The sequence below is a fragment of the Pipra filicauda genome, unplaced genomic scaffold, assembly GCF_003945595.2.
Source record: "Pipra filicauda isolate LSUMZ 115617 unplaced genomic scaffold, ASM394559v2 scaffold113_size4260070_pilon, whole genome shotgun sequence".
NCBI classification, from domain to species: domain Eukaryota; kingdom Metazoa; phylum Chordata; class Aves; order Passeriformes; family Pipridae; genus Pipra; species Pipra filicauda.
The window spans coordinates 1,789,480-1,918,623 of NW_024103585.1; the positions used below are offsets into that span (position 1 = coordinate 1,789,480).

General features: G+C 39.4%; 1 protein-coding gene and 1 long non-coding RNA gene across 2 annotated transcripts; one reads left to right on the forward strand and one right to left on the reverse strand.

Annotated features, from left to right (window-relative positions):
- Positions 1 to 47,263: 47,263 nt before the first annotated feature.
- Positions 47,264 to 74,239, reverse strand: LOC113987785 (ADP-ribosylation factor-like protein 8B). The gene is made up of 7 exons (XM_027720874.2): positions 73,870 to 74,239; positions 70,013 to 70,093; positions 56,470 to 56,543; positions 55,992 to 56,085; positions 53,816 to 53,883; positions 50,405 to 50,475; positions 47,264 to 47,670 (listed from the first exon to the last, which is right to left on the reverse strand). The coding sequence occupies exons 1-7, from the start codon at positions 74,056 to 74,058 to the stop codon at positions 47,621 to 47,623; spliced, it is 627 nt and encodes a 208-aa protein (XP_027576675.1). The 5' UTR covers positions 74,059 to 74,239; the 3' UTR covers positions 47,264 to 47,620.
- On the forward strand, positions 73,736 to 93,875 carry LOC113987786. Its single transcript, XR_003540660.2, has 2 exons — positions 73,736 to 87,484; positions 93,651 to 93,875. It is a non-coding gene; the product is annotated as an uncharacterized LOC113987786 (long non-coding RNA).
- The last annotated feature ends 35,269 nt before the right edge of the window (positions 93,876 to 129,144 follow it).

A 129,144-nucleotide genomic window follows, 5' to 3' on the forward strand; every position in this document is an offset into this window, starting at 1 on the left:
ACTCCTTCGGAAATAAATAAAGGTAGTTTTAGCTACAGTATGAGAATCCCTTGAATACCTTTGACTACTGAACAAAGGAATACCTTCAAGTTTATTGATCAGCCAGTAACATATAAGGTTTTCTATATTGCTTCATGATCAAAGCTTCAGAACATCTGGAAGGAAGAAAATAACATCATGAATAAAAATAAAAATGTCCCCGTTACCTAAAATCAGTATACTGTACATAAGACATTCAAAATGGGCAACAATAATAACTCCTGACAGTCTCGTATGTTAAAGCACTTCACAGACACCTGTTAGTCTTCATAACATCTAGCAGACAAGATGGCAAATCCATCTACTGCCATTTGATAGATAACATGAGAAAAATTGAGTTCCAGCTTGCTGAAGACTGTGTGATGAGCAGCAGGTAGAGTGGGTATAGTCTATGTATCCTGTTGTGTCCCATAGCAGCCCATAAAATAGGTGATTAGCAATGGCGCTGTAATAGCACTGACAATGAGGGGTTCCACCTGTGCTGTAACTGGACTTTCTCATATTATTTAGCTTCCATAGCAACCCCTGTGGGACCTTTCAAAATGGATCTCACCAAACAAAGTGTTTGGAAACACCTGTAGGCTGATCTGTAGTCCTTTAGAGGATACGCTGCCTGAAGCCTGCCTTCAGTTAATCCATCAACCCTATCATTTCCTCATGCAAAACAAACTTGTGCTTTACCAATAGGGTTGATCAATCCTAAGCAAGTGTGCCATCCAAGTTTTACCTGTCTGCTCAAATAGTGGTATGTTGAAGCTGACAAAACTGCACCAGTGGGCTGCCAAAGAACACAGCCTGCCTGCGCTTGGGAAGCTGTACTCAGCTGCATGTTTTCAGCTATTTGGCTCAAGAAATATTGCTTTCACTCTCCTAGCTTCTACCAAGTTGAGACTTGTACAGCTTTGTGTGGAAGAGGACAGTGTTGTGCTATGCCCTGTTATTATTACCAATGCATGGCTTCAGAGACTTTCCCCAATGAGTTGTATGAACAGTAAGTTTATTTAAAAACAAACAAACAAACAAAAAAACCCACCCCAATACCAAACCCCTAATAAAATACAATTTATTTTATCCTTTGTAAAGGTAGCCAGAGAGGAAAAAATCCTACTTTTTTTCAAACAAGGGAAAATTACTAGCTCTCTCAATGTAGGAACCCTCATCAGGACTAGATGATCTCCAGAAGTCCCTTCCAACCCTAACTATTTTTTGATTCTTTGAAAGAGACAAGTATGCAGATTTACATGATGCTTTCACAGCACAGCTCTATATCTTGTGAAGAACAGTTTTCCTTCCTGGTCTGACTGCACTGCTGATAGTAAAGGTGAGAGGGACAGCAAGTGAGAATAAAACAACAATGAAAAAATTGGAATGGCTTATTAATTTAGCAATTCTATAAAAGCTGTCATCTTTTCTGAATCAGTGTACAGATAGGATTTGGTTAAATTTTTATTTTTATGACTGTTTTTAAAGCATCACTTGCATTTAGTGTAGGCTCTCCAAACACTTGCTTTGTATAAATTCATTATTACGGATGAGATACTGCTCTCTCTGCATTGTCATAAATGCGTATAAAGTTTGAAGTATCAGTACGGAGCATTTGGCTTTATTGCTTTGGCTTTGCTCAATGTTATCTAAGTACCTTGAAGTGTTGGACCTTGGCAGGTTTGCCACAATTGTTTATCACTTCTATACACAAAAGTACTTTAAACTTCTCCGCTTTCAGCATATTCACATTTATGGTATTTGTAAAATACTATAATTCAACAGAAAATGGGACTTTATTGTTCAGAACAGACATAATTTACCTTCACATGAAACACAATAATTAGTACAAATTTGTATCTGACTGTTTGTGATTTCTTTTTCTTTCTTTTTTTTTTTTTTTTTTTTTTTTTTTTTTTTTTTTTTTTTTTTCAAATTATCCGAACAGAAACATTGCTATTGTCAGGGAATACAGTTAATAAGTTATGTACTGGGCAACAGACTTCTCAGGCGATACATTAGAAATTTCTGTGTTTGTGTTTGAAAATATTATGTTACTCTATCTGTTCCTGTCTTTAAAAACCAGCAGTGAGTATTAGCACCATGGACTGGCTGTATTTTGTAATATATGACTCCAGAACAGAACAACCGCTTTTCTTGGTTTTGTTGCATGCCAACTTAGACCTTCTATTGCACTGATCTGCACTGGTGTATGATTCATGTACAGTCCCTTATCTCCTCTTGTTTTCATTTGAGACACTGATCTGAACCATTTAGTACATCTTTGCACCAAATCTTTTGTCTAAAGTAAATTCCTTTTGGGACCAATTCTGGAGAGTGGAGCCCACCATACATTTTATTTCTGCATGCAGTTCCCTGCTGAGGGCAGCAGTCCTGCCCACATCAGGACACTTTGGGCTGCAGCCTCCCCGTCTGTTGTGCTGGTGGGACAGACAGATGGATGACATCTGCAGACCGTCAGCACGGAGACCTCAAGAGGAGGGTGGTAGCATTCCTTTCTGCTGTCCTGTGGATTAAGTAGCTGCACAGAATAAGAAAAACAGGATGCAGTCCGGATACAAAATAGAGGCAGTAACATCCAAAATCTCTTACCTGCCAGTTCTGAGGCTGAAAAGTGTGAAGGAGGGACATATATCCCACAGGACACAATCAGTTAGGGTGTACATGTACAGTGGTTAAAACCAGCATAAACATATTTTCCTTTTCCATTTCTTATATTAACACCTGTTCCTTAAACAATGAAAACTGTCATCTTCTACAGTTTGAGGAAATGTTTTGCAAAAATTAACCTGCCCATGGAAGAAACTCTGCCATGAATGGTGTATTTTAGTTTGATTGTTAGTAATTACAGCTCATAAAAATTATAAAAATAAAAAAAGTTCTCATGATAACCTCAGCAAAAACATATAGAACATGTACCACTGTACTTTGGACAGATCCCCAACACATACCTCACTCATGTCGTCATTGTCATTTAGTGAATGTGATTCAGAAAATCAGTGGAAACGAGCTTTTCCCTCTTTCAGAGTAATTTCTATCTTGGAACCTGGCTTTTCTTCTTCATCATCAAATAGTAAAACTCCCAAAGTAACCAGATAACTTGCTTTTTATCACACCACAGAATACAGTGAGAGCTCCCACCGGGTCTACCATACTTTAATTTAAAATTGAAAAACTCTCTCATTTACCCCCTGTTTACATTGTAACATTTGTGACAAAGCTAGAAAGTCCCAGAGGGCAACACCACATCTCCTGTCAGTTTGGATAAGTTCTCACAGATCTTGTGAGTCTCTGGGATTTTAAACTCCATGCCCCAAGGCAAATAGAAAAAAAAGAAAAAAGAAAATAGAGAAATCTCATTGTGTCTTCGACTTAAGAACAACGATGTCTCTTGTGTAGGACTTTTTGATTTTCAGTGACACCAAGCAGATACATGAGACTTTGGATGAACCTTCTTCTGCCCAGCATCAGAAAAGTCCCCTTACATGAAATTTGAGTAATGTTAGAGGGGCACTGCATGTGTACCAGAACAGAGAATTTATATGGTCTCTACTGCCTCACTTCCGCACTTTGGCAGATTGACGACAGCAGAACTAACTCATTAGAATAACAAGTGTGTGGGGTTTTAGGTGTTCATTTACCCCATCCTCCACATAATTTTATGATGAGTGAAGCCAAAGTGACCATAATGGAGACAGAAGAGAAAAACTGCCATGGCATAGCTAACAGCAGCAAGACTTCTCCCCTACTGCGTCATCCAAATGGTTCAGAGGTGAAATGCAGTAACCACTTTCCTAACATAGTTGAGTCTATTCTGTCTTTTTCCTCTATGTTTAGATGTCTCAAAAACCCTGCTGATCAAGTCCCAATGAGAAAAACCAGTCTTATGGGAATCCATCTGCTTGGAAGGTAATTTTAAGGCCACCAGAAGATTTTACTCAGTATTCAGGCATAGGAATCTACAGGATGCTGAAGTGAAAAGTTCACAGGGCTTTTTATCCAAGACGTATCTGTCCAGGAGTTCTGAACAGGACAGTAATTGGTGCTGCATTGTTCAATATTTTCATAGCTGGTTTGGAGTCATACAGAAAATAATTGCTGATACAGTGTACAGATGCTGCATAACACTAGAGAAGAGATCTTTAATGATGAGGAAAGGAATACTCATATCGAATGATGTGAATCATTTAGCAAGATATACCCCTGAAACTAAACACAAATAATTGGACATCCTGTATGCAACTGTTTCTTGTTTGCTTTTAATGTGACTAATTTTGCATATAAAAAAATGTCTTCTTTCAAAAGAAATTGTTCATGAACTTGGTCCAGTCTCTCCAGATATTTGTAGCCTAACAAATGTATTTGAGGGAATGGTGTTATTACCATTCCTTTTTATCCACTGGCTTAGACACTTATTCACTGTTTGAGACACCAGGGATCAAGCCTTTCTGCCTGAAGGGATCTGAACTCACAACTGCCACACACCAGTAAAGTACTATCAGTCTCTTAGAGCTGCTGTGCTCAGTGTAGACTATTTAAAATTCATTGAACTATCATGTGAAGGAGTGAATTATTTCGCTATCTAGCTTGATCTGCTGGGCACTCTCAGAGGATGTTGGACATTTTCATTCCAGTCCCTGCTTCAGAGAGTCTTTCAGTATTAACATGAAACAGCATATGACCAACAATACAGAGGAAGGACACCTCAGTGTAGGATGATGCTATTTATACCAGCACGGCGTATATTTAGGGAAACTTCCTGAGATATATCGGTTCAAATCTGCTCAAGTATAACACAGAAATGAACATAAGCCTTTGAATAAAAGAAATCAATGACTAAATTATCATTAATTCTACCTCTTCATTTTATTACTTGTCCTAAAGTATCTGAAAATCAAATATTCTGTTCATGCTCAATTTAATGCTTCAGTAAACACACAACTATTTTTCATTTGTTTTCTAATTTGGCAAAGACAAAACAAACCAAAATAAAAAATTTGTTAGAACTAAATGAATTTTCATTTATTACTTTATTCAGCTGGTGAAGAGAAAATAACTGCTCAGCGATCTTTAGTTGGATCCATTTTAGGGGGTAAGATCCTTAGCACAGTATTCAATTGTCACCTAAAAACTTTATCAAGCCTTTAATGTGCACTTAGTGATGTCTGAATAATTGCATTGGTGGTGACTGAAAACTTATTAGGTGATTTTAATTACTGAGAGGGTAATCAATCTGTGTTCCCTGTAGCTACCATTGTGCAAAGTTCTATTTAGTGCCCATTTCCCTCATTTTCTTTTTTGGGTAAAGGAAAATTGACTGGCTACAGTTTTTCCTCTACTTGTAAAAGTACACGTATTTTATTTTAGCATTTACTTCAATTTGCCTTACATAAACAGGAAGAGAATCTAAGAGCAGTGCATTACCCAATATCAGTTTGGGGAATAACATTTAGCAATAGCTCTGTATTTGCTTGTTCAAAGCTTTGTTTTGAGCAAGCAGGTTTGTTGTTTGGGTGGTTTGTTGCATAGTTGATTTTTGAAACTAAATAGTCTAATATCAAAAGGAAGTTGTTTACTGTGGCCTATCTGGGCAAGGGGGAGATGAAGAGATAAATTTTTTTCCATTTTTAGATTCTGAGAAGCTTATCCCCCTTACAGTTAGTCGACAGGAAAAGGATGGGAAGGCTGGAAGTCGTCAAAAACCTCTTTGACAAAGTGATATGTGCTGTTTGATTGTAAAGCAAATGTGAAGTGAAAAAAGTCTGATTTTTTTCAGTCCTACTTCAAGTCACTCTGCTATAAATTAGGCTTAAATGAGACCCTAAGACAACCCAACTCATTCCCTCTGTCACACTCTTATTGCCATTCATCCTGTCATCCCCCTATTCTGCAACCACTTTTACAAGTAGCTGAGTTCAGTGTGACCATTCTTGCTTAAATTCCCAACTTTTGTAATCCTCAGCTAAACCAAGATTGAAAGATCACACAACTAACTCCTTCTGGGATACTATCTCACTGTATTGAAATAATATATCCAAATCTTCTGTCTAAGCTGATTTCTGGTAGCTATTTGACATGTTCATTTTTCTTAAGATCATGTAGCATTTCGACCTACCAACCAATTCATTTAATCTGAGCAGGTTTTACTGTTCCCAGTGTAGTTAATGAGGGAGAATAGCAGTTAAAAAGAAAGTCTTTCCACTTGGGCACATTCTCTAGGCTATGACTGTAAAGATTTGCTTAGACTTTTAAATAACTAACACTAGTTGAGCTGAATTACATATGGCATTTAAATGAATTAAGCCTATCTGTAATCAGCATTATGATTTGGAAAGTTTTGCTGTTTATTAGGCTCCATGATCTGGCCATTTTTATATTCCTATGTATTAATGAAAATATTTCACTAGTGCCTGGCATGGTTGCGTTTAAAGTAATAGTATGCCGCACAAAACATTTGATTATATGGAGAATAAAAATTTAAACAATTCCAAATGTCACAACTTATTCCTTCTATGCAGTGGAATACTTTGCAGTAATGAACAAATAAATGATAGAATAAACTAAAGGATGTTTAATTTTTCCATACTGGGAAATCTCTGTTTCCGATTTTATGTCAGTCACCTTTATTCTTTATCAAATAAACAGATAAGATCTGTTGAAAGACAAAAATAGATCAAAGGTCACTTTGGCTTCAGAGTCTCAGTGAGGAATAATCATCTTATCTTCATTTCACTATAAAGAATACTTTGAGAAGGAGAAAAATGCAAAGTCCCATTAAAAGTTTTGTGGAGCTTTGAAATGTTAGAGAAGTCAGTCCCGCCATGAACCACAATCATTAAGATTCATTCCTTGTCAGTACTATTTTCCCTTTTCAAGGAATAACTACCTAAAAACTCTTTCACAGCAAAAGTTGTAGTTACTGAGGTTCATTTCTTGTGAGCAGCAGAAGAGAAAAAAAAAATACAAAGAATTGACATAAATGTGCAGAAAACTATTCTGCAGATGCTGATCTTTCTGTAATAACGGACAACTTCTTTGAGGATATTATATATACTGTACTGGCATATAGTTTTTCATTTGTACTTTTACTGGCTGTAACTTCACATTTTTTCCAGTTTCATCTCACTGACTTTTCATTCTCAGCTCTTGCAGCTGAGCTTATTTGAAAAGAGAGGAGGAAAGAGAAAAGACAGCGTAGAAAGAAATCAGCCTGTGAGAAAGTGCAGGGACATAATCTGATAATATGATCCAAACTGTCACCATGATTAATATTTCTGGCCTTCCTCTCATCTTTTACTCATCAAGGCTCCTTTTGCCTGTGTTCTTGGAACCAGCAATATCACTTACTCTTGATTTTACTTCACCTCCAGGTCTTTTACCCTTTTGCTCCATCCTTCCAAAATTTTGACTTTTTCCTTTTAGCTCTTATATTCTCATTCTCCCCTTTTCCCCTTCCATCACCCACAGACTATCTCCGTGGGTTTGTTCTTCAACACCATCCACCTGAGAGAGAATAGTGGCTTGAGTTAGCCACTCACTATCACCAAAGACTCTCTGCTAATCCTGGTGATTCCCTGCACAAAGCCCACAACACCCTCTCCATTTCTGCAGAAAGCTGACTCTGAAGGTCTCACGCTAGCCTGAGTAAATGTACTCTCATCAACCAAAATACACTCAAGGTAAATGCAAAGCTGAACAGAGGTTTAGGGAGTTTAATTTCTTTGATTTTTATCTAATTAGTTCTATTTTGGTAAATGAGGAAGATAATATAGAAAAAAGGATTCTGATCAAATGTAAGTAATTTGCAGATCTGGTCTACAGATAAAACCAAAATCAGTTTTTGGAAAAACAGCATCAATGTTCAGATCAGACCTGCTCTAAGCACAGTACAGGAATATAGAATAGGTTGACTGACGGAATATTTCCTAATGCAAATTTTTAATTTTAGTTAGCTGTAGCATTTATATTAGAATGATATATCAGAGCTTGGACATCAAGGAATCCTAGCTGATTATTGCATTCCAAATAGCAAAGTAGAGAAAGGCCATCTGAGGTGTTTACTTCTTAAATTTATTTCTTTTCATTTTCTTAAGTTGTTTCAGCATTTAAAGCATAAAACTCAGCAATATGCCAGTCTATCCTCCATCAGCTGTTGTACCCTAATATAATTTCTGATCAAGCATGCTCCCGCACAGCTAAAAATATGGATGATCAAAAAATTTCATCGACTTGCATCCATAATAAGCAGGTTAGGAATTAATCTCTTAAAATAATTCAACCTATACAAGATATAAACATTTATCAGAATTCAGTATTGCTACTAATCACTACAGGGGACTAGGAAAAAAATGGAACAACATACCTAAATGACAGAAATTATGATAAAAATAAACTTCTCTTGGCGCTATGTGCTTCATACAATCAATTTTTGCTTTATCTCCAAGGGATTTTCTTCTTGACAAATCTGAAGTATAGCAAGTGCTGGGTTATGTTCTACAGCTGAATCAGCTGTGGCACCAATTCATCACAACTGCTCACATCTGGAAGACTGTTATACAGTTCATATCATTTATTTGCTTGCTAAAGTAGCTAAAAACCAAGTTTTTACTTGAAGGGATTATCTACAGATGTTCCCTCTGACACAAGAACTGCATGTGTTTCCCAGGAGCTGTCTCATTACTTAAACACGGCTGTATCGAAAGCTGTGCATTGAAATCCGAGTGCTCAGCAATAGATTGTCAGGTTATTCTGGCTGGAAAAAAATTCTACCAGCTGTGCTAAATAAGACTGCAACTGAATACTAGCTAGTAGAAGGAAACAGGAATTGTTTTTTCCTTTTTTGTTGGTTTGGGGTGGGGGGGACGTTGCGTTGTTTTGCTAGAAGTCCAGCCAAAACAAGTTTCTTTGATCTCCCTATATTAAAGACTTTTCCTTGACGATAGAACAACAAAAAACATTCCATAATGTACTATTTTCCTAGTGTTTGAGGAAGATAGTTTATTTCATGAAATCATGGCACAGTTCATGCAACATATCCACCTCTCTCCACACCTCTGTGACGGATTTGGTGCACTGAACTTAGCACTAGCTGGCATCCTCTGACAGGGTGGGAGCCAGCAGAAGATGCCCTATTGCCTGCAGTGCTGTTTCTCTCTTAGATCTTTAAGACATGAAGGGAAAATCAGGGATAGAATTCCATTTGAACAGTTCATGTCTTGACTTTCAAAATGGCTTCATTTTAGTCTGGATGAAGGAAAGCAGAGGAGTTATTTTCCAATCCTCCTCATATAACTGTCCAAATCCTTGCCTAGTTAATGGAGAAAAAAAATTGGCTGCAGAAGGTCCATTCTGCCTTGTAGACACGGTGCCAAGGGACATGGTTTAATGGTGGAATTAACAATGTTAGGTTTGTGGTTGGACTTGATTATCTTAAAGGTAATTTCCAACCTAAATGATTCTGTGATTCTATCAAAAAAGATATCTCTTCTCCAGTGAGTTACATGACTGAAGAGAGTAAGTCCTTTTGCTTATATTTGCAAACTATTACTCTCACTGAGAGTACAAGTAATTCAAATAGAATTGTTAGATATCTTCCTCTAGCCAGCATTGCATTCAAAGTGCCAGAGAGAGGAAGGAGCCAAACTTTCCCAAGAGAAGTGTACATGGTTACAGGAATCTTCACATTTGGGGGAGGGGGGGGAGAACATGACAAAAATAAATACATTTTTTAAAAGTAGGAATAATCTTGGGCAGAGGAAGGAAAATCCTCCCTTTCAGCTTTCCTGCCTCTTTCTAGTTGGGTGTTAAACTAGCACTATTTTACCTCTTAGCTGACCTCCCTCTTGCCCTGACATTGTCATGCTTTTCAGTGTAATAAAAAGATGAGAAAAATATGTAAGGTGTAAGAGAAAGAAACTTCAGTCTATAAAATCTGCCTGGCAGAAACAGCCCTGAGACAAACTTCAGGAAAGTAGAAGAGCACCTGTGGTACATCAGGGCTAGGACAGAGGAAAGAAGTTGTTAATAGTTTGTTCCACACTAGTGCTGACACTTCTGGACAAAACAGATCTGAAGGGGGACCTCTTCTCTTTTAGCCGGTTACCCATCTTTTCATTTTGAGTATGCAGCTGCATGTATTTTTGGTTATAAATGGATGTTCATGTTTAGATTCCTTTGCATTTTCCATTCTAGGCTTCTTGACTAGTTATTTGAAACCAATATGTTTATGGTTGTCATAACTCTTGGCAGCAAAATTTGCTCTGACATCTAAAATTTTTTAGAACTTACAGAGTGGGAAATGATAGCACTTCATACTTTCTGACTAAACAACCATTAATGAACAATTAAAGTAATAATTTTTTAAATATGTGCAAGTACTTAGTGCCCACAATACAGAAGCAAAACGTCTTATCATTAATATGATATTCAGCTTTATCTTTCCTTTGACTAGCTGAAATTATCACCCACTCAGCTTTTCTGTTCAGATAAATAATAATCCTGATGTCCACCACAGCTATTCACCACTACAATGTTAAGGGAGACATGCAGGCTAATGAAAACTGTAAAAAAACTCTCTTTGTGGGAAGAAAAAAAAAAGCAAAAAGAGTCTAAATGGCCTTCAAGGTAACTAAAAAGTATTTCCTATAGAATAAGCTTTTGAGCTGCTTTTATTCAACATGACAAGACAGTAGAGAACTGTAAGTTTCAACTGCCCTTGAATCACAGCCCCTGGCTCTGCTGTCATGCAAGAAAATGTGGTAGTCTTATGCCAGTAGGCTTAAAAATGTTGATTCAATCACTTGTGCCTAAATGATTTCTGATGCCTAATCTATATGCCTAAAATGCTCCATACTGAATGTTTGTCCCCCTACCCTCTGCTTTCTCCTTAGGGGGTAGTTACCTGGGGGGAGAGGGAGGGAATTATATGGATATGATGGCAGCTGAAAAGAATTAAAATTGAGAGGTATGAAAATAAATCACAGTGGTGTTATGGAGAGATGTTCATTTGTTTCCTATTGAAAATGTGAACGCCATGTGATACCTAAATAGTAAAGTCAAGCCAATGAATTAAAATTGTGCAGAATGTGTTAATATTCCAGGCTGAAGACAGCAAAGGCACACATGAATCCACATTGGTTTCAGGTTAAATGAAAAAGAAAATCAAGTGACAAGAATGTCTCAAGAAATTCCAAGTTTGAATGCTCCTCCAAACTTTCCCAAACTCTACAGTCCCATGCTCTTGGATATGGTGGAAAAAAAGTGTCCCTTAGGTGATATGTTTTTTTCTGAGAAAACTTTGAGATCTGCTTTTCCTTCCATCTACAGATGGTGATAATACTGGTAATTCCTATCCTGGTAAACCAAATCCAGCAGAGTGCCATCATTCTTTCTTGCTTCTTTAATATGATGATGCAGGGTCCTCAAAAAGGTTTCTTCTGCCACTTAGATTATAGCTTAACTACTATACCCCAAATCCAGTGATTATGTTGTTGACTCATAAAAAAGAACTGTTCTCTGATATTGTGCTCTGTTCTTTTATCTGCCAGTCTGCAAATGTCTTAATATAACTGCAGATTTTTAACTATACTATTTTATTAATATCATGCAGCAAGTATTCTTAATAGATGTGGGTGACTTTTCTTCACTGAATAATATTGAACAAGTGAGATATTTGAAGTATCAAGTGGCTTGTACCTATTGGGTTCTAGAAGATGAACTTCTGAGTTTCTTTGGGTAGAGCTGAATTTCAGTTTATTGGTTGGAAACAAGTGTTCCAACCAGAAGCTGAGTAAATCAGTAGCTGGGTAAGACCAGTTTGCCAGTAGCTGAATAAAATACTAATGTTCCCTCAGTAATGACAAGTCCAGCTTTGTCTCCATTGCTTATGTGAGAAGTGCTTGGAAACAAAACATTGAGGGGGAGATCTGACTGAATAGAGTATTTCATCCAATCTAAATTAGTAGATTACTGTAATTTTTACTATTTTGGCAAGGAAAAAAAGAATAATTTCTTTTTTGCATTCAATTATAATTGAAGTCTTCACTTTCTTTTCTCCATTTAAATTCAAAAAATCACACAGAAAGTATTCTTGAATGGAATTATAGCTTTAATACAGTAGGATTTTTTTTTAAATTACAGAGGGATCAGAAACACTGGTCAGGCATAAGTCCAGTGAAGTCCAGTACAAGCACATTTGGGGGAACATGGTCTGTGAAGATTTGAAGAAGCCATATGTGGCATAAGAGTGAGGTGAGGCATTGTGTTGTAGGATTGTGTAAATTCCTGAGCATCGCGTAAATAGTCTGAGAAAGGCCATGAATGACATGGGATACGTAAAAGGCGTAGTTTCAAAAGCAGTACAGAGATAAGGAAGAACCAAGACTAAGATATAAGTGTTTTCCCTGGGCTGATGACTTTATTATGGACATTAATTTGTGTTTTGTTAGAATAACCATTTTCAATGTTTTCAATGTGTGTGAAGACGTATTATAATATAATCTTATAACACTTTAGCTATACGACAAATGGCTACTTTCTTCATGTTATGCATTGCTATTTGCTAATTTAACACAAAAGGCAAGTTCTTTGATTTTTTAAAATACATACCATGTAAGTAATTTATTTTATCCTTCATCACATACTGTAAGAACTCCTTCTGAAGTACCACTGTTTAACTGGGTACCCCAAAAGCCATACCTATCTATTGACTGTCATAGTACATCCATGCAAAATATTCAGAAAGAACAAGTTTCTCTGCTGAGATACTGGTATGAAACAGATGAACACACATATGACCAGAGTTAGAAAATAATTCTCAGTTAGTCTTTACCCTCTGAGTGCAATTCCTCTTCCTAAGTCTCTTCTGATTTCCTTTAATTCTTCAGCTTTACCTGACACTTGAGCAGTATGATTATGTATACCTATGTACATACTTAAAGCTCACTGAAGTCATGAGACTCTCTCCTCTAGATGAAGTGGGCATTGGATCAGGATTCGCATGGGTCAGCATAACATCACCAAGGAATTCTTTACTTATATTGAGACTCCTACCTCATGATCTGCCAACAGCAGTGAAGAATAGCACTTATGGGGTAAAGCTTTTCCTGCAAATGAGATTAATACTTCTATTTGTTGTTAATGGAGAGAGCACATCTAATCTATCATAAATAACATGGAGCAAATGTCCTTATAACATTTAGTTAACAGTCTTTCCCCTCTATTGTAAAGGTTTGTTCTGTGTCCCTATACCAAAGTAAGGGAAGCTAGAAAATCCCTGAAGTTCTTAATGGTACTGGAAAGGCTCTGGAGTGGACTCGTGGGCTGCCTACAGTAACTGTGCATAAAAGAGGCCACAGGACGACAACTATAGGAACAGCATTTGATAAGCCATAAATGTTTCTATTCTTTCTTGGTTTTAAGTTGTTCCTTATTCTCAAGACAGTTGTATGCTTCTACTTCTGTGAGTGTGTGCTGCTCTCTGTCAACTCTAAAATTAGTCCAAACAGATGCTCTTAAAGAATGAGCAGTATAAACAGATAAACGGAAATCACTGGAAGGCTGGTCATAGGATTCAGGTTGTCTCAACCCTACACCACTGCCTGATACATTGTACTGCTTTGCCTTTCATCATTAATGGTCCCAAATCCTTAACATTTAAAAAAAAAATGTTGTTCATCTAAAAAATTACCAAAGTGCACGCTGCACGGTCCCTTAGTGCCTTTACATACACTTCCCTCTAGTGTTAAAAGGGAGCAACTCAACACCATCCCTGGAGCTATTAGCTTGCCTTTGATTGTCACAATTAGTGTGAACATCACATTTCTCTCTGTAGTGAAATAACATCAAAATACATAGTGCCTTAAGTATCACAGGAGGGAAAAAAATAAGGTCCTATCATTTACTGTCATGCCAGAGATATTGCAAGTCATGAGAAGAAGCACAAAGTCAAGGTAAAAGACTCAGAGCCATAACATATTCATTAAATTCTGTCAGGCATTTGTGTACTACAGCTGTGTGCTAATACTGGACCTGACATTCAATCATTACCTAAGACAGCACTGCTTATATTAGGAATATTCCAAAGTAGAATATGTTCTTGTCTGGATGTATGAAAGGACATATTGACAAGTATAATAACCTTGGCAAGCCAGATTTAGAGGGCATATTTTGCAAGTATCTTATTCTAGCCATTGTCAAAGAGGTCACTGAGTTTATTAAGTCATGCATTGGCTTAAAATTTGAAATACTGTAGGATATTCATGATAACCTATAAACATGAAGTGAAAAGTTCTTGCTAACTAAACTGCACTTTTAGAGAAATTTGAATATTGGGAATAGAGCACTTAAGCTAAAAGAGCACATATCTGAAAGCAGCCAAATCTTCTAGTGGGCTAGTAAATTCATTCAACAAGACCAGAACATTCTCAATATATAAAAAAAATAATCTTTGTGCCTGAACCAGTGGGGGTGTTTTGGCTGGTCACTTCCTGAAGCCATTTCTGCTTGGGAAGCATATTTCAATTAACTAACGTGAGAAAGGTATCACCTTAGCTACTCTAAACACTGTCTTTATGCAGCTTGTCCTACCTTTTTATGTGTTAATTTAAAAAAAGTTCTCGTTAAACCCTTAAAAAAGAGTCCATATTTAAGCAATATGAAGGCCCCTGAAATTTGCCACAATAAGGTCAATATGAAAGAAGCAGAATCCTGTTTCTTTCTAATTAATCTTTTCAGCTCCTATTTGGATTCCCTATTGTCTTGAATCCCTGCAGACAAACATGCTGATGCAAATGAACGCAAACTGTTACTATTCTGATTAGCCAGTGCTTGCTCTACCTACCTCATATAGTGTAAACATACAAAGACCACAACCACAAGAGATTGAGCTTCCCTGTGCTATGATATATTCAGGAACCTGAAGACAACAGGTGACTAACTCCGTCACAGCAAAAGTCTTCTGGGATTCATTTAATGCATAAGGCCATTGCCCTGCAATTCTCCCTGCACAATGCACTTGTTACAACTTTAGGATTTTGAGAGGTCACACACATACCATTTATTTGCTTCACAGTTCCAACTGGGCAATGAAATACACAGGATTCGGTCCTAAGTTTAGATGATTTATCTCTCAAAAAGTTGAAATAGACAACTGCTAAATCTGGACCTTCTGAAGAAGACTGGGTAACCCTTCTTGGACTGCTAAGTTGTTAAAAATAATTAATTTTGAGATGCTGAATCTACTAGGATTCAATTAGAAAATAATTTTGGTCATAAAAATGAGGGAAGGGAGTTGAAATATTTGTTTTTAAGAATTCCTCAGTTAAACATATTGACATCAAGGAGTGTTCTGTGATTCTGTGATCAGCATGTGTCACGGCTGGATTCCTTAAAAAAAAAAAAAAAAAAAAAGCTAAGAGCTGAAACCTTCTTATCTCCCTGTCACTTTTCTGGGTTTTTCTTTTATCTCAAATCCAAAACGCAATCCAGAGCTGTAACTACACGCTCCTCCTGTTTCTTACTCTATTCCTTTCATGTGGCCTTCTAGACTTCCTCTGGTATCTCCAAACAGGTAATTTGCATTTTTTGTTTCTGTGAGTTATAAAGTAGAAAATTCTCTTGAATTCCGGAATTGCAGAATGCAGCTTAGAGAAAGAGGGCAGAACTAGTAAGATTCGTAAGAGGCATTTATACTTTTATATGCATATTTATACATGAAAGTGAAAAGGAACTAGTTGACTAAGGGATTCAGTTTTATCAGCTGGAGGAACAAGATGTTCCCTCCTCAGCCACTTTTATGAATGATGGCTAAAAATGCTGTTGTCGTTTCATAGTTTTCTCTCCTTATGCAAATTGTTTGGCATTTTGCTCCTTGTGTAATTACCTTCAGAATGGTATCACTTAGAATAAAATGCTCAGCAATACGACCCAAAGCCAAACTTAGTGACCCACTGCATATGCACATTAACAGTCTACCAAGAAAACTCCCACTGGTAATTCTCCTGCAGAGTTGAAGTCTCTAATTTTAAGAAGTTTAGTAATTAATCAAAAAACAATTTGTGTGGAATTCATCTATATTAACTAAAGTCCTGTAGCAGTTATGTATCAGAGCCTTGCTAATCATCCTTGGTTCTGTGTAGTTAACAGAGTGGAAGGGCTTCCAGGAGAAGATTCTTGTGTCTTGTCTTCCTTATGAGTGTTGGCTAAAATTACTTTCTGGAGATTAGTATTTCTCTCCACTGAATGTAAAAATACTCAAGGGTAACAAACTTAGATACACAAGTCTAACTGCTTAGATGACTAATTTAGGGCAGATGAATCCTTGCATTAACTCAGCAGTAGCAGTGGCTGTCCTAGGCAGAGGAGAGACTACTCAGAAAGGCAGTATCTCTTCCTTAGGATGCACCAATGAGTTTGTGCTACAGTGGTCAGTTTAGCCAGGGAGTTAAGTCACAATAGACCTCATAACTCCCAAATAAATGAATAAATAAATATTTAAACTGACAAGGTGTTTTTTGATTATTAAAGTTAACTTCTGAGGAAAAGTTGCTGGTTTTTGCAAGTGGGTTTTGGGAGAAGAGGATAAACTAGTTTTTTTTAACAATCTAAAAATGAGTTTGAATGGAAACAAAGGCAGCAAAGATCTTTACACAATACTCTGCCTGTGATGAGAGTTGGAAAGTTTATAATACAATTTTCTTTTCTCTTCATCCAAACTGAGAAGCAGAGAACATTGCCCTGTTAATACAATTACTACTCAGAGTTGTTGCAGATCATCTGTTCCATTTAACCATGAAAGTTTTGGCCTTTACTGTAACTGCCTGGGTTTTATGTGATGTACTCTGAATTTATAATTTTTTAACTGCTGCACATAATTGAGATCATCAAAACTCCAAAATATGTTTAATGCATCTCAGAAAAGCCGATTTTTTTTTTATCTTTTTTTTTTTTAATTGCTTTCAGGAGAAGTTCGGAGAAGCTAGATGTCAGTCTGTTTTTATCAAGCTTGTTCAGATCATGTCTGCAACTGCATTTTGCTTAATATATTAGTACACTAAAAGTAAGGGATGTATCTGAGTAACAGGGTACAAAAGAAGGTCAATATCCAAAGACATCCTCTCAGCGACAGTTTTATGTCTTAAAGCAGTAGAACATCCCAGGCTACTTGTCTTTTGAATTTTAATATTGAATTTTCAAGTCAAGATATGAAATTAGTATATGATCCTTTAGCATTCAGAAGTAGTAAGTTCTCTTCATTTAAATCTGTCCATGCAAATTTCAGTTCTAGGTAATATCTGTCTTAAAAGTTCAGAGTTAGTGGAACCACTGAAATGCTTTATTTCTTATTTCTTGCAGACTGGCATTGTACTGAATGGTGCTATGTCTACAACAGCAAAGAGTTAAAAATGATAAATTTAAGTATCTCTGCACAACCTGTCAGAAGTAGAATTGTTAGGTAATTTGAGAAGTTTAATATTCATTAATGTAGACTCATATGGGTGTTGGAAAAGGAAATATAATGTCCCCAGCTGTTGAATCTGTTCCTAAAGCTTGCAATAGCTTCAACAATATTAATTCTTAAAAGCTCGGGCCAATGGAAAAAACAAGTGGTTAATTGACTTACTAAATATTGTTGGGTTTTATTTCACCTTTTATTTTCTTTTAGCTAAAAATTTGCAATTCAATTTCTTCTCAGCACCTATGCCTTATTTGAAAACATTACTAAGGGACTAGATTTTTAATTTGTTGACTGAAATTATTCATTTTAATTATACATTATGTTACCCAAGCCTGTTGGTATTGTTCTTGTTTTCTGCCTGTGACCAAACTTTTTTTCATGTTGAATAATGAATAATGAATGACAGGCACAAGTCCAAGATTTTAATCACTAGCAGAAAAATAACACTGAAATGTTTGAGTGATTCACAGACATTTGCACACAATAGAATCTAGTCACAGTGATATTTATGCACAAAGGACCACATGACCCCACAAAAAGCCACAAACTTAGGGCAGCAGGTATTATCAGAAAACTGCAGTCTTGCCTGCTTCTTAGGAAAAACATGTTTTTGACATACCTAGGCAGTGTTACTCTGCTTGGCCAATTCTCACTTTTGTGATCTTTTCAGATCAGTGAATACTATAAATGAAAATATCAGTTATAGAATACCATTCTTCTTCTGTCAAAACTCTACTGATTAGAGGTTTTCTTCCAGTAGGAGAAAACTAAGACCTCAAGAAAGAGCAATTGTCATTTCCATGGTTATTTGTTACGTTGCATCTGGGTCATGCAACTAGCATGATCTATTTTCATTCATTATCTCCAGTACAGTAAGTTCTCAAGGCTTGGAATACAGCATGATCCCAGGCTGTAAGGCATAGCACAGAAACAGAAGTCAATTGTTTCACTATAGAGCTTACAATATAAAGAGGAATGTAATTGTAAAAAAATCCTCTGCAAAGTATGCTACAATCAGGCTTGGCAAAATGAAATAACAAAGACTCTTAGCAACTCAGGCAGCATAAAACCATGGAGACATCAACTTTTGAGTTCTGCATTCTACTGAACAGCAGTAGTTTCCATTTTGATTTCCTATCTTAGAAAAAAATGTCAATAATCAGAAATTCCCTAATTAAGAACCTTAAAACTTCAATGCCTAAAAACTTTACTCAAAACCAACCAACCAACCAAACAAACAAACAAAAGAAAGCTCCAAAACACATGAATAAACAATACCACAGCCCATACTATGTTCTTTTTTAGAAAAAGAAATGTGGAAAGATACATCAGCTAGAAGTAGGAGCACTCTGACCAGTGTGAACTCACCATTCCTGGCACAATGAAGCCACAGACCACTGAGAGTCCAGTTATGAGCAGTCAGAGTGAAAAAAAAATGTCCAGAAAATGCTTTTGGTAAAGCTGATTATTTAAATTTACACTGATAAATATTTGTAATGTCAAGACACAAGAAATTCCTTTGTGAATTACACACTGGTTAACATACCATGCCTCATATAATGACCTCCCCAGACTGAGAAAGTACAACAAAATGAATGCACAGAAGAGGAGGCAAGGAAGGCAGGAAAGCAGCAAGCTGTTTCTTTCCAGCAGAGAAGAAATAGGCAAATATTATGTTGTGAACTCCTAGTGGCTCAGCTTGCCTGCCTGAGAAATGCAGGAAGAGGCTCTGGAGACAAGAAGCCAGAATAAACCTTCATAAAAAATGCATTGAACTGTGATACCACAAGAAGTGAAAGTGGAAAAAGATTAAAAAGCAGAGGCTGACAGACAAAAAAGGTTTTCTTGCATGCTGTTCATTGATGAGAGCATGCTCTGGTAAATTGAAAGTCTGTATATTTCCTGCAGAATTGTGGATATCTTATGCTGAATCAGACAGAAATAATTGATCAATAGTACAAATGCAGCAAAGTAATTCAGTTGTTTGGAAATTTAAGTTCCTTTTGAAATAGAAAGCAGTCAATACAAGCAAAGAGTGAACAATTTAGAAACTGGGCAGTGGCATGCGAGGCTGAAAGACTTCTTGCCTGAATATTTTGCTGAGGATGCTCTTGGGTGAAGAATTACAAGAAACAACACTGGAAGAGACCTTGGGTGGTCATTTCATTTTCCCTCTGTCATGCCCAATAGCAGGTTTCACAGAATCTCATTCCTCAGAGAGATTGGTTTAATTTGTTCTTTAAAACTCTCAACAAACAGGGATTTCACAGCTTCCTTACACAGTCTATTGAGTTCTTAACTCTCCTGCCTGTTAGAAGATTTTGCTGAGTATTTATCCTAAATTTTCTTTGCTCCAGTTCAAGTTTCTCAGACTGTACCCTGTCTCCAGTATGTATGAGAAGAGTTTCTTTGCTTGCCCTTTGCAAAATCCTTTAAAAATTTTTCAGATTATAGCTATGTCTCCTGAGTTAGTCCCTCCTCCATATTAAACAAATCTACCTCCTTCATTCTTTGCCCTCAAGTTTTGTTTTCCTGATTTTTTCTGATGACTGGCTTTAAAATTTGATCTACCTTGTCCATGTTTGTCTTGATGTGCAATGCCCCACATGGACAACTTCAGCTGAGGTGTTATTTACTGCTCTCTGTAACAAAATAAATGTTAAATAGTATCTACACTACTTCTTATGTATCTTGCTAAAATTCTCTATTTTTTTTTTCTGAGAGGTCTATGATTCTTTTCTTGTCTTGATTTTGTGCCACTGATTATTCCTAGGTATATTTAATATTTTCCACTTTTCCTTGTTGAACAGCCTTCTACTTTTTAAGAACACTTTTTGAATGTGTTGAGGCAATTTGGAATTCTAGACCTCTCCTCCAAAGTGCTGTAAGGGCTTAAAGAATGCAATTGACTGTCTCAAAACACTGTCAAAGCCACAGAAGGAACTTACCATAAGATAAGCCACCAAAGCAGGAACTTGAGATAAGCACAGAAGAAAGAGGAATTTGCAACAGGAAGGTACTAATTCCAGGCCTAATGGAGATGAGGTTTGGCTAGCATACCAGACAAAATTTCCAACAGTGGCAGACTGTGGTAAAGGAAGCAACTACTTATACACATGCCATCCCAAATTATGGGAACACATCTACGCTCCATGAATACCCGGAACTTGGACTGTATGAAGGTGATACCCCAGAAGAACGACTCCAGGACCCCCACCAATGGGAAGACCAGGGTAAAGAAGGACCAACTGGGCAACGGGATCCACAAGCTGGTGACTATCATATGCTTCCTCTCTCTCTCTCTCCCTCTCCCCCCTTTCTTATTTCTTTCTATCTCTCTACCTCACGCTTACTGTTAAATAAAATCCATACTATTGACTTCAGCATATGGTCTTGTTTGCACCTTAATTCAAGCAGAGGCATCTCTTAATAATCAGATCATAAAAAATGCCTGTGGTCCTTTCCAGCCTTTGTTTATCTGAAGATTTAATAGCAAACTCTCAATTCCTACATCCAGGATTTCAATGAAAATATTGGATGGACTCACAACAGAGCTTCACAGAACTCTACTTGGTGTGAAACTTTCCAGTCTGACAGTTAAATATTGATAGCTGCTCTCTGATGACATAAATTATTTTATTTTAGACAAATTATCAGAGTCTGATCAGTACATGAAGAATTATTGAGCAGATTCTGTGAGGAAGATACCTGTCCAAAATTTTAAAGATATGGGAAGAAAGTTTTAACAAGAAACAGGAGTTGTTATTTATAATGTTTTGTAATTCTCATTTTACTTCCCTAAGGTGTATTATTTGCATTACGGTTAATAAATAGCATTTTGAAATACAATATCTGAAATGCCATTATGCCATCTTATTTTTTTATGCATATACACAAGGTATATATGATAACCAGACTTTTTTGATTATTAACCTTTTCTTTGGTGGGTGCAAATCTGCTGAGAACAATGGTCAGTGGCTCTCCTGTTACTTTCCTCTCTATCAGACCTGTACTCAGTACCTCTCACAAGCTATTTAGAAAATTGTAGCAAATTTTTGCAGTAGGAACTTCAGTTTTTGGACAGTGTAATCTCTACATAGCCACAATTCTTACCTGGCTCTCTGGAAATCTCTCTGCCTTGTTACAGTTTGACTAACTGGAAGACACAAAAGGAATGGACACAAAAAAATGAAAGGACACAAAAAAATGAAAGGACACAAAAATGATGGATATAAAAAAGCCTGCCTGAAAGTCCCTCAGTGTCAGCAGAGAATATTCAGCCCAGAAGGCAGCATTTTCTGTGACTCCCAAAGTTGAGTGTTGCTAAGTACCCCTTGCCCTCCCCAATATAACAGCCCACTAAGAGTGTCTGAATTTGAATCTTCAAAGCTTTTATCAAGATGCTCCAAAAAGGCTCACAGGGAAATGCAACTCGGACAACTGATTTTTTATTTTTTTTTTTTAGAATGTATTATTCTTCTGTGAGTTTTTTGTTACCCCTAGGAGAGAGCACAGCTGAACAAAACTGATCAGGATTCAGGCTAATCTATTACAAGTCCTACAGAACTGCTCCTTCTTTTCCTTCATATGGTTTTCTTTGCTATAGCATCTGACAACCAGATATCCTTTTTTAACCCTCTGGCACTACTCCTCCAAGATATGTGAGTACTGTTGTTCCTACTGACAGATGGGAACTGAGATAACTATCTGGAAACGAAATTAGGTGTTGCAATGCTGAAAGCTGCAAGGCTCTTGCAACATACCTGAATCTTAGACAGAAATTTGCTGCCTAGAAGTGCCTGAGCAGTGTGTGGGGAAGTCAAGGATCTCCAAATAGGGTTGATAAGACCCATTAAATTGAATAGTGTATCTTAGGAGCTGCCTAGGGTAGCCATTAGGAAATGCTAAAGAGAAAGGTTCAGATAAACTCCAACTCCAACTTTCTTTATCAAGGCTCAGGATAAGGGCACAAAGTCCCTCCAAACTAAAGTATGCATGTCAGAAAAACATTTTGCATCTGGAACTCTCAAGAGACAATTTTCTCCTGCAGATAAGAACAGGGAGATGGATTTGATGCCCTCCTCAACCAAGGGACTTCAGTGGTTTGGGATGAACGCCCACCCGCAAGAGCAGGACTGTAGTGGCTTGGGAAACCTAGCAACCTAAATCTGCACTTCTGAGGACTTACTTAAAAGTTTTGTGGTTCACACTGTTAAATTTATATTGAGCATTAAAGAACCTTGTGTAAGTGTCAGTGGCTCTAATATGACTTGGTGTTTCTGAGTGTCTGTGGCTGGCCCAATGCCACACAGAATGACCTAGAATGGATTGAAGCGAGTGTTCTAAGATCAGCAAGAGTCCACCATCCTGACTGACATCAGTTAATACCAGATAGCCCTTTCTGGGAAGACTGTAAGACCAATGACACATACAGCACCTCCCAAGTCAGCAGTGTAACAGGCAGGGTCCTGGGGTGTACGGCACCAAGCTGGACTCCAGAGATGGAGAAAACAGGAGGAATTTCACAGGCCTCATTTCTTACAATTGCTCTCTGTTAAAGGGGTTGATTTGCTTCCAGACGCTTTCCAAAAAAAGACTTATTGACTGAATAACAAAATGTACATACATGAAACATAAAGGTAAGTAATATCAGCACAGTTCATGCAGCACCAATTAATGTGAACAGAGCGTCCACAATGCAAGGCTTAGCATTGGCTGCAGATAGGCACACCTCTGGAAGCTGTTGTTGCTGATGTATCTCCAGGTAATTCCCCTCCTTAATCGCCAGTATAAAGCACAATAAGACAGATATGAAAGTACTTCTCATGTCCAAAGAGATTCCTGGTGTCTAGAGGAAGGTTAAAACTCCTGTTGGCTAATTGCCTCAATTTAATACTGTTAGCAAATGCATTTATAGTTTTAAAACCGTTTTTATGATGTCTAAGTAATTGCATCAATTTGGCAACCATCTACTTAATTTTAAACAGCTTTAAGAGAATGCCTACAGTTGAAAACAATTCTTGTCAATGCTACATAAATTGGCTCATTTTAACTGCTTTTTTTTGTGTAAGGGGGCAATTTGAACAATTACTTTGCAGTGAAAACAGCTTTTGTCACTGCTAAATTGAGCCACTTGAACTGTTATTTACACATACTATAAAATTTTATTTACTGGCAAAGGACTTTTCTTGCACTTGAATTTTCATTGTGATTCTTACATTTTGTTTATACTGAAATGGTTAATTTATTGCCTTTCATTATGCATAGTTGGAAACAAATCAATCAAAAGCAGAATTTTTTAAATAAAATTAATCTCCACCCAGCATTACTGTCCTAGTTAGGACAACTGAGACCAGTTCATCATGGTATGGGTGTAACCCAAAACTGTGTATTCTGTAGCCTTCCATGCCATTTCCCAGAAACTGTTGTCAACAGACTATTCGCACCCTCTGCCCATAGAGCCTGACTCCTCAGGCTATAAACTAGGTGTTGAGAGGCCTGTGAGATAGGAGGATGCTCCTGTCCTCACACCCTTTGTGGAACTCCCCGCCCTGAGGGAAGCACTGAGCATTTCTGCCTGAACTGGAGGATATATAATCTTGGAGTCTTGGAACATTTTTAACCACTCTGTGGGATCCAGAGAAAGACTGCAGCTCATCACTCTCAACCAGACTTAGACCACCCTCAACTGGACTGCAATCACCACTTTTGACCAGACTGCAACAGCTCTTCCCCCAGTAGGTTTTTCCCCTCTCCCTTTACTTTGGACTCAAGCGGGGCCCAAGGAACACCACTTTGTTCATGCCCCAGGGTACTGGGTTATACATTTGGGTTTTGTGGGTTAAGACCAATTGTTTGTTTGTATGATTGTACTTACTGTATTATTTTAGTAAATTCTTATTCTGACTTATAATCTCTCCTTTGAGTTGAGTTCATTTCCCCTGCTGGTTAACTCTTAAACCAGCACAATTACTCAGGTAAAAATCATTACCATTACTCACTTCCAGTATTCACTTTTCTTGAAAAGTGGGAGTGTCACTGATTGAGTTTTCATCATCTTCCATCCCAAAGCCCAGCTTTCCTCTGTATTTTGTAGCTGTTACCATTACACAGCCCTTACATGCTAGAGTAACTGTAGATGAAGCAAATAATCCCAGACAAGATGCAAAATATCCACTGCTCATTAGCAACCAGCTAGTCCATGAGAAAAGACATGGACTTTAAAATTTGTGAGTACCACAGTGGTACTCACTGATGTAACACATCAGTTACATCACTCATATCTCACATTTTCAGAAGTGAATTCAAGTGGTTGTCAAAAGTGCCAGCTTGCCAGCTTTGGAAAGTAGAGTCTTATTTGACCAGATGTGACACAGGCTGTTTTTCCTGCTCTGCCCTTTCAGCCTGCTTTATGCGCTGGCGGAGAGCTTACCCAAGATGAATGGTTTGTCCTCTGACTGCTTGCAAGGTCCTCTGGAAGAATGACTCAGCTCGTGTCAGTCACAGTGGGGCTTTACACATGGGCTCGCCCATATTAGGAATAGACATCTGTCTAATGAGTAGTTATTTTGTTTGACCTCAAGGCTGGAGGTGAATTGGTAATTCACCAAGTGAAAGGTCTTAATGAAGAGAGGGACTACCGTGGCTGTTTGACATTTTAAAATACCAACTAGCCTCCACCACACTAATTCAAAATGATCATACGTGGTTCAGTGAAGGGGATTTCCTGGGCTTTCAGCATCCTCACACTCACTACAATGTGGACTTCTTTGCTTTTTTTGGAGGACGGTGGGAGGAAAGCTTGATTGTGCCTTGGGCTAGTAGGTGAATTTAGTGACTTCTCTAGTTCCCGTTCAATCTGATTTTCTCTGTTGATTCTTCAGATTATTCTACCTCCATGTACTCCATCCTCTGTATCATAGCATGTCTCTTGCAACTTTTCCTCAGTTCTAAAAGTGATTTATCCCATTTGCCCTGGGTCCACTGTAAGCCCACCCAGCATTCACATATACCTCTTTTCCTCCTCGTTGGCAGTTCCTTGGTTTGTTTCTTAGAGAACCACAGGCTGTTTCATTGGCTTTCTGATCACACACATTCTTTTCACTCATAGGTGCAGCTTGTGGAGGGTATTGTCAAGGTCCTTTGTCCTCATCTTCTTGAGGCTGCTGTCTCAGGGTTTCACTGCAAATTAACTACAGATCTCTGTTTGTTTTCTTCGATGCTGTGGTATGAATGATTCTCTTGTGCTAATGACAGAACTATCACAGGCAGAAGAATCTGTTGTGTTTACTCAAAAGCAGCAGTAGCAAATTGCTGTTATTCCGGACAGTTTTACATTTCTTTAATGCCATTATTTCTTTTGCTTCCAGAATCTCAAATGTTTTTCATTTTGGTTTCAAGAACTTTTTTGACCCTCTTTTGACTTTGTGTGTGTGTTTTCATAACTGTGGCATCAGAAAAGCCAGATGCCATATCTTCCTTGCAGTTTAAAGGACTTCACCTTTTTCCCATGCCTGCCTATGTATGCTCACTAGTAGGTATTCAAAGACAGGTGGTTATATATATAACAAAATAATGACTTGCTCTGCACATTTGGTCAGATGAGTCAGATGGTGGGTGGGTTTTTTGTTAAATCTCTGTTTACTACCAGATCAGATCTCAGTCTTTAACATTAAAAAATGTTCTCTTTATAGCCACCCACTGAAGCCACCCTGCACCAACAGTGAAGCTACTTGGCATGGTAAACCACTGCATTAATTCTGAGTCCTTAAAATGTTTTGTAGTTCTAGACTTCTTCTTAATTTGCTGAAATTCTGATGCACATTTGGAAATCCTTCCTATATATCACAAATCTGCTGTCCATCTCTAGATATTGTGCAGATATCCCTTTCCATCCTCCTGGCCTTCCACACCATTAATATCATGAGGATATCAGACTGGCATGAGAAAGATTTACGGATCCAAGCATCACAGGCCATTCCCAGTGCAGTATACATAAAGATTGTCTAAAAATAGGATGTGCTTCTGTAATCAAAGACTGAACCATGATATCCCTGAACAGTGTGGGGTGTAGGGGTATTCTTCACAAGAGTCACTTTGGAGTGCTTAGTTCCGTAGCTTAACACTAGCAGAGTATTTCTTTGTCTTGTATGATTAGGTCTGATATGGATGAGACTCTTGAGGGGTTTTTATTATGAGATGCTGTAGATTTAAATATCTTTAAATCTTTCGTGAAGTGGTGGTTTATTTTTTTGCAGCAGGTGCACCATTTTCAATCTTGGCAATTAAGCATGGAGCCCTTGTCAGAGTCATGAGGCTGCATTTCAAAAACTGCAGATAGTTGAGAGATGGGAAATAAAAGACTTTGATTATTGAATGGTTTTTCTGTAAGCGTTTTCATTTGTAGCATCTATATTTGAAAGCCACTTTAGTAAAACAGGTAATTTAAGAATATCTTGGAAAATTCAGATAGAGACTAAAAAGCCCGAAGTACAGGGCGAAGAAGTTACAGGAATAGAAGTCCTCTCTATGTCCTTGTCATAGTCTCTTTAGATGGTAAATGTTTTTACATCTGCATGAATGGATTTTAATTAAATGTATTCATAAATAGAATACTGAAATGGCACATCTTGTTGCAAATACAATCTGTCAGCAAACAGCATCTGGAAGAGATGGTGCTCTGTCAGCTAAAGCAGATAAAGGAAGCCTGACTCCACTCCCCTGTGAGCTGAGTATTACCTCTGTTCTCTGAAGACGATTCATGTGGTCACTTATTTCTCAGAGTTACAATGAAGGATCAGATCTCTGTTCTTAGATCCATACTGACTGCTTCCAGTAACAAATTTCTGATACCCCATGTTAAAAACTATTCCAAGAGACTGTCCATGTATCAGCATCAATCAGCTAAGGCAGGAAGCCCATCCACCATTCATCATCCACTAGAAATATCTTCATGGCAAATAAAAGAAGATGCAGATATATGCTAACAAAAAAACCATTGTGGACATCTGTTGTGGACCTGCTTGAATTTTAACATGGGCACCTGCTAAAGCATAGGATAATTTTGAATTATAAGTTTGAACAAATGAAGTGGTGGCACATGAGAAGGACAGGCTGTGTGCCAGTACCACTGACTGCCATACTATGCACACATAGCCACCTGCCACGTATGATGGGGTTGTTTTAAGCTGTGCCAAAAGCAACCTGTTTTCAATATTATTTTCTCTTTACATTCTTTCATGCAATAATACTTTTTGACTGACTGCTTTAAATCATCTCCAAAATGTAAAGCCAGCCACTGCAGGTCATTAATTCTGAGGCACAAATACTTCAGTGGGATTTTCCCGAAGTTTACATATCTGAGACAAAGTCAGTTTACATATCAGGAGGCTGTAGGTGCTCACCTTGGTGCCTGTTGTGATCTACATTGCACATTATCACAGCAGGGCTTGCAGACTGAGGTCTCTGAGTCCTACTGTTCTATAATAATAGCACTCACAACTTCTTCAGGGAAGAAAAGCATAAACCCGGACCTATCTGGAATCTTGCAGGTTTTTGTCTCAGATACTAAGAAACCACTAGTGACACAAGGGTTTCAAAGTTTACTTTGGCAATAAAAACAACTGCAGCTTTTGGTAGGTGTATTTAACAAGCACAAGGTGACACAAGCAGTAGGTATACATTTTCCAGGAGACACCTATTTGCTAGGCACACCAAATCTTTCCTGTTATGCTAAATCTGAGAGGAAGTTGTCTAGACTCAGCATTGCATTCCTGCATTCATTAAGACAAAGCAAGGCCCTTCTTGAAGTCTGATTACTTTTCAGCAGTTCATTTCTTCCTAAGACAGTGAATTTACTTATCATCAATGCTTTCTCCTCTTCTGAAAAACAGCCACTCCATCCCAAACCCTTTCAGACTTTACTCAACTGCCCATCATCCTGGACTGCCTTTCCTAATAAAACAAAGCAACAACAAAAATTAATTTTTGTAAACTCAAATACACCATATATTCAGACATTGAAAAGTTTGTCATATGTTTTTGAAAGCATACACAGACTAATAAAAGCCAAAGCCAAATACACAGAGAAGGGATGGAACACCCCATTCTGGCATCAGTGCCAGGAGAGAGAGAAAACATAATTTAAGAGACTGTGATGTATTTTAACGAAGAGCATTTCTTAACAATTATAATGCTTGACCCTTAGTCTTTTATTAGTCTTTTATTATCCATCTGGAGTGCTAATTACCTGTAACAGTACCGTGATTCTTGAATACTTGCAGCTGACTTGTCTCTGTCTCAGAAGACATTCTTAAACAAAAAGAAGCAGAAAAAAGCAAAACCGGGAACGCTGAGCATTATTGCATGAGAGGGGGTTTGTGTGGTTATGTTGTGTTCATCCTTGAAGTGTGGCACAGTGCAACCTAGTGCTAGAGTAAAACGCAAGAGTATGTGCTGTAACTTTTATATACGTTACTGGTTAGGTCCTGCATTGCAGAGCAACTGACCACATGAAACTGCTGAATTCAGCTACAAATTCAGTATTTACAAAAACTGAGTTGCAGAATGCGTGTTCTTATTCCTAGATATCTAGGTATATCCTTGGGAAACTGGTATCCTTTTATATCCTTTGTTCATCTGGTGAGCTGCCAATTAGGCCCTGATTCTTATTAACAATTGCTAAATGGCACATGTGATGCTTCTTATGTAAAAGATTCAAGGAAATACAGCCTGAACAGAGTGGTTCCTTTCCACAAATTTTACATTCCACCAGTAGCCATAGATTTTCAATCATATATTGATACTATATATCATTAAAGGCACTGAAAAGATGTAGTTTGAGCATTAAGATTAACAGAAAGATACAGCCCAGACGAGCAGGGGAGTGTGAAGGGATTCAGTCTCTCAAATGTAGGCATCAGCATAATCAGAGGCATATCAGTTTCTTAATGTATATAAAACTACACAACTTCCATGCAGAGTGTTGTCATTTCCATTTCACAGATGGAGAACACAGGCACAGTGAACCTTAGTTGGATTCCACCCCACCCTGAGCTTATGTCCAAACTAAGCTCATCTTAAAATCAGGCAACCGTCCTTTTAAATGTAATGCAAGCTGTGCAGGAAACGTGTCCAACTGCTTTAAATGCACAACAGACAGGACAAGACAGCTCTGAACACCTCCAGAGAGCTATTTAGAGAGCCTAAATTAGGACTTTGCATGTCTCAACTTCTCAGTGTACACAGAGGCTCAAAGGGCCGCTTGTCCCTGCACGGCTGAGCAGGCCAGCCAGCTAGAGACAATCAATAGCCAACACTTAGCACAGGCTCTCAGCCCTGCTTTTATCATATGAAACACAGCAGTGCCACTGTCTGTCTTCCTGCATGGCAGCTTGCTTTCCAGGGACCCCTACCAAGCAACAGCAAGCCCTGAATCTGGGCTGTCCACAGCCTGGAAGGGTTTTAGCCCAACCTCCCTGGTCCAGGGAGGGTACCCACGCATCAGAATATGAGGAATTCACGGTGGGAACACTCCTCCATTTGCCTGCTCAGTCCAGACCACTATAAAGCTGGGAAACATTAAATCTGGACTGGGAAAATGGTAGCTTGGGAAAATCTGATTTTAACCTAGATGATTATGCTTTTAGTAGAAGATGGCAAAATCATGCAATGTCTTTGGGTTATTTCTGCTTTTGTCATACATTTGTCAGAGGCATAAACACTCTTATAGAATCATAAAATATTCTGAGTTGGAAGGGACTCACAGGTGGGTATGACTGACTGGCAAGCGTACGCATAAAGAATACTTTCACATCCTCTGATCATTCGGTAACATGATCTTCCTCAACATACAACATGACTTCATTGGATGTATATTTGCAGTAGCTGGGACTGTGTGTCTAAATAAGTTCTTCGTTTGTCTCTGCTGGGGTACAGCAAGACCAATAAGGACACACAAAAACCGCTGGTACAACAGAAACCTTGCCATTGCAAGCAACAGTAGATGAGGTAAAGGCCCACTCTTGCAAGACTTTAAATTTTACTGTATCAGCAGCTATTATCAAACTAGTGGATGGAGACACTGCTTTTTCTATCCAAATATTATGGTTCTACTGCTGAAGCAATTAACCCAATAAAGGAAACCAACACTTTGTTCCTTTTTTTCAGATGACTGTAGCATTGTTTTCTTCCCTTTACCACACAGTAGAGAACAATTCAGCTCTTTCAGAGGCTATATTAGCTTTGTTTTCTTTTTTACACACTGTATTGCCACAGAGAAACTCAAGTTTTAGCAGAGAATGCTCTCTGTTTAACTTGTAGATATAATGCCTCTCTGGAAATATTTCCCACATGCAACAGAGCATTTGACTTGGCTTTTTAGAAGCTTCACTGAAGAGGGAATTGAAAAGAAAGCCTCTTCAATTAAGCAAACAGTTACTTTCTTATGATTGCTGCCATTAAACAGAGAAAAAAAAAATCCAGCTGTGATTATCAGAGAGGAGCACAGATGGATAACCAGCCATTGCTTAAAAAGTAAAGATACAAGGTAAAACTTCCTGGACAAATCTTGAACATCAGTTGAAAAGGAATCTGTTTGCTTTTCACAACAACATCAGCACATTTTAATTTGGGCGTTTATATATATATGTTTAGAAGTCTACAGAATGGCAAAAACTTACTAGAGAGCATGACTGACCTATTGATATAAAAATAGATTGATAACTTAATAACTACTTTATTATTGTAATAAGATTAGAAAACTCCATTTACCCTTGTAGTTCTTTAATTATGTTAGTTTACATAATTAATGGCAAACCTGTGAACTTTGGTGTGTATATTTTTGAAAATAGATTTGTCCCCTCTTGCAACATAACCTTAGTGTTACTGACATCTCAAAGACAGCAAAAAGTTAATTCCTCGCTCATGTGACTTGAAAATATCATACTAGGCCTGTCAGTGCTTTTCTGCCACTGAAGTTGCACATCTCAGCCAAAATTAACAGTGGTATATACTGTATTTTCTGGATTGGAGCTCATGTTATTGGAAACCTAGGAAGACTCAAGTTCTATCTGCTGACCTTAATTATTCTATAAAATATCTTGCCATAATATTAGATTATATGAATTAATTGTAAAGAGCAGGTTAGGTTTCGCTTCAACACAGATTGATGTACAGATTAATGAAAAAGGGGGTACAGTGATACTTCAATACAATTCACAATTACAGCAGTATTTCTGGAGAGACTAACTGATTTTATATCATACTTTGATCACTGGATTCACCCACCAGAAGAATATTTTTTTCCTAGTTAATTAGCTGTAGAAAACAGGAAACATATTTTTTATATATATGAAAGACAAACCAAAGATGTTTCCCAGATGGAAGCTCCTCAAATTCCCTGATGTCTCTTAGTTATTGGCAACTTGTCCATTTTCCATTTTAGAACAATTTCACGTCTTCCCACCCACAGTAAAGCATTGATCTCATTTTGACACAGATTATTAAAGATGTCATGGATGAAATTCTGGCTTTATTGAAGTCAGCAGACATTTTGCCAGTGATTTAAGCAGAGTCAGGATATTACCTGGCTGTCTATAATGCCTGGAGCCTTACAGTAAAACTAAAGTTCATTTCTCCACCAGAGATAAATCTGCTGCCCCACTCAACAGTCTGGGGTTTGAAGTATACAGTAGCTTTTGAGATAATTCCACTCATGACAGGAGAGATATGTACAGGTTTTTGAGGGCCCTCAGACAACACACCAGTAGTTTCTGGAACTTAACCTTATGAGGCTTTGCTGAACTTAAAAAAATTACTGAATAATTAAAGAGTTACTTGAAACATAATAATTTTAGTTCAATAAGAAAAGTTTGGAAGATTCTAAGCTTTCAGGTTGTAGACTACAAAGAATATTGGCAAGGATTATTTGATCACAGTATAATGCCATGATTATGATATGGTTGCCATTATTATTCCTAATAATATATTTTTTCACGTCTATCCTGATAAAAACTTAACTATATGCAAAAGCCCTCGGTCTGTAAGGGAAATCACCAAGTAGAGGCAGTTGGAAAATGGTTGACTAAAACAACAAAAGAAATTACTCCTGAGACAGCTGAGTGCCCTCTCTTCTTCAGTCTCTTAATAAAACAACGATCCCCAGGAGAAAATTTGCTGAAAGAGACACTGAGACCAGGTTCCCACAGCCAGGTAACTTTCAAGACTAAATACAAGTTAGTATTTCCCTCTGTCTTGTTAACACCTGTGAGCCTGGCTCAGGGTGCCTACTATGCTTGACATCATATATGCAGATAACAGAGTGCTACTGTCATCTTTCAGTATAAGGATGAAAGCCTGCTTGGAATGTCCACCAGGACACATTAATCAGTACCAGAACGGCTGTTCATCCCAGCTAGCATCTTCCATGTAATTCCATGGCCACACCGTCTGTGGTGTGTCTCAGAAGCTGCTGCTGCACAAGAACAGATAAATCACCCCACTCGCTCCATCTGTGCAGTTGTTGCTGTGCCATATGTTCAAAGGCACTGACTGGATTTTACTGTGTGTGTCATATAACCATCCTGTGCATATACAGAGTACCTGTCTGGGATGATGGAGACCTCTCCAGAAGTATTGTGCCCATGTCCTCCAAAATCCTGAATGTAGTCCTGACAGCTCATCAGAGAATTTACAGCTTTCTGGGTTAGGAAGCTGAAATTTTAAAAAAGCAATGGAATTTAACAGAAAAATGAGTCTTTGTCCAGTTTCATATCCAATTTTATCATGATACAATAGGCAGAGGGAAGGTTGTAGCTTGAATACATCAGTGATTGTAGTCTGCAAAACAGCAATAAAGAAGATACCCAACACTTTTTATTTGTTTTTATCCAACATGTACTAAAGGTACGCTAAATTAACAGCTCTGTCTGAAGCGGAGTGAGCAGAGACAGTATTGATCCATCCCAAACCTGTGAGCTCTTTCATCCTATTATGCCTGAAGTGCCAGCAGGATCTGCCTGGTACTTGCTCTGTGAAGTCTGGCTCACAGTCAATGACATCCTACACCAAACTTGTGTGTCACTGTCACATCACAAACAAATTCAGCTCTACTGAAAATTATTCCCCTTCTTCAAGTATGGCATGATCCTAGTTCATGTTGCAAGGGACAACTTGCATTTCCTAAAGGTATTAGCTAAAAGCTAATATATATAAAAAAATTATCTAATATTTTCAAGGAACTGTGAAGAACTAAGAAAGTCCCTGCTTTCACTGCTTTTATCCAATTCAGTTAAGATAGGAACAGACTTTCCATAGACTAATTACAGTGCAACTATTTTTCTGTTTCTCCCAAACTATGGAGTGATGGTTGCTGTTCTTTTCAGTGAAAAGGCAGCATTTCAGCAAACTTACTGGTCTGACCAGTAATGGACATAGCATTTACTCTAACTAACTGCGAAGCAGGGCCCAGGAAAGTCTACAGAAAAAAAAAAAAAAGAAGAAAAAGAAATAGCCCCAAGTCTTACCAGTGATTTATGTTGGTTTAAATAAATTCATCTTGCTGCAATATCTGAATTCAGCTCAGGGTCTTTCACAAGACCAAAGACAATGGAAAATATCACTATTAGTCTCAGGAGAGAATGATGAAGGTACAAACAGAACATGTGAATTATTCTGGATAACCAATTTATCTTTCTGCCACTTAACCCTCCTAGGTTGCAAATACAGAGCTGTAGTATCCATCCAATGCTTACTCCATTATCAAAAGCAGGATGAGGTTTGCTTTGTGTAACTACTGTGTTTTGATGCCACTATGTCTATATCTGAAAGCATCTTAGTTTATTTTTCCCCTCCTGAAAGGAGAACAGGACACACACATTGCACTGCTTACTGGTTTTGGTATAGCACATTGCAGAAGATAATTTCATCAGATTAAGTTTTGCATTATATTTGTTAAATATTCAGCTTCCAATATAGAGTAGAAAAGAAAAACGAGCAATAAAACTAGCAGTCCATTGACTTACAAAGCAAATTTCATTTCTCTGTGACTGCAAAAGAATATATGCTGAGTTTTCTTTGATTCATTGTCTCTATATGTAACCTCAGATAGAGCAAACAAGTGATAAAAAATATTTTTTGTACATACATATCCCCCTATTACCCAAAGCTATCCATTTCAGCAATATCTAGGCCAGCAGTTTAATAAACACAGCAGAACACAAATGTCTCCAGGTAGTAAAGAAAAGAGGTTTCTCCAAGAGACAGAAAGGAGTTCTTGGCTATATCAACTCCATGTTATATGTATGTTAAAAGGATCATCACTCGTTGCAGAAGAGACTGAATCAAGTGGATAATACTCAAGGGACTGTCAGATACAATCCCAAAGGTATAAATAACAGCTTAGGCTGAGTTGCTGAAACTTCCAAAACCAAATGATGGTTCAGTTGCATGGTTCAACTGCAATTTATGCACTTTTTTTATTCTTTTGCAGTCTGAAGGTTCTGAAGTCTTTTGCTTTGAGGTAGATCTCACACACTCAGTATTTAACAGAAGTCTTTGCAAAAACAATGGATACAAGTCCATGGAAGAGTTTGGAGTTCTCTGCTGTAGACTATGGCAATATTTGCTTAAAATATTTTCCACATTCACAAATCTTTTGTGAACATGAAAAAATCTCTTCAAGTATATTTAATAGCAGATTTCACAAGCCTCCTCAAACATCTAGTACTGTGACTACCGTAACACCTTCAAAACTCTTGCACTTTACATGCATGAATCATACCCTGCCATGGGTCAGTGAGACTCCCTGCACTCTGCTGGTCACAGGAAGACCCATCGACCTCTTGGACTCCCACACCAGTGGTTTGCAAACCAACATGTGCAGCTAATATAAAAACATGTCCATCACTCTTAAACACTTCCCAACTTGGAGAAATACTCTAGGGAGTCAAGGAGTTGCTGGTTTTCCCAACCTGCTATTACAAAAGATGACAATGTATGCAGGAAAGGGATGCCTTTACATTTGACTGTGACCTTAAAAATAGTTTTATCTCATAAGGTGAAATCTTTAAAAATTGCTTTATCTTATAAAGTGATCTTGTGTCTCTTAGGCTGAAAGCAAATAAAGTTCTTATTTGCTAAAGACAAAGCAGAAAACACATTTGCAAAATGCAAAGTCACAGATGTGCAGAAGTGAAAGTAAATGAGCACTTATTTGTAATAGTTCTCCCATAGTTGAGTAAAGAATTTAGCAAGTTATCTAATGCTAATATTTTTTACCACAACAACCCTTCATGTTGTGCTGTGAAAAGCTCGAATTTCAAACCTTAGCTCATTAATACATGATATCATATATTTAAATAAAAAGTGTATCAGCTATCATAATATATAGGCATGTGTACATGTGTGTGTTTGTGTACATGTAGTTTTTACATATGTTCTGCTACTTTAGATTAAGAGCAAATACAAGAGCTAACCAACCACTTTGCAACAACCTTTGAGGTGTGCTGTCCCTGTCTTTGAGGGACAAGGGGCCAATGGTGAGGTTTTGCTCCATTCTCATCCCTTTACCTCCCTTTTGCTTCATTCTTTTAGTAAAAAGACCCTGTTCAATATCAATATCTTCAGCGAAATCCACAATGCATCTCACTTCATCAAGCAGGCTGCCTCCTGCCAATTGCCTCTCATCCTCAGGAAGTAGCTGATAGTACCATTCCCAGAAGGAAGGAAAAAGCCCTACGATTAATTACTCTCCATTTAAGTGCAGAAAACACATTTTCCATTACACATTTATCATCTCACAACATTCCAAAAAGGCTAACATCTTACACTCTAAATGGAAACACAGGGACTGTGTTCTAAGAAACCAGAATCTCATTTCAGATGCACCAGAGCAGAGACAATAGGGAGGGACCATAAGAAGGGAACTGGATGTAGAGAGAGGTAACTGCATTATTTCTCAGCTGAGTTTTGGTGCAATATGGTTGGACAGAAATGAGAGCTTGACTCATGTTTTGCTCAAGTGGATTTCCTTATTCTTTGTAAATGTCACAGCAGAATTGAGTCTTGTGGGTAACCTAAAGCCAGTGTCCTATTGTCATCAAAAGTAGTAGGAATCTTCCTGCTGATCTCCATGGACTTGGGCTGCAGCATCAGCATCCGAGCTCTGCTTCACTGTTTCTGTCAGGTTGAAGCCTGGCAGCCAGAGTCCAGCCAAGGAAGCAGTAAAACAGCTCACATCTGCCTCAGCAACTCACAGATTGTTATATTAACTTAAATTGCCACCTGCATCTGCTGAATGCAACACCAAAGCTCTGATCTGCTGTGGCTGCAGTGTAGGGCTGTTGCCCATCCGAGCACCTGTGCTGCAAGGAGATCAACTCTGGCAGGGAAGCGGCATGAAGAGATAGGCAAAAAAACTTCCTCAGCTGCAACAGCTCCACTGCCATCAGAAAAACCTCAGTGGGGATCAAGAATGAGAGGCCAGGAAGAGGCAGCCCCAAGTGCCCCAGCATTAGTGGAGGAGCCCTGCATACAGGAGTGGTATGAAAGGAAGGGCAGGCAGAGGAAAGTGAAGCAGACAAATGAGCATCATTAGGGAGCAGCACATAAAAAGGAAGCTAGATGAAAGGGATGAGGGAAACAGTCACATAAATCTTCACCCCCTTTGTGTATCATATTAATTTGCATGGTTGTTATTTTTGTGAGGAGATTTTTTTTTCCTGAGGAGTAATCTGTCAGTTTTCATTAGGCCCTGGACCAGCAAACCTCAACCACCAATGATGACCTCCAGTTCTCCTCCTTGAAAGGTGCCATTCTCACACTCCACGTTTTACACAGCATGTTTCATTGTTTGTAACATTTGATAGTGCAGATTGGCTGCACCTCATGCAAAATAAGGGTCTTGAGCCTCAGTGTATCTGTGACTCCACTGACTTCAGTGGCATTTCACTGATTTATAGCAGCTTGGCATCAGGCATTGAATTTTATTGCATTAAAAACTAATGACAAAGGTTTTACTGTGCTCATTAAAATTCTCTGTTTAAGACTTAGAGTATAACAATTAAATGTCATTAAAACTACCCACTAAAATTATTAATACATTTTGTTCTGTACAATGTGAAAATATCTCTTGCTGTTCCCTCATCTTTCATCTCTTGTTTTAAAGACATTGATTTATTAGTTTACAGCTCCAGTAAATTGAGAAATCCTGATGCTCAGACTTCTTACATGTGACTTCTGAGTCTCATTTCTCAAATGTGCTGCACAGTTAATTTGACAGTTATGCTAGATTTAATTAGGAATCAGTTTTCCAACAGTTCAACTACTGCAGCATTATTTTGTTAGTGTTTCCCTCTTTTATGTTTAGCTCGACATAGACTGAACTACAACTTTGAACTTTGTTTTGGTATACGTAAGGCAGTATGACAGCTTGATGTTATTCTCAGTGAAAAACAATAAATACACACCAGTCAGAAAATTATTAGATAAACAAAGTCCTTTTGAATGATAGTCACTCCCTTCAATGAAGCTGCCTTGTTCCCCAAGTCCTTTGTCTTTTTTGCCAAGACTTATAAACCCACTTGTAAAATTTTTCCAGATCATCATGTAAACATAAAGGCAAAAAGGGCTTCAGTGACCTTACTATAATGTGATTTAAAACAAACAGTCTAAAGAAGTTTTTAAGCAATGAAATAGCAAATGTGTATAGCATTAATTGCTAATCTTTTCAGCAATATATTTAAAATCTAAGTCATAAACACATTCCATTATCTTTCTCCGCTCTTATATTTTCAAAACACAATGTCTTCAGAAAGAATGGTTGGTTCGAGCACTATAGATCTAAGTAGTCTATTAAATATTGCTTTCCTTAGGCACTAAAGAAAGTGGGGCATTCTACCCCCACTTTCAGGCCATTCAGGTCTGATTTTTGTGTAATTGATGCAAATGAAGCAATGTAATAGTGTTTTCTCAAACGCATGAAAAATGGCTTTAGTGCTTCCCAGTTACAGAAGAAATGAAAATGAATTTAAGAAGTTAAAGAAGGTTAAGAACATGTTAGATGATTTCATTCTTCCAGTGATCAAAATGCCCTTCATATCCTTGTCTGCCTCCAAGCCCGAATGGGTCCTGCACCTGGGAAAGAATGACCCCATGTACCAGTACAGGCTGGGGGCTGACCTGCTGGAAAGCAGCTCTGCAGAGAAGGACCTGGGGGTCCTGGTGAAAAACAACCTGTCCATGATCCAGCAGTGTGCCCTTGTGGCCAAAAAGGCCAATGGTATCCTGGAGTGCCTTAGGAAAACCATTGCCAGTAGGTTGAAAGAAGTGATCCTGCCCCTCTACTCAGCCCTAGTGAGGCCTCACCTGGAGTGCTATGTCCAGTTCTGGGCTCCTCAGTACCAGAGAGACACAGAGCTCCTGGAGCTGGTCTGCAGAGGGCTACAGAGATGATTAGGGGACTGTAGCATTTCTCTTACTACGAAAGATGAGGGCACTGGGCCTGTTCAACCTCAAGAAGAGACAACTGAGAGAGGACTGCATCAATGTATATAAGTATCTGAAGGAAGAGTGTCAAGAGGATGGAGCCAGGCTCTTCTCAGTGGTTGCAAACAATAGGAAAGAGGCAACAGGCAGAAACTGATGCACAGGAAGTTCCACCTAAATATGAGGAAGAACTTCTTTACTGTGTGGGTGAGCAAGCACTGGAACAGATTGCCCAGATTGCTATGTGCTCTAGGGTGACTCTGCTTGAGCAGGGTGGTTGGACCAGGTGACCCACCGTGGTCCCTTCCAACCTTACCCCTTCTGTGTGATATACTAAGTTTAAGTTTTGGCAGCTAAAACACCTTTAGTTCCTAGACCACGCAACGAACAAACCAAGGACACTTGCAGCGATATGAATGATATCTAGAATAGGCCATGTGCATTTGCTGATGGTTGTGGGCAAAACACAGAGCATTTCTAAATGTTAGGCACTTAATAAAGCATCACTATACTAACTAAAAAGTACTCCCAAACACAGATATTTTATGTTCTATCCATTTTTTGTCATTTAGTGCATTTAGAAAAGAGACAGCTGCTAAACCCAAAGGTTGAAACTCATGATTCGTAGGGTTTCAGAAGTTCAATACAGATTGGGTCATAAGCATTGAGAAAATCTCAGAGTGCAGGGAAGACTGTGCACAGTCAGAGCTAGGAGCTAGGCTCTGAGGTTACAAAAAGCTTAAAAGGCTCGCTGCCTGGATTATCTGACTTCCTCACAAGTAAAACTAACAAAATAAAGCTCTCAGGTCCTGAAAATAGAAGATAGCCCTCCTGAGCATTTTATAGTAAAACCATATTTTCTTCCATTTCATTTCACAGCAGACTTGCTTTACAGTGACAGGAATTCACCTTTGTCAAAGATGATGGAGTTTTGAAAGGCAAATGAAACATACTTTTTGACCAAGCCATTTCTCCACTCCTAAGGAGGTCCTACAGCAAACTGGTGGTTTTCCATGTGACACAAGGGAATAAACTGGCCGATAAGCAGGTGCATGATAAATCTGGTTTCCTTCACTCACTATGGAAGCTGAAGTTGTAAAAAGATAAAAGATGTCTTAATATGCCAGCTTTCAGATTGACACTAAGACTCAGGATGCTCAAGGCATCTTTCATCTGCTGCATACCAAGCACCAAGGAAATTATCAGAGTGACAGTTCAAGAGCTGAACTCTGGGATGCTGAGGAATGAGACTTTGTCCCAAGATAGCATATACTTAAGGCTGTCAGATGTGGAGTGGTATTACAGGTTCTTCATTCATCTTATCTGGAAGCTGAAAGGCACAGTGTATAAAAAATATTGAAATTAACATGGACCATCTTGATAATTTTTTCTAGAGCACTTACAGACCTCCATACACCATGAGTACAGCAGAAATGTTTACATATAATCCACATTAATTTCTACTGAAGAGAGGACATTGGGCTCTTTCTTCCTTGTGACTGATGACCTCTCCTTACAAAAATCTGATTAATTTTGACCTTATTCAAGTAGGCAGGTAGCCAGCTACCCATCTGCATGTACAACTACACTACTAAAAGTACACAGATGTACATTTTTATATCCAATCAAAGTCCCCACATGGGTATTTGGGGGTTGTGAATGGATCAAGACCTAGTGTGTTTGAAAACAAAGGTAAAGTCTAACCTTTCAAAACACAATTTACTCCTCTCTAGAGACTGAAAAGGAACTACTGTTTTGCTAAAGGTCTCATTTTAGCCATTTTTTGAAGAATATACTTACATATTGTGCAACAGATGTTAAGAAATTGCCTTTGTCTATGATTTATAAACATTCAGCCACTTTATGCATTTATAGACATACATATTTCTATGCTGTCTTCTGAACTATAGAGACATCAGATTAATTTCTTAGCCAGAAAGTTGCATTTCTGGGTACAGAAGCAGCTGTTTAGTCTGTGAGATCTACTCATCCCTACAACTCCTGTGTTCATATGTGACTAGAAAGGGGAAGAAAAGCTGACACATAGTATCTCACTACTAGGATTCACCACAGCTGCCAAAAAACTCCCCCAAAAGATACAGTTATTTGGTTGTTTTAAAACACTCCATTCAAGTCCTAATGACATAAACCTGGGGAAGAAGACAGATGAAGGAAGGTGCAAGACACTGCATAAATGGTCTTGACTGCCTTGAGATCTACTCCAGTCTCTTTTTCAGATTAGAGGACAACCTCTCCATAGCATACATGGGGGAGAACCTTCCATAGGTAATGCTATCATCATTAGAGAGGACAGGCTGTCCAAAGCATGGAAGCTCTTTTACGCTTGAACCTCTGTAAAAAGGTTCTTGGTCCAATACGGCTGTATTGTGCAGCCTCCAAATCAAGTGACATGCTGCAAACTTGGATTCCTTGTCCTTTAATTGGTAAATAACTTTACATACCAGCAGTGCATGTGCCTGGTTTTACATTGAAGGATGGATTAGGGAAATATATTGACTTGTTTTCCACTTGAGTGAAAACACTTTCCATGAAATCTATAGATAGCAATGAGGAAAGAGTCAGGCAATGCTGCTTAACAAACCCACTTACTTCAAGTGCACTTATCTGTAAACACCTTACTCCTGACAAAGTATACTGTCTACATAGATGCATCATACTGCTTCAGTCTTTGAAAACACTAGAAGGCAGATGAGCTACGCTCCTTGGGGACAATTTTACAAAATTATGTGCACTAGGTGCAATCTGGTCCACTCAGTCAAAAAACAAAAGCATTTTCTAAATGCCTATGAGTCCCAGGGATAAATTGCCTCTAGTAGCAAGGATTAGGTACTAAGAGATGACAGAGAAATTACCTCCCTATTTCTTCATGTCAGTGGAGTTTTAACTCCATCCTAGGGTGTGCTGGACACATGAAAAGCAGACTCATCCAGAGCAGCAGCTCTCAAACTAAATTATTACGAGGTCCCACACCTTGTCCACACTATCATGGCCTTGGAGATGCATTGGCAAAACCTACGCAGAGGTAGCTAACCCTTCTGAATGTCTTTTCAGTGTAAATCCAAATGCTCCTGCTGACACAGTCCCCTCCAGAGGGGCCAAGGCCACCAGTGCATCCCAGTAGCAGCTGGGCAGAGTGTGTACCATGGGATGTCACAGGACTGCCTGTCCACTCTCTTAAAAGCTGTTCTTCAAATTTTCTCAGATACAAGAAGTGATCCCAGCCCTGTCCTTCATCAGATTGAGTGCACTCCCTGGTGCCTACAAGGAGGATTACCAAACCACGTCACAAAGAGCCTGGCACCCAGCTCATCCTGGGGAAACTGTACTGCAGGGTAATAGCCTTCATCCTGCTCCCTTCCTTCCAAGTGGAGATCAGAGACCCAGAGATGGCTGCTGTGAGCTGTACATTTCCTGACCTTTTTCCTTTTCAAGCCACCAGGCCTTCAAGGCTCAGCAAGCTTTGAGCCTTGAAGGGGCTGCTGGCCCCAACCCCCTTTGCTGCCACGTGGCTGTGGTGGCATCAGCTTTCTTCCCTTCCCAGCCAACCAGTGGAGACCTGCTCAGCAGCTGCACCTTGAAAGATAAGAGAGGCAGCATTGCCAGAGCCAGGAAAACACAACCACACAGGTAGAAGAAAGGTTAAGAAAAGCAAGGGGCTTGGACACTGTATGCAGCACACAGGCACTGCCATTGCCTGCTGTTTGGCTTTGCCCTGGCTCTTTGCAGAGCTGGAGACTGGTGAAGGGAATCTTCACCATTCTTGTGATACACCACAAGCTCATTTTTTCTCCCATGCCCACACCACTTGGACTGCATTTCCTCTTCAGCATTTCTTGTTAGCCCAATTCCAAACTCCCTTTTATTCTTGGGATCCTGTATGTGATGCCACAATAAAGACAGTGCCCTCAAGAAGTGGGATATGATGTTTTCTTTCAAGGTGACTGGGGCACTGAGAAGACTCTTCAGATCATGCCCATTTTGCCAGGAAGCAGTTAAGTGCAGAGAGAATGGGAACAATAGAAGAGAGTGTTCATTTTGTGCAAAAGCACACAAAAGTGAGACCAAAACTTTCCTAGACTTACCTTGGAATTGTCGAAGTCTGAATTTGGCTCTCACACGACCCAAGCTATTTGAAATGCTGCAAACAGCTCCTGAAAAGGGTTAAAGCCAGGATGGACAATTATCAGGTCATTTGCCTGAGTTTCAGGAGAAAATGGTTGTCTTGGCAGGGGGCCAATCGAGAAAGGCAGAGCTCACCATTTTTGAGGGTAATACCATTGCCAGTAGGTCACGAGTAATCTGGAAAGGCTTCTGCTGAAAGCTGACAACAGAGCAGCATCCAGCCTGCAGTCTGTCATGGAGCCCTTGTGTCTGTGCTGAGGGAGTGGACTGTGACTCCTCACAGATGTCCAATTTCTTCTGCAGTGGAGGAAGAAAGTAGTTCCACCCTGTCCCATGCCCCGAGACTTTTGTATGACCATATCTTCTGAGAACCTGGAATACTGTTTTCCTTTAGTTTACTAGTGATGGTTGGTCTATGCCTGTAGCCTGACTGCATGATGACATGAATCATTTGATTTGGACCATAATGCAACACCATCTCTTGCCAGGGATAAAATTTGATCATATTTGATGCCACATGATGTTGTTCTCATTCATTGCCCCACAGACCGCAAAAGCATCCTTCCCCATAAGTAAGGAGGATGAAAGGACATCTCTCCTCATACTAACTTGCTTTCGGTATCTTGTCTTGCATCACTCTGTGCCAACGACGTGCAGCTCTAGATCAGGTTTGCAGGCACTCTCCTAAAGGAGAGTCTCTGAGTCTTAGGTCCCAAGCACAAAAACATAATGGAGAGATACTAAGGCTCCTGCCAGGTTCCTTCCTTTGAAGGAAAAAGTACTAATGTGTCCTGCTCTTTGATGGCATTTCAGTAAGACAGGTCCATGGAAACAAGTGCTGCACCAGCATAACTGTATAGATACCTATTGACTGCAAGGTATGAACTGGACCGGAAACCACGGTGCAGAAAACAAATAGCCAGAAGCCATCCCACCACCCCAAACCCCGCTTCCTTACATGGCTTTCAAGCCATGGGGTTATGGCCTGAGCTAGGTGGAGTTTGCTGATCAGCGTGCATGTTACAGACCAGGCTGGGGCACAGCAAGAGGCAGAAGAGCCTTGGGAGAGATATCAGCCAGCCTGTTCGGTTTCACAAGCTTTAAAATTTTGGGATCACTATACACAATTCTTGTATATGTTCCATTGGCCTGCTCAAAAGTCTTGTGACTCTTGTATGTACATTCTGTCCTAAAGCACAGAACAGAGGCATTCAATTTAATATGCTGCTCAGGTGACTGAAGTACCAGCATTTTACAAAATAGCTTATTCAGGAACAAATTATGTATATATCACTGCTCTCTGCAATAAATGTGGGAAGTTTTATAGTGCATTTGATAAAAAACTTGTCTTTGGGGTTTTTTTTTAAGATCACTTAACCAAAATGTTATGTTCGTGATTGCTTTCTACAATACACAATGCAAACAGAAAAGAAATATGGGGGAAATTACATCGCCAGTAGGAAAAAAATTAATAAATAAAATGTGCTGGAAGTAAAACAGATGGTTGGCACCTGGTGGTCCTTCATAGCCCTGGGAGACAGTTAAGCTCTTCCTACACTTGGAGAAGGAAAAAAGGGAAGTGAAACATGTCTGTATTACTGTTGCATGTGCTGTTCTCGGGCTCTCAACACTGTAGGGTCTGGGGTTACTAGATGTGCCTAAACTGAAGGTTAGTCCTAGCTCCTCAGCTGTCCACATCCCCCAACGCTGCTCTTTTCCCACAGCCTGGAGGATGTGCATGTAGACCATATCAACACCACGCAGACCTAGGAATCAGGAGCTCTGAGCACAGCAGGGCACTTCCCACCTCCCAAGCAAAGCCAGAGCACAACAGCAGCTTCTACTGCTCTGTTGCAGTCAGCTTCTCAGGAGAGCTGAGAAGCAGAAAGCAGTGTGGTCACTCCATGTCACTCCATGCCCCCCCCGCTTCTGAAACTCCCAAATGTGGATCTAGGCAAGGCACTGCATTATGTGTTACTGTCTAAGCAATGGGACACCCCCTGCACAGAGGCTCCTGGGCACAGATGTTTGTGACCTCTCCAAACAACTGCGCTGCAATGCTGTCTATAGTGGTCTACATCTCTGTAACCCTTTCTGGCCATACAGAGTCTTAAAAATAAGATGTCAGATTTGTCAGTCATCTACAATTCATCTTTCTCAGAAAGCTATTGAGTATGACAGTAAACACTCACCTTCAGCTGAACTCATTCCGAAAAATTACCTGAAGGCAAATTGTTGAAAAACAGACAGGCTGTTTCAAATAGGAACAGTGAGACCAGTGCCTGTGCTGATTTGCCTTAGGTTTGGATACAAGGTCACACAATAGGAGAAAAGAGAAAAAGAATCAGCATATGCTGTATAATGGCATAATTTTAATAACAAAAATTGCTAATTTTCATCTAATTTTCGCAGAGATTCAGTCAGCCAACCCGGCACTAACCTCCTCCCTCCGAAGTTTTCCTTAGCTTGCACTGGTACTTGGTGGTGTGTATACAACATACGGGAAGTTAACTTCTCTGGTCATCTCCCAAGGAAATGCTGCACTGAGCAAAGCAAGGGAAGCATAGGAGCCAACACCACTTTTCTCATCAGTGCTGGCCTGGAAAACTGCCTGGTTCCAATCAATCTGCAAAAAGGTTGTGTCCACGCCCACAAACCTCCTGCAGCAAAGGGGAAAGACTGGTCCAGATTAAGGAGTGATGCAAAGAGACTTTATGTGGAACTCATGCCAGAAGCAAGACCTTCCATGTAATTTGGAATTATGAGGCACTACCATGAAAAAGCACAACCACTGGTACAGAAGTGGCTCTTCTCATGTGTTATGTGCATAATGAGTGCAATTCTAGTATATTTTGCAATGGCTCTACTCCTTCTCAAATCCATGAACAACAACAGTATTGAAAATTCATCACCTTTGACATCTAGTGCTGTTTTTTCAGCATACAAAATGTCACTAGATGGATTACATGTCAGATTTTGGAAGGTCATTTGCAACATCCCATTTCAGGAGCATCCACCATTTACTTATTTATTGAGTACTCAGCACTTAGTCAAATTGTTTTCATGTTACCATAGAACAATGAGCTCCTCTGGCCACAATTCTGCAAGTTAAGACTGCAAACATTATGAATAAGTGCTATAAGCTGACTTATCATGTTTGTAGTAGCATTCCTATGACACTCAAGAAAGATTTTTATCAAGTCTGTGCCGTATGTTTTTAGCAGCTTATCAGAGCCACCAGCCCAAAAGCATCCTCAAACAGACGTGACAAAACAATGTTGCTATTTTTATAGTTCATGTACTTAAGTGCAAGAACTGCATAAATGACTTATAACCCTTTCAATACTACAGCAATCCATCAATTTACCACATCTTATAACACCATGCTGGAAATTCTCCCTCCTAGATCTGCAAGTGTCCTTGAAACACTCGGCCACTGAGCATCTATCTACTGTTTCTTGACATGAACTTTCAATATTTAACAGAATTTACAAACTCACAGAAAAGTTCCCATCAGGGTGCCTTTAAAGTGAAGCACTTGGAAGCAGGTATGTGTAAGATGTTAGCAAAGCATCAAAATTTAAAAAGTGAATTTCCTCTTTAATCTGTTTCAAAAGGACTAATCCTACTTCAGAGCCCAGCTATTTTAGGTTGTATACTTGAAAATTCTACAGGTTCAGGAATGGAAAGAGTACTCCAGAAACACCATGAAAACTACTTCATTTACAGTAAAAGTGCTTAAGAAATCTATTTATTTGGGGTTAATAATGTCAGAGAGGATGCACATGATCTCACTTGCCATCTCTATTTCATTCTCTGTTTAAGAAAGAAAAATATCCACTGCAATTCTAGACTCTTTCCTCTCTCAATAAAGAAGGATAGGATTGTCTAGAATTTGATTTATTTTTCAATTCCAAAACAATAAATAATTAACATTAGTGACTGGAAAAACTAAATAACTACAGATACATGACTTTGGAAATAACTTCTCTCCAGAGTATTTGACAGTGTTCTGAGTATCAGCATTTTGTTCAAATAAGAAGCTCTTAATTATAGTTTTAATTGACTATTGATACTTAACTACATGTGTTTTCAGGGAAAACATTCTGTATGAATAATTATACGCTACATTAAAAAAACTTCAGTAATTTCTGTTTCCATTGTGCAGTTTATTCAGTTTCAGATTAGAAAAAAATTACTATGTTTTTGACAATTTGCATGCATAAACTCAAACATTTCAGCCCAAAAAAGTACTGATTTCTTCCAGGCTTGTATTAAGGCGTTCAGGAATTTCACCAAGGCAGACAAATATCTTGATTTAAAAACAAAAAACAATCAAAATAGAGAGACAAGCTACAATTCAGATTTACTTCTGTTAACAAATACAACCACAGTGAGTCCTGGTAGTACACAGTTGCATTCTTTCTCTTTTCAGTTGTGTACAGCTGAGAGGAGTCAAAGTTACTGAGGAAGAGTTATCTTCAGCCAAAGTTTTCTTCAACAGTGTCTTGATTTAGAGTGCTGAATAAGCCATTGTAATGTTATGTCTGCCAGGACAGATGAAACAAAATGAAAAACTCAACAGCCTGTTTGCAGAGTGTAGAAGCACTACAGAACATCAGCAGGTTAATACGAATACAAAAACCCCAACCAAACAAAACCTAGAAACCACAGGCTCTCATTTATACATAATTAAAGCTCAGCACTTAAACCTCTAGATGGGCTTTTTCTTAGTTTTCTAAATGTTTTTAAATTATGTGCATTTTGTATTCTTGAAATATGATGACTGACATCCAGTTCTCTAAGCCACAGATGAGGGACTGTTGAAAAAGCAAAGATTTAAGATGACCATAAAATGAACTGTAAAATCCAGACTAGAATGAAATGCAATGTGAGAACAAAGGCAGAAATACACAAACAGAAGGAATGAGAAGGGCAAACGTGACAATATATTAAACACAATATATTAGAAAGCTATTTAGGTAGGTTGTTGGACTCCAAGGTCTCTGAAAGACGTGCAACACTGGACTAAAATTTGATAGCTGAAATTGGCACCCCTCCTGATGCAATCTAATGCATTGGGCTGAAATCTGCAGCAGTTCACAAACTGATTCATGAGTAGATTAGATGTTTTTGCCTCAAGGCAGTAACATCTGTCAGGAAGGATGTCAGGGGGCAGCAACAGCTCTAGCCCTCAAATTGAAATTTGTTGCCATATATGTACTTAGTTGAAGACAGCACTCCATGAATATCCTTGCAGAACAGCTTAGACACCGTGACTGCAAACAAAAGCATCCCACAGCATCTAAAGCAAAGCTAATAACTATATAATAATCCTCCACAGTCTCTCAGGACACAGAAACTGGCAGCCTTACACCTACACCTCCTGATGAGACCAGTTAGGTAGGTTGCAGTGTGCACTGAAAAACAAGTATCATCTCATTCAACTGCACTGACATTAATCAAAAATGCATAGGAAGAAGACAGCTCCCAGTCTTCTCCTTAACAGACTAGTAGTTTCATCACTTTAATAAGCTAAATATATTTTCATTATAGTCTTTCATTATAAATGATACTTTCCAGCCCTTTAATCTCCCTAGGTTCTTGTTCAATCTCTTTTCAGTTTCTCAAGGGCTTCCTCAAAATACGTCACAGACTGCTCCAGCAATGCCCACACAGTTCCAAACACAAATGATATACACAGTCTGCTCCCATTTATTACTTCTTTGGGCAAATATTCAGGAACCAGGCTAGTGTTTCTAGGCATAATGTTACACTGGAAGGTGCTTGACCGATTCTCAGTTAGGATTTGAGTCTTTTTCATCACTACTCCCAGAACTTCCACAAGTAAGTGATCTACACAGTTCTGCATTCGTGATCGTTCTTTTCATTATTTCCTTGTTTGCAAATTTTAGCATCCTTTTTTTTGCATGTTTTTCTCCTCCAGGACATCCATATAAATGAACCAGGATCAAAACCTATTTTCTCCAGGACTCATTCAGAATTTAAGCTGGTTTTGCCAGTTTCCAGTCACAATACCACTTCTCAGAACCTTCTCTGCAGTCTTGCCAATTTGATGAGGATCAAGCACAGCATTTCAAAAACCTCAACCATCTTCACTGTCTTTCACCTATTGATATTATCCTGTGTTGTCTTCCGCAGTCCTTATAGCCTGAAGCCTAATCTTCCCCAGTGTAAAAGTATGTATTTCCCCTTGCTCTGAGATAACAGTTGCATCCCAAGCTGCAGCAGACCTGGGGCTGGTCTCCTTCAAACTAACACATCCCAATCACATACACCACTTCCAGGAGAAGCCCTCACTCCCTAACACGTCTCTGCACAGAGCTGAAATCTTCCACAGTTCACTGAACCAAGGTATAATGGCATAGTCTTCTCACCATCTCCACTACCTGGTTCTCTCTGTGTAAGATGGAAATTTCCCCTGCTGCTGAGAGAAACTGGCTTTCCTCCCACTCCTACTCTCACAATCTCTCATTCAGCTGAGCCCTACAGAGCTGCCCAGCTCTTCTAGCAAGTCTGGCTTCCCCAAGTAGCAGCTATAAATATGAACCCAGGCTGCATCCCTCCCATTCAGCACCACTTGTTTTAGCAACATGCAGAGAAGGAGGGTGGCACAGAGGCAGCGCTGCTCCCAGGCAACTGCTGCTGCTGGCTCAGTCTGTGCTTCATTCCCTTCTCCTGCCCTGTGGAGGGAAGGGAACAGGAAAGTGGAAGATAGGAGAGACAGGAAAATGCAAAAACCAAAGGCAAATGGAGGACAAATTCATGGGGCTTTTATAGGTCCTCACTACAGGATACATCCTTTTCACCTCCAATGGGACAAAAGCACTACGCCCTCAGTTCGACAAACACCACCATAGAGCCACATGCATGTAAAACCTGCTTACCAAGTAAAATCTTGTATGGAGTAAAATACGTAATTTTTTTTAGGGTCACCTAATAATTGCAAGGTCTTTGTACGCAGCCACTGTTTTTTCAAAAGTAATGTAGATTTCTTGTAAAGGATTCAATTACTATGGCCTTTAAATATGCTTTTCCAAGGTCCCTGTCAAATTAACTTCTCATGGAACTAGATAATTCTACAAATTACTTTTAAATTACACATAATTCTAGGTTGAAACAAATACAGTTGTATACAGTATTTGCAGAATATCTTTCAGTGTAAAATGATATTAAAGGTAGATGTTCAGATCTCATCAACATTTTTAAGATTTGATCCAGAGTACAAAGCATATATTGATGATGCTGGAAAAACCTTACCAATGTTATCCTTCTCTTTACAGGAAATAGAATAGCAACAGATTTCTCTGTCTTGAATAGCTGAAAGGTTTCTACAGAAACAAAAATAATAAGTACTGTTATAATGCCACAAACTGACAACAAATTTCCATTAAATGTAAGTTTTCTGCATTTTACTCAGTGGGTTCAGTTTTGTTCTCAGATGTTAAACTCTTAAAATATGCCACACAGAAAACCACACATTTCTTAAAACTATAAAGACTAAAAGGTTATAAAGTCATTTCACAAAAATTCAAATCTCTCATTAAGTCACTGTAATAGTGCGTAATAAAAACACAGAAATCCATGAGCTAAAAATAACATTTTGTAGTGGTAACCAAGTATTATCCATGTCTTATCATTCACCTTTTACTCTTTTCACTTAGAATTCAGAGTTCTTATCTCCAGTAACTCATAATCAAGTAACAGTACTCAACTGATTACACCATTTATCTTCAGGATGTTTACTATATCATACTTAATATATCAGATCTGATTCCTATTGAAAGGATGCCTCTACATTCAGGAAGAAACTGATTTCTTAATTAACTTCTTTCTGGGAATTTCCCCTCTCAGAGTTTCTGAGCACTTTGTTATTTTTTCATTTATTTATCCTCACACAAGCGACACATATGCATAAAAAAGACTATGCCCCTGAAGCAGATAGGGAGTGGAGGCACTGAGAAGGAAAGAGTCTTGAGATCACAAGAGACTCTAATCAAGAAGACAACTAAATAGTGACTTCCCTGAACTTCAGTAGACTTGGCCTCTTCAGGGATCTGCCTGGAAAAGTCCCATGGAGTAAGGCCCTATAGCAAAGAAGTGTTTGAGAAAGCTGATTAATATTCAAAGATCATCTCCAAGCTTAAGAGTAATCCATCCTTACAAGTCCAAAAAAAAAGTCAGAAAGCACTAAGTGAATGAATTAAGCTCATGGCAAGACCCAGTAATAAAAAGGAAGTATACAGAAGGTGGAACCAGAGACAGGTAACCTGGGAGGAATACAGAAACATTGTCCAAGCATGCAGAGACACAGTTAGGACAGCCAAAGCCTAACTGAAGTTGGACCTCATGAGGGATGCCAAAGGAAACTAGAAGGGCTTCTCTAAGTACATAAGTGACAAATGGAAGACAGAAGAAAATGTGGGCCCACTGTTCAATAAGACAAGTACCTGTTTACAAATAAGACAAGTACCTGTTTACACAGGACATTAAAATGCTGCCCTTGCTAGCAAGATTAGCCTTCAGATCCCAAGCCGCAGAGACCAAGGGTAAATCAGGAGCAAGGAAGTTGTACCCTTGATGGAAGAAGCTCAGGTCCAGGAATAAATAAGCAAACTGGATATAGAGAAGTCTGTCAGGCCTAGTGGGATGCACCTACAAGTGATAAAGGAGCTGGCTAACGTAATTGCGGGCCACCCTTGATAACCTCTGAAAAATCACGTCAACTGGGAGAGGTGCCCAAGAGTGGAGGAAAGTAAATGTCGCTCTTCAGAAAATGCAGGAATCAGGACCCAGGGAAGTACATGACAGTCAGCCTCACCTTGATTCCTGGGAAGGTGATGATGCAAATAATTCTGGAACTATTCCCAGGCATGTGACAGACCAGAAGGTCATTAGGAGTAGTCAGCATGGATTCACAAAAGGGAAAGCATGCTTGACCAACACAATAACCTTCTACAATGAAATCTACAGCCTGGTAGGTGATAGGGGAGCAATGGATACTGTGCACCTTGACTTCAGTACATCTTTTGACAATGTCTTCCATAGTATCTTCATAGACAAGCTGAGGAAGTACGGGTTGGATGAGCAGATGGTGCACTGAAGACTGGTTGAACAGTCAGGTGATCAGTGGCACGAAGGTCAGCTGGAGTCCAGTGATTAGCAGTGTACACCAGGAATCAATACTGTGTCCAATCCTGTTCTACATCTTCGCTTGTCACGAATGATGGGGCAGAATGCAAGTTTGCTGATGACACAAAACTGGAGAAGTGGTTGATACACTACAGGGTCGCGCTGCCACTCAGAGGGCTCTCCACAGGCTGGAGAAATGGGCTGACAGGGACCTCATGCAGCTCAACAAGGGGAAGTGTAAAGTTCTGCCCTCGGGGAGGAACAACCCCAGGCACCAGGACATGTCAGAAGCTGACTGTCTGGGAAAGCAGTTTTGCAGAAAAGGACACCAAATCGAAAATGATCTAGCAGTGTGGCAAAAAAGGTTAATGGTATTCTGGAGTGCATTAAGAGTGTTGCCAGCAGGCTGAAGGAGATGATCCTTCCCCTCTTACTCAGCACTGATAAAGCTATACCCATGTCCACTTGTGGGCCCCTCAGTACAAGAGGGATGTGAAGCTACTGGAGAGAGTTCAATAAAGGACCACTAAAATCATTAAGGAACTGGAGCAACTCACATATTAGGAAAGGCTGAGAGAGCTGGGACTGTTTAGCCTAGAGAAGAAAAGCTTAGAGAGCCACATCTTATCAATGTGTACAAAAATCTGAAGGGAGGTTGTAAACAAGATGGAGCCCAGTGATGGGACAAGAGGCAATGGTCACAAACTGAAACACAGGAGGCTCTCTGAACTTTTTACCTTTGAGGGTGACCAAGCACTGGCAAAGGTTGCCCAGAAAGGCTGCAGTCTCCATCCTTGGAGATATTCAAAAATGCCTGGACATGGTCCAGGGCAATCAGCTCTAAGACGCAAACGGCTCTGCTTGAGCAGGTGGGTAGACAAGATGATCTCAAGATTCCTTCCAACCTCAGCTATTCTGTGAGTCCCAGTTTAGCTGTCTACACTTCAAACCATCCTTACTATACCAAAACTTCACTCCTACTAATTAAAATTATGTGACTTGTGACACAGAATCTTTTTCTACAAAATTAGTGCTATACTGGACATTTTTACAAAATTGTGTATTTCCTTTACATTTACCCTTAAAATCCATCAGTTTATTACTTTCAGTAATCCTGAAACTAATAATAAGTGAATAAGTGTATGTTTTGGATATACGCCAAAAATATCTGAATTGCTCAAATTTACAGACAGTAGTCTGAAATGGTTCTGTTCTAATGCCATTCGAGCATTAAACTGCCACTACAATGTACTCTGAAAAGTCTAAGCGACCCTATTACCACCCATAGCAGTTGCAGCTACAGGGATGGAAAAACAGAATTGTCTGAAACAACTTTACACAACTGAAACATCAAGAAAGGTTCAAATCTACTGCAGTCAGTTATCAGTGTAGATCACTATGTCAAGTGCCACCAGAGCTTCAAGTGAGAATGTAAAATGGAATCTTTTATAGCCGGTTATTGCCACAGACTTCCAATGATCTTCTCTTACATATCAAATTTCACAGTGCTTCAGCTTTTTACACAAGTCACTTACTTACAATTTCTCAATTAGCTGCTTCTCATCCAGTGCACCTGGGAGGTCTCTTTTATTTCCAAGAACTAACACCTGAAAGAAATAATTCATATGCATATTAAATCCACAAGCGATAAAAGTTTATTTTTGTTTTTAACCATTGGTTGGTTATTCTACCAATATGAAGAACTATTCTGGTTCTTGCAGCGAAGTATTTAGAATGCAATAGAGGACATATTCAAAATGACCAATGACTATGGCAGCATCATGGAAATCCCACTCTTAGGGCCAGATGCTAAATGCACAACCTCTGAAAACTGGATCCAATTATTTCTGGGTGTATTACTGTCAGACGTCTCCTTTGGAAGTGAATCCCTCCATTCTGGATTGCATTGTAGGATGGTAACAGATTCCATGCAACTAAACGTGGAAGAGAGCATGCACCAGGTGCACTTAAGCACCAATGGACAATCATTTCACAGGACCAGATTAATGCGAATCAAAAGCAGGTCCCCAGCAGCAGAGGCTAGATCCTAAAGACCCACACATGATTCTCTTCACAGTTTTGCTTCCCTGCTTTTTAACACTGAAATACTAAACAGCCTGGCATCCGAACCACATATCACACAAGCACCAGCCAAATGACCAATCCTTCTCCCTCCACTTTGAGCATCCATGGTAGAAATCTGAAAGGAAGCCATTAGGAAAGAAGTTGGAGAAACACAGATAATTTACTGAATAGATGCTGGAACTTCAGAGTTCCTATGTAATACTTAAGGCTTCAAGTATAAATGAAGATTAGATAAATGGGTTCAGCACATTCTATGATAAAGTAAGCAACTGAAGGTTTTTCTAATTATGATTGCATTAATGTTTTCCAGATGTGCTACAATTTTCTAGGTCAAGATTGTCCCGTTATTTCCCATGAACCTAGAATATATTAAACTCATTACCTGCAGTCTCAAATTAATAAAGTGACTTCAAAATCTATAATGCCAAAGCCTGAGTACAATAAATTGAAGGAAGTTCAATACTAGTTACTACCTATGAAATAAAGGTAAGTAAAAAATACATCACTGCACCTTGGAAATTACCATGCTGGTCAGGCTGGGCATGTGGAATGTGGTATTATAACATATAAAAGGCAAGGAACTTAATTAAATACTTCTGAAGATACGAGAGACCTATCATTTCTGGAAGGAAAAGTGAGAAGTAAAACAGCATGTGAAGAGAGCACAAAGGACAGGCAATGTCACTCACTATGAACAGCATGACTATAGATTTCTGTAGGATTTGTTCAATAGGTAATTACTATATAAAATCACAACAATAATAGCAAACCTTATAAAAAAAGATAGTCACTTGAAAAATTCTCCTTTGAGAATGGATGTGTGAGATCTTGATTCTCAGAATGTTTTTATGTTGGCAGGCTGTCTATTCATCCTCAGATGACTTCAATTACTTCCAGTGGCCAAGCGTCCAAATAATTGCTTACAAAACAGGGGCCAAGAAAGAGCCACCAAGTTGTGAGCAACTTCTTCCTCATTTGTATGTACTACTGTTTTCTTTTTTACAATCACAGGTATGAGCTCTTGCTTGGTGATGTCAACATAAAGACCAATATTAATTAGATGGATTTCTAAACTGGCAGACTACATTTAATTAAACATTAGTCTCCACCTCCATAATTCCTCATTAGAACTTCAGCTGAATACACTATTCTTTGATGCTTCCTACTGAAGAAAAGATGCATATTTGCATTTTTTTCCCACACAATTTAGTTTGAAAAACTTAGTCAAGAAAAAGTCAGGACACATAAAAAGCCAAGCTCCTACACAATCTCTGGAAACACAGGACACTACCTGATGTTAGTGTCTGCCAACCTGCAGAAAGACAAATCTCACATGCCTTAAGAAACATGCCTCAGGAACATATCTGGGTCACTGGTTCAAACCCAGCCAACAAGGGGACTGACTCAAAGTAATTACTGTCTGATAATACTACACACAAAACCAGATTTTTTCCAAATCTATTCTGACCTTTAGACAAGAAAACATACAAACACACAATAATTTTTCTAATAGTGCTCAATGTATCAAGGCTGCATCATATTTAACTTAATATTTTCAAGAGTCCAGAGGAACTAATTCATGAGAACTTACTGTCTACATTCCAGTAAGAATAATAATCAAAATACTTACTGGAATTCCATGCAATTGTGGCTTATCTATCAAACTGTGTAGCTCATTCTTTGAAGCTTCTACTTTTTCTAAGTCTGCTGCATCCACCATGTAACTGCAACGAGAATGTAGTTATTCGTAGCATTGCCCACTACTTGCAGAAAGTTGCACTAAAACATCTGAAATGTGACAAATGTGTTCATATTGACAACAGCATTAGAAAAGTCCTGAGTTGTATAAACCCCGCATTTATTGATACAGGAAAAAACAGAATTAAATACAGCCTGTGGGGAAAAAATGGCCTGGAATATGCAATTACTCATATGTCTGGGCTGCTGGATGTGTAAAACACACTGCTTTCATTGTATTGGGTCTTCTTATGTAATGGAGGTGGACAGAAAGAAAACCTTACCTATATTATTTTTATATATAATATATAATACTATAATAATATATATTGCAGAGTACATTTTCTGTAGGCATACAAAAGAAAACTTACACAACTGCATTGACTCCTCTGCAATAACGCTCCCACATGCTTCGAAACCTTGGCTGTCCTCCAATGTCCCATACCTGGAAAAGATAAGAACACCACAGCCCCAAAACATTTTAAACTACAAAGTAGTTACACAACAGATTAAATGAACTCTTACATGCAGCATGCAGGTTGTATTGCCAATGCCAAAATTTTTTAAGCAACTTTCCTCAAGAAACTGGTCTTCTCATCTCCTTCCAGTTAATGGAAAGGGACAGGTACATTCACAGAGCAAGTCAGTCCTGTGACATCAAAAGCTCCAAATATCCATTTGAAGAATCTTACCCTTTCCAACTCACTTTTTAATGCGGCTACAGAGACCTGAGTTAAGAATATATCAGACCTTCAGCAGGCTAAAAACAGATATTAAATAAAGAGTTGGTTGGAGAGCAGATTGAGTCCACATAAGGGATGATATACTCTAGGGAGCACCCATACCTTCACAGCTCTCCCATTTGTTCATCAAATATGCTTTAAAAGACAAATGGATTAACTGATCAGAATCAGAAAGGAAACAGTAGTATAGGGTAGGCCTCAAGTGATTAAGCAGTGTGACCCTTAAGGAAAAAAAGCTCAAATTCTGCTTGGGATTTTATAAAGCTTCAATCCTGCAAATACTTATTCATGCTATTAGTGTCCAGCAATCCCACAAAATTCCTTATTGTTAAAAGGCTAACACATTATTTTTCTGTACAGAAGTTATTTATTCTGTCTCGTTTGCAAAAAATTCAGTATTTTTGGTGGATGACCATAATCTGGTTTCAAAACTGTTTTCCAGATCAAAATACCAGGGAATATATCTAAATCATGCAGGCAAGGGCTGCATGACAATGTAGCTATTGCAGCTACATCCAAAGACAGTTGTGTTACAAGTGACACACCTATTAAAATAGTGATGAACACTGAAAAATAAGTCATGGATTTGTTCCTCTGTCAAGGACAATCAGAAGTAATTATTTCTTATTTCAACCAGATTTAGATATCAAAACAATAGGTACCATATACCAGATCTAGGAGGCATATACATTACAGAAGAAACTGAATTTGGAAATAATATACAGAGAAGCAAAATTTTAGGACTTGTCTTCACGTTTACACTATAAATCCAAATGTAATAAACCTGCTGCGGCAACAAAGACTTGCACAAAAGAGTTAGACTTAACAGACCCTTGGGATAAGGCCTTTTGCAATTAATGTCCAGTATTTTTTTAATTTCACGGCTCATAAATGGTGTTTATGTATCAATTTCTGTATAATTTTCAATATCTTATGTTCATACTTTAGAAAGAAATATTTCCCAATTCACCATTAAAATCAATCCCTGATTGATATCTTACTGTTCCTTCTGACATAAAATTAGTATTTCACCTACATGTAGATTGCCTTTAATCCCCTGTGTAAGATCAAGAATTTTACATACGAGAGAGTTGAGGGAACTTCTGACCATGAAGTGGGTATCAATTATTATCTGCACTGACATTTGACGCATAGTTTCAAAAGTCTTAATAAAATTAACCCTTATATTATAAAAGCTTGAACGTGATGAGTACACAGTTCAGCATTATGGTTAGATGACAAACCTTATACCAACACTAATTATTCCAATAACTCATCAGGACCTTGAAACTATCTGTAGCCATCTGGTGCACATCTGTGTGTCTGGAAAAAGAAACTAAATTATTTTCTTGGTAGATCAGAGAAAAAAGAAAGGGAAAGAGGACAGGGCAGGTCAGTAGTCAGATTAGATTTTTGCAACACTGGTAGCCATGAAAATCTACAAGATTATATAGCCTGGACTCTTCAGAAAATAAATAATACAAGGTAAAAAAATATTAGTTTTGTCCTTGTTTGATGATATACTGTATCTTACTGTATTAAACTGCATTACAGAACAAGATTACTCTCATTAGGAGAAAAAGTCACCTTGAAACAATGGAAAGATGAGTAATTTCCAGTCAGTTTCTCTAATCAGGCTTACAGCTATTCATTAAAATACAACATGAAGGACACAAGACAGACTAGGTGTTTTACATAGTGCTGGGAACTCAGTTTATGTCAATATATTAATCTATAATTATCTGAAATAGAGTAAGAAAATAAATGCATAAAATGAAAAAAAATCTTCACCTTTCTGCCTATGAAACCGAAATGGTCCTAGTAGTAACTTTCTAATACTCTTTATTATACTGAATAGCCAGTGAGAGAGTTAACTACTTATTAGAAACACAAATTGCTGCCCCAAAGCACTTTCACAGTACATGACTGAACAGACAGCACTGTGAGAATACAAGAGGCACCCAGAAAGGAAAGAGGAGAGGTCGCAGCATTCAACAAGTTTTCTTGCAGAGCCTTGTGTGTTTTCCATATCAACTATTTTTGTATCCCAATATTTAATACACAGGTAAAAAGTATATTCTGGGTGTGAACAGGGAGAGGCAGGAGACTACACTTTAACAGCTGAACATACAGCTAGTTTTAAAAAGAAATTTGTTTTGTCTGGGTGTTTTTAAAAAGAGACTGGACTCCAAATTTCTCCCATGGTTTTCACTGGTCTCTCAGGAATAAAAGTTTCAAAATATTTAAGAGGTAATTTTATCCTTAGAAGACCAGTTGATTTTAAGAATCATAAAAGGCCTACAGAATGACCAAATCAGAAAAACGTGTCTTTGACAGCTGGTACCGTTTCCTCACAGGATCAAAATCTCAAGGAGTTGTTCCGGCTCAATCTCAAAGATACATATCTTGTTGGTACTGCATTTTATAAATCACTATTTTATTTGTTCCTCTCTACTCCTATAGCATAGTAATTCTTATTGTGCTTGCAGGTCTACACTCTCATTAAAAAGTGCAATGTTTTAATCTGTAAACTAGATCACCATCACGGAATCATTGTTGACCATAGTATTTATTAACTAGCTATGTTTAAGGAGCAGATCCTTTTCTTTTGCACAGAGTTTTATCATGACAGTTGAGCAGAAATGCAGCTGAGGAACAGGTTTGAAGATTTTTGAAAGTTCTCAGTTACAGGAAGGCTCATTAACACTCTAGCTGTGTTTCTTTTAATTAGCTTATATTGTGGGAAGGCTTGACGGTTCATGAGAAAGTTGCAGGAAAAGTATTTTCTAGATGTCAGTTTACATGGCTATTTTCAGACATGCTGGGTAGGATATTTCTTGTGGACAGGGACGTGTACAATGACACATTTGAATTTTGATGTCAATGCGTGGGTTCAGTACCTACAATCTCACAGTAGTCAGCAAAGTCTAGACAGCCATTCAGCTGATCAGATGTAACATCTTCAGGATGACAGAATTATGCTCTAGGCTTGACAGTACTCACTACAGCTCCTCTGACTATCATTAAAGGAGCTTAAACCTCATTGCAGATATATAACTGTTTACATTCAGACATCTTAACTTGCAAGATGAATCCAACACTACAAATACTTGAACTCATAAATGTATCTTTCTTCTTGGAAGTATTCAGAAAGTATCAGCCACAAAAACAAACCTGAACAAACAAGTAAGGAAATCGTAAACACAGAAGAGTATTTAGGTAGAATAAGGTGGCACCAGTAACATCCAACACCACCATGTTGTACACACACAAGGCTCCAGGTGCTAAGATGTGACCAACGAGCTCAAGCACACACAGCAGTCATTGCATTGATAGCCAACTCAATGTGTAATAACAGGGACTTAAAACACCTAAAGTGTAGGCATCTAATCCAAGTGACCAAAATTCCTCTGTGTCTACTGAAGAGCTCAGAGGGCACCAAGAGCAGGAAATTATCTGTCTCACCCACCCTGCCTACCAGGTGAACCATTCCTGCAAAGCACAGGCTGCTCTCCACTGAGTTCAGACAACTGGCTCAGGCTGGCTTACTTATCACCTGGCTAAGCTCAGTGGAGACAAATCCTAAATAGTCACCTATTCTAGATGGAATCTTCAACTAACAATGATCATCTTCTTCATCTAATAAACAGAAAAATAAAAAACCTAAAAATTTTTTAATAAATTGCCCAATGTATACAAAACTACAGAACCTTACTTGTAGTACCAGCCATGTAATTTATTAGGGAAGTTAGAATACCTTACTGCTTTAGAATACTTACTACCTATTATCCTATATTTTGGAAATGCCTTTACATTTACATCTCTTAAAGCTGACAAAAGTATGCTACATGGATACATTTTCTGCAGGAAATGCTTTCCAGAACACTATGGTCTTTGAATTCAGTCTTGGCCCTTTAAAGAACCCTATTGTCACTCCTCACTGGCAGTAAAGTCCAACTTTTAAACATACCAATGGGTATTTTATTTTAGTCACATCAGACAAAAAAAAGATCTATATGCACACTTCAATGTTTATCATTATTTAATTTAATCATCATACTTTCACTGAAGAACTGGAAATAGACTTGCAACACAAAATGGCTGAGTATCTTCAACTCCTGACAACAAGCACAGAGGCATTTTAACAGGAGACAGTATTTCTCAATCATCTGCCATTTTATCACAGACACAAGGTAAAACGTTGGAAGGATCAACAGGCGGATTTTAAACAGGACACAAAAGTAAAGTCTGTTCTTAGAAACTGTTTTCTGAACCTCGTGGTGCTTACCTCCACTCTGGGTTCTCAGGCAGGAGAGTACCAGGGAACTCAGCTTTAAAGATAAGACTGCAAACCTCTTGATCAAGACATAACACACACAAGGAGCCAAACCATCCCACCCTCAATATTGTGTCCTCCGCATAGCAGAAAGCCTTGATTCTGCATGACCACATGCCACCCTCTGTACCCCCTTTTCACATGATCTTGAATCAGTCTCTAGACATCATAGTCCAAAAGGTTCTGACGAAAGCAGGCATACAGAAGTTCTAAGTTGTAGGCAGAACTTGCACTTAGAAGACTGAGAGCAAGGAGACCAGAGGCAAGGACATAGGTAGCTCAAAACAGCTAATCAATAACTACTGCAGTGATTATTATTTTTGCTTGTCTTTGAAGAACATATATAATCATGAAAGCAAAAATTAGTATTTGCTCAGCATCAGAGAAAATCCAAGAGATGTGCTGGGAAAAGGTAATCTAATATTGGTAGATAGTACAAGGAAAGGACATTCTCCCATGACAGATTTAACCCCACGGTTCTCTGGCACTCTCCTCGTGTATTCTCCTTATCCTTCACCTCTCAAGTCTGAGCAATCCTGACAGATTCACAGTATTTAGCAATGAGGCAAAGATGCTGAAGACAGAGCTAAGCAGGGACAGCATTTATGGTTCCCAGGTGTCCCAACAGGATGTTGGAACACACCATGTGTTTATATAAGCTGCAGATAACTGCAATCTGAGAGTGGATAAACAGAAGAGATCAGAATCCTAAAGTACCTGGACCAGACAGAGGAATGGTCTGAAATAAGGCAGCTGAAATTTCACACAAAGCACCAACGGAACCAAATGCACCCACACAAAATGGATAATTACCAGGTAGAGGTGCAGGACAAAAAGCTTAAGTAGTTCACAAACTAAATATAGATTGCAACAGTGCTGCAGATGTTAAATCAGCATGGACTATCAGAAGCATCATATGTACAATTTTGGAAGTATGTACTGCCCTGTCCTCAGTGTCAGGGAGGCTTCTATGCTGGTTTTGAGAATCAGTCTATAGAACAAACACAGACAAATTTCAGATTCTCCTGATGAGATAAGAGAGGGTGAGATTTTGACAATATGACATATACAGAGGGGAGGAGGGGGGAGCACAACCATAATGTTTCCCAGGAAATGGTTGCTAGGTTTATAAGAGAAGAAAGAAGCAGCTCAGCTTGTGATGACAGCAACTCATGTCAGATACTAGGACAAGAGCTTTCTAACACGAATGAAAGAACATTGTGCAAAACAAGGGATGTTATAGAACCTTCTTCACGGAAGAACAAATTTTAAGAGGCAATTACCTAAGATATTTGGTAAATATCTGATTCACCCTTGAGATCAACTCTCAGTTCTCGTTTTTAGGAGTCCTAACAGTTATTCTGAATGACTGGTGAAACGTTCAACATTGCCTGTTCTGCCTGATGACACTGCCTTCTGACCACAAGCGTCTGGACCACTGTAGAGGTTCCTATACAATGTGTCATCCTGTCTTACACTCTGCAGCACACAACTCCCAGCACAGATACAGTCTCCAAGGCTTTTCTCAAACTATCAGAGGGGAAAGTACTTTCATACTTTTCCTTCTTAGTTGATCCTTGAGTAATTCCAAGTATGCTCCATATTTATTCTTTTGAGCCACTCTCTAACCCTCATTTAACTCCTCCTCACAGAACCACTGAGGCATAATCTATAAGATTGCAAAATCCAACTTTTCCTGGTCAAAGCAAGGTCACCTAGAGCAGACTCCTCCAAGGATGGAGTCTCCAGAACCTGCCTGGTTTCAATGTTCAATCCTCTTCACACTGAGAATGCTTCTTCTTGTGGTTTAAACGGAACTTCTCATATTTCAGTCTGTGCCCACTAGACACCACAAGAAAAGTTTGGCTACATCTTCTGGCTACACTGATGAGATCTCCCTGAGCCTTCTCTTCTCTAGGCTAAACAGTCTCAGATATCTCAGTATCTCCTCATATGAGAGATGCTCCAGCTCCTTTATCATCTTCATGGCTCTTTGCTGGACTCTCTCCAGTAGCTCCACATCTCTTTTCTACTGGGAAGCCCAAAACTGGATATCATGTCAGGTATGGCCTTACCAGTGCTGAATAAAAGGGAGAGACCACGTCCCTTGACCTGCTGTCAGAGCTCTTCCTAATGCACCCCAGGATGTTGTTGGTCTCATCTCTCTGCTGCAAAGATAACACTGCTTGCCAATGACCAACTTGGTGTCCATGAGCACCCCCAAGTCCCTTTCTGCAAAGCTGGTTCCCAGCCAGCCAGACTGTAGTGGTGCCTGGAGTTGATCCTTTTCAGCCGCACGACCTTGTACTTTCCATCTTTTTACCTTCATAAGGGTCCCATCAGTCCATTTCTCTAGCCTGTTGAGGTCCCTCTGGATGGCAGCACAACGCTCTGCTGTACCAGGCACTCCTCCCAGTTTTGTATTACCAGCAAACTTGTTGAGGGTGCACCCTGTCCCATCATCCAGGTCATTAATGAACTAAACAATCCCTGGGATTTATCACTAGTAACTGGACTTCCTGCTGCGGATCACAGTCCTTTTTGAAGCCACCAATACAGTTCTTCTTACACACACTGGGACATTCAGCAAAAACTCCTCTTTAAAGAAATAGCCACTTTGACTTGAAATCAGCCCAGACATGGCATGGCCTTTTCAGAGTGACCCAAGCCATACAGAGCCAGTACGTGCTGCAACACTGCTGAGCTATACAGGGAGTACACACAGAGGCTTGTATTACTGCATGACACGCAAGATGATGGCATGACAGGTAAGACAGCCTGAATAGTGAGATGAAGCATTACAAAGCAGGAAGATTCTGTTTGTATGAGGATGTGTGGAGACCTGAAAACGCCACTGTCCAGAGGAGGAGTGCTGCAATGAAGAAAGCGAGAGGAGGAACGCACAGAGCCAGTATCCTTCCCCTCCCCTCTGCCACACCAGAGTAAACAGCAAGTAGCAAGAAGCCCGGCATCGCCCTCCTGCAGCCGGGCCCGCGCTGAATGCAGTGGAGGGACGCTGGCACCTAGTGGTGACAGCCGGGGTGACCATCCAGCCCCGGCAGCTCGGTCCCCTGAGCATCTGCTCTCCACTTCCTCGGTACCGCAAAAACCGGGCTGTGCAGAATCTGCCTGGCAGTGCAATTTTAAGAAAAACAAGTGCAAGAGCAAGGAAAATGAAGCTGCGGCATTATCTTTGCGTATGCATACCTTGTGGTGCTCTATTTCCTTTTTAAACCTAGTCTAAGACCATCACTAAAGTTGGTTAGTTGGAGTTTCACAATCACTTAAAACATCATGCACATCTTCTGAGGCCCTGGAAGCCTGGTTTGTTAAAATAAGTTTTTTTAATTGCTGTCTACCTTGTTGAACAGTAAATCTCACCAAAGCAAAAGGACTACTAATACTGAGAAAATCCAAAAATACAGAAAATCCATCAAAATCAAATTACTCAGCAAACAAAACTTGTTTGGAATTAAAATCTCAAAGTAATTCAGTTAGATTTTTTTGTTGGGAAAAAAAAAGATAGCCATCAGTTTTGTAATGGACTTCATCAAAATAGTTCTAATAGATTCCTAAGTTATAGTACATTAGATATTTTGATGCTAGAAATCATCCTGTATTCTAATACCTCTACCACAACGTCAAAACCCATAAAGCTTCCTGCTTAGATTTCAAATACAGTGTGGTAAAATCTTTCCTTTTTGCCTCTGTTTCGGAAATAACAGGTGATAGGTTACTAAATATATTGACAAACCAAAAATTTGACAATTCATGGTTAAAGCTGACAGCTTTACATTTCTGATCATGCTGACCTTCAATTAAGAGAACATGACACTGACATCTTCCTACGAAACATTTCAGCTTTTATACATCAGTGTTTTTCTTTTAGCGTGCTTCAAACAAATTCTCATGCCAGTCAGAGGCATGCCAGTGACCATACTTTTACACACTAAGGCCACAGACTAAAAATGAGAATAAATCTACTGGCTTCTCGAAATGACTGCCAAAATCAGACTACATTCTGGAATTGTATGGAATCTGCAGATAGAACTGTAGTAAAAAAACCAGGCAGTGACACTGCACTAGCACAGTACTTCCTTGTTAGTGGCCTACCCCAAAACAGAAGAAAAAACAAATAAAGCATTACAATCACCTACTTGCTGGTGTTGCAACTTACTTTGCCTAAGTGCCTAATCTTTCACTTCTGGAATGCCAATTTTTCATTTGATGACTTTTTGACCCAGTTGGTTTCTCAGCCTCACTTTTATAGTAAATTTAATTGATTATGTTTTGCAGTGTCCCCTGAAACCTTTGAAAAAGGTCAGACACAATGTTGAATCTCTGCTTAGCATTGAGATCATTCCTTTCATGTCTAAAGAACTTCACAGGTTTAGTAAAATAACACTTTATCCAGGAATTTCAATAGCTGACATTTGGATATTGTAATATTTCTATGAGAAAGGTAACCTGTTTTGTAGAGATAAAAAGGATAAAGAAAATTTCACTTTGAATCCTTGTTACTGGGCTCCAAATAGCTCATAAGAGGATTCTAGCAAGAAGCACCCCCTCACCATTCCTCAGACATCAACTTATCAGTAAATGATGTCATTCTTCTCTCAGTAAAATAATTTTGGAAATTTTATCTAGCAATTAGGCTGCAATATTTTAACCCAGATACAGGAATAGTAACATACAAGTACTTCATCTTGGCAGGCTTTTAAGGAAATATGCATCTATACATAAGAGCCATATTCCCCTCCACCTCTTACTTTCACTGTATAGTGTTGTAGAAGAGAGACTGAGAGAACTTGTTAAGATATTTTTGTGTGCAGACTGGCTTCCAAACCAATTATCGTTCTTGAAACCAACAAACACATTAATAATGTTAGCATTATCTCCTTATTTTTAAAATTGTATTATAACAACTATATATAAAATTACTTTTGAGATCAAGGTATAAAACAAGTTCCACAGAAACTCACACCCTCCCCTCCCTGCACAAACTTAATCTTCTAATATCCTTTGTGTAGAAATCTCCAGTACAAACCATTAGTCATTTCGTTCTTGAGCTAATCGTGGCTCAAAAAATAATTTATTTTGAAGACTCTGCCTACTTATAAAGGACTTTTGTCTAGTTTAATAATGACCAACAACTTCTTAATTTTCTTACATATCTGACAATTCTGCAGCAGCATCGGTACAGCACTCAAACTATCCTTATGATTTCTGTATATAAATCATGGCCTCACTGTTTTTAGGCAAAAGACAGAAAACAAAAGAACTGAAAGGAAATTCCTATTCCTGTGAATTATTTATGAACTATGGTTGAATTCACTAAGTTTTTTAGTGACTGTGGCATCCATGGAATTCTTTGATCAGTGGTAAACCAAGGCAGCTGAGTTAAAAAGGGTATGAAACTGACATTTAGGAATATTCAAAACAGAATTCTCTCCTGGATGAATTAAGAAGCATTGCTAAAGCTCAGGTGGAAGGTAGCGCTTTGGTACAAATGTACCCTTCTGAAAGAAAGTGGAAGGCTCAGGCAGATGGACAGTAACACCTGCATGCCTGAAAAAACAGTAAGAAAAAAATACCTCTGAGTAAGTGAAAACTTAAGACAGTTTGACTATTTAAGCTCAAACAAACAGCTTTTGCCTGTGAGTCTGCATTTGTTGCTTTGTATCACAATGCTAATCACAATGTCATTACTGGTCCTGGTCTCCTGCACATCTGCCATCGACGTATAAGAGCATGGGATGGCCACAGGATACATTTGCACTTTTAAGGTGGTATTTCTGATGTTTCCATTGTAAATACATTATTCGATTTGCTGTCATAGCTAGTGTACATGATAATTTGTGTGTAATAAACAGAATATTGGGGGAGAAAATCTATACAATTAGCACATCAATCAGACTGTTCTGGTACCAGTGACCACGACACTCCTCCATAAATTCTCTTTCATAAGTAATATGACTCATGAATTCATCATGAGGACTAGAAAACTTAACACTATCCAAAGTTATAAATCCTAACAACATAGCATTAAACTTTTTTTTTAAATATTATCCCTGATCTATCTGAATCCAAGAGCAGTCTGTGTGTGGGTACCAAACACGTAACTCTGGCAGTCCTCTGGCAACAGGTGGTGGTAGTTGTACTCAAGTTTGCAGCTACCAGTGTGGAAGGATGAAGGAAAACTCTGTTTTTCTCACCAAATAGAGAGACTGCTTTCTCCCAGTTCAGATTTTGTGCTCTAAATATGGTGTTTTACAGCTAAGTCAATCTGTCCAGGCTGCCCCCGAAATGCACCATTTTGCCTGTGTCTGTATCCTACTTTCCCACACTGTGGTGGCAGCAGCAATCACGTAGCTGTTTAAGGAGGACACTTCTTAGGCAATCTAACTGAGGAGAAGCCAGCATGGATGTGTGTTTGGTTTGGCTGGGTGGCAGTTTTATAGAGGCTGCTTTCACCTAGACCAGTTATCTGATCTGACTACTGCTTTGCCATGTGATCACTAATGCTGATGAAAAAGGGGTGCAAGGGTGCAGGGCCAGGCCTAAAGTGGAAGGTAAAACCACACGTTATGATTTACTTAAGATGCTTGTAAAAGATGACCTTTAATCTCTGCCACCTTACTAGGCTGGTCCGATTCTCTCTTAGGTTTCCCAGAAGATAAGTCTAGTTTGTCTCTAGCATGAAAAATATCATACTGAGGTTCAGAAGTCCTACATGGCCATGTGTATTAAAAGGCTATTTTGTGATTTTTTTTTTTTTTTAAGAGGTTCTGGTTTTACTTCCCTTTCAAGAAAGGCTTTGTTTGGAAAGCAGAATTTGGTTGCCAAATGAAAAAAAGTTCAAGTTCTGGTTTTTGATTAAAAAGGCACTCTTTGTGGAGAAGACAAACAGAAATGCACCACAATACTGTTAGGCTGAAGTATGTTCTTTCTATAGGAGAGTTCAGCTCTTTCCTCAACAACACATGGATGGTTGTTGAGACACATTCAACAAGAAGGATCCAGAGCTGGAATTTCTTTTGTGTCCTCCTTCTCTGACAAACTCACTCCTGAATCAAGCAATGACAATTGTTGCTTCCTCTTTAAGGGACAGGAGCAGGTAGTTTGGTGTTCGTGTCCATATGGAAGCAGATGCGACACAAGGAAACCAGGTGGTGGAAGAGGGAAACATGTTTGATGACAAGAAGCTAATGGGCATGAGGAGAGTTGGCTGGAAACTTCACAGCAAGGAAAGAAGAGGAAACAGCTCACTGCTGATCAGTACACCTTCTTATTGTACAGCATGAATACTGCTCTACTGCAGACCAAATCATGGGTAATGCTAAGAGTTCTTATTTCAGCCAAACATGACATGAATTTCAAGAGGGTCTATGGGAAGGAGGGCTGGGGTGATGAGAGGAAGTAGTTGGGTGACATCAGACTTTCCATTGCAATAGATTTTGAAAGACTACCTCATTAGGCACTATAACATACAGGAAGCTGTAGAGAGGAACCTGTTGATTATTCTGCAAGTTTGTAACACAGAAGGAGATACACAAGTGAAATGTACAGCTGAAGGTCCTAGAATCATGTGAAATCTTGAAAAAGTATAGCAAGATACTAAGACCAGAAACAGACAGGTAGTCACAGTACTTCTGCTACTATCGTCAATTTTGGTTTAGGGTTTTTTAGTTCAGCCTTAACATCCTCCAACCAACAGAAATCAGTTATCACCTTTTGCCACCCTTTACCTGCTCTCTGCTTAGAGAGAATGGGTAGACAATGAACTACTGCTCATATTCACATTACAGGTAATTTCAGAAAATCCTCACAGGTTTAGGAGTCATACCAAACAAGAGGAAGAGTATCTATAGAACTGAGGGAGAAAAGAAAAAACATAGAATCATAGAATCATAGAACAGAATCATAGAATCGATTGGGTTGGAAAAGACCTCCGAGATCATCGAGTCCAACCCTTGGTCCAAATCCAGTCCATTTACTAGATCATGGCACTCAGTGCCACGTCCAATCTGCGTTTAAAAATCTCCAGGGATGGTGAATCCACCACCTCTCTGGGCAGCCCATTCCAATGCCTGATTACTCTCTCTGTAATGACATGTTGGAAAAGGAGGGAAAAGTCAAGGTAAAGACAAAATTCTATACTCCCTTGACCTAATTTTAGCTGGAAGTTGTGAATTTGATTGAGACTAATCAGTCAGGTTCCCTTCATAATGAAACAACACAGTGTCTTAATGCTACTGGAGTGACTTATCTCTACTTTGATGCCCATGGCATGTATCTCAACCAAAGTGGTATCATCTCTATTTCTCTATAGCCCTAAGAGATGGTTCCCTGACAACTGACTTACATCAGATGTTCTATTTCAGCATAGCTAACTTGTGAGCTAAACCGCACTCTCCGCTGAGATATGAACGTTAGGAGTCAAGTTGCTTCAGATTTCACTTAGAGTTGTGAGGGAGGGGAGAGAGAGGGAGAGAGAGAGAGAGAGAGAGAGAGAGAGAGAGAGAGAGAGAAAGAGAGAGCAGAGATTCCCCCTCAGAAGTCAACTCAACTACCTTAGTATCTCAAAACTGTATGACCTTTCTAGCCCAAAAGAGTGCAACAAAGCTTCTGCCTGGCATGGAATATAATGAAATAAAACAGATTAACGTAACAGAAAAATACACGACCGTTTGCTTTAAAAGAAGTTACTCTGGAGCTACAAAAATGGAGAAATGATCCCATAATCTTAAATGAAATGTCCTATGCTTTCATATTTCCAGTTGAAATTACTCCATTATTTATTCACTCTGTATTAATTTGAACATGCAAACCTACCTTTATGGTAACATTTCCTTTTGTTATTTTTCTCATATTGAAGCCTACTGTAGGAATCATATCTTCTGTGAACTGCCCCGACTAGAATACAAAACCAAAATTATATTTATTATAAAACAGTTGATAGAAGCAAGAAAAGTTCACATTTGCAATCTAAAAATTTTTATTTTACAACACTGTAAAATATCACACTAATTTTCAGCAAGACCACTGGCCAGCACTTCAATTACTGCATTGTCACACCAAGGAAGACTGCTCATTTCAGCTCCTTTAAATGATCTTTTATTCTCTTCAGCAACAAAGATCACCCCACAAACCACGAGACTTCAGATAATTCTTCATCTGATCTTTCAGCAAACCAGAAAGAGCATGGCCAAAATATAGAATTATAGGATGCCTTGAGTTGAAAGAAACTGTAAAAGGTCATCTAGTTCAACCCACAATATGATAAAACATTATAAGAATTACTATACCAAGATATTTTCCTGCAGTTTCTCACTACTGTTACCAATGGTTTAACTTCAAATATAAAAAATAGCAAAGGATTACTTATACAGAGTACTACATAATCCTTTCTTCCTGAGTAGGTGAGAGGAGTCCCCATATAAAAGCTGAGAATGACATTAAGACAGAAGAATACAACATACTAACTCAGCACATCATAAACCCCCAGCCATAAAACCAAAGTGCTGCCTCCTTCCCCAGTACAGAGAAATATCTTCACAACAGAGAGACCTGCCATCATGCCAACACGAATCTTACAGACTTCCACCCATTACAGAAGACAGCTTTTGAGGAGAAAGACAAACTCAAATCTAAGTAGATAACTCATTATTCATTCTTCCTCTTGAAAATGTATCATTAACAGGTTATTGTGTCTCCCAAGCATGGTACAATAAGATATGCAGTTAGTTACTTAAGGTACCTCTACATAGAGGCCCAGGCACTCTCTGCAACCTATGCAGCTGTCCTGGTTTTCGAGTCATCCAGCAAGGAAAGCAGGACCTTCTTGACTTGCCACTGCCCTTCTGTATCTATCTGCCCATATTCACCTCTTCATTCCATGTGCCCTAGGGTTTTTTTCTGGAAGAAAATATGGGTATATGGGCAAGGAGGGATGCAGCCTATGAAGTACATTTATTTGCAGAGGACTGACATATAAACACGTGTGAACACATACACCCTGAAAATGTAGAATCATTACTCAAGGACAGGAAAATCAGACAGCTGACTCAGAAGGCTGTTGTTTAAACAAACTCACAGAAAGTCAGGATTCTGCTTTTGTCAGCAAATTATACATCATATGTAATATGCTAAAGTTGAAGGTAAAAATAAATAAATAAAAAACCCAAACCATCATAACTGCTCTGGTGTTGAGGATAGAATGTAAAGAATTAGCAACCCATTCACTGGACTTCAGACTTTTCCTGTAAAAATTTCCCATTCTGGTTGAATGGAACCAGCTACAAAGAAAGTATTATATTTCAGTTCTTTATTTTCCCACACAATGAAGAAAAGAAAGTAATAGGTTGAAGCTTTTGCCCACATTAGTGTAACAGCTCTCATTACAGTGTTTGAGTGCTGTAAGCACCATAAAGTAAAAAAATCTGTTCCATTTTGCTTGCTAAGGAGGTTTTACATGACAAATTACCTATTTTTGTGAATATATAAAATGTGCAAAAAAGTTTATTGTCATATCTCAGTAAAAAACAGATTACATCCTGATGCAGATGAAAAACAACTGATGCTAAAAAGTTTGTGATGTCCTCTAAAAGTTGCTGAATATTGAACTGATAATGAGCAGTCATTACCCCCTACCATATCAACAACCATGGGTCACATTCTACTCCATCACATCAGTGCATGTCCACAGTAAAAGGCAGTGACATTATCCAAGGTTTTCACCTGTAACAGAGGACTAAATATGGCTCAAACTCTTGAGGGGAGAGACTGTCTCAAAGGGTGTTTATTCAGTGTTAGCATGATAGAATCTTTGAATGCTACTGCGAAGTGGAAAAAAGTAGTCATTTCCCATAATTTTTTTTCTTGATCCACTGCAGCTTGCATTTTAAGTTGCCACTATTTCACAATAGTTATTTTCATCTTGTCATATCCTAGTCACATATACACAAACACATATAGAGTTCCCAACCTATTTACCATTCCTGTATCAACAGTACTCAAGAGTAAGCTATCATCCTGAATAAGAGTAAGCCTTATCCTGAATAATTTTTTCCAAATTCTCCAACCACTTTTCTTTGGTCATTATCATGGCATGTCATCTCCAGACTGAAAGATTCAAAACCTGCAATCTGTGGCCCTCCCCAAGTCAGAAAACATGAATGCCTTGTAGAATATTCTTAAGCAAATACATCTGCTGGGAAAATCAGACCTGCAGTAACAGGAGTGCTCTGGTGTTCAAGGTATTAGCATGAGAGACAAACACCTATGACACCATTCCACAGATGGTATAGTACAAGGGAGCGGATGAACATGCATAAACTCTGACAGCACACACTTCTGAAGTCTCTGAACTGCTCTATTCTTCTTTGCTCTGTTCAAGAAAACAATCCAAGAAGCAATGTTATCTCTCATGCCTTTTTCCCTTTCCTCAGCAAAGGCCCAGCTTTGGGAGATGCACACTTCCAGTGGGCATGAGAAGCACTGAGGCCTGTGGTACTACGACCACCTGAGTGCCTAACAAACCAACTAAAATACCAGCTACAGGTATATTCTGTTCACTGATTGCTGATGTCACCCAAAACATATTGTCATTGAGCACTTGCACTATCACATTACTTTTTCTCCTGCTCTCTCCACTTCTTCCCTCATGCTAATGCATAATCTCCTATTTTTCCCTTAATCTATAATCATATACAAAAGCAAGTAACGAATACCATATACTCATGTTTTCATTGTCTCAACCTCTTTGACTTTAGGCCATACACCTCCTGGTCTGCTTTTGATTCATGATCTAGTAGCTTTTCAAGATAAGGACTGAAGAACATCTGGGAACTTTTATCTCATGGCACGTGAAGATGCGATCCACCTCACAAGAGAGATCACCTTGCAGAAAAGGGTATGCACTAAGCTTCATGATTAGCAGTAAGCACATGCAACATATACATATTTGCTTTCATCTTCCAATGGAAATCTTTGGGATGGACCCAAATGCAGGTTGGAGGGCACAGCATACAAAGATGAAGAACGTATTTCAGCATGGTGACAAAACGGAAAATATCATGGTAGGTGTTGGTATTAGAGGCTGCAAGGCCATCACCACAGGGAATGCTGGAATCAGGCTTGAATGCTGGAAAAGAGCTATGGAGGAATTGTGGGAGGCACTAATATTGATGCAACTGATGGGAGGAGAAAATTCAGTGGCAGGCAAGTTGTACCTTGGGGGACACAAAATGTTTTATTTAGGGATACACTGGCCACAAAAAGCCAACTCTGGATCACAGCAAGAGCCCATGCCCGTGAATCTGCTCCGAGACAGGCATGCTTTGCGGTCATATATAGGAAATATCTTCTTTCTCTCTCTGAAAACACTTCCACACCCACCTGAGCCTGCTGTGAAATTCTCGAGGTTGCAAACGACGCAAGAGCTGCCCCATGCCGCCGCCCGCCCCCCTCCCACGGCATCCCACCGCATCGCCGCGGTACCCCATGACAAGCGGCGGCACAGCCCGCACTTGTTGCCGGAGAATGGGCGCGGAGCGGCGGCTCCGGGCGAGAGGCCCCTCCAGCTCTGCCGGGCGGCCACGCCCGCATCGCTCCCGCGCCGGCCGCCCCTCCGGCGGGCCCCGCACCGCCCTGCCCTGCCCCTGCCCTGCCCCGGGCCGGGGACCGCGTACCGCCAGCACGGTGAGCAGCGTGGTCTTGCCCGAGTACTGCAGCCCCACCAGGGTGAGCTCCATCTCCTCCTTCCAGAACAGCGAGCGCAGCCACTCCAGCAGCCGCGCCACCAGCGACAGCATGCCGCCCAGCGCCCCCGACCTGCGGCAGGCGCCCAGCCCTAGCGGCACCGCCTCGCTGCTGGGCATGGGAGCGCCAGGCGAGGCGAGGCGAGACGACGGGGCTCGGGACTGGCCCGGCGGAGGCAGCGGCAGCAGCGGCGGGGCTCCGCGGAGCGCCAGGCAGGGCCCTCACGTGACGGCGCCGCCGCCCTTTTCCGCTGCCATTCGCCGCAGACAGGGGAGGGGTCTGGGCCGCTCCGGCCCGGCCGGGGCGGGCGGGGAGCGGCGGCAGCGCCCTGCGAGGGGCCGGCGCTGGCCGCGGGCGGTGATGGAGCGGCGGGGGCGCGGTTCCGTCACGGAATGGCGGGCGGGGGGAGTGTGAGCGGCCCTGAGGGCCTGAGGCGGCGCACGGAGACACTGCGAGCCCCAGCGAGCGGCGGGGCGGCCCTGGGCACCGCGGGGATCCCATGGGGTGAGCAGCGGATCCCTGAGGAGTGCGGCAGGATGGGACAGACCTGCGCCATGGGTGGACTGTACAGCATCCCACATCCAGCAAGGGTGGCCGAGGGCCGCGCTTTCTGCACTGGCTTGCAAGAGTTGTCGGGCTTGGGCTGCTTGACAGGATCGATTTCCTAGGTCCTTCACCTCCAGCGATAGCAGTTCTCACACCCCTGGGTTAGGACCTCCACTCTTCCCATGAAACTCTTGTTGAATTGGTCGTCGTGTAGTGAGAGGCTTTCAGGTCCAGGGCTTGCCATGGTTTTATTTCTGTTCTCCTGTGACAATTTTGGAGAGTCATGCTTAATATGATTCCTTGCCTCAAGAGATGATTGTGACAGTAGTTTTGTATTGTGGCCAATGACAGGACATTCCACTTCACCAGGAATCTTCTGCCCACATTGGATAAGCAACATTTAGCATACAGTATTGCCACACAGTGTTAGGGAAAGGCTTTTTTTATCCATAAACACAGAGCTAACACTTCACCTGGATCCATCTGCCAGTCTCTGAAGTTGTAACTGAAATTATGTGTGATGCTCTGTAAAGGTTGCAGTGCTGTTTGTATTGGTTGATGAAGGACATTCATGCAAGTATAAAGAAGGCACACATTGAATGTGGATACCTCTACTATTGAAACATAGCAAATTCATCAAAACATTTTGAAATTGGGTTTTGTGGTCATTTTAGAGACATAATTCAGCAATTTAGAGAATGAGGTTTGTGACAAAACCTCACTGGTTACATCAGTCGGGCCACAAAATCTGAAAGGTCTTGAGACTGCTCTGAAGAGCAGTTGGTTCTGGGCTAGCTGTAGAGGTGAAAAACTTCGTGTTTTTTCATGCCTCGGTATTAGATATAGTCAAAATTACTCATAGTGTAATTCTAACAGATTTTTTTTTTTTACAGATACTCATTTATTTGCCCTTGTAAATTTAATTGTGCATTTCCAAAAGGAAATTGGACACTGGAGCTGGCCCTGCTACCCAGTGGGATTATTTTTCATTGCTTCTCTTAAATATGTCAGCTGTCCTCCTGATTTTGTGTTCAATGGCAAGTCTCAAACAAAAGAAGGCTTTTTTTTTTTTTCATTTTTCTGCTATGTATCTTTTTATTTTTAAAAGTTTGCTTTGGCCAAAGCAATTACCAAATTTTGGGTGAATAGGTGAAATGTTTCTGGCTGCCTTAAAGCTGATAAATGTAATAATTTTCACCATCTCCATATATCACTCATCTGGTGATGTGTGGAATAAAGACCATCCGTTTGTGAGAGTGGTTTCTGGGAATGAAGTGGTTCTGATTACTGCATGGGTGAAAACTCACATAAAATTGAGCAGTCTCTAGAATTTTTGCAAGAAGTATTAGATTTTTCAATAGTACTTAAGGCTCATAGTGATGGAAGTTTAATAAGCAATATATTGCAGATACAGTAACATAGTCTCAAAAAGTACATTTCGGGCATATCCTCATAAAAGGCTGGCAGAGGATGTACAGATAAATTCTAAAATATTAATTTAATTGTACAATGACTGAAGTCTTTTACAGTATCCAGGGGTCAAAAAAGTACATGAAAAAGTCTTGGAGGGTTTGTCCCAGTTCAAAGGTCTGTTACACTGTTCTAAAATCTGTTACATCTTTTGCAAAGCTATATGATTGTGAAAGGCAATTCTTTATTTTACAGGCAGTTTGGTAATAGAATATTGTATGTAAAAATATTGCTGCCTTGCTAAAATTACCAGCTCAGAGGACATTTGTTCTTGTCGCTAAAAGCCTGACCTGGGGCCACAATTCGTTATCCTGTGTGACTGTAGAAAAGTCACTTAATCCTTCTGGGAAACATTTTACTACTGATAAAGAATTTCACTTTTCTGTCTTGTCTATTGAGATTTACACAATGCAGGACCAGTTTAGCAGTGTTACGGGACCAGGCAGCACCTAACTTACTGGGTCTTCCAGTGCTCTGTCTCTGAAGGGGTGCTAAAGCAGCTTACTCCATTGCAAAGACTTATTTGTGCTATATAACAATGTATCTTATGTTTCTGGTGAAATTGTGGTGATGCTATAAACACATGGTTAGCAGAACTTGACCTGAATTCACACTGCATATCCAGATGTTTCACATTTGGGGAGGAACGAAGTATTTGAGACTCAGTATTTCAGAGCACTACCAGAGATCAGATCACATTCTCTGTAGTTTAAGCATGCATTTTAGTGACAGTTGAAGATCATAGAATCATTACAGTTGGAAAATACTTCCATGATCATCAAGTCCAACCTTTGACCTTTTCAACTAGACCATAGCACTAAGTCCATGTCCAGTTGTTTCTTGAACACTTCCAGGGATGGTAACTCCACAACCTCCCTGGGCAGATCTTAAGGAGAAGAAAACTTCAGCTGAATGAAATCTCCAGAGAGGAGAGCATGAGAAGAGGTAATATCTCACTCATATTTTCACGTTTGTCCTGATATACCAAATGTTTGTGAAAAAAACCTGTCGAATAAGTCGTGCATCTTTTCTGCCATTGAGTCACTGTGTTAGGGAGTGACTAGTCCTCTTTTCTGTTTGTAGACCAGAGTCAAGCAGCTGTGTTGCTGAAGGGAACAGAAAGACTGTGTTGAACTTTTCAGTGAGCGTCTTGTGATGTACCCACTGGTGTCTGCATGCATCATCCATGTCCTCTGCTAGCTGGAGCCTCAGAGGCTCTTTAGTATGTACCTTAAATTCTGGTCACACTCCAGTGAGGGAAGAGGTGAAAAAGGATTCCTGTAAGGATTGTTATGCTGGTAGAGCGGGGCAGATTAAGGCTTTTAACTCAAAAATGCTGTGGTTTGAATACCTAGACTTGGTCTCTGCAGTTCATGCTGAAACAATGCATAGGATTTACAGACAGCCTAAGTCTGTTATTAGTCCAGCACCCTTAATTACTGGCTGCCCCAAAAGTAAGGTATTTTGTGCTTTTGTTGTGCCATTAACCATTTTATCGTTTTGGGACTGCAGGATGCCCTTAGCCTCCCTTTAAATGGGTGGTTGTTATGTCCCTGCCTCAGGAAATCACCACTTGACACAGGCAAGCTGTCATCTTGTCTCAACCTGCTATTAGCCTGAGGGAGCAGTGTCCTCCATGAGACTGCCAAAATATAGTATATTTCTTCTGCTGGATTTTGAAGTTCTGTTGAATAAATATATTTCCTGATATGAAAACAAAGGCAGAAACAGGTGACTGCATGTTGTCTAGTGTCCACGTGTATATACCGCTGAACATGACCATCTGGAATTGTGTGCACAGAGCCAGAATGTTGGCTGAATATATAAAGTAGTGATTCACATTAATTTTCATACTGTCTGTTTGTGTCTGATTGCTAATCAATAAATACCTTATCAGTTATAAACTAAGGGTTATACAAGCATACACTGAAAAATGTCATCTAATTACTACTGACCAAGGGGAACTATAATCAATATACCATGATGCTGATAACACATTAGTGAGCATAATGAAATCCGAAGTTATTCCCTTAAGGATGCTAATATTGATAGGCGCCCTTTACCTCCTTGCCCTTTACTTTCTTGTGTATAACAAGGGGACAATAAATGGAAGCCTTTGCAGTCCTGAGTAGTACTGACAGTGAAAGGTAGCTGCAAAAGGTTCAGAACAGCTACACAAAAGAACGGTTCTATAAAAACCCAGATCCTTGTCTGGTATGCACAGTAGCTTAGGATTGATCTTGAATATGATCTGTTTACATGACCATCATCATAATGAAAAATATCATGAGGCAGGGTTAATTTTCAATGGATTCTTTTCAGAAAAACACACAGAAGGATCTGGGATAGCCATACATTGGGAATCACTTAGCAGTGGTAAGGAATGAAGTTAGACTAGGAAGCTTTTTGAATCTCTTTCCAGCCACCTATACAATGGTTTTCAGTAGCACAGGAGAAAAAAATGCCAAGCAAGAACAACAACAAAACGTTAAGGAAGAAGAAGTTGTTGTTAAATAAAGCAGTAATTATTATTTTCTTTTTTTTTTTAAGGCATGCAATAAACATTTTTTCCTATCAATGTTATTTTTTGGAAAGAAACTCATTACTCCAACTTGAAATCTCAGACCCTAGTTTTGCGGGCTGTTCTGCTTTGGCAGAATGGGCATCTGCCAGTGCAAAGGAGCTGACACAAGCACATTGTGAAAAATCTTCCAAGTTTTAGGTATGCATGTTTGAAGGATGGAATTTAGTTGTCATCTTAAAAAGGTCATCAGTGCTCCATAACTGAATATGTTTTAAAATTATATAACTGTCTTTGCTGTCTTGTTGTTGGTATTGAAAAGTGATGGATAGGTACAGGTACAAATCTAATCTGTCTGGGAGTTGTCTAGTACCTATTGCATAGGTCTGAAATCTTCCACACAATTCTTTGCTGATATATATACAACATGGTGTCTTAGTGTGATGCAGGGATTAAAGCAAATTTTGCTGAATTCCTTGAGATGCTAGTCACATCCTATGCTGTCTACAAAGTGGTCTTACTGGCCTCTCAAAATATTTCTCCATGTTGCTATTTTTAATACAGAAAAGCAAAAAAAATGGAAGACAAGGACTATGTTTCACTTCTGTTCAGTTTCTCTAAGTGTCAACTGCCATCTCTCTTTGAAGTGCCAATATCTTTAAGTGTCCCAGGATAAGCAACACAATAAATCAGACTCAGATTCTTCAGACAGAAAAGCAGAATTTCAGTTAAAATTTTAGCAAAATGTCTAGACATTGAAGGAGGGCATTCCAGGTAGTTAAACTGCTTTCACTTAGACTCTTTCATCAAACTCACTTTAGCATTCCCTGTCCTTAAGTATTGCCAGTCTGAGTTCAGCCTAGAACAGAAGTACGAAATAATGAATGGCAATCAAAGTGAACTGTTCCTCTAGTATTTAATCTTTTGAAAAATACAAGAACATAAGAAATTAAAATTGTAAGGCTAACTAATGATTACAGGAAATACAGTAAAGGGAAGGAAATATTTGTGGAAGGGGGTCCACTTTAGGAGAATACAAGTTTGGCTTTGAACATAAGATGGTCACCAGCAATGGTGATGGTCACCAGATGGTCACCCCTTTCCTTCTTTTCTGCTTTTACTCCATGGGGACTCATTGATTCCATGGTGACTCTTAATCATAGAGTATAGGTAAGGCAAATGTAATACAGAGCAAAGTAATATATTTGGAAAATGTTGTAATTTAACACATATCAGACCTAATTCCTGAAGTTTGTAAGATTTCAAGCATGAATTGCAGATACGTGTAGGTAACAAAAACAATCCTGAAGGAACATTTAAAAGGGGGTTGGTAAAGTATGCATCAGAGCACAAAATAGATAGGTACTTATAAATGCATCTTAGGAAGACACAGTTTATTGCAATAGTCTGCTTTCCTCTCACCTTCCTTTTACTTTTCTGGTCCTGGCTGCTCTCAAAAAAAAAAAAAAGAGATGGGATCAGATGAATAGGTCTAACATATCAGTTATTGTGTTCTGTTATCTTTACAGTGAGCCTTGGGGAAAGGTTTTTAACATTAAGTACTTGGTAGATAAAAACTGTTGAATGGAAAGAGACTGGTCTATCTCCACAGCTTCACTCTTGCTTTTGCATTTAACTTCCTCTGCGTCCACTAGGTGGTCCTGGGTGCTCTGTTTCATCTCTTCTGTGATTTTAACTTCTCATTCTTTCTTTTCTGGTGATTTCCTGCTTTCTCCATCACGAGTGTTTTGCTTGCTATTACTTGGCTGATAGTGAAAATATTTACGGCAAGACTTGTAGATTTTGCGAACCTGCAAGTGGTCTTAGCACAAAATGCTATAGATCCCGTGTCTTTCAGAGCTCTGGATAGAAACAAGCCTGACCTCAGGAAGCTTTACCAGACATTTAACAAAATTGCACAGCCTTTAAACTAGAACTCTGTGTACCAGCATAAAATCTTAGCCATGTTAAGGCATTCTGAAAAAAATCAAAGTTCATATAAGTCATGAAAGTTTTGCTAAGATATTACCAGTCATGTTTCCAGTGAAAAAGCATGTTTTGACAAAGGTGATCAAAACCAGCTGGATTCTTTTCTGCTGAGCAGTCTGTTACATATATATATATATATATTTATATTTGTGATTCCACTTGAAACATTAATGGCAGAAATAGCTTTGACTCGTGGACTTATCACCGTAACTGGAATGAGAAAATTGTCACATCCTCTTGATAACTTGCTGTTCAAAAGCCATAAAACACTATTTCTCCATGTTAAGTCTAAAGGCTTCATCTATTTTTCTGCACCTCTGTTATGACCAACAACCTGAAAATTCAAAGAGAATGAATATAATTTGTGTTTTCTGCTGGATTAAGGAATGAACTTTTTATAAACAAATGACTACTATGAAATCCTTGTTATTTTCACTAGTGAGGCAGGCTCTATCTGTGGAAGGGGGTGAATTATTTATGCAGATCATGCCTAGCTCAAGGGGGATTTTTTAATGTATCCATGCCAACAGCCACTCTTCACTCACCGGAAGTCAAACTGTCTATTGAGCACCTGACATAATAATTTGAAAAGGTTATTTTATCAAATAAACTGCTGTTAATTGCTTCTAAATGCTTAAACTGACTATATGTAAATCATAACCAGATTCCTGATATGATATTGGGAGTACTTTTCTTCTGAGGTATCTCTGCTACTTTCACACTGCTTTTGGCAATGGAATAGTATTAAGCAAATACTTTCAGTATTTGTCAACAGTTCTGTCAGCAGACTGGATCAAAAAGGTGGTTCTGAGATTGAGGACCATGGGAAGTGAATAAAGGGAGTCCCAGGTCCTCAGAGTCACTCATCTTGCTGCCTCCACTGCTGGGTTTTCCTGAGGAGCAAGTTGGTTTCCACCAAAGAAAATATGCTCAGGAAATAATGAAGCATAAAGTCCCATGTTCACAGACTTTTGTCCAAATACAGCCCTATCCAATTGCTAGGGGTGGCTGGATGGGGAAACTGGGACTGGTGACCAGTGCTGGCAGGGAGTGCAGAAGCAGAGCAGATGAGTTGTCAGCATTGGCCAGATAAAACAACTGGAAGCCAAGGAAGGGACATCTGAAATAAGGGGGAAAGTTCATGAGAAGAAAGGATAAACCATTACAGCTCAAATTTTAACTAATGAAGCTGTAATATTTGAAGTCAACAATTACATTAAACTTAGAACCTTTTGAAGAATTAGAAATATATTTAATTACAAGAAAAACCACAGTGTCCCTATAGATATTGTGAAAAGTGGAGAAATATTACATAAGATAAATTTTATGCTACAAAGTCCCACAGATCTAAAGTTAAACCAAATATTTTTAAGAGCTAATTCCGTTCATATGGAATGAAATTAATTCTTGCATAGAGCATCAAACCTGATGAATTATTTTATGTATTATATATTTAACTGTCTTGACTGGAAGTACACAAAACAGCATTGTCACAATTTTTTTTTTAAATATAACAGTAAAAAATGTAAACTGTAGAAAATGTTTTGTATTCTGGATTATCCTCTCATATAGTATAGTCAGTATAACAGACCAGTATGTCTTTGGCACAAATAGTAGTTTATAGAACTAAACTGAAGAAATACATTCAAGCTGAAGTGTCATCTATGAATTATGAAAAGTTACCTGATACAGATAAGACCATAAGCCTTTAGGAAATTGTTTGTTTGTTTGTTTTGTAAATAAAACCTTTAGAATTTCAAACATAGCCAGGGAAAAGAATATTCTCACTTTCATGGGTCATTTGTATTAAGGTTCTCAAAAGTACAATTAAGCAAAACAGATTAAACATCTTTATCTTATAGGATGAAGAGCTACTGAAAGTACGAGTATCATTTGCTTCTAAATCATATCTACTGGCAGCTGTGACAGTGTTATATTCTGCAGTTGTTATATTAAGTGTATTATTTCCAAAGGTAGATTGGAAATCTTCTATTTCAGGATGTGTAGGTAATGTCACCTTACTCTCAGAGGCAAATGAAAATGCAGTTCTGTTAGACAGGATCTTTTCTTCAGAGGCTTCTATGTTAGAAAAGGAATTTGGGGATATCTGAATGCAAGTATCTTCTGAAATGCAAACATGGAGGTAATGGATGTCATTGATATCAGCTCTAGGTTCACAGCTGTGCCCTGCATAACAGTGGCAATCAAATTTTTCTATCAATGTTTGCAGATCCTGAAACGATGGTTGCCCTTGCAGACTGTATTTCCCATCCTTTGTCATTTGAATTACAATATTCTCAGGGTTCAAGTGAAGATAGTCACTGGAATTCCATTTTTTCCGTGCACAAGCACCAGAGTCTTGGCATAACACTTGGCTACAGATTCTGGCTGCCATTGTGACGTTGATGAGGTATGGGGTCAAAGTCCTTCTGAGGTAGTTGTCCAGAATTCTACAGGTATTCTGTGAAAAGAGCATCATACCTCTGTAGTTTAGTATGGAAACCATTAAAATGCTATCATTCCAATAACAGTACCATAGTGTATATTTATAATTGTTTCTCCTGAGGTTTTGATAATAGCTATAACTGGTTGTTGGAAACAAGTTTATCTGAGAAGCTGTTATAAAATTCAAGGATCACAGCAAGTTTATGTTGTGTAGTTGCTGGAGGTGTTACAAAAAGCAGACAACTTTAAGCTTTCATTCTATCTCTATATTTCATGTAGTTTTTTTAATCAGATGCATTTAAAGAAGTTTCAGGAAGGATTGAAGTTCCTTTTAATGTCTCGAATAGTTCAAAGGGATCCAGTGAAAAAACCTCACTTCTTCAGCCTGAACAAATATTTTTTCTCTCAAGCCATCTCTGTGAGACTCTTCAGATTTCCCCTGGCCTGAATAGCTAGGCTGCAGGGTAGTGAGCTTTCATGGCATTTTGGAATTGAAAGAATTTTGGTTGGATGATCAAACTGGAAGTATACTGAGAGAATACTAAGAGATCATTCTAACTGATTATGAAATTGGCATATATTCTGTGTATGCTTAGCACAGTTTAATAACGAGAGGTTTTGGGAACTCTTTCTTTGTTTCTGACACTGTGCCTCCTTAGAACATTTGCCCAATGCCACATATAGATTCAGATAATGTTGATATCCATGGAGATAGCTGAGGTATATGTAGGGTTTTTTGTTTTTCTTTTAGGTATATATAAAAACACAAGAAATTTTGGTTGATGCAGAAGTACAATAATATTTAATTTCTGAAGGGCTAGTTAATGTGAAAAAACAGGTGCAATTAGTGCACAAATGCATAGTCTGACTGGGCTGTGGAAAGTTCATTTAACAGGAATTTCAAAATTCAGGTAATAAAACTTGCTGCTCATCTATGTTATAATATTGGAATAATGGGCAAAAAAGTTCTAGGTGCAACCTGATATCCTTTCTCAGGGGCAGGCACATACAAAAAGGTCAAAGTGGAATGCCTTGGTGAATAAGACTCTTACAGAGCTGTGGAGGTTTATTTGGCCATGCTTTCTGTAACAGGAGGTGTGGCAGGGCTGAAGAGTTTCAGTTCTTTGAACACAAAGGACTTCACTAGAGTCTTCCCAGTTCGTTATATCTAACTTGCCTGGTTATGAATGAACTAGCTAGAAAGATTTTTTGAAATATCCTTGTAATAGTGTTTCTCAAACTATGTATTTCCCCTTCCTAAAATAACCTAGAGGTTTTTCCCTCTTCTGACTCAGATCTTTCATACAATTAAATGAAGTAGTACTTAACAACACACAGAACAGGCTAGGGCTGAAATTTTACAGACTGACTCCTCCTAGCGCTTTAAATGTTATTACCAAGTGCATTCAAAAAGCAGAAGGGTCTTCTAAAAATTGTTCTGGGCAAAACCAAGTAATTTTTTCTTTATCTCATGACTGGAATGTAAAGAAGATATAGCAATTCTTTACTTACATTAATTAAACAAGTGCTAACTTGCCTACAGTTATCATGATAGTTTGTCCAGTTACTCAGGGCCAACAGCACTGATACTTTAAAAGATTGAACTCTTGTTCTGTGAAGTCAATGATGATCTTCATAAGCCTCAGATGTGCTTGGGTTTTGACTATAGAAAGCTGCTGGCAATATGGAATCATCATTTTAAAAGTAGAAGATATGATGTAAGTAATCAAAATGCTTTATATCCTCTCCACTTTATTGCTTCTTAAAATTTTCATATAATAATTGACCTGGCATACCTTATTTTGTGTTAAATTCATATCACCCCAGATCACAATTCCAGAAGCACCCAGTGCAGCAGATTCTCCAATGGTATTTACCAGGTCATCCTGAGGGAAAATGTGCAAAGAATCATACTAACACAAGGGCAAAAGGTATAATGCATATAGAAATTGCATATCCAAAATAACTATTTTGAAGACAGCAAGCAATTATACATGGTGCAAATGTTTTACTCTCAACTGCACAATTTTATTCTGGGATTGAATTGCACAGGTGATGCCAGAAAATGTTGCCAACTATATCCAATTTATATATGTCATCTGTTAGAAAAACAAGGCTGTAAAACTGAGCCAGTGGTTAGGCATATGACATACACTCCTCCAACCATTCTAAGGTTTATTTTGCTGCATTGCCTCCTTACTGCTCAGAGTTGGTAGCAACGGGTTTCAGTAATGTTGTGGGAAGAAGATGTGGAAAGCACAGCTTTTTTTTTTTTTTTGAACTTAATTCCAGTTACCAGGAAGTGCTAAAACAGAAAAGTAGCAAGAGAAAGAGCTTTCACCAGCAAGAATCTCTCTTCTCCAGAGAATGGCTCTGGCCTTTTACAGATATTGATTGGGGAAATTTGTTTCTGTTCAGTTCTCCTTTTAGGGTCAGCTATTAACACAGTCCTAGCAAAATGTTGAAGCCTATCTGGATGGGAGAGGACTATGGTAATGAAAAGAATAATATAAAAACAACTTACTATGGGAGGACAACACTAGAAAAGGATTAATGTAAAGATTATAGGAATTAAATTATTAAGTAGGATCCCAGCAGGGCCTCTGACATTACCCCTTGCTCCCTGATAGTATACACAGCCTGGGGGGAATGCCTGCTGATGTTCTATCGAGAATATGAAACGACACCAGCTACAATGCCATCAGCAGGACCACAGCGTCTAACTTCCTCTTCCTCATGTCCTGGAACACCAGGAAGAGATTCCCCAGATCGATGGTATCTCTGATGGGGTGAGTGTCTGTAAAAATGTGAAGGAAAAAGTATAGCCAGAACTGCAATAAGATGATTGGATCTTAATCAGAGCCTAACCTTAACTAACCCATGAGATGCTGAAATACCATTTAGAAAGCTACCCAAGTACAACTAAGGACAGAATTTTCTAACTAGCTTTTAACACTTTTTAGGGAAAGAAAGACTCCATTTTATTGTAGTTTTTTCTTATAACCTAAAATGCAGGCATTAGATCAGCCCAGTTTTAATAATTCTCTTTGGAAGAGGTTACCCATATTTCTTTCCTCTGACTTAATGTACTAAATATGCTTTCTAGCTTTGTAATATTTTGTTACATGTGAGGACAACTCAGAGAATAAAACACTATTTGATAAATATAATAAGGTTTGAAAATAGACCTCAGTGTTCTGATTGATGAAATTTCTTTGATGGATGAATTTAATTTTTTCTATAAAATTGCACACCTTTTTCTGATACAAGTTAGCATATTTGCTAAATAAGTGTCACCTGGTAATTTCTTTTCACATAAATTTGAAATATTTAGGGTCTAGCTTCACTCACCTCAGAGAGATATTCCTCATAGACATCTGTGAATACTGGACGTGTATATACAAAAACTGGAAGGGGATGAGTAGAATTAGAGACATAGGAAGTTCTAATGGCTTCTTGAACTCTGTTACGAACAAAGAGCTGGGCATTTCTGGAGGATCTTAAAGCTGTCTCTAGATAGACAGATGGATAAAGTGCTGTACTTTTCTTCCATAACCAGTTAAGCTCATTATTTCTTTCTATTTCAATATCTAAACAGGCTCCTGTATAATTATGTGGGTTTTGTTTGTAATCATAGTTATAACAGTCTGGATAGAGGTAATATCCCCACAGACGATTTGGCTTCATTTCTATGCCCAGCTTCAAAGTTTCCAACATGAATGATTTTGCTGCAGCTTCAAATTCCATTTTAGCTATAGTTCTGGCTTCGGCCTCAGATAGACTGAGGTCTCTCTGCTGAACCAGTTCAATGGATTCCTGTCTATAAATGTCTTTTGATCCCCAGTTCCTTATCCACATGGGTCTCCAGTTTTCCCAGTCAATCACGGCCAATCCAAGCTGTTCATCTGAAGGAATGTAGAACTGGATGTCCTCTTTGGCTTTTCTTAAATGATTCTCCAGCAGTGAGAGTTGAGGAAGTCCTCCGTTGAATGCCTCTCCTGTGACTTCATTTTTGTAAGGGTAGTAGCCAAGCCTGTCTGGATAGAAGAGTGTGATGTTTTGCCCAATGGATGTCTTCAGTGTGCTTCCAATGAGAGGAAAAAAATTCATGTCCACCTGCACTCCAGTCCTTTCAGTACAAAGTTCTGTAGGAGCATTCCAGATAGAAACAAAAGGTGAATTAGAAAAAAGTGGACGAGCTCTTATGGTCAGAGATGAGCCGCAAGAAACTAGAAGAGCGGTGAACACCACACCAGATACTACGGGATACGTACGGGTAACACAGATGCCAAAGCTTTGTATTTGCCTTAGAGTTTCCATTGTAGCATGTGCAGTGACATTAGGTTCTTGTGATTAGACAAAAATTAAATGCTCTCTGGGTGTTCAGAAGGTTGGTAGTCTGTCAAAAGCCTTACTGTACAATATATTTCTTCAGATTAATACCTATTAAGCAATATTCTTTAGGCATAAAATAGGGGTGTCCTTTTTACAGTGCTTTCTGTCATTTCAGGCTGCAGGAAGCTTCTCAACAATTTCTGAGACCTAATGCAGAAAAGGGGGCAAATGTAAATAAAGTAAGAAATTATAAATATTTCGTTTTTAACCATGAAACAAATACCATTTGTGATTTTGAATATATTGTAATGTTTGAGTATAATTATCTTTTGAAGGAAAAGAACAATGTACAATCATATACATATAAACTGTATATATATAAAACTGTAGATATAAAACTGACAGTGGAATAGTATTCAGTGACTCACGCATCCGAGTGAGTGTGCTTGGAAGTAGTCCTGATTGTGCCAATTACTGATATCTGTAAACATGAGCAGTTTCACAATGGCTTCTCTAAATCAGCAGTAATGTATATGTAGTATTTCTCACCTACCTCAAAATAAAATTCTAGCTCTTAAATTTGTTAATTTTACAGAGTGCTTAAGGAAAGATATAAGATAACACAAAATTGAAACCTGAACTGTTTTACACTTGCTAAAAACAAATCCATGTATACTCATTTAAATCAATGAGGTAACTGAAATATTGTAGGCACTCTATCTTCTGTCTAGAGCTCTTTTAAACAGGCTCAAAAACCTATGGTAAGTCTTGGTATATAATCATCTGTGTGTTCAGGCCATTTGAGATGTACAGATTAAGTGCCCCCGAGTCAAAGTCTGCCCAGTTCATTAGGAAAGCTGAGGCTGTCAGTACACCCACAGTGAGCAGTCACATTTAATTTCATTCAAAAACATATTAGTGGTGGTAGCCATAGTACAGTCATCAACTTTTACATAGTAGCCCAGAAGCTAAAGCATTCCTCTGTGCAGTAACTCCTGAATCCACTTACCTTTTGATTTTGAAATTGGTCAAACCTGAATCTGTCACTTTCTGTAGAGGCCTCATGATGAGGCTGTAAAGTATGTAAGGATTATGTAAGTGTGCATGAAAATATAGGAGTCACCATGAAGAGGGCCCCAGGGTGGCTGACAGTGCAAAATCTCTGAGGACAAATTAAAAACAAAGCAAAAAAGATTTTGCTCTGTATTTATTGAATTCAGCTAGGAGCAGAAACTGCAAACCTTGATATAGAAGCAGTGAGTGGACTGAAATCTAAAAATTCATACAGATATTTTATCATTCCACAGCTGCTGATGTGATAACTAAAGAAATCCTGCCAAGAATCAGTTTCATAAGCTAGACTTAGATCATAGATCTGATCACCAGGAAAGAAGGTATGGCTCTGTTCATTTAAATTGCTCCAAGAGCAATACCTCATTTGCGTGGGATCAGCTTGACGAGACTTGTAGAAAACAGGGCTGCATGTACTACTCAGAGGTGACAGCAGAAGAAATACATCTTTCCTTTGAGCTAACCAATTTTGTCTCTCTCAGCCTCTCCTCCTATGACAAATACTATAATCCCTTATTCATCTGTGTAGCAATTTGCTGGATTTGTTCCAGTATGCCCATTGCTTTATTGTACTGAGAAGCCCAGGGGTGCACATAACACTGCAGGTGTGGCATTACCAGTTTTAAATAGATGGGAATAAACACATTACTACATTACTTGACCTGTTGGTGGCAGGTACTCTTATTAATGTCATCCAGGAGGCTCTTGGTCTTCATTGCTGCAAAGATGCATTGCTCACCCTCTAAATGGCAGCATGATTCTCTGGTATATCAACCATTCCTCGCAAGTTTGGATTGTTTGTAAAATTGCCAAGGGAGCACTCTAACCCATTGTTCAGCTAATTAATCAAGACCTTAAATAGTATTGGAGCCAGTATGAACCCTTAGTGTACATTACAGGGAACAGGCTTCCAGCTGGACTTGGATGGGCCTCTAGCTGGACTTCCTAGCACTGATCACAACCCTTTGAGCCTGACAGTTCAGCCAGTTTTCAGTTTCACTGTCCATTTATGTAGCTTGTACTTAATCAGTAAGAATGTTACAGGAGACAGTGTTGAAAGACTTGCCAAAACCAAGATCAATAAATTCTCTCTTGTGCTGTCTGCCAGTGCTCTCCCCTTGTCCACCAAGCCAGTCATCTCTTTGTAGGAGGCTGTCAGGTTTGGCAGGCATAATCTCCTCTTTATTAATACATGCTGACTACTTCCAATCACATTCTTGTCCCTAACATCTGTAGATGTTTTCCAGAATTATTTGCTCTCTCAACCTCCCAGGGATTGAGGTGAGGCTGGTCTGACCAGCCTATAGTTCCTTGGACCTCCTTTTTTAACCTTTTTTAAGGCATTTACTGTCTTTCAGTCCTTGGAACCTCCCCCAATCACTGTGACCTTTCCAAAATTATCAAGAGTGACCTTACAATGACATCAGCAGCTTCTTCAGCACATACTGCTCCTTGTGGGCACATACTGTTGTGTCCCATAGACTTGTATGTCCAGTTTGTTTAAATGTTCCCTAACCTGGGCCTCCTAAATGGAAGGTACATCTTCCTTCCTCCCATGTAAGTCCTTCCCATGGGTCTAGATTCCTAAAAGCCAGTCTTTCCATTAAAGATTGAGATGGAAAAGCCATTGAGTATCTCTGCCTCTTCCTTGTCCTTTGCACTGGATCTCCTGCCTGCCCCATTCAGCGTTAGGCCGCTGTTTGTCTCCTGCTGTTCATAGACCTGTAGAAGCCCTTTATGTTGCCCTTCACATATCTTGCCAGAATCAACTCCAAATTGGCTTTGGCTTTCTTAAACCCCAACCCAGCACCTCAGACAGTGTCTCTTGTTCACTCGTCCCTGCTTCCACCTCATGTGGGCTTCCTTTTTGTGGCAAAGTTTTGTCAGGAGCTCCTCCTGCCATTGCTTGATTTCCTCTGTGTGGAGATTTTTGAGCTTGGAAGAGCTGACTCTTGAAAATCAATCAGATCCTGGACACTTCTCTCCAGGGCTGTCTCCCATGGAATTCTTCCAAGCTGATGCCTCAAGATGCCAAAGTGCACTTTCCTGAAGGAGTGGTTATGATCTTGCCATTTGCCTTGTTCCCTCTTTATAAGATCCTGAACTCTATCTCATAGTCACTACAGCCATGACTGTCCCCAGCCTTTACCTGCCCTGTTTGTAAATGTGAGGTCCAACAGAGTATCTCCCCTTGCTGGTTCCTGCATTATCCCACGTGAAATTTCCTGAGATGGTACAGACTGAGACTTCGAGGACTTAAAGAATTCCATACAGTAATTCTGAAGAAATATATTTTACATTTATGCAAATACAACTTATTCAAATGAAATAAAATTATCATACATAAACAGCTTATACAAACTGACATTTGCCGGGACAATGATCCTTTAGGTAATTGGTTTTGTCATTACAAAGCGAGATCACCTCAGAGAGGAGCTGTAGGAGTAGTTCAGCTTTTACCGTGCCTCTGGCTTTGATTATAAAAGACTTTTTGCCCCCGTTGAAATCAGAAAACTACAGGACCAGGACACAAATTGTATTATTAGTTCCTGTAAGGTTTTTTTTTTTAATAAGTGGATTTCAGTAAAAGACTGATTTGATGTAAAGGAAAAGGGGAAAGCATTGTTTTAAATACTATATTTACTAGTTTAAATAAATTCATTTATTATTGGCTAATCTTGCAAAGTTTGATTTAACTGATTGTTGGGAAATGGTTTTCCTCCAAATCTTGCTCTAATGTGCTCTACTGGGTATGAGTTAATAGGTTATTTTATGTGATAGTTTCTGGTTAAGAGGATTGCCTTTGACCCAGCCTAATAATGACAGCTCTGATAAACGTTACTCTCTTCAGCCTCCTCGAATGTCTGTCTAAGTGAGCTGAGTCATAAAGCTGCCCTTGTCTTTGTCAAAAAGTCAATATCTTTACAAAATATTAACACTAATTGCTCAGGGGCTACCTTACTAGAAGTAGATACTGATGGATCTACATGCCCTTAGTCTATGGAAATAGCTTCTGCTTTAGATTTTCCCAAATCTGGCATTTGTAAAGGTTGAGTATTAGAGGAAATCATATTCATTTTCTTGGTTTAATTATTCCATCATTTTTCACAGCATAAACAGAACTACAGAAACATACAATTGAAATTCAAGTATGCTCCTGTGTTTTGGTAACCACAGAATCATAGATCTGGGCCATGCCATGTATCCCTGAAAAAAAAAAAAAGCTTCAGTTGACCAAAGACAGCTAGAAAATGAAAGGGAGAGGAGTACTATACATCCCCTTGAATGTCACACAAATGGATGTTGTGTATTCCACCACAACTGGATGGTGTATCTCATCAAAAGTCATTTATTAAGCTGTTGGGCTGTTCAAAAAGTTTCAGTTCAAAAGGTGCCAGTAAACATTACAGGAATCCAGCTTTGAGTTTTTTATGAAAATTAGACATGAAAGTCCACATTTAGCCTTGAAATAATTAGACATTGCTTAGTCAAGTCAGATCTGCTAACCTTAAACTTAAGCCAATAAGCACAAACAGTATCTGACATTCTTGTGTTAACAGTATTAATTACACCTACCAAATTTCAAGCAAAAGTACATAAAATCTTGCACTTTGCCTGTTTTAACTTGAACATATGAAAGCAAAGGTTCATATGAACATATGAACAACAGCATGTAAGAACACTTCTAAGGCTGAGATCATCAATGTAATTATTACTTTAAGTGATAGTTCTCAAGTGTTTATTAACTGTTGCTTGCATTTCAAACAGTGTGTGTGCTATTATCTGTTAATTAGTGACATAATAACAAAACAATAGTGATGTGAAAATTGGCTGGTCTTTTCCCTGTGCCAAAGAAACTATAGATACAGAAGTCTGCATGTAGAACTGCAGTTTTTGGTGGGGCAGAAGAATCTAGGTCTTTCATGTAAGTTTTTAAATCCCTGTGAAGCTGTGATGTAAGATGTGTAGTCAAATATGCAGGTGGGACCAGAATATTGAGGATTTAGTCCCTATTCTTTTGTTTTCATATAAGCACTAGCTATCTTAGTGTAGAAATATCTCCTGACATTACAGACAAAATACAGTACTAGACAGTGTACCTTATAAGTTCTTGGGACAAATTGCTTTCTGTCTTCGTTTATCTGAAGGTTAGAAAATGTAAACATGTAAAAAGTCTAAAGACTCAACTCCTGCTTCTGTGAAGATATCAGCACTGATTAATTCCTAAGGAGAAGTAGAACAGACTCCTAAGGAGCAGAGAAACAGACTAAGGATATATGAAATTAAATGTTAACATATTTAATCTTGGAACCCAAAGCAGAATCCAAAGCTTTTTTTAAAAAAAAAGAAAAAGGTACCAGCAATATTGATACAGCCATAAACTTAGTTTCTCTATATAGTATCAAAGCAGCACACACTGCTAGGGAAGAGCTGCCTAAGGTCAACATTTGTGTTTTTCGTAAATCAGTGCAAAATATTTAAGGTGACTGATAAATCCCTCCTACTCTGTCCTTGGGTGCCCCAGGTGGTGCTATTGTGAGAAATGACCCTATTCACTTCCATTCTGTTCTGGAGGGGTCTTTCTTCTGGTTGAAGGGAACAGTATCACTGTTGGAACTTTGAATTAAAACTTCCTGCTATTTTAGAGGTGCATGTTCTGGACTAGGGACTGTTTGTGATAAACAGGTGTCGAAGTCATGAAGGAGCCACAGAAGAAAGGGAAGAGTAACATTGTAGTTATATTGTAATCCCCACTTGTATAATTTTGGCATTTCTTAAAGAGAAGGCAATGATTCTCAATTAACAGAAACGCACATGGGTGTTGTGATCATAACATTAACATTTGTGAGGAATAGGAAGCTCCACAGAAAGAACATCCACTTCTAGAGATATGAACTGTCTGTGCTGCACAGCTGATGGCAGGTTTGACCTGAGAAGGGTGGTCTTTGCATATAGGATGTAGCCTCATTGTTACAAATGTGTTAAGCTGCACTTGTCTGTAAATTCAGAATTTGGTAAGCACCAGTCTTGACAGTGGTTTTAAAAGTCCACCCTCATTTCAGTCTAATCTTCTCAGTTGGGCTAAGGCAACTGTTAATGAGGCCATGTAATGAATTGTTTAGGTTGAAAACGTGTCAGTTGAAATATAAGAGAGAAAGGAGTTTTTTATGACTGAGTACATGAACCAGCAAAACTGGCTAGTTTAGCCAGCATGTCTGATTTAAGACTGCTTGTCAAACTACACCCCACTCCTGTGGGCTGTTCTTATCATCAAGAACTGCCAAACCATCGCTTTCATCATTGCTTACTCCCATTCTTTATTTCTGAGCACAGGGTAATGAGTGCATGAGGACCTGAAGCCTGAAAAAAACTCCAAAGAAATTTCATTGCCAGCATTTCTGACTGTGGAAGAACTCAAAATGTGCCAATGAGGTAGAGGTCAAGAACTGAGGATCCAGGTTGTAGACCGCCCCCCATAAAAATGTGTATGCAAAAGATTTAGTCACACTACTTTTTCATTATTTAAATGAGTTAAATATATGGTTTTAACTCACTTTATTTAAATGAGTTAGAATATATGTTTTTGCTAATATGCCCCAATTATTTTCATAGTCTTATGATGACTACTGTGGTGTTCATGACTAGTTTCTTGAATTAGGAAAATCTCTATCCTCTTCATTCTCTTTTCTTTTCTTTTGCAAGTTCTAATTCTCAATTTTATAAAAATTCTCAATTTTATAAAAATTCTTAATATCCTAACAGCCTGTTTATTGATGTTGTAATTTGGTTTTTAGCAAGTTAGCCAAATAAACTGTCTAAATACATTTCCAAGAGTATTTGGAAAAATTTCCTTTCCTGTGTTATGTGTAACTAGGTTTGGCAGAACTCAGATTCTGTAATGACAATTTCCATTGCAGAGGAATTGGGGACAAGATAAAGAATCTGTCACGTGTGACTTTACAAAGTATTCTATCTTACTAAGGTTATTCTGCAAAATGTTCACCATCTGCTGAATCTCTAGTATTTTGTGACAAAACAAGTCCAAACGTATTCTCTATAGCAAGAAATCATTGCATTAATCATTACATTAATCTAGATAATTAATAAATTATTTACACTGTAGCAAAAGTAGCTGTGCCTTTGGAAAAAGGGAGATTGCTCTGGAGAATGCCTGGGGAAGAGACCAGAATAGGCTTTTGATTAATCCTTGAAAGTACTTCAGTATTAAAATTAACACAGCAGTCAGTTCTGTATGTGAAACTGTTTCAGTCACAAAATTATACCCTCTTTTTTAGAAAAAACAGAATCTTCAAGAAAGACGGTAGTGATGTTCCCTTTCAAAAGTAAGGGAGCAGAAACGCTTCTGGGGTAAATGAAACCTGAATGGATGAAATTGTTCCTGGATTTTCAGTAGCCACGCTCCATGGAGTGTGTTGCTAGAGCAACAGAAGGTGGAGGTGGAGGAGAGTCCTCAAAGCAAATTATCCTTGGAAATAAATATGTATTATTAACCTCAGTACCAGCTTGTACATTAACATATGTCTTCACAGTTGCAGTTTCAAGTTCTCTTTTGCAATACCTGAATGCTCTCTCTTTTTAATCTTCCTCTCCTGGGACTTTAATTCATTCCGTATTCCTTTCTCCCACATGATTATATATAAATAAATACAATCTGAGGAAAATATGATACTACAGTAAAGAAATAAACCTTGCCTCAAGAGTAATTTCTCTTTCCTACAGTGTCTCTTTTCACCTGCTGATTCTTCACAGTCCTCACACAGCCTTTTGTTATTTTGATAAACCTACTAATACCGAGGAGCTGGTCTAATTGCCACCCATCCCTGGAGATAAGTGGGAGAGATGGGAAAGCAGATGTAGAAGTCTCGAAACAAAAGCGAGTACAAAGCTATGCAGAACACCGGTGATTTATGAAGGAGACATTAACATTATCGAGCATTGTTTTGGGAAGCAAGTGTGCAGAGAATTAACAGTTTCAACGGAAAAGAAGAAAGGAGCACAGCTGGGTCTGCCTGAGCAAGCACATTAGCATAACCCTTGGAGAAAGCCTGAGGAAAAGGATTTAGAGGTGGGAGTTAAAAGCAGGGTCTCTGAGCTCTGGCTCTGAGCTGAGCAAACTGCGAGTTCTGTTTATTTGGACTGGCCACTGCTTAGGGCAGCAAAGCTAGTGCTGTCGCTATGGACATACAGCTGGGACATCTGACCCCATCACCATGTTGCTTCTAACTGAAACAACCTGCAAACCTCACAAACTTTGGCTAAACAGCAAAGCTGAGAAACACAATGATGTCTACTGTTTTTAAGGTTAAAAGACCTTAACATCTGTCATGTTGAGAGAGTGAATTTGCACCACTTGCATGGGAGCTAGGACTTGGACAGCATGTGCCATTCAGGCCTGGCTCTCACTACCCATATCCTCACTCCCCTCCTGGGAGGCTTCAGTGGATACCCATTGCCAGCCCACACCTGTGTGGGACTGCCCAGTACGTGCTCCAATGCTTACAAGCAACTCTGACTCAAACCTCTTGCCTCAGATATTTTGTGGATTGTCTTGCTGGCCCGTGACTTCATGTAAAAAGTGGCTATTACACTGCAACATATCATTTGCCAGAGTTGAAAGACTGAAAACATGCAGGTGTCTTTTCTTTCACCCCTGATTAGAAGTATTTGCTAGGGACAAGTAACTTCTTATTAAGCTTTCACAGACATAAGTGTATTCCAGTAGACTCCTAAAGAAACAAAAATCCCTATTAGCCTACTCTTACCTTTAAAGGAAACATATTCCCACCCACTAAGAAAAATTGCCTAGACTAACAACCTAAATAGTTTGAAACAAGACTTACTTAAAGCAAGATTGTTTTAACAATTTTGTTTATCTGGAGAGATAGGTCTTACTCAATACTTCTGACAGCTACATATGTGCAGTTAATAAGTAATTTTGTGTGTGTAATAGTTCAATGAATCATTTGCATTGAAAAAAAAAACTATGCTGAGAGAGAAACAGGTGATAGTGTCAAACGCAGCTCAGTGTGTGTAACACACAGGTAAAGCGGTTGTTACACCTCATGATGCCTGACAATCTTTCTGGAAAGTCCTACTAAAATTTAACTTCCCTGTCTGAGATTTGAATTTAAAAATAATAAAAATTTAAACAGCATAAAAATAATGCACAATGTGGTTGTTACACTTTAGGATTCCTGACAATCTTTCTGGAAAGTCCTACCAAACTTTACCTTCTCTCTCTGAGATTTGAATTTAAAAATAATAAAAATTTAAACAGCATAAAAATAATCAGTAAATACTCACCTCCAGACAGGCCAGGTCTTGCTGGAGTGAATGAACAGGTGAGCGGACAAAACAATTATCTTTGACTAGAAAGGCAGGGCTCTGACCCAGCCAATTGGGATTTGTCATTTGTGAAAGCCTTAGCATAATTATAGGGTAGTTGATTAAAGGTGTCTCCTGACACAGCTGATTGCAGTAAGTAGTATAATAACACATTACCTGTTAGAGGTCTTGCACCATGTTCCATCATTTACTGAACAAATTCTTTGAAAGAGTTCTTTTTTTCTACAATAAGAAATACAGTTTGACTTAATTTTGTTTTTTGATGTAACAGTGACTGTTCAATGGAGGTAAAATTTTTTTTCATGGCTATACAGAGGTGGGGTGGGGGAAGCAAAACCGTGTTCTGCTTTGCCAGAGTGTAGAGTACCCCCAGGCGGTGGATCCATGCAGAGTGGAAAACAAGGTCGAAGGAAGAGATCCTGTGCTGGAGAGCAGATACCGAGGTTGCCGTGCTTGGAGATCACTGAGCTGTGTGCCACACTGACTCTCTGACTGCTCTCACAGAGATTTGGCCAGGACCACTGGAGCATCCTTAGCAGATGTTGATGCAGCATTCGTTAACACCCACATATAGATAATTAAAAAACCTTCCACTATTTGTTTTAAAACTGCTACCTCTGATTATGCTCATACAGCACTTTGGATTGAGCGCTTCGCACAGCAATGGAATGGCAGCAGTGCCATGGGTTAGAGCAGTTTTGAACTGTGGACTCTCTGTTATACTTGCAATATGGCAATTTAAAAAGTATTTTTCTTCTTCCCCAGCATAAAAACAATTTTGTCTTTGGAATTTCAGTGTCAAGATATTAATTTCTATATTGAAAGGGTTTTGTCATTTTAGAAGTCATATATTATGTTTGTGAAATATTTTTACTAAGTTTTTGGTACTTCTTGACATATCCTGCTTAAATGTATATAATGATAAACCTCCAAAATTAGAAAATAGTAAAAATATTCAGTTATCTAATTTTTTAAGGTCAGCTATAGAAAAATTATTTTAGATAATGATTCAGAAAAAAAATTTAAAAATATCAGTTTATAAAACTATTCTAAAATTATAAGAAAAATATTCTAAAGCTATTTGCTATGCTGAAGAAAGAAGATGGAATAGAACTTTTCAAAACACATATTTTCATTCCTCAGTAACATCCTACTATGTGTTACACTTATTTTACATAATAATTTTAAAACAATATTGTTTGGTAAAGGTCTAGAAAAAATGAAAATAAAGTTTTGAAATTTTCAATGCCAATGCTAAAATATGTTTTTGTCTAGGTTGGATTCTTCTGCCTGCTTTTTTTTCATAGAAAATAGGCAGCCAGCTTCATGTGTCAGAAGAACAAGGAAAATAAGATAAACAGTAATTAGACTATGTAGGTCAAATTACTGCATAGAGACTCAGGGTTGCTGTTGCTGTTTCAGTCCAAGTTGTGGACTACAAGACTTTTCCACTTCATGTGTAGCAGCAGCTTTCTTTACTGTAACATTGCATCTTTATAATGCAGGATCCACTCCACAGAATTCTTACAGACAGGATCCCATCTGGCATCTTTGGGACTCATTTTCTGTCTAGCGTTCACTTCCTCAGTCAAATAGGGATTTCTTCCCAGAATACACCAGCTCTTTCTGGCTGCAGTATTAAATAAAGAAGTGAAATAATTCTCAACATTTGAATGAAGCCTTACTGTACGTGGTGGAAGTGATGGGGAATAGAATAAAGCCAAGGAAGGCTGAGGAGGTACAGAAATGGGTCTGCAGAAGTACGAGAAACAAAAAGAAAAGAGGTGCAGAGAACAATGATCAAACCATTCTTCACACCCCATTAACCTACCAATTTGTCTCCTACTTCCAGCAATATACCCTCTGGCTTCTATCATCAAACTATTTCTTTCAAAACAAGACCTACAGTTACTGATGTAGATGGTTCTCATCCCCACAACAAGCCCCACAGAGGGATGGTCTGCAAATTATTCATTCCAGTACTCTTGGGCTTCTCTGTGGGTACTGCTCAATGTAAGAACAGCCTCACTGCCTGCTGAGGCTGCCAGCAACAGCATTAATTTTTGTTTTGGGTTTTATGATGTGGACATCTGTCCATTAGCAACTGGAGTAGAGCCACCAGTATCACGCCCCACAGCTGCCAGCCCATCAACAGGCACTAACTATTTCCATTTGCTACTGAATGAGCTGGATTCAACCCAATAACCTGGTCCTAAACATTTCTGTACTCCTCCACATCATGAGTATGACTGTTGGGTGGCTCCTGATTTCACTTTGATATAACACAAATTGGAATGTGTTCCTGCTGGCAGTGGGGCAGCAGGAGAAGATGAAATAATAGAAGAGCCACAGCTGGCAGCTACTAATACAGGAGATGTCTTCCCAGATGGGAAGAGAAGCTGGATATCTACAAATACCACACAGTCTATATCACTGAACACCATAAATAAAAAAAATAGGATGCCTAATGTGCAAAGGCAGAGGTGGACCAAAACTTCTAGGCAGTGTAAACAAAAATTGAACTTGGCTGACTCAAGACTGAAGCATGATAATAATTTATCTCATTATTAATGAGTGGCAAAAAATCAGTATTGTGATTTTGCCAAAATGGATTGCAAGGCTAAGGGCACATGGTGGAGTGAAGGGAGGCAGGGGACTGAGCTGAAGATGTAGTGTCTCCCTTCCCTTCTCTCCACACATCATCTGCTCTCCTGCCAGTCTGATTCCACGGAGATGAATCCTACATCCTTGGCACCACTTCATCTCTCAGGAGAACAAGTCATTAAGGCACCTGTAACATGTTTCTCAGCAGCTGTCCTCTGAGCCTCTGTCACACATGTCAAATCCTATCCTGCACACACCATACCCCCTTCTCCCACCCTTCACTGAGGTCCTCTTCTCATTCTCTATTCTGGAACGGCTTGGGACACCCCCAAATCCAACCTTCATTTCTCCAAAATGCCCATCCTAAATTCCACAAACCGTAGGCACTCTGTATCATGCTCACCCATCATGGCCATGGGACAGAGCCTATCCTCGAATTTACATCTCTTAGGACACTCTTTTCCTTCAACCCGGCAGGTTGTATCCCTTGCAGGTAAGCTATGGGAGCTCAGATTGCTCCAGAAGTTCTAGTTAGCACCATGTGCATTTGGCATGTCCTGTGCACATCTAAGATTTGCTTTCCCCATGTAGGAATAACTTTGTCACTTGCCTTTATCTTGATTTACCTGTTCTTTCTCTTTAGTCAAGATTTCCTAGATATCTTCCACAGTTCATTGTCAGCTCCAGCCTAAAGAATTCAAACTGTTTTTTTAAGAACTATGGCTTGACTCCACTGAGCCCCACCATCTGGTGCAGGGTTCAACCAGGGCACTGAGGAAGAGATATGGAAATCAGTACAGTCACCCCAGGATGTACATCAAGCATATAACAACCAGGAAGCTTGGGAGCATACTGTTGTTCAACCTTCAGAGAATATTTTCCTTCTTATGTGCACGTAAATTTTCCAGGTGGAAGTATGTCCTGCGTGCACCAGAGACCTCTTCTGTATTATAGCAGTTCAAGACACTCTGACAGCTCCCACTGTCCGCTGCACACTTGGAGCTTTGGGGGTGTGTCTGTATGGTGCAATGGAGACCAAAGAAGAGTTTCCCCTTATTTCCAAATAAAATGGTTTACCTGCAGGGTACAATGAAATACAGAGACACCAGCCTGGATTTTGAAAATGGTAAAGCATGGAAAATTGCAGTGTATTTATTCAGCATAGGACATCTTTAGTTTGTCTGGACTATTTTTAGGGCCTGAGATGGTCTCCATGTGGGATAGTTCTGCACTGCACCTTCTAAGTCTAAAAGCCACCATGGACTGAACTGGCAGGTTTCAGTCCCATACTTGGTTTGCAGAGCAGCTCTGCTGTTGCTGTCTCTGCAGAGCTTTTAGTTGCAGTTCCTGCAGTTGCAATTTTTCCCTGTTCTGGCACATTTGCATATGCAAGGCTATCTCTGACTTGTGCTTCTCTGTGCAGCACAGGAGAGGAGCAGCACAGCTCTCCTCTGGGAGGCCTCCTACAATGTGGCTTGCACTCAGTGCCTTCCAGGATTCAGATCCAAGCTTTTAAAGGCAACACGGAAGGCTTTTTTGCCTTTTTTTTTTCCCTACAATTTTTTAATAACTAACTCATTTTCATTTTGAGAATGACAGATCTAATTTATATTTAAATCTTTCTAATCCCTTGCCAAGCTGCCATGACAATAGGCATTGTAAAATTAGTAAATAAGAATTTTCCTATTTACCTGATTGCCATTCATATCTCATTGTCTTTTATGTCGTTCTATGCCAATGCACTTTTAAATTATATCTTCCAATGTGAAAGCTAAAAGCAATCTGAGTGAAATTGGTTTATGTCAAGAAAGATAGATTCCTGTGTGTCATGTGTACATATTGAAAGCAGTAGCTTTAATAGAATAAAGAAAGAGACACCCTTCCTCATGCAGCCCAAGTGAAAAAAGTTTGGAAACCTAAACTCCATCTTAAACCAACAGCACAGGATGCTTCTGAAGTTTATCTCATCCCAAAGTCTCACCAAGGAAAACCCAGACAACACAGGTAGCTCTGGTGCATCTCTGCAAATTTATACAATGAGCCCACATTCATTAGTGGATATTTCAGATCGTGCCTTTAGCAAGAGTAAGCCCACTGGACTATTCACATGCACTGATGTGGTCATCTAGGAAAGGATCCTTTCCACATGGACAGATTCAGAGCACACTTCGGGGGACAGGGAGAAGCAGATGTCCTCGCCACAACAGCATAGAATGGGAACTTAACCAACCTTGCCATTGTAAATAGTGGAGAGTACAAGAGGCACTTAGCAGTGTTCCCTATACTCCTAAATTCTTGTTGTGTAGGATACCAGGATCACTGGATTTCAGCAAATCCAGCTTCTTGTTCTCAGCTGGCAGACTTTACTTTTTTGTACCAGAATGTGTCTTAGGGCCAGAACATTTCTGTTATGGAAATATAATCCACCTGGGTGCTATTCATGTGGTAGACATGCAAAATCCATGTTAATGCTCTCCACTCACTTTTTTCTAAAATACTAGTGTTTTTATTAACCATAGTTACTGAGAATAATACAGGGTAGAAAACATGACAGATGATACTGACCAGCAATAAACTATCTTTGGTAAATAATATTGGCTTTCACTCCAAGAGACAGATCACTGCCCCAAGCAAAGATACATGCAAGGTTTACAAGGCAGGAAGCTTTGTTTCTTGGTTATTCCTTCGCAACAGGTTGTGTAAAAGGAGGCAGCAGAGGAGGAAGGGGAGTACCTGGAAATAAGGTCTCCCATCTCTGTCTGGGCTGACTGAAGGAGTTACAGTCCCCTCCCATCTCTCGCTTGTGCAGCAGAGATACACAGATGTAGGCAGCATTCCTCAGCCAAAATCACCCTCGGCTGTATCTTGCTGGAGCAGGCACATCAGTGCATCTTCTGCTGCTACACCCATTTCCAACTCCGAGAAAGTCTATTTTGTTAGTCAATGTGGACTTAGATTAATTTCTGTAAGACTGTTACACTCCCTACTAGCTTTTGTCAGGTGTTTTTTGTCTTTTTTTTATGATTTTTTTTTTAAGTAGATTGGCATTTTCTGTCAAATATAGTTTGATCAAACAGTTCCCATGCAGTAGTACTTCACAGTGTATTTGATTGATAGGTTTTTCGTTCTCCTCACCTTTGCATGTATTAACTTGATTCAGACTTTGATCTCAAGGATTTTATTCCAAGACCTTCTTGGAGCTAAATCTGCTCTATCTCTTGAGCATTCAAAACTTGTCTGCTGAGTCTGCTTTTTTTCCCCTCTACCCTGTTTGTGAATTCAAGGGCAGTTAAAACTCATTACAGCTTTGCTATAACTATTTGTGTGCTGGAAAGAAGTTTTGAGATGTAGTTACTAAAAGGTCATGATCCATGTTTGTCCTGTATTACAAGAAATTCAAGGGCTCCAGAAGCCTCTTTTGTTTATTTTCTTTACCTATTGCTGGCTTACATATCCCTTCTGCAGAAATCAAAAATAGATTACTACCTATTTCTAACTAGATCTGCCTAGAAATAGTTTGTCCATCTTGCTAGAAGATACTCCTTGTTTCCACCAGTGAGACATCAGACCTAGATTTGCTTGTGATTTCCATATTAAGAACAACAGTAAAAGTAATTGTAAGTCCAGTCTGACAAAGTCTTTATGCACTTCTAAAATAACTTTGAAAAAATGGATTATTTAAGTAAATAGGAATCTCAGTTTATAGGAATGCTTGAGGCAACAGATCCTATGGTCTTTTACTTTCAAAATCTAAGAGTCCAATTTACTAAGCCTGCTGAGAAAAGTGCCAGTTAAAGTAGACTATAAATGTTCTGTGTGAAAATGATTACCTGAATTTGAATTAAAAATAAAAAGTCAAGACTTTTCACAGGGACTGGGTAGGAGGTTGCTTACCTGCTAGCTCCCATACCGGTGAGTTTCCACACCTAACACAGCTGGAATGCAGCCTTAAAGAAAATCTGCATAATAAACTTCCTTGGAACTGCTTCACCTGCTTGGGAAACTAATTTAAATGACTTCTGAAAGCTACAGAGGTAGCAGTTCATTTGGATTGCAAAGCAGTGTAGAAAAGGTGTTTTCCCAGGCTAACAATCTACATGTTAAAGGCATGAAAAGAACTACTTGGAGTCATAAAGGCTAGTGCCAAAATACATTCAGGAAGACCCATGGTAAGTGAAATGGTGAATCTAGGCAGCAGTGTCAGCGTTCACAGGCTATTTATCTTGCATAGTCTTAAAATGTTGTTGTATGCTATAAAAATTGCACTACACTTCAAGATAGCAATATCCAATATTTTTAGGCCCTAGAGGAATAGCTTTAGGAAATAGCAATTTCCATGAGAATTTCATGTCTAGACTACATTTGATTTCCAATAGTTTAATTCTTTGCAATATAGAAATAGAATTTCTGGAGGGTATTTTTTATACTCTTCAACTAGTCATTTGAGAACTATTACAGTTTCTTCTACGCTTGATTCTACTTGGAAACTGTCTATATAAAGATGATATATGAACTTCAGGAATGCCTGTATAAAACAGAATGAACTACTTATTTCCAGTTCCACTTTTCAGACCATACAGATATTTGAATTTACTAATAATACCACCTGTAATCAGATCATTATGAAACAAATATAATATAAGAGTAATATAGAGATTAAAAAGTTCAAAAGCTTTATGTAGGATTGTTTTAGATGGTGTTTTTTTTCTATTTTCTTGCTTCTGCATTGAGCAGAGTAAATCATCTAGGACAGGCACTTCTCTGAATATAAAGGAAATTATCATTTTACTGAGGAAAGGGGAAAGACCTTGCAACTGGTGAAATCATGCAAATGTAGGAATCCCACTCTGAATATTATATCAGCAATGAAACATATTAAGAAGTATCTCTTTCTCTGCTGTTATATTACTTCCAAAATCACATGCCCCTAGATAAAAGAAGAACTTAATAGTGGATTAGACAATAGTTGGAGTCTTCTATTTCACAAAGTGGGATTTTATCATACTAATTTTTTAAGGAAAGCTTAGGGAAATAATAATTAATTTTCAAAGAAGTAAATCACTTCCAATTACCACAGGATACACAACCATTTTGCAACCATATTTGATGGATCATCTTTTATTTGCTACTTCAAACAGTTTTATAATCCATAATTATCTATAAACTACTCTGGGGTATCTCAGGAATAGATTTACAGTCAATGAAGATACATCTTGCTCTGATCCTACCCTAAAAACCTGCTGAAGCTCTACACAGAAGGAAGTGTTCACATGATTAATGCTAAAGCATTTAGCACCCATCTAGAGTAGAGAGAAAAAGCAGTCTTTCATTGTGACCATTTTATAAGAACTTGGCCAGTTACTGATTCGCTTTTTGTAGACTTAATCTATGTCACCTTCTGTGGGCCAGAGTAGAATCATAGAATCATAGAATCAACTGAGGTGGAAAAGACCTCCGAGATCAAGTCCAACCCTTGATCCAACACTGCCGTGGTTACTAGACCATGGCACTAAGTGCCACATCCAGTCTCATCTTAAATACCTCCAGGGACAGTGAATCCACCACCTCCCTGGGCAGCCCATTCCAATGTCTGATTACCCTTTCTGTAAAGAATTTCTTCCTAAAATCCAACCTAAATCTCCCCTGGCACAAGTTAAGACTGTGCACTCTTGTCCTACTGCTGGTTGCTTGTAGCCCACCTGGCTACAACCTCCTTTCAGGGAGTTGTAGAGAGTGATGAGGTCTCCCCTGAGCCTCCTCTTCTTCAAGCTGAACAACCCCAGCTCTCTCAGTTTCTCCTCATAGGACTTGTGCTCCAATCCCTTCACCAGCCTCGTTGCTCTTCTCTGGACCTGCTCCAGCACCTCAATATCCTTCCTGAACTGAGGGGTGTAGCACTATATCTGATGAGAAACTTGTTTAAACATGTCTTAAAATGGCTCTTTGTGGTCCCTTTGCAAACACGTGTTTCTTCTTCCCAACACCCCCCACAGCAACTGTTATCTCCCATGCAGCAATGTCCTGGGAAAGGTGTCCCGAGGTGTCCCATTGGTCCTTTGTTTAACCCCTTCCTATTGGCTGTTGACCCTTTACCTGATGGTTTCTTTTGTGTGACCCTGAACTTGTGATTGGTTCCCCTTTGACCCTTCTAAAAGCCTTATAAACCCCTTCCCAACAATAAACTCTCTCTTGCCTCCTCTCCACGCCCGGTGTGCTGTCTCTGTGCCTGCCATGGAGCCACGTGGGTGCTGGGGGGAGGGGAGGGCACCTCTCCCCTCCAGGCTCGGGGCCTGAAAAACCCTGTTTCTGGAGTCCCCCTTCCCCGTCCCACAAGACGTCGGAAATGGTTCTTCAGACGGAGAAGGAACTAGAGCTGGGCTCCCCCACGTCGTGGATGGAGAAAGGGACCCAGAGAGGGGCCCAGAACTGGATGCAGCACTCCAGGTGTGGCCTCACCAGCACTGAGGACAGGGGAAGAATCACTTCCCTGGTCCTGCTGGCCACACTGTTCCTGATACAGACCAGGATGCCATTGGCCTTCTTGGCCACCTGGGTACACTGCTGGTTCATGTTCAGCTTCCTGTCAATCCAAACTCCCAGGTCTCTTTCTACCTGGCTGCTCTCCAGACACTCTGTCCCCAGCCTGTAGTGATGCATGGGGTTGTTGTGGCCAAAGTGCAGGACCCGACACTTTGTTGAACCTCATCCTGTTGGAATCAGCACAACTCTCCAGCTTGTCCAGGTCCCTCAGCAGAGCCCTCCTACCCTCCAGCTGATCGACACTCCCCCCCAGCTTGGTGTCATCTGCAAATTTGCTAATGGTGGACTCAATCCCCTGATCATCAATAAAGATATTAAACAGGACTGGGCCCAACACTGATCCCTGGAGGACACCACTAGTGACCAGCTGCCACCTGGATGCGGCATCATTCCCCACCACTCTCTGGGCCCAGCCCTCCAGCCAGTTCCTAACCCAGCAGAGAGTGCCCCTGTCCAAGCCATGGGCTGCCAGCTTTTCCAGGAGTATGCTGTGGGAGACGGTGTCAAAGGCTTTGCTGAAGTCCAGATAGACACATCCATAGCCTTCCCCTCATCCACCAGGCGCATTACCTGTCATAAAAGGAGATCATGTTGGTCAGACAGGACCTGTCCTTCCTAAACCTGTGCTGGTTGGGTCTGATCCCTTGTCCATCCTGTAGGTGTTGTGGGATTGCACATAGGATTATCTGCTCCATAACCTTGCCAGGCACTGAGGTCAGGCTGATAGGCCTGTAGTTTCTCAGGTCCTCCTTGCAGCCCTTTTTGTGGATCGGTGTGACATTTGCCAACTTCCAATCATCTGGGACCTCCCCAGTGAGCCAGGACTGTTGGTAAATGATGAAGAGTGGCTTGGTGAGCTCTTCCACCAGCTCCCTCATCCCCCTAGGATGGATCCCATCTGGTCCCATAGACTTGTGAGAATCCAAGTGACTCAGCAGGTCACTAACTTCTTCCTCCTGGATTACAGGGGGGCTATTGGGCTTCCTGTCTCTGTCTACCAGCTCCGGAGGCCACCTGTCCTGAGGACAACCTGTCTTACTGTTGAAAACTGAGGCAAAGAAGGTGTTAAGCACCTCAGCCTTTTCCTCATCTTTGGTGACTATGTTCCCCCCCATGTCCAACAAAGAATGGAGGTTTTCCTTGCCCCCTCCTTTTGCTATTGATGTAATTGTAGAAGCATTTCTTGTTATCCCTAACAGAAGTGGCTAGACTGAGTTCAAATTGTGCCTTTGTCTCTCTAATTTTAATTGCCATTAATCCAAAATGTGCCACTCATTTGAATTACATTAATAATTTACAATTTTCCTTTGGCATAAAACAGCTTCTTCTTGCTTGTAAATATTTCCATACTGGTTATAAATGAGCAGAAAGATTATGCTGAAGTAATTTGCTTCCAAGGAAATATAGAAAAATAATCAGTAAAATACATGGGTATAAAAAAAATGCAAAAAAAACCACCAAATGGGAATGCCTGGTTGCCCGGTGGGTAACTCTTGTTTGCTAGAGGCATGTAGCAATAAGTCTGTTCATTAGTGTGACCTGTACATATATACAGTCAGAGATAAAACTGCAGAAGGGTAAATACATTCCTCTGTGTGTGTTGATCAGCACTAAATGTATATGTCAGCTTAGCATGTACAGCCTCTTCAAGATCCTACTAGAGGCTTACCTGTATCTTCAGACCAGTGTTATTTTTTGCATAGTGTGGCTCACAACACAGATAGCCAACAGGTGTGCCAGAGCTCTGGCCTAGGATGCAAAAAAAACTAATTCTCACATGGAAGGAACGATCAGGAAAAAGTTAGATTCAACTGAGCAGAGGGATATGCAAAAATTTATACCAAGGCAGAAGTTATAACCGAGTAGAACAACAAAGATGCAGTAGAACATGGAAATCAGTAGAAGTCTAGAAAATACAGCATTGTATTGATGCCTTAGAATTTTTAAGATTTTTAGCTTAGATGGAAAAAAGGAAGGACGTTTCTTTAAAGATTATTAGGAAAACATGGTAATAGTATTTACTGGCATGAAATGGAAAAAGGATTAAAAGTGATGAAGGAACATTTATGCTCTCCATGTCCACTAGGGGTTAGACAAGGACTAATGAATCTCAATCACATTAAAAAAAAATCTGAAATTGAATATTAGAAAGCCTTGTAGCAGTAAGAGTACAGTAGAATACTTTGTCTAGGAGAACTGGGAAATCTTTCAAGTAAGTTGTAGGTATAACTAATCCCTAACTTTAGAAATCAGATGATGTCCAGAGGACCCTTTCAGGATTGTATTCTTTTAATTCTACATTACTCAAACATCTCTTTGACTTAGAATTATTTTCTTTAATTTGGTTGATGTGAAATACATAATACTTTCTGGCTGCAAATGTGTCAGGCAACATATTGATTCAAGAGATGAGGCATAGAATCATAGACTTTCCTGAGCTGGAAGAGACCCACAAGGATCATCAAAGTCCAGCTCCTAGGCCTGCACAGGACAGCCCCGAGAATTACACCTTGTGCCTGAGAGTGTTGCCTACACATGCTTCAGGCTATTCCCCCAGGTGCTGTCACTAGCCACCACAGAGAAGAGATCAGTGCCTGCCCCTCCTCTTCACCTCACAAGGTAGTTTTAGACTGCAATGAGGTCTCCCCTCAGTCTCCTCTTCTCCAGGCTGAACAGACCAAGTGACCTCAGCTGCTCCTCATACATCTTCCCCTCAAGACCTTTCACCATCTTTGTTGCCCTCCTTTGGACACTCTCAAAGAGCTTAATATCTTTCCTAAATTGTGATGCCCAAAACTGCACACAATATTCAAGGTGAGGCTCCCCCAGTGCAGAGCAGAGCGGGACAATCCCCTCCCTCAACTGGTTGGTGATGCTTTGCCTGATGCCCCCCAGGACACGGTTGGCCCTCCTGGCTGCCAGGGCACTGCCATAGACCAGGACCCCCAGGTCCCTTTCTGGGACCTGCATGTTGTAGGATTGTTTGCTAGATAAAGCCTTTAAAGACTGCTCACGTTTTCATTGCAAACCAATGTAGAAATATGAGAAACAAAGTAATTTTGAGAACTCCTTCCAGTCTCTGGTGCTATATATTTGATATCCAGAAGCATTAAAAACTCCTTACACTGCCTCAGCCAGTGTAAGGCTAATTCAGAAATTTTAACTAGTAATCTCAAACTAGGTACTTAGACATTGCACCAGTGAGAATTAATAGCTATGTTTAAAAATATAGACCTTGTTTTCCAACTTCTGAGGTTTAGGCTCATTTATTGCCTTATTCCAACAACTTTTGGTTTAGGCTCATTTATTGCCTCCTTGAACAAAACCAAACTTTGACTTTATGCACACTGCCCCCAGTAACACTAGTATAACTTGAACTTCAAACTCAAGCTTGATCTTGCTTCTGCACTCAGAACTCATCCAAGACCACACAAGTCAATACTAAGAAAATTGTCCAAGGCTGATCTGTGTAGCCTTGCAAGGAATTTTTCAGTGTAAAAGCCAGTTGTTCCCTCTTGCATGCAATGTGATTACAGAATTATTAGGACATTGAAAGGATTTTAAATCTATCAACCTAATATATATATAAAACCCTCAAACACTAAAAATTAATTGCAGGCATTTTTATCAAAAAATATGATCAAGACTTGAGAACATTAAAATCATTAATCTATAGCCTTTATCCCATACTTGAACAATACTGGTCCTTTCTCCATCTCTACTCTTAGTGGATCCAAAGAATCTACAGTTGAATTTATTTTTTTTCTTTTATCATGGTATCAAAATTGAGTTGAAAGCTCAATTCCAATCTATCTAGTTAGTATCTAATCTACCTGTTTCATCGCATAAAATTGGTGTAGCGACAGATCAGTGCTATGTCATAAAATCTGTGGTATAGCTGAAAGCAATTGAGTTAATGGCAATGAAGACTGAGCTATTTTCCCACTCTTCAAGCAAATTGGAACCTAATAACCTCAAATGATACTCACATAACACTACAGTGAAGTTTGCATCCTGCTGTCTCTTTTATCCTACTGGATAAGCTGTAAGATGACTATTAAGCTGCCAAATTGATACTTTCCTTTATCGCTTAGGATGGGATTTCTCTCATCCATCTAAAAGTTATGTCCTTGCTCTGAGGTAGTTATTACAGACACACTCTATCATTGACAGAAAAAGACAGAAACACCTAGAGCATGACTCATTCCATCTATGTACAACATCTATCTAGTAGATTTATCCTTGCCAGGAGATAACTTCTCCCTCTAATAATGACTCAGTAAATCATGGACACATAGCTGAGTGCACAGACCTAACACATAAATGGTTAAGATTGTGCTAATTGGATGCCACAGAGCACTTTACTCAGGGAACTTCAGGCATTTAGCTGAGATGCCTGCTTTAGGAATGCAGTTGTCATAGACTCTCTCTGAAGGAACCTCTTGAGTTCATGTCTAATCCTCAACAGTGGGTGAGGGGGGGTGAATCACCCTGCAGAAGTGCCTGTCTCTCTCAGTTGCCTGCAGATGATACCTAGCGAGAGCAGGCCTTTAATTAGTGCAGAAAAGGTAAGGTATGTAGATGAATTCAAGACCTAAATAGTCAGTTATTTACACAGAAAATGAAAAGGAATTTCTCTCCCTAGGAGATGGAAGCACTTTCTGCACTATATTACACTAGTCAGGATGTTATAAAGAACAATGTGAATATCATCACACAAAATTGCTCAATTTGAGAGTCAGTGCACAGTCTGAAGATGTGCTAGTGACCCACTGGGGCAGTAACTATCTGCCTTAGTGGCTCATCTATTTTTTTCTCCAAGATACTGTATAACCAAATGCTTGATGTTTAGCCTAATTTTCAATAAAATTATATAAAGATAAATTGTGAGAATTACCTACTTAAAAGGAAAAAAGAGAAAAAGTAAAATGAAAACATGTATGTTGATGACTTTTCCAAAGAGCACACTGCATTAGACAGTTAAATAAAAGCATTACCTGTACCAAGTTAGCTCCAAAAGATGCCCACTATATAAACAATTATTATCAAATTCCTGCAGTAATAAATTGGGCAAATTATTTTTATAAACAACAAATATAGGATATCATCATGTTACAGTCTGAGCACCAGCTGGGGCAGGTTCAATAATGGTGACAAAAAAAAAACACGAATACAGACACCGGTAGCTTAAGGAGTTCATATGTACAAGCACATGCACATTCAAACCCTTTGGCTTTATGAGTTGCAGTAGTGAGGCTAGAAACCTAGTTTTAGAAAATCAGAAATGGTAACACATCCTGAGTGCTTTGTGAGTGCCATCGCCAAACACTCCTTCATCTTCCCCTAACATAAACGAATAAACATACCAGCTCAAATTAGTTTGTGTTACAGATTGATTACTCAAAGATTGGCTGAAAACACTTTGCAAGCAAAGGAATCACTTTCTTAAATTCATTTACTTTCCAGAACAGCTGCTAAAGCAAATCAAAATAAAGGGACTGCTCTGTAGAAACCCAGTAACAGACAGCATTCTGTTTTACACAGGGTGGCTGCTCTTCCACATGACATGAGAAAGTACAAGTCATGCTGTATCAGCCAGTCTCCAGCATCCCCAGCAGGATGAGGAAGAAAAGACTTGGCACTGTTTTAGTCTCTTAATCTCTTCTCTGCACCACCATAGGGAAAAGTGTGCTTGGGAAAAGTCACTGTACTGTAGTGCCTATACCTTTCAAGCAGCACTCAAAATCACGATACACTTTTGCTGTGATATACCAGGCTCGGTTCCATATATCCCGGTAAGGCGCAATCTGTCTGGGAAACGTGGGAACAAATTCTTCCTTTGGATATTAACTCACTACCCTGGATTAACGGCTGGCATTTAGCAAATAGTGCCTATGCTCTACTGATTTTACCTGTTTTATAGCTTTCTCTGTGACTGCCCTTGAGTTAATGGTTACATCATGCATTAGCAGGATAGCACTCGTCATTTATTTCCCAACACAGCGAGTGTTGTCCTGTGCTGGATCCTGAGTAGGTCCGAGCCAGTCCAAGTCCTGTGTAATTAACTTTGACCCTGCATTACAAAGTGTGTTTGACAGTGAGCATTATTCTCCCCATCAGTTCTGCAAAAGGAGGATGGGAGAATTCAGATGGGTGGTATGGAACAACCCGGCATATTTTTGCACATTGCAGTGCTACAGTTGCAAGTGAATGTCTGCATCACACTGCAGGGAATAGAGCGCTGCAGAATGAGTTGCATTGGCCTCAAATACTTCAGTTCTTTTAGTTCTCATCCAAAATAATTTGGGCAATGATCATGTACGTATTAAATAAAGTATTTTATATTTTTTTTATACAGGAACAAGTATACTTTTCTTGAAACTTTCTTTTATTGAAAGCATCAATGATATTGAAGTTAATGACATTTCATTCCCTGAATATATTTGTCAGAATCTTCCAAGTGAGATAAAGTTTAATAGGTCACTTGGTCTGTTCTTTGAAAATGTATGTATATTCCCAAATTCACATATTCTTTTCAAATACTTTCCACAGAATAAAATAATCTTACAATTTTCATTTTACCCTAATATTCACTAGACTGTCCCTCCTTTCCTAGGTTGGATCCATTGTTTTTATTTATAATCTTTGACATCACACAAGATAGATTTTTCTTTTTCTGGTATCCATTGCAATTTTTATTATAGCCTATGAATTTTGTCCTTTTACTAGGAATCATTGTACACTCCGTCAATTATTTGTGTGTGTGTGTGTGTGTATAGTGGTGTCTTCAGTTCTCATTCATGTTCTTTTTCCCTAAATTGCTTATAATGCTTAACGTATATTTGAGGTCAGGTTCTGCTCAGATCAGTGTGCAATTCAAATTTTTTTGGTGGTTTTTTTTGCAGTTAGATGAAGCCACTAGTTTGCTAGCTACTCATATTTGTTATTCTCTTTCAGCATTTCTTTTTCTGGGTACGACTCTTTCACTGAACAAATGCTTTATATTATTTTTCTTCAACTATCTCTCTTCCCTTGAGGGAGAAAAATCTTTCCTGCTCGGTTTGTTACCGCTAAGTTTACCCTATGCCCACTAGCTTGTGAAACTTGAGCAATTTCCTACAACAAATTCTCTGAGAACTGCTACTAACTCAGAATATATATTTTGGTACCCAGTGAATACAATTTACTTATTCACTGGCTCTTCTTGTGCCTGAGGGAAAATCAAGCAGACATAGATCTTTTCTTGCTTTTACTTGTGAACAACTCTGAGTTTGCTTATGCAAGGTAAAACTAAAACACTGCAGAATGGAAATATAGGTTGAAAAGAATTAGCATCCTCTTATAAAACAATTTTTTTTAATAAAGGGGAGAAAGGAAGAGAACTTAGTCTTGCATAGGAGAGCTAAGGGGCAATTAAAAAATAAGATGGGAGGGTAAAAAAGGTAACCAAAGGCTAAAAAATTATAAGTTGCTAATATAAAGAAAATAATAAAGAAAAGAGAATAAATGTATATTGACTGAGGAGGGGCAAGTAAATGTATTTATTTACTGCATTCATTCCCAATTTTTTAAAAATTGCAGATAAAATGCCTTGCCCAAGGATCAGATCCTGTACCATCAAAATTAAAGTACTTCTGTTTTTATTGACTGTGCTACGAGTAAGACCAACATCTAGAGTTACCTAAAGATTTAGAATGTGAAGAATTTAGTGGAATAGGGCTGTTATATTTGCATGAGCTGAGGGGGAGGATTACTTTGTGAATGGAACACAGGAACTACTGCTCTACCATGGTACATTTTTATGGTGAAACTTGGAGTGAAAATATTTCCAGAAGCCACAGGAAGGCAGTATCTAACAACTTTATCATAGTTTTCAAAGCTTCATGTCCAATATCTGAAGAAAGGACATGTGATATCTGTCAATTGTTCTACCTGAACTCAGCTTAGAGTTGGTCGAATATTTTTCAATGGCACCTTATTTTCAGGCAGAAAATGCTGACTTTTTACCTTTTGCTTAATTCTGACTTTATCTTTTTGATTGTTATAATGTAAATGACTGATACAATGTAAATTTGCATGTAAATAATTACAGAGTTGTTTGGCATTTATAACATTTCCATTTCTTTAAAGTGGAATCAGCCTTCTGGGAATGCCCTGAAGCAACTGCAAAAAAATGTGAATATTTTTCACAAAAAGATGAATCATGTCAAGCAGTAAAATGCCTAAAGCCACAAACATTCAAGCATCTTTCACAGACCCTGGGTGGGCAGACAGGATGCTCTCTGAAGTTTCTTCACCATAAGGAGGAGAATACTCAGGGCCCATGAGTACTGATTTCAGAGATAACTCATGTAGGCAGTAGGCAAAGACCCCCTCACTCTCCTTTTTGGCTGCCATATTTTAGTGGCCCATTTGCTCAGGTCAGGATAGCCAGGGTATATAGTGTGACCTAGCCTGTAATTGCACTCCTTCATGTCCCTTCAGAGGAACTGGCAGGCAGAGGGGGTGAACCCACACCTTTTCTCATGTTCACATACAAAAGAGCTGAAAAAAAGATCTCTGTTTTCCTGCTTTTCCAGGGTCCAAGGTGTAAGACACTTTGAAGGGAAATCACTCCTAAGACACTTTGAAGGGAAATCACTCCAAACCTGCTTGAATTCCTCCTTTCTGGTTCCACTCCTCTAATTTTGTCATAATTACGTCATTGTCCTTGTGGACAATTGCAATACTAATAGCAAGTATTAATCCATGGGTGTAGATTAATAATCCAGTGTGTGATTTACACTTATGGAGGGAAGTAATAGGACATTGGTGTATAAAATCCTTCAAATACAGGTGGGCTCAAATACTGAGAGGTTGGCATGTGTCCTGGTGCAAGGGATTAACCTCGTTGTCCTGTCCTTGGTGCTCTCTCTGTGCTATCTCCATCTTGGGGAATCTGGCTGTACCAACCTGTGGTCCTGAGTAAACTGAATTCCCTGCACAGTTGATAACAAAGTCAGTGTCTGTTTGGAAAATAACAGTTTAAAGATTTCTACACAAATTCACAGTACTACTGGGTCCTATGTAAAATTTTCTCATTTGACCTACATTTTTTTTAGATCACCATATTTTATAACAAAATAATGTTAACTGTTGCCCTACCCTTAGCCTGATGCTCAGCCTTTTTGGCAATAAAGTGATCATATGAACTTTCCGCATATTTTGCTGTTTTCCAAAGGGAAGAATGTATTTTCTTTCAAAAGGCATTTTTCCAAGTTAATTACTTGACATTATATAGATTTTTCATTATGCAAATCAACCTACAAGCCCATTAGCTATTGCAGCTGTTGTTGGTATTCTTAACTAGCTTAGTTCTGCAGGACAGTGTGGAACAGCTTCACACAAAGCTTTTGCTACAAGAAAGAAAACCTTATTATCTCGCTCACCTCAGAGGGATATATTTCAGCCAAGCAGAATTTCAGAGCCGCTGTGTTTGCCAGTGGGTGAATGTCTGTCATTGAACTTTTGATAGGGGATATGGAGAATTCTTGCAGAAAGAAAGCAGAGAATTGGGGGGGAAGAGTAGTTTCACTGAAGCAGTAGAAAATGCAACAGTGGCAGGGAAAAGCATTATTTGAGTTTTGCATTTTATATGGGGTAGAAAGGAACAGCTGGCTTGTGACGCTTAGAGGAGTTTTTTGAGGTATTTGCTCTTTGCAGTGTGGAAAACTGACAACATTCAAGCCCCAAAGGGAAGAACCTTCAATTCTGCCCAAAGCCAGTAAATTCAGTGTCTGGTTTGTGACCTTTTTGCATGCTATACTTTCTGGTTTTCCTAAATTACTGGTTAAAGTATAAAATCTGGTTTTATATACAGAAGTATGAATATTAAAACCAATGTTTTCATCAATAAGAGGAATTTTAGAGACCTGAGTACTCAGAAACTTTATTCAGCTTGCAAAAAGCTGAAACTCATCTAAGTTTCCTGAACCAGACAGCTTTCCTAGGTGAGGTTTTCTAATGCAATTTCCAGTAATTTCTCTGTTCTTGATTTTGGTAAGGTCATCAGAGTACATTATATTGTGGCATTTTCTTGCCATTTCTATTTCCAGTTTAAAAAAAGGAAATTATTGCAAGGAGCATAGACCATGACAGGCTGAAAGAAGATTCCCTTTTTTTTCTCTAGGAGTTCAAACTTAGCTTTCTTTAGGCTTTAGGCAAGCATCACTAAAGGTGCAGGTGACTGCTGCTGAACCCTGTTCTCTAGCCTCAGTTCTTACTTTGGGTGGTATTTCTTGTTTCTATTTTCAGTGCTGTAATCCCTGAATTACCATTATCACAATACATTAGACCAGAGGGAGTAAGGTTCAGGCCCACAGAGCCACTTAAGTATTTAAAGCATTTCAAAGCCTGAATTCTATTTAAATCACTTAGAGCAGGTTGGTAAAATACAGTCTTGAACATAGAATATACGGTCTGGAGTGTAAAGTTAGAAAAATATCCCCATCATCTGTTTATTTACATTCTAAATATCTCAGGTTTTAAAATGTTAAACACCCTCTGCAGGGGTAGAAATAAGCAAATGTTTTAAAGAGTATTTTGACTTTAGTATTTAAAATGCAGGAAGTAAAGCTGCTAAAAAAGCTGTTTGTTTTGCATTAAAAAGGGCCACGACTTTTAATTAAACATATTTCTGATATAAATTAAATTGTTTATTTTTTCTCCAATACAAAATCTCAGTGAAAAGGAAAGAGAAAGTTGTAACAGTATCAAAATGTTTGGGGAAAAAAGTTTGTTTGTTAGTTGAAATGACTTTTCATTTTCATTTTGTATTTAGTTAGAAGTTGAAAAATTGAAGGCAAAATCATTTGTTGAAATGAAACAGCTATAAAAGGATTTTTTCATTTCCTGACTGAAAAAGAAATTTGAGTCTTTAAAGTGATACACAGAGAAGCATCTGTGTTGCATTATCTGTATCCCTTGGATTTAAGAAGACATAAGTGGTGGAAAATGCAGTTGAAAATAAAGACCTCTGACAGTTTTTCCAAATATTTTCTTTTTATTCCCACTCCCCCAAGCCTTGCCTGTTGCCTCCAGGTTTCAGAAGCCCTGGTGCTGCTCTGGCTCTGAAGGTCAAACCTGGCCCAGGGTACTGACACCTCACCCTCAGCAGGAGCGGGATCAGCTCCTCCTCTGGGTTGTTCCTGTGCAGATGGTAGGTGCTCTAAGCTGGGGTCATACCATGGCTGGAACCTTCCTTGCAGGGCATTAATCTGGGGGAAAAGCAACAGAATTCCTAACCCATTGCCTGCATTTCTACCCTATCTGTTGCACTTTTGGCTCTTTGATGCTCTTTAAGAGAAGGAAAAGGAGAAGGTATATTTTGACAGGTGAAACTTCAATAAAAAGAAGCCCTTTGCATTCTCATTTCTAAAATCTCCCTTTACTGATTTGTCTTATGGGCTGCTTTATGGGTTTATTAGTTTAACTAATAGTAAAAACAAATTTATCATAATGTATGGCCCCTTGATGTGCAGATAAACAGGGATACAGCAGATCCTGCTCAGGCTGTAAGGTGTTCTTTTACATGAAAAATGGGTGGTTGAATAACAGTCCAAAAATTATTTTATTTAGTATATTGCTCAACTACCTAAAAGCTAATTGCAGTACCTTGATAGAAAGAGTTCCAAGTGACAACACTTCTTTTATTGCCATTAGCATGTGCAAACACAGTGAGCTGGCAAAGATTAATAAGCTCTACCATTTTGTGCTGATGGAGTTTATCTACCTGCCTGCATCACATTTCTTCCCTAACTGGGTCTCTCTAAGAGAGGAAGGTGACTTTTTGGAATCTCTCTGCCATTACTATTGCCATTAACTTGGTAGGAAGACATCTTGATTATGTGTCAATTCTGAGAGTTATTTTTGATATTGCAGCTCTGTTTTATGCCTGTTAAGTAGATATTTTACTGTATACAGTGCCAGACTGTGGGAATTAATGTACACACTAAAACTCAAACACACAGTCTTGCTATCAACACTAACAGTGTTAAGAGCAGTAACCAACACTGTAATGTTTATAGCAGGTCTGTCTGTGTACATGTAAATAAATTTGACAGATTGTGCAATATATTAATGAAATGATGCTCAGTATCCTCGAAGAACAGTTTTTAGTAGATACTACTCACAGATTTCAGCAAATTTTTTTTTGCAAAGGAAGTACTGTGTTTTTTAAGTTACTTGCTATTTTTGTGCATAAAACTCTTGATTTTTTTTTTTTTCTGGCTCATTAGGATATTAGAAGCTATGTGCTAAAAAACTGGGCAGACTGTGCACTTTAGATGCTAGGTGATTTGAAGGGGTTTCCAAGATTGTCGGTGGAGAATCTGTGTGGTAGAGCTACTCTTTTGTTACTCTTAGCTTTTTACTAAAGGAGGTTCCCTCATATCTGTCATAATTTTCCTTGTATTTCTAGTTCTCTGCCTTCCTGACCTGTCTCTATTCAATTCTAAGGTTAAACGAGACAGACAATAAATGCTTTAATAAATATGTAAATTCCAGTCAGAAAAAGAAAATGTATTAGGAGTAATTAGTGCTGATATTTCCACAACAGATCTCATGAAGATGAATTAAGAAACTTTTTGATGGTGAAAAACAATTACAGACTTTCATATGGCCACAAAATATGTTAAGGACAGAAGGCAGGGCAGTTCTGAGATATCTTGACTCAACACTTCGCCCACAGCCTGCAGAGTCCTCCATCTTACAGGGAGTGGTTTTATTTTAACTGTGTTACTTATAAGCTTCAGAAAACTCACTTGCTATGCCTTTCTCAGACTAAACAACTAGAGCACACTGCTGAGGGTTTAGGGAACTTGAGCCTTCTTCCTGCTTTGCCAAGGTGTTAGGAGAGGTACCTATGTCACAGCTTCCAAAGCTTCTCACAGATATGGCTCATCCCATGCCTGGAGGCCTTACCTTTGATGTGTTCTTGGTGACTTTGACAAAAGAGGATCAAACGCTTCTCTGCTGCATGCAGCCCTGAGGGCCCTGATAGCCTTTCTGTCCCTGCCCAGTCTCTCCTGGGGCCTCCCTCCACCCCAGCCCATATCCCAGGAGCCCCATTTTGGTTTGGCTTGGGGCTACTGGTGCCCATCTCTACCCCTGTCTCTGTGTAGATCCCTTGGAACCATGCTGTCAGCTTGTCTCCAACCCCATGTCCTGCTGCTCCTAACTGGGCTCTCTGGATACCACTTGGACCTGGCTCACCACTTGCCTCTTCCGGGGCTGTCAATGGTCCCCATTACCAGCAGCTGGCCCTGTCCACCATGTCCAGCCTCCATCGGACAGGGGGCATGGCCCATGCTGGGGTCACCCTGGGCTGCCCATCCCTCCTGGAGCAGCTGACCCTCACAGTCCTAACACCTTTGTCTTTGGCTTACTGTTCTGAGAAAATAATCATATTATGTGTACAAATAACAACTGCTCCCTACTTTTTCCACTGTAATGTTTCAGCAAAATTCTCAGGCTGAGTTAGAAGTGTAGGAGGCCTGGGTTTCAGTCTCTGCTCCCAAACAAGATCAGCAAACAGGTCTCTCAAATGCATTTTGTGAGTACTAGGCTATCAAATAAAATGAGATAGAGTTTAGGTTTATCGGCATCAGCTGGCTCTCCCTCAGATATGCAGAAGATATGTTCTAAGGACACTTAGCAAATCCCTCTCTGCTGGTCACGCAGATGAGAATTCCAGAGAACTGCACCAAACAGTAAATGTGAAATGGGTCTCCAAGTAGCCAGCTGGCAAGAGGGGTCAAGTGCTGATGAGACAATACTAGGAAAACCTGGTGTGTTGAAGGAATGTAGCAGTCTAGAGCACTAGAAAATATCTGAGCAGAAGATTTTAGGGTTTTGGTAACATCTACATACTAGGTGTAAGCATCCTGTCTCATTATGGTTGCTACCATTCTGCATCTATTAGTAAGCACAGAAAAACAAACCATCTCTGTAAGTGTCCCCATATATTAGGGGGACACAAATTTATGCAGACTAAAACCCCAAAGCCCCAATGCAAGCAGTTTTAAAAACATTTGGTGATGATTTACTTGTCTATATACATTATATTATAACTACTGTGTTCTATCCCAGGTATCTCCATAAGGTTGGCAGGTATGACATAGGGTGCATAGGAGTCCCACATCCATCTGGGACAGCAGCTGAAGGCCAGGTGGGATATACCTGAAACCCACCCTTTGCTTAGGAATGACCCAGCTCAAACAGCAGCAGGCTTAAACCAAAATAAGCAAATTCATACAGAGGTTTTTTACCTGGTTCTGATGAGATCTGTTGCTTACAAGGCTCTGCAGGAGAGAGCTACCAGAACTGTCTGTTCCCAGGTTACCTTACCTTTATACTGGCTGGCAGGCATTCAGTTCTTCCAGTCCTTCCCTAAGTGGCACAGAGTGAAGTTTGTGGCACACCACTTATGCCCACATTCACTTGTTACAGCATGTACTCTTTGGCACAGCAAACAAAGTGATCCCAACCTCCTCCCAGAAGTTGAGATCAGGAGGGGTGAGGGCCCTTGGTATGCAGACAGAAACATTTGCTGCTGTGTAAAAACTGAAGTCTCTTATCAGAGATATCAAGAGAATGAAAACCAGTCATTGGAAAATCTGCAAGCTTCTGAAACAGCACAAGTCAGAAATGTGATAGACAGATGGATACTTGAAGTGAGTGTGCTTGTCCTTTTTACTGACTCCTCTTGAGCTAGTACACCAGGCCTCCTTAGTCATGCTAGACAAAACTCACTGGCCAGCAATGCTACGTAACAGCAGGCCATGGGGATGCTCAGGCAGCCCCACCACATTTATGAATGCTCTTCCCATATGCCAGTGCACTACTTCAGAGCCAGAAGGTCTAAAAGGCAGCGCTGCAAAGGAGCTGTACAAATACTGCTCCTCATGAGCAGGAGCAAACCTAACAGGTGCCCACCTCTGCCCGTATAAACAGGCTGTATTTCTGATTCTCTCTCCCTGTGTGGCTGGGCGAATCGCCTGGAGGAGTTTGGTTTGTTGACTCTGTTGCTGTGCTGCTTTACCAGCTGCCCTGGCTCCTGCTCGCAGCACCATGGCACAGGAAGGGACGCGGAACCACTCAGAAAGCAGAGCCCTGGAAGCCAGCATGGGACACAGGGTTGCCAAGGCAAACTGAGTCACAAAACATCCAGTTTTTTTCCTATCTCAAGTAATCCCGGAAAAAGATTTGGACTGTGTAAAAACATATACTCTATAAAGAAGTCTGGACAGGCAATGTTGCTCTTCAATCAGAAGACAGGTTTACCTTATTTTGGAAGTGGTCCATTTCCAGGAAATATGAAACAATATGAATAAGTCATATTTGTTCATTTCTACACCACCAAATCTTGCGTGGAGCAACAAAAAATTAGAAAGGCTATCTTGTCATGTTTTGCAGTGCACTGAGTTGATCAGTGCTACAAAATCTGTTTGAGAAACTAGGTAATCACATTCCTCTAGGCAGATTTCAATAAATATGAGACACTCTTCATAACATTTTTCTCTCCGTTTCCAATTAATATTTTAATGAGCAAATTTTCTTCGAAGAACCTCTCGAGGAAACAGCGAATTTTATTTGAAAGGAGAAAAAATTCTAAAAAAGTAGTTTTTCCATTTTTCTCCATTAACACTTGCCTTGAAGCCTGATTGAAAGAATTTGGTTGATCTGCTCAGAGAGATTGAGTCACTCAGATAACACAATAAAATTGTGAGTAAGTAACCTATTCCTAAAAATGACAGAACATAAAAAATATAAAGATTTTAATGTAAAATTCAGGTACAGCATTCTATTCCATAAGTAGACAAACCATGTAAATAAAGCTAATCTGCTACAACTAAAGCAAATTTCTATTTCATAGGTTTGGTCACAACATAAAGAAATAGCTTGTCATAGACTGTAGTTCCTTTATGTTGAATTATGTGTATGCAATAACATTTTCAACAAGTAGACTTGACAGTTCTCACAGTGCTTATATATCTATAGCTCAGGTATTAATACTGTGAACTAAATAGCCATTAACCAGGCACACCACAAGGCCCAAGGGCTCTTACCCTGTTCTTGGCTCAGCCATCTGCAAGACTGTCTCTTTGTACTACAGTTTGACTATCTGTAAAATTGTTGTTTATGCCCTTCGTAAAGCATTTCAAGCTTCATGGGCTGGACATGCTGTAAAAGAGCAGATATTCATTGGAGTCATTATACCAGTGACTTAAAAGCCACCAACTATTGAAAACGATAGACATTAAGCGCTTTCTGACATTTGGGTTTAGGAGTTTTCAGTCGTTTCTCCACACCTCACAGGTTAAACCTAGTGTACCTTTGAGCAGTGGTCCAGCACCTTTGGGAAGTGTTGGCTTTCTGAGGTAGAAGTTTTATAGCTGATCTGCAGAGAATATTTACTGTGTCTGAGACAGATTGGATCTTAAGCATGCACGGAATAGACATGGCATTTCTTGAAAGGGTCAGATTCTATGCTCAGATGTCACTTACCTGGTCTCATCTGTAGCCACAAACATGAATAGAAAGGCCAGACTAAATTTTCAGTCAGAAAAAATGGTCATGCTAGAAGAAACCCAGCCAAATGCATTCTTTCATAAATGAAAATTATTATTTCTTCTGTACTTTATAGTTTGCCAGCCAGAGCTGGAGGAAATTCTCCAGGTATTGAAAAGCAATAGTAAATGTATAGTAGTTAGCAAAGCTGTTGCCAATACATCAGCTAAGAAGTCGTCTGATGGCAACCAGCAAGTAGCCCAGTAACTCACCTAACAGTGATTCAACCCATTGCAGAGCAGACGGGTCACATCTCCCAGAGGTCTCAGCTCACATTCACCTTCCCCTTTCCTTCAAATCTTTGCAATGTTCAGACACTTTGCCTGGCCACAACTCAGGTGCATGTCATGGCCATTCCTTTCCCTGCCCAGGAGCTCAGTGGCGTAAGGAGAAGCAGTGTCACAGATCAGGATGCAGACAGTGCTGGAGAGCACAGCCTGCCTGCAGCACTGCACCCCAGGCCTGGCTCCACGGCAATATTTGCCACTGCCCTGGCTGCTCTACCTTCACATCCCACCACAAACTACAGTCCTGATGCTACAAAGCTGCCAAGTGAATGTGTTCCTCTCAAACTCTGTCTGCCAAGATTGCACGGGGACAGTAATACCGATTGTTCATTAAAAAGCCCTAATAGGTGTTTAATGACAGCAATTTTTTTGCAGTGCCAGTTGGTATTTTAATAGCCTTAATAATAGCACATATTAGTAGCATTATTACTTGCTTGTGTAACACTATGCTATGCCAGTAGTAACCAATGAATGCACATTCTAGGAAATTCATCCACCTGGAGCTGATTTCTGAGTAAAGCTTTAAATTCGCGGAAATGGGATGTGAGCTGGGTGTGAGTGTGAGGTAATGCCCTTTTGGAGTTATAGATCAGCTTCCAATTCCTTCTGATGCAGAAATCAGTTTAAAAGTAGATAATTCCACCTGGGCCGTTTGTGTGCCTGCTGCTCCAGACCCAGCCAAGAGCGACAGACCTGCTGCTCAAGCCAAGCTGCCAAGAGGTAGGAATCCAAGATGGGGAGATGCCAATGTGCCATCTTTTGAACAGTCTTTTCCATCCATCCTCCATATGACTAAAAAATGAATAGTAAGAACAGATGAAACAAATAATATTACTGGGTTACGATATCAGTTTTGGTGTCTGATGAAAGCAGCTCAACCAGCAGCCTCAGATATGTCCCAGCCAATGGGCAAATGTTGTAACCATTGATAGCAACTACCGTAAATGATTTTAAAGCTATTCCTCAAAAGATAGTTGTCAGCACCTCCAATAGGAGCCTGCACTTGGGTGATTCTGTGGTCCCTCAGTGGGAGCAGATGTTGGCCAGACTTGTGCTGAGCACTGGTTCAGGTTGGGTATTTTGCTTTTGCTATTTGTTATATACTTGATCTGCAACACTGAGCATCAGTACTTTGACATCCTACACGGATTATCTTTTACTGGCACTGCCCTTCTTTCTGTGTCTATTGAGGATTGTGGTTAGCATCAGAGAGCTGGCACTAATTTCAGGCACACTGTTATGCTAAGTCAGTCCTGTTATGACTCACAGCAGCTCCCAGGATATGTGTGGCATATCAGTTTGGCACAGTCACCTGGGCTCCTTCCTGGCTCCATGGTCGATCCTTTTCTCTTTCTTACCCATCTGCCAAGCAAAATGATCCCAGCACACAAGTCCCATATAGCTATATTCCCATTTCTCCTCCTTTCATATACTTCTGGGCTTCTTCCCCTGCTGCCCCAAAAGCATGAGAGGCCATAGCAGCTGTTTTGAGCAGAACCTGTAACTGCTACCTGGACAGCCACTAAAAAAAGATTGAGACAATCTTCTTTGCAAAAATTCCACCAGAAAAGACAAGGACTGAACTGGCAGTTCAATGCTATTTTTCACATACCAACTGAAAGTTTTTCTAATTGATTGGCAATTAGCTTGTTCTAAAAAACTCAGGGTCAAACTCCCAGCTGGTGTAAATTAGAGAAATTCCAGTGAAGTCTCTGATTCATTTTCCAAATGATTAAAAATTCAGCAGCAGCTTTAAACTGCCAATGTTATCCATCAAACAGCTGGCTAAAATTCAGAAAGATAGTACATTTTCTGTAATGATGTTTGACATTAAGTATTCTTCATGGACCAGATATAATCAATAGAGGTGCTAAAGCAAACATCCTGAAGGTTTAAAAAAAAACCAAAACAAAATCCCAAAAAAACATGCAACTGATAAACATAAATTTTAAGAATGCAGAATCAAATTTGTGGTCTCTACAGATGTGTGTTAGTTACCCTAATGAATCAAATTTAAGTTTTAAGAGTTCTGCTGTTCTCTTGGATGGAAGATTGACACTCCTGTCAAAGTGACTGGAAGGATTTTGCTAGCTCTCAGTGGGAGTGGACTGCATCCCTTGTGAAGCACAATTCCCTAGCAGGTGTGAATACCACCTGTGTGCACAGCACAGTTGTTGCATTTTTGTTTCCTTTCTCTTTTCAGTTCTGCTTCTCAAAACATTCAATATATTGCTGTTCCAGACAAATATTCTAATGAAATTAAAGGCCCTAGAGCTGAACAGCCTCGAGAGAATTAGGGTGATAAAGGAAGATGAGGGAAACTCCAGAATCTGCCTTTTCTCCTGTAACGGACAAAGACTTTGTCTTAGGAGATAAACAAACATTGTCCAAACTTGTTTTATAACTTCTGGGAAGCCTAATATCAGGTCTACCTCTAACACTTGTATGTATTAGGAGACTTTTGTAAACCTGGTAATTCTGACTGCAATTCTTCCTGTTTTCTTCAGTTGCCAGACAAAACAGAGCTGGTTTGGGGCTCTTCCTCTTCAGTGTACACATCTTACTTCCTGACATAATTACAGCCACACTGTTTTCCCTGTCTGCTCCACACTGTCGGGCAAGAAAGTCACTACTACAGAAGTCTATATTGTATCAAGGTAAGACAATGATATATGTGATATGGAATGAGATATGTCATTTTACAGGCCAGGAACTCTAATAATAATTTAGATAAAGGCAAGCCCAAACTGTAAATTACACATTTTCTTTAATCCTGTATTCATTTAAAATATAACCAAAACTGTTTCTGACTTTAGCATACAATAAGTCACAATGCAGAATAAAAAGAAATGTAAGAAAATATGTGTTATCGAAATAAAAGCTATATATACTTAGGAAGTGGAGAAAAGGATTTTACCACTCGTAGAAACACCCACTTCCCTCCCAGGAGTTACTTGTAAATCTTTTGTACTCATGTTACCTTAACTGAATGCTAGTTAAGTCTGTGCTGTGTTTTATGTAAAGATTGATCTTCTTGGTAGCAGAGGCATGTATTAGTCTTTATTTCAGAAATCCAATCTTTTAGACTAAGGACTTTTCCCTAAATGCTCAGCTGCCATCCCTCCTCCCACTCTCTGGGAGAAACTAGCCAGTGTACCATTTGTTTAACACAGATGGCTCTGACAGCTACAGTGAAAAGCTAGGAAAGCCTTCACCTTCGGCACTGAGCCCATTTCCATGACCTGTGCCTGAAGACTTGGAAAAAGGCTAGGCTTTTCCTTGCTGAAGAGCATATTCCACATGCAGCAGGAAACTGCAGAGCTACCCAAGCCCTAAATAAATCTTCAGAGAATCAATGCTCAAGCCTTTACCAACCACATCCAATGAGGGTTAAAAGAAGAGCCACTTCTAAATACCAAGGAAGTCACATTTAGTTGAGACTTTCTGCAGGGAGTCCATAGGGTATACCAGACCATGAAAAGTAATCTGAGTAAGCAACCCCATTGGCTAAGCCAGAAAATCCTGCTTTAAACGGGGAGCCCAGTAGAAAATTCAGGTACTAATTCAGCAGGTTAGGGTTCAAGATATATTAAGACTTAAATATAATTCTGTAATTTTCAGAAAGTGGCCTTCCTCAAACTTTCACCAGTGGAGCCCAAGGTAGAAATACGTGTAAAAAAAATACAAGAGATCTGTAATTTGTTCCACTATTCTCAATACAATGACACGGTGATTGAATTATTCAATATAAGCATAAAATAATCTGTCATAACTGAGAGTACTAGGGATCAGATAGGTAGTTCCTCTTTAATCCCCTCTACATAAAAATGAGAACAACAGAAACGAACTCCTAACTATTAATCTGACTCATTATGTGTACTTAGGAGCCCTATTCCCATCAACTTCAGTGTAGAACACAATTAAAAATGAATGTGCAATGCAATCTGTACAGTGTTTAAAATGCTGTATTTAATAGTGTTATTGCTGAGTTTAAGCATCATTTCAGGGAGTTAAGCACCTGAATTATGCCAAGGCAAATCTATTTTGCATTTGACTGTCAAACTGATTTGCAACAAAGCCCCAGCCTGGGATTAAGATCCTCATCCAGACATCTGGAATGGGTTGAGTGATAAAGAAAAATCCTGACTGTAAGATCAAGCAGTAGAAATGGGCAAGAAGGTGCAGCATTACCCTTCAGCTGCCTCGAGGCTAATGAGAAAAAATAATTTAATACTGAATAAGTTAAGATCATTGGGAAAAGGGCTGCCTATACTGGATCAGAATTTCTGATTTAATTCAAAACACTAACTGAACCTTGTTGTCACTTGGATCTGTACTTCCTAACTGGCTGCACATGCAGATGGGGTTTGCCTGATTGGATCTAAATGAAGAAACAAGGCCATGAATTTTATAGCCATTTCACAGTATGACAGCAACCAGGCGCCAGCTTCAAACATCTGTCCTTTGCCAGGATGACAGGAAATAGAAGCGAAACAAGAAGACACCTTTGTCAACATAAAGCCAATGGGAAATGTGATACACGATGTCAATGACAGAGAATTACTAAAAATGGATGTTCCAAATAACCTGAAATTCAGAATAAGTATCATTCCCATTGCAAAATGAACTCATAGAAGAGCCTAGGAGGTTGATCAGCAGGTAATGATGTCAGAGCAGTTTTCCTTCTGTCCTGTTCTCATTCACAACTACAAAACCATTTCAATAACCTTGGTTGCCTCTGCTAAAAGACTAGATGTACTGAAAATTGTACATGGTTTCAATTATTAGTGAGATACATGCAGATTTTTATCTGTTTGTTAATGTTTTGGTTAGGTGAAAGAACATTTAAGCTTATTCTTATACCTTATACCAAAAAATATTGTTTAAAAAAATCACATAGGGTATTTATTGGTTACCTAAATGCTTAGTAGCTTATCAAAACCTGTAGCAACTTGGATAACAAGCTCTTTCAGATATTTCTATGTTTAGATGTGTAGCAGTGAATCTGATGAGAAACTTGTTTAAACATGTCTTAAAATGGCTCTTTGTGGTCCCTTTGCAAACACGTGTTTCTTCTTCCCAACACTCCCTGTGAAGCTATTATCTCCCATGCAGCAATGTCCTGGGAAAGGTGTCCCGAGGTGTCCCATTGGTCCTTTGTTTAACCCCTTCCTATTGGCTGTTGACCCTTTACCTGATGGGTTTTTCTGTGTGACCCTGAACTTGTGATTGGTTCCCCTTTGACCCTCCTAAAAGCTTTATAAACCCCTCCCCAACAATAAACTCTCTCTTGCCTCCTCTCCACGCCCGGTGTGCTGTCTCTGTGCCTGCCATGGAGCCACGTGGGTGGTGGGGGGAGGGGAGGGCACCTCTCCCCTCCAGGCTCGGGGCCTGAAAAACCCTGTCGCTGGAGTCCCCTTTCCCCGTCCCTCAAGACGTCGGAAATGGTTCTTCAGACGGAGAAGGAACTAGAGCTGGGCTCCCCCACGTCGAGGATGGGGAAAGGGATCCAGATAGATGTCTACACAAGCTTCTTGAAAACTTGTGTTTGCTTGTAACACATGCCTTCTGATCTATTTTAGGAATGTTCTAGCATGGAAGAGGCACCTATCAAGGTCTCAAGACCCTTGTGTGTAACTCTGGGAGGCACCCCAGCTTGATGCTAGGCCTATTGAAACAAAGGGAGCTTGCCATTAACTTCATATGACTTTGGGTCAGACCATCGAAAACACTCAGAGAGTCCTGTGCTTATCATTTGTCCTCTGATTTTTAGTTTCGTATATTATTATTTCCACATATTTCTAAGAAATGTTCTAAAACGTGAAAGTAAGAATCCCAATTTGTACTATAGTAAGAGAAGGTTTTTAACTCCTACTGAAATCTGCAAAATAATTTAGCCACTGTAATGGTAATTTTTGGCATGTCTAATATAGATGCAAGAGGAATCCATGATCTGAAGTTTAAGCCATCTTTACAGGATGCTCTATGATGGTTAAATCCCAGGAATGAAATGTGCAAACGCCAGCACATCAGCTGAGGATGGCAAAACACAGCAAACAGGAAACACAAAGAGAAGAAAACAGAAGTAAAAAAAGTTATAAAATTAGAAATCAGAAGTGCTCCTCACAGGAGAACAGAAGAGAGGTTGTTTGATCTTAGAGGTGCAGCTGACACAGATTTATACCACAGCTCACATAGCCTGAGTGTCCAGCCTCAAAAGGAAAGAGAGGAGTCAGAAGGACCACCTGGGTCAGCTTTCCCATGAGAACAGACTCTGTATGTGGTGTACCCTGCTGTGGAGGGCACCCTGCTGTAATTTGGGAGGCAACTCCTCACTGTGCCATCCTGCACATCTTCTCACACTGCAAATCTCTACTACTTGGCCCTCACAAAATCATCTGGTCTGCCAAGGCTGGTTGAGA

Excerpts from the sequence above, each read along its gene's own strand:
- LOC113987785 (XM_027720874.2), bottom strand. The coding sequence starts at position 74,058 with ATGCCCAGCAGCGAGGCGGTGCCGCTAGGGCTGGGCGCCTGCCGCAGG. Across the intron at positions 56,544-70,012 it reads AAGGAAATGTTACCATAAAG|GTATGGGACATTGGAGGACA; the intron begins GTAGGTTTGCAT and ends TATCTTTTCCAG. Across the intron at positions 47,671-50,404 it reads TAAAGAGAAGGATAACATTG|ACATAACATTACAATGGCTT; the intron begins GTAAGGTTTTTC and ends CTGTCCTGGCAG.